Here is a 133,481-nt window from a genome sequence, read left to right on the forward strand (position 1 = left end):
AATTTGATTTATTAGAATATCACATACATAGACATAAAAAATAAAAATAAAAATTAATCAGGATTAGTGTAAAAACTGGAAAATGTTTGAAGCTGTTTGTTTACCTATACTTGTTTGTTTACTATACTATATATACTATATTTCAAGCTAAAAACCTTGAAATTGTAGTATGTCCAGAAAACGTGATCCGATAATGCTAAATAATATAATCGTTATATATTTATTTTCATAGTTCTAAGTACTTGAAGAAAATATTAAGAAGCATGCAGAAGATGTGAAATAAAATATTTATGTAAAAAATTCTATAAATACATTATCAAACAGGAAACTTCAGCAGAAAAGAAAGTTGACGCTAGAACTTTCTTTTCTGCTGAAGTTTAGAAATATAATTGTGTTTGCTCGCTAACGAAAAAAAAAAATGATTCAATTACATCTACAACAAATACAACGTAATCCATTAATTACGTGAGCTACTTTTCGATCGGTTTAGACTCCTCCTCGATTAGGTGAGATTTGCCTGCCCTCCCCATACGTGACATTGACGCTGAATGTAATAGAGATTCACGGGAAATAATAAACTGTTATTTAAATTACATAAAATTCAAAGCAAAAATTTTACGATTTTAATAGCCATGCTATTTATTTTAGCGGGCAAAATGAACCCTCAAAAAAGTTTTTTTTTAATATCTGTAATTATTATGTTATTTGAAGTTGAGGTGAGATTTTCGATTAGACGATTTGAACCTCGGCGACTTTCGATCAAAACAAGAATCCAGTGAAAAGTTGAACGGTACGATGGTCGACGAAAAAATGGTCACATAAATGTGCATTATTAGATATAAACTCGAAAAGTACTTGTTAGATCTCAACCAAACTTAAATGGGACCACATGAGATGCACCTTTCGATTAAAACAAGTCATCGAAATCGGTCCACCCACTCAAAAGTTCTTAGGTAACATACATAAAAAAATACAATTTAATTGAGAACCTCTTTCTTTTTTGGAAGTCGGTTAAAAAAACAGAAAGCCTATACTTAAGTCATAAGATTTCTTTCAAGGTAAGGAACTTGTATGGCATGGCGTTGTCGACGCATAACTTTCTGACTAGTGGCATAAAGTCCGACCGAAAGTTACAGGTACTTCAGTTATTGAGACCTTTCGAGACGTATCCTATCTCACCTTATTACTTGTTAATAATTATTTTCCTTTGATGAAAAAAAAATTGGAATATATTTTTAAGCTGCTTAATACAACATTTCAGGGTGATGTACTTTTAATTGTGTAAATTTTATGACTAATTTCGCCTTCAAATTAAAAAAAAAACACCAGAAAATTATTGCGTTTGATTATGGACCGCACTCCTGGATTTTTCCCTATCACTTACAGAATAGTACCTATAAATTCAAAGACCTAGAGACCTTCCTACATTTCAAAGTTAAGGCGTTTTTATGATTTTTGTGTTTGTAATTTCACTTTGATGTAAAAAAATCATTAACCGCATAAAATATCTGATATAATCAACAGTATTCACAACATATACTACTAATATAATAAAAAAAATATTGAAATCACAAGTGCAAATTTTTCATTGATCGTACAAACCATATGAGGAAAAAAAAACTTCAATCCTAAACAACAAAATTTCCGAATTTCTAATGTCGAAAATTTGCCATTTAGAACAAGTTGTCTCCAAAGTTTATTTATTCACGATTCAGCCTGTAGTAACATCCCACTGTTGAGAATAGATCTCTTTCTCCACGTATTGGAGCTTAACCCGCCACGCTGCTCCACTGCGGATTGGCGGATATATTCCCTTCGAGTAACGATCACTTATCAGGCGTTCATTATGATAAAAGGTTATTTACTGAAGTAAAACTTCTTTACGCCGATTTGACATGAGGAGTAATCTGGAGAATGCGTCACGTGAGCGTTACGAAAAGTGTGATCGGGGCAAGCGAACGGAAGTTGAGAGGGAGATATTAGTGAAGATAGAAAGAGAGAGAGAGTTACGTTTCGTAAGTTTTACTTCAGTCGTGTGGTCTAAAGAACACTCGTTTTTTATACTTGTTATTTCGTATTAAATATATTCTCATTCGGTTTTACTCGCGCGTTCTTGTTCCTATTTTATATCATGTAGTATGAGGTTACATAGCTTAATTTGTGGTCAGGTAAGTAAATTATAATTACATTAAATTTTATAATTTTTTATATATTTGTGTTCCTGTAGGACAAAGACAAATTCTTCAAAGCTATTGTTGTATATATAACAATAGCTTTGAAGAATTTGTAATAACTAATGTGGCAAAAGTATAATATGTTGGAATTTAAACGTACGTAGGTATATAAATTGATATATCCTTGTAAAAAGTAGGTATCTTCAACGGGAGCGCGATCTAGCACCCGAAACACTGACCTAACGGTTTCACAAACTATACAATGTGTACAATGAATGACTAACAGCATTTTTTGTCCGACCTTTAATCGCATCGCCACTTTTTGTTCTATTATATTTCTTTATCCAAACTCACAATGAAGAGTTGCGGGACGCGAACGCTCGATTGAGGAGTTGTTTTTTATTCATTTGTTTTTGTCTCTAATCAAATAACTGTCCGAAATAATTCATTTTTCAGTTCTTTCAAATATTTGTAAAACGAAACACTGTTTTCAATACAAAATCAATGCACTACGTATTGTTTTGTGCTATTATTCTTCATTTTTCTACTTGAATATATATCGATATTTATTCACTTGAGTATTCTGAAATGGAATAAAAAAAAAAAAAAAAAAAAAAAAATATTAAATATTCCAACGGACGATCCATATTGGGTGTTTATGATAACAACCGCGACGTCTTTACGCCACCTCCAAGGCACTATACAGAAATTAATAACTACAAGCACCCAGTCCAAACAGAACTATTTATTTATTTATTTATTTATTTATGCATATAACTTCATATAGGCACTAGTTCCGATCGGGAATCAAAACAGCGACCAGTGCAATTCGTCACCACTGCCTCGGAACCGTTCGTTTTTTCTGTTACACAACGTAAATGCGATTTATATAACACATAAACTCAACCAAAACAAATGGAACTCTTACAAAAAGGATGATTAACGAGATAAATTGGCCCTTAGATTGCTACCGCTCAGTAAAGACAGGAGATTATTATTATTTAGAGGAAATCACAAAAACGTTTCCCAGCAATTGTTTGCTGTTCATTCTAATTGTGGAAAGACGTATAGGGCCCTTTGTATTGTATCTAACTATCAACATTAGGTTGCTACGAATAATTTTATCGTGCACTAATTAGATTGTTTTAATTATGATGGTTTTAATTAGATTTATTAAGTTCTACGCCGATCTACGTAAGATTGCCGGTGTAGGCTGGATGATAATTGCGGAAAACCGGGATGTCTGGCGCGAACTTGGGGAGGTCTATGTCCAGCAGTGGACTGCAATAGGCTGAACTGACTGATAGTAAGTTCGAAAACATTGTTGGAACACAAATTGCAAAAATAATATTAGTAATAAAAATTAATATAGTGCAATTTTGTTTAGAGACACATTTTAGTTTATATAAATCTTACTATCTATTATTCTGTTAGATAAGAAATACAGCTGTGTTTAAGATGGAATATAATTTCCACTCGAATATGAATGTATTTATTATGTATTAAAAATTAAAATTATTTATGTTAAAATATTTAAATGTGTATATTTAACTTAACTCTTACTCATACATGTACTAAATTACCTATACCTATTAGTACTGACAAATACACGTATGTAGTTGCATCTTTCATAATTAACAAGTCCTGTAAATTTTATAAAAATTAGTAAGTATTTTTGAAATAGGTCGCGAAGAAAATTTTGAGGACTTTAACATATTCTTCATCATATTTTGAATCTCTATCGTCATTGAGGTTAATCTAAACTGACACCAAATACCTAATTAAACATTACCTTTACAGGTGAGCAAAATATACACAAATTACAAACAACTATATCAATTTCACCGCTGTAAAAAAAGCGTCAAGAGAAATGTCAAGAGAACACAATCATATCTCAAAATATCGAATAACATTAATATCACATTCTGTTATATCGTGGAAGAATTAAAATCTCAATCCCCTGTCTGGTCACTTGGCTGATTGCGAAAAACATCGCTATAAACGTCCTCGCCGACGACTTGCCTCCTATTTCAGCGGTTAGCGTACAAAGTGCCACTCCGCAACAAAGTTGAGAGTTTCGAGTTTCACTACGGCTTTACTTTTCTTTCTTATTTGTTACTTTTTTACTTTGTATAAACTTTACTTTGCTAGTTTGAAATGTATACTCTACTACTATACTAGGACTATTTTAATAGACATATCATTTTACTGTTATGGTGTCTGTAATTGATACTTTCGTAGATAATTGATAAATTGAATTGAAATACCTTTAGGCACAGTCAAACAAATCTCATTAAACGATAATTGATGACTGTGCTGGCGTAGTGGTCACAGAATCCGTCTGTCATACGTTCGATACCCGCTAATAAACGTTTTCATAAGTCGTTTTGGGCGATTGTGTTTATACTTTGTGTGTTTTCCTGGTTCTGGATAGGATCTTTTATTGCTGTAAATCGTTGAGTGTGATATGTTTAATAATCATATTTTTGATGTAGCACAAAATTTTAATGCAAAGCTTATACTTGTTGGTTGATAGATTTTCGGTTAAAACAAATTTAAAGGTATAATTATAGTACATTCTATAACTACAATATAATCTTAATTTTAGAATGTAAAACTAATTTTTTATACGTATATTGAAAAACCTTTGAAAGAAAAATGCCTACGCTAGTTAGAACTCATAAAGAAATATTCTTTTTATCATTGATATGTCGAGAACGCTCCCTATAATATAAATAATATAGATAGGTATATAACATCAATTAGGTAACACTTTTCATGTTTTTAAACATAAACCTAGTAAATGGTGTTTTCTAATGTTTACGCGAATTTCATTCATTACGATGAAACCACTTTTTTGGACATTATCGCGGAGGACATTTCTCCCGTGACCATGGTTGCTGGAAAGTATCCGGAACGTCGGCCATCTAAAAAACTTCATAAACCGCGACAAAATCCGAAAAAGTTGTTTCATCATATACCTAGTAAAAGTTTGTTTTGCAGTAATGGTTTACATTTTAGAATTATTTGCACCGTGAACGTATTAATGTCATCTTCCGATGTTTCTTTTGTAGACAAGGTTTGCCTTAAGTTCTAAGAAATTACTATCAATGAAAAACTTGCCTTGCATTCTGGTATTTGTTGTTATTTTTTTCATGTACTTTTAATAAAGTAGTTAGTAGTAGTAAATAAGTAGTTAACTAAATAAATAAGTCGTTAGTATATTGAAGTAAATATATAATAAGAAATATCGTTGAACCGTCAACTGTTGATCGTGCAACAATTAACCTACAAGTTGGTCACGGCCACTTTGAGAAAGTTCAGCGCTCCCGTCTGCGGAAAGAGAATGAATCGTATTAAATGAAACGTAATTTGGTAATTCGATTATATCAAACCGATCCTATTATAATTGGCGATATATTTAACCGGCTTAATTCAATTATTACCGCTTACTGTATCTTTTTCAGTCGTTTTTGTATTTTTATATATATACGAGTATGAACAGTCTGCATGTGACTGTATGACCTAGTGTCACTTTTTAGATATAAAATAATAAATTAATAAGTTTTACACTGTCCACTATTCCCAGTTTTCGGAACAGTCGATTGATTAAGTTCGTAAGTCTTTTTAAGTATGTATATAATAGATATATTAATATTACACTCAGAGCCGGGGTAGGTATCGAACCCCTCCTGTCTTTGAGCGTAAAGCAGGGTAATTGCTGAATTTGCCAACAGGCCAGAACAAAGTATTTATTCTACTGAAATATACTGGAAAATCTGTAACAAAATATTTCAGTGTTATCAAAACGAACATGATGCATATATGCATCATGTGCCATACTGTTTGTACTACTGAGTAATGCCTATAACATGACCAATTCTGTGCATAGAAGATAATTATGTTGAATTTATTTTTCTGTGTTCAGTATTGAAATCAAAAAGGTACATTTTGCATTTCGTCTGTTTGTGCCTTAACTATGCATCACTGAAACTACAGAATTTAATGGAATAAATCATGGCGTGATATGAGTCCATATTATAAGCTAGGACACTGAATACATTTTATCCCATAATTCAATAACGTTTCTATTGAGCGAGGGGATGAAAATTAATATGTATAATCATAAACGCAATCGCAGCCACACTACATCCAAGTTAAACAACACAAGTTAAAACTGCAATTATATTTTGAAATATATATATATATATATATATATATATATATATATATATATATATATATGTGAGCGTAGAAATTTTTCATTCTTATTATAGTTCTTCTCTGTATAGTTTTACGATAGCAACAATTTTTAAAATGAATGTTCAGAATGTAGTAGGTGCTCATCTTTTGAATATGGGGTAAGTCGTAGATAGGGAGAAATCTTCCTAAGTAGACACATCGCATTATCATACAGATTGATTTACTGTGCGTCACGTGTTTCAGACTAAGAGATACTATGCTATAAATCTAGTTTGATATTGTTATAAAATGTTATAAGTGAACCATAAATGACAAAACTAAATCACCATTTTATATAATAGTTTCAGTAGAACATTTAGTGCAAATTTTGCGCTGTGGGTGCGTTAAAAATAGTGACAAGTAACAACCTCCCTGTTAAAAGCATACGAATAGAGGCTCTAATTGCAATTATATTCGTAATACAAGGCGATGCTAAGCCTACACTTCCAACTTGAATCACACAACCGTCCGATATCTGAATTTTGCATACCGCATCAACGAAGATACGACAAATTTAATTTCCTTCTTGAGAAACATTATATTTTTATTACAGTCTCTATTGTGACGTCATAAAGATGTAAATGGCTTGATATGGAGGTACAAGCAGCATATGGTATCGATGTTTCGCAGCGCGCTCTGAGCATGCGCGTTGAACTCTGAGGCTACACCTGCGACCTTCGTACGTCAGTGTCGTTTAGAGTGTCGAGGAAATATGGTGCTTTTTATGTTTTTGGGTATTAATTTATCGAACTAATTAGAAAAACATATATTTATATATATTAGTATTTAATTAATTTTCCGAGCGTCAGTATTTGTAAATGTCATGCACATTTGGTAATAACGGTATAATAATAATTTAACAAAATATATGTACTTTAGATAATCTTGCTGTATTTTTTGCGTTTTTGAGCCTTGAATAAATAAATTAAAAAAAAAATGCAAATCACTCACGCTCGGAATGTTTAATTAGTTTATCAGGTTCGAAACGATGTTCTTAACTTTGGATATTTAGTTTTTTTTATATAAATATAAATAAAAGTTGGCTTTGTATGCTAGGTTAGCAAATTAGTCTCAGTAGGTTACGTAAAATTGATTCAAATGTTAAGAGTTATAGTTTCTGACATAAGCACAATGTACCTTATCTTCGGATTACGTTCAACATAAAACACAACTACCTCAATTATACTTATATGTCATATATTGATAAGCTTTAATTGTCATTTACTTTGAAATAAAATATTTTTATAATATAGTAAAGTTTTCGTATTTGCTATAATCTCACAATGTTTTAATATTTGCAAACATGCAGTATAAGGTTCAATGAAGTCCTTAATATATTACTTGATACAAATTTTTACCTTTCAAATAACATAAATCACTAACAATACAATTATTAGCGATTTTGATAATTCCTAAACTAAACTTGGGACGTAACTACTAAAATAACAAAGTATACTCTAACGTTGTATTTATTACTTATTGTATTACTAGTTTGTTTTTTTTTTTTTTTCTTCTTTTAATTATTGGATCTTTTGCAGGTTTATATACTTTTTAGCATTTGCTCAGCTTAGTTTCTGGAACACGCCCGAATCGCTAAACCAGTAAAATAAATACCCTTGGGGTATTAAACTAAATATAGCGCTTACGATCTTAAAGATCGAATCTCTCTTGGGGATGTTCTTAATAAGGTAGATGTAGATAGACTACTTACAACTTCTTCACGTTATATTTACAATAATATATTATATAATCACAATAATTTTAATTACCTAGACAAAGGTATTAAACGTGGTATAGGTAAACACTAGATGGAATGATAAAAATGTGAATCAATGTTTCTAACTTCGTATAAACAAAATTTTTCGTAATTCTTTACCTATATATTAAAAATAAAAACTTTTAAAGCTTATGTACAAAAAGTGTTTTATAGCTAAATTAAACCTATTATTTAGTAAAATATTATATAAATGACAACGATGTGTAGGGATAATTGGAGCTAGCTTTCACGCTGGAAATGCGAGTATGACTGAATTTATAATGGTTGAATAATGGTATTGACGATTTTTGCAAAAGTAACTGTTCAGTTTATGCTGAATCTTGTCAGGGGAATATACATTCCAAATCTGTAGTAGCTTTACATAAACGACAATTAATGAAGTTGTAAATAACTATCGTGTAATATGACGATTTCAGTGTTTTTTTTTTTTTTTTTTTTTTTTTGATAATAAAATCTATTTTTATAAAAACGCCAAATTAAAAAAAATACTTTGAAAAAATTACTGTACGCTATAAAATTGTATTTAGTCGCCCTTTTAATAACGAAGTCGCGATTTATAGGTTCGTGTAAATATGTATATGATAATAATATTTAATCTAATATAAGACCGTTATTTACCTCTCTGGCGTTCAAAACAGTTGTACCTAGACACCTACAGTCCCTACATTTGTGACGCACGTCAATATTAAATTGCAGTGTTTTATCGGCTGACGTTTGATTCTACCGCCCGCCGTTGGTCTGTAATTATGCTAATGGTTACTTATTGCCCTTGCGTTGTTTATAATAAAACACTACACCAACACAAAAATATAGAATAAATACATAGCAATGTAACGTAAGTTACGAAGATTATATCGCTGAAAAGCGATCTCATCCAGGCAACAATGGGACAGAGGAAATGGTAATGGTGTCGGCGTAGGTGTACAAATTTAAATAAAAGCGTTTATAGTAAATATATGATTAAACACAAATATAGACGTACATTTTATTTTGGTATATGCTTATATTTATAAATGAGTATAAAAATAAATCTTAATAAATACGTTTATATCATTATCAATAGGTTTAAATATTCAATTATTGATTCTTAGAATGATGTTGTGATATTGTGAAAAATGTGGTGTGTTTTTATATAATTGCAAAAATATTAACCTAAGGTTTTTCGAATTCATTTACATGTATTTACTGGATTCACACCAACATTCCATGCGGGTTTTTTGGTAGGTATATAAATTTAGCTTCGAACTTTAACACACTTTTAAGAAGACTTAACAATTGAGATTAATTACATAAATAAAAAATACATGTAAAGTTTTTTTCTTTTCTCATAAAGTTTTTACTTTACATAATTATATATAATGCAAGGGATGTAATATTGTTTGATTTTTTTCAGATACACTAAACGGTAATTTAGTACTTAACCAGAATAATTTAGACAGACCAAATAAGTTTGTAATTGTAAATACTAGATCGTTCAATAAGTCCCGAGACTAACCTGGAAATGGCGCATATATTAAAAACTCTTTTGATTTTTAAAAAGTACTGGCTATCAATACAAGAATATGTGTCAAATTTTTAAAAATGGAACAATAAAATTATTGATTTTGAAACATTTAAGTGACGCTACGGTTGTAATTTCGATACAATGGAAAAAAACGAGTTTCGCGTGTTGATAAAACATTGTTTTTTAATGGGAAAAAATACCGTTGAAGCACAGCAATGGCTTATAAAATGTTATGCAGGATCAGCCCTCTAAAGCAACCATTTGTCGGTGGTATGCCGACTTCAAACGCGGTCGCATGGACACCAATGATGGGGAACACTCAGGTCGTCCAAATTAAGCAGTGACTCAACAAAATATTAACCAAGTCCTCAAAATCGTATTGGAAGATCGGAATGTAAAAGCGCGAGAGATAGCCGAGATAGTGAAGATTTCAGCTGGTAGTGTTTTCACTATTTTACATAAAAATATGGCCATGAAAAAGCTTTTTTCTAAGTGGGTGCCGCGTTTGCTTACAACTAATCAAAAGGAACAACGTATCAATGATTCAGAGCGATGTTTGGCGCTGATGAATATAATAAAAGGATTTTTAAGGAAAAAAGGATTTTTCATAATAAAAAGGATTTTTTACGTCGGTATGTAACAATGGATGAAACCTGGATATACCATTTCACTCCGGAATCCAATCGGCAGGCAGCGGAGTGGAGAGCGGCTGGTGAAAGCCGCCCGAAGCGTCCAAAGACTCAGAAATCGGCCGGTAAGGTTATGGCGTCTATATTTTGGGATGCGCATGGAATACTTTTCATCGACTACCTTGAAAAGGGGCAAAATATAAATAGTGACTATTACATGTGCTTATTGAAGCGATTGAAGTACGAATTTGCGGATAAACGGCCTCACATGAACAAAAAGAAAGTGGTGTTTCACCAGGACAACGCGCCTTGTCACAAGTCCGTGAGAACGATGGCCAAAATTAACGAATTGGGCTTCGAATTGCTTCCTCATCCCCCTTATTCGCCAGACTTGGCCCCCAGCGATTACTGGCTGTTTGCAGACCTCAAAAAAATGCTTCAGGGTAAGAAATTTGACTCAAATAGTGAAGTTATCGCAGCAACGGAGGCTTATTTTGAAGCCAAAGACAAATCGTTCTACACACATGGGATAGAAAAGTTAGAAAAGCGTTGGAGGGACTGTATCGCTCTTGGAGGAGACTATGTTGATGAATAAAAATTAATTTTATAAAAAAGACCTTTTTTAGTACTTAGTCTCGGGACTTATTGAACCACGTGTTAAAACAGCGCTTCATTACATAAGATGGCCAGAAAATGAGATTCGATTCCTTTAGAAGTAACGCTTCAACAGTGATCACATATTGGTTCATAGATTGTCAGTATATAGATCAGAGTACAGACTTTGCTCTAAATTATACATATCAGGATGTAATGGGTGACCACCAGTTGTTTGTTGCCGACTGCTCCATTTTAATATCAAAAAATATTTTACTAGGTATCGGCTCGAAAACGAGAAAACACAATGAACAAACATATAAAAATGATAGTTTCAAAATTCAAATGTAATATTTTGTTTATTTTGAATTGCAACAGTATTTATGACCAAACTATGTATTTTGACACGTTGTTTTATTTAGATTAATTGTGTAACAGTTTTAGTTCACTATGTAATATTTAATAAGATATTTAAGAAATTATTTTTTTTCCTGTGTCTTATATGTTATCTTATATTTACTACTTAACAGTACTTAACAAAATACTTATCTCTGCATGCTATTTGTCATACATCGTTTTACAAGATTTACGTTTTATCGTGTTGTCTTCTACTTGTACACTTAGTAAAGTTATATGTAGGTACGTAGGTATATAACGATATAGTAGATATATATCAATGATAATTATTTAATACATATAGTTATAAAAGTCAATTTATGCCAATATTTTACACATAAAAGTATTAAATACACTAGAATTATTTATTGAGCGTCCGGATACTCACAATTCACAAGCACAAATGCCCATACCTTACGCCAATGGTCAATACAAATGTACGCAATGTACTCTGTATGGTGAATACAAATGTACGCTATGTGCTGGGATCTAACCCTCGATCGCCAGCGCAACAGTACTAAGCTAGAGAGGGATGTGACCGTTGCCCTAATGCGTTATCATATTTGATATTCCACAAACTGTAAAACCCAGATCACTATAAATAACTTTATTGTCCGTATAAACACTTGTTACGAGTGAAGATCGAATTGGTAATCGCTAACTCCACACTTACCTAGCTGCTGTGACCATTGCCAAGCTATAATAATGTGTTATAGAACTAATACTTTATTTACGAACGATTTGTCTGTTCGTATGTACCTTATCGATAAACTTGGATACCTGCTATGCCGATATAATGCCTATTAATTGTAATTTTTCTTAACATTACAAAACTTACTCGTAATGTAGGCTGTCACGTAATGTCACGTTGCGACTTATACGTCACAACATGTATCCCATGAGATGAATCAAACAAAAGCGTGTGATATCATTAAACACACATAGCGTATAAATATTAAATGCACCAGCTTTATTTATTAAACGTCGAGATAGTATCAATCGGACGGCAAGCAGGTGCTCGGCGGGGGTCAAATTCGTGACTAACTGTTACCTTCGAATTTTACATATTATTAACATTAACAACGATTTAACACCATACACCATGGAAACGACTATGCTCATGGTCACTGCGGATTAAAAATAGAACCAGATGATTAATTAATAAAATAATATTTTCTAAGTTTCTTTACATGACACAGGATTCTCACCTAGGTTACGTTAAGTTTAAAATGTGGATAGCAAATTGTGACTTTAAAAGTATATTTATTAGTCACTCAGTTAGTCACTTTAGCCTATCGCAGTCCACTGCTGAACATAGTTGCAGTTTGCGCCAGACATCCCGGTTTGCTGCAATCCTCATCCAGCCTACACCGACAATTTTACGTGCTGCAATCCTCATCCAGCCTACACCGGCAATTTTACGTAGATCCTCGGCTCAGCGGGCCGGAGGACGCCCCCATACTGTGCTTGCCAAGACGCGGTCTTCACTCCAGAAGTATCCTAGCCGACAAGGCGAACTTCGTACTACCTTTTTTTTCTTGCAGCCTTTCTTTTTTTTTAAATTATTAATGTAATTTTATACTGTCGACAAAAATAAATAAAGACACATGTTTTTTTTTTATTTTACTTAATAGTTTAAATTATTATTATTATTATTTTGTTTGATTGATTTTATTTTACGGTACCTACTTATTTGTTATTTTCCAAAATACTAAATACTTTTATGTACTTAATTAAAAACCAATCAACAAAATAAAAAAAAAAAATCAAGAACTAGAAAATATAAAATTCAACATTTTTTTTTTAAATTGTGTTTGTTGCTTCTATACTATCCGAAGGAACTTCGTTCCTACCTGGTGTCCCATGACACCACATAATTTTTATATGTATATTAAGATTAGAATATCAGTATTTAGTTGATTGTATTTATATATTAACTATAACCGATAAAAGACACGCTTGTTCTATTATAGTGCCACTAACTTAACTAATTTTTAAAAATTATCCAAAAATGTTACTAAGGCTGTTATCATTATTCGACCTAATTAAAATTAATTCGTGTTCAATGATTATTAATTCGTGTGACTTCGTGTGACTCGTGTGTTTTATGTTAATTTCGTTATATTGCGGGAATTTCGCAATAATATATTTTAAAATAAATGTCTGATCATTTTATTTTGTAAAATACCCTTGGTTTGCTACTTAAGAATACCGTTTTTGAATAGACGTCACTAGGGTAATCCTGTCGCAGGGCCTAAAACGCCACGGGCCGACACTAACATCTAAATCTATAAATAACAACATCAGTACTGTCGTGTTTTTCTCCTTGTGATCAAAAATAGATGAATGAAATCCTCGATATTTGGCACAATAACCAGTCTTTCTGCCATCCGCACGACTTGTCAGTCATAACAATGTACCGACCTTAAACCATGTAGTGTGAGTTAGTCTTCATCAAATGTGACGAGAAATCCTATTAAAAAGAATTATAAATACCTTAATTTTAAAAAGTACGAAACTACGTTCTACTAAAGTTACTTTTCTACATCTACTGTAAAAATTGACGCTCTGATTGACTACTCTGGTATAGTGGTGCGTGTCCCGAGTGGACGCATAAACACCAGCGGTGGCGGGTTAGTGGATATTTGTATTCGTACAAATATCTATTTCTGGTCTGCATCTATATCTGTATGAATCTGTCCTTGTGGGTCTCCAGCACAGTGCCTCAGAGAACACGTTAAGCTGTCGGTCTCGGTTGTCATCATAAACACTTGGTAGCGATCGTTACTCATAGTGAGGAATATATCCGCCAACCCGCAGTGGAGCAGCGTGGTAGACTAAGCTCCGACCCTTATTCAACACGGATAAAGAGGCCTATACCTAGCAGTGGAACGTTACAAGCTGAATTATTCAATAAAATAAAAATAAAAACATTGAAAATGATGTAACATTTAATACTAAAGTATTTTATCCACCAGAACGACCCCTCCCTGTGCTACGTATAAGGAAAACATGTATTCGTATAATAATATAATAACTAGCATTAATTCCACGCGAGCGTAACCATTGGCAAAAACTAGTCCCTACATTAAACCGCTCGTGTTATTAAATAAAATAAAATGTGATATTGCGTTAAAACGATTGTCTTGAACACCTGTTATTAAAAAACGTGTTTCTTTTTATAAAAAGAACTGCGTTGTCCAATTTAACTTGGAACTTAAAAACTAAGGCAGGCTTTAGACGAGCTACGTAAGTAGCGCCAAACATAATGGCGTACTTAAGGTGATCCGTAAAAATTTATAATAATATGGAAAATTGTTCAGTATTTTTCTGAATTGTATGTACATATTTTTTTCCTTGAATCCGTTCACAAAGTTATTCTGCACAGATATTTGAAAAGAACGACATATATCTTCATTTGAAATTTATTTTATTTATTTATTTATTTATTTTGTTTCAGACATAAGTAGTCCATATCTTAATGTTAGTATTACAAAAACAACTTATATCTAATGTTAGTAAATCAATATAAATATGAATAAAAGTAAATAAAGATATCAAACAACAAATAAATCAATACAAATCAATAACAAGCAAAAGTAAAAGTAAAAGTAATAGCTATCTGGACACGACCCTCGTCAGTCAGAATGTAGCCGTATCCAGTGGCGCAGTATTGCTGAGTCCCAGCGGTCCGCCAGTGCACTCAGAATGCCGTTCGAGCTGGTTCGTAGCCTCCGGAGCATGGATGCACACCTCTTACGAATAATAGCCTTAAAGCTATCATATATAGACGATAAAAATCGTTTCGTTAGAAGTATAACGTTGTTCCAAAATAAATTTTGAGAATTCAGTAATGTTATGGTTATAATGGTAATATTTGTGTTCCAATGCGGTCTGATAATGATTGGAGGGAAGGAGCAAAATAATTTGTGTCCATAGATGGTTGTGAGATAATTCACAATACCGGCTTCGCGTAATCGTCTGAGGTTTTTATCCTGCAAGTAAGAAGTAGCTAGGTATTGTGGTTTAAGCGCAAACAATATATTAAATACGTTTTTTTCGTCGATTGTTTTAATTGGTATTATAATTATCTAGTTTAAAATTGGCACTATATATTAACATTCTTATTGATCTGTAAATGTACTAATTTTGGACATTAAGAGTTTTTTCGTTATTTTAGACGCTACAAATAACGTGTTTACTGAAAAAGGTAGTCCTTAAAACATTGCGATTGAATAAATAGAAGTCCTACAACTTACGATAATGATATTAATCTGTAAAAATAACTTTGTAGTAAGATTTGTATGTTGTCTAAATAAAATTTAAAACATAAATCCGTATTATTCTCTTTATATTTTTCAGAAAATTAGTATCTATTTATCAAAATATCTGCTATGCCTGATATTGTTCACATTCTTTCTATGAAAATTTATTTCTATAAAAATGTATATGAAACTGTCGTTTTAAAAAGCATACTAAATTGAGTTCAGCTGTAGCGACAGTGTGAAAACGCCACGCATTTATTATGGAGTCATTATAATATACAAGTTACGTCAGGTGATACGACGGAACAACGTTAACGTTGCAGATGTCCTGCAAATGTTCATGTACTATGTGTTGTTTAATATTTTCATACATTAATATTTGGTTCAATTAGAAATATCCGAGTTCGTTAAACATTACTACAATGATAAAACGTTACCTCCAAATACATATTACCATATTATCGTGTTAGATGAAATTATGAACGATCTGTGACGTTGCGTGAAACGAACTCTTTAACTTCATAATGTTATTATATATACCTACATATTAACTATACTAATTGTTTGAGCTGTGTGGCATTAAAGAATAAGAGGCGACTAAGGGATAACACAGTTAACAACCCACCTTGTACCGGTAACACACTACCACCTTGGAACTTATAAATGATGGAGGGATAACCATTCAACTGCAGGCTTTGAAATACACAGGCCGAAGATGGGTTGCAGCGTCTTTGGTGCAACAAAGCCAGCCCTGCGGTCACCAACCCACCTGCCCAGCGTGGTGATTATAGGCAACACACATGAGTTCGCGCCATTTTTGGCGTGAACTTGTGTAGGCCTATGTCCAGCAGTGGACTGCAATAGGCTGAAATGATGATTCAATTGTTTCACTGTCTAACATATAAATTACTCGGAATAACTATACCTTTTTTAACTTTAATAATTTTACGAAAAATTTGTAAAACAAAATGAAAATTACACTCTAAAATTTTTCTAATTTTAAAGAGTGAATTTACATTACGCATTTATAAAGGACAAGCAAGACGCGACGACAACGGACAGTTAGTTACTGAATTACAAAAATAGAAAAATTAAAATATGTTGCTTAAACAATGTGGTTACTAAATAACGCGATAAAAAGTAGCCTATGTTCATCAGGGATAATGTCGGCTTCTAATGGTAAAAGAAGTTTTCAAAGCGGTGCAGTAGTTTCGGAGCCAATTCGAAACAAACAAACAAATCTTTCCTCTTTATAATATTAGTATAGATATCTCTCCCCTAATCGCTACTCTCTATAGAAAGCAGAGATTAGGGGTTTTACAGAGCTGAATCAACTACAAAACTCTAAACAAGAAGTTTCTAAGGTACAAAACGAATATGTTAACTAAATACCATTTTAAAGTGCCCTATTTTGTTTATTGGTGTACCACGTATTAGTGCAGAGCAGGTGGTAACTTGCTTCAGTTTATTACTTCATTGTAAAAAATTAGAATTTCAAATGAACCTGTTTCGATATGTGAATGCATAATCATGTGATAAATTTTCTATCTTCTAAATAAGTACCTAAGGTTTTATGAACTAAGCAGTGATTAAAAATATTGTAAAGACTTCTACACTACCGACTAAAGACTATCCAACCTATCTTAAGTCGGCTGAGATAGAGTAAAATTTAGATAATAGGTGCGTGGGGAATTATACGGCATTTGAATTGAATAAGGTAACCGATAATCAAGCAAGATAAGCACCTGTGGAGCCAACAATGTAAGAAGCAGTACAATGTTATAAAATATTTAAAAAAAGTATGCTGAAATGAAGAATATAATGATATTTTGCTCAGTTCACAAATTTAACCATTGGCTTTCGATTTGAAGGTGGCAACGAATTTTTTGTAACTGTATGTGATTTCGTTATAGCTCCAATAGATACTATATATATATCATATAGCATATATAAGATATCATAACAGATACTAAATCATAATATATAATGAATACAATTTCGTACATCGCTACACTAATTAAGAAACTGAATCGCAAAATACTAGTAGGTAAGTCCAGTCTGCGGGTTACCTGCTTAATGTATCATTAGTGGTACATATTTTATATCCAATTAAATAATTAATCACGCGATAAATTTAAATAATCGCAGTGTTGCTGACCTTTGAATGTCAACGGTTTATCAGATAATAATTCACAAACGCAACAATTACTGCACTAGAGCTAACCTCACCTTTCACGAGGGTCCCTGGCACAGATATTTATTTCATATATTTTTTGATATAAGAACATTTTGAGATTAATCTTCCTAATACGAATTTTAGAATTGAACGGTTTTATTGGTAAATATAAAAATACAATTCATTATGTTTTATAGAATTATTGTTTCTACATATTTTTTATTTGATGACCTAAATTAGTTTAGATGCAGACTTTTAATAAGATACATAGCATGCTGATGAAAAATCGACCACTTTTATATAGAAAATAAATAAATAAAGATACGTTGATATTTCATTTGTTACATTATATAACTCGTACCTATCAATATAAAATAAAAATATAAATAAATTGCGTAACTTTCACGATCGCTATCTGCTTATCTATCCTTCATAATCAGGATTCAATTTAGTTATGAACTTTGCGATTTACTATTATGGAAAAGGACTAGAAAATCACTTCGTTCACGCTCAAAGACAAAAGATATTGGAATTCGATCGCTAAATAGAGAAAAAAGTGAAATCGTAAAGCAGACAAAAAGGATAAAGAGAGATGTATGGGTGTCTCGCTCTCCCTTAGGGAGCAGTTGAACGATGAGTAATGCTGCGATGTCCCGGTGGGCCGGTGCCGACCGCCGGACGGGACCCGGGTGGCGCAAAGGATAAGCTTCAGTTTGTCAAAAATTAAGTAACTCATCTAACCTGATCAAATGAATTTGATTTTTATTTGATTGCTTGATATATCATGGAAATCAAAGTATTAGGAGATTTAGTTCTTCCAAATTTTTCACATATTTGAACACGTTTAATAATGTCTACTTGTTCTAAAAACTGATTTATAAAATAAAAAAGGCCGACTAATTGCTAATAGGATTTTGACTTGATATATTTTCTACCGCTCTAAAACGCTGCATATTTTTAAGATCGAGCTTAAAACATCAAAAAATAGTTTTTTGAAATGATAACCAGTTAGTTTTTAAATTTTGTTTTTATTTTCAAAACATGTTACGTAATACATTCAAATTTCATTTGCAGCTAGTCTAAGATACGAACTATACGTGATCTTCACATCTGCTTATTGGATAAAAATTAAATAATTACCTTACTCAGTATGTTAAAGATAAATTGTAATAAAGTTGGCTGGAAAATCCCTGGCCAGGCTATATTATATTCGGCAACTGCCTTTCAAACCAGATTTTTAGCAGGCAACCTATGTCATCGTACTCCCAATAAAACAGCGCTCAGTTTGATGTAACATTCATATGTTATGCGGGTGAAAGTAACTAGAACAATATATATTAATTTACCTGTTTAGGTATAAACTTTTAGGCTTATACCTGCCAACCCAGTAGTTATGCCAGGGTAATAATTGACAACCCAACGTTTAAATTATCTACAGACTTCGGAGCGTTTTTAAATAAAAATTAATTTTTCAGTTTTGAATTTACTTGCCTGGCCAGGATTTTTCAGTCAACCGAGGGGTAATTTTTTAATAAACTGAAATAAATATAAAATAATTATCATCCATTAAGCAGATAGGTGAAGTTCGTCTCTAGTTCGGATTCCTACTAAATAATAAAATATCACGGAACAGCTGGTAGGGACGGACGTACTTTATATCTACAAGATACATAATTAATATTAAACATCTAATATAACACCCAATTTTATTGCAATTTTACTACAATATTTATATACTTTATATTAGTCTTGTTTTTTTTTTTAATTCTTAGAGAAAGTAAAAATTCGAAAGAGATTTTAGTAATAGTGAAAAAATTATTAAACAAAACTAAGGTTATCTTTCTTCTAGTGTTTACATTACAAGTTCCTTTGCCTTCTGTAACTTGTAAGCAGGATAGTCAATATTTAGTTTTCTTATTAATTTTAAAAAATATGAAATCGTTGCGCTCGTAACTTGCGCCACACAGTCGGTAGTGAGAGAACTGTTGGAATGATTGCGGCGCTTAAGACGGTGCGTAAAATAAAGTGAGGCCATGTGTCATGTCGGCCACTCCGGCATCGACCAGATACGAGCTACTAGCCGCTACTTCGTGCCCACTACTGGGCAATGGGATCTAACGAATGCACACCGTATAAATATTATAAAATATCTGGTACAGCCGCGATGAAACTACTGAAATATACGCTACAATCTTGGCTACTTCATGAAGAACCAGGATATAAACCATAGGGTAAACTTCATCACACATTTTACATTAGATCGGGGCTACACGGCGTAACTAATTGTAAATAATTTTTAATGTAATAAGTATTTTTCATTTATAACTTATTACTCAATCTCAACAGACATTTTTGTCCTTACCATCAGTGTAAATACTAATTCTTTTACCTATGTTATTTTAATTTATTTATAATCTATCTCCATGTAAAATTTCAGTTTTATATGTTCAGTAGGTAGTTGATAAGCAAGTGACTCAAAATCAAAATCAACTTTATTCAAATAAGCCCCATGAGCACTTTCGAATCGTCATTTTACAAATTAAAACCTTAAAGTGATTATTATTTTTATAAAAGAAAAGCTACCACCGATTCGGAATGTAGATTCTGCAGAGAAGAATCGGCAAGAAACTCCGCAGTTACTGTTTTGAAAAAAATATATAAACTGTGTTTTAGTACAAAATTAGTAATATCTTCGTAGAGCGTCACTAACGGCCGAACCCAATATTCAATCTAAAGATAGAGATAGGTAGTTATCATCGACTGCTAATAACTAACTATCTATCCTTTGTAGTTGTCCCAATAATTCGCATAGGGGACTACTATCTCCAGTTAGCTGTAGATAGACCGGCTACCTGAGCTCTTCCTTACATTCCAGTATACGCAGCGTCACAGACGGCCTCAGTTATGTTACACAGATGTTTTGTAGTATTTAAATTTGTCATACAAATTTTATTCATATTAAAGTAATCTTGTTTTATAAAAATATGGACAAATTAATTTTTACATAGACTTTTTAATTTATAATAAATGATATTATTTTAATATGGAATCCATGGTAAATCTAGTAACGGAACGTTTTAACACGACACGAAAAGACGCTACGACGCCATTACGCTTTATTGAATCGTCGTTTCGTTTGTATTTTTTTTTTTTACAAATCAAAATTCAAATTATACAAATCATTGCAAATTATACAATCATTCACCAAATTTTTTGTTTTATTCACAAGATGAGTAAAGTAAGTATTATTTCACAAGAAACTTATTATTTTTATTCAATTAATTGTTGCAAAAGAGCAATATCACTTGAACTGCTACTTGAACTTGAGTCTGCCATTACTTTTCACTCGAAATTAATTTTATTTTAAACAAAGAAAATACTTTTTCAATAAATAAATCTTAGTTATCCCCCGAAAACTATAGATCGGATATTGTTGTTACTAAAGATAACCAACGCTACTGACAGATAGAACTCTATTATTATTGGGACGTTTACACTGTCATTTTCATACGAACTGTTATCTCTGGTAAGCTATCCTCCCTCTCGTCGATAGACAGCTTTGAAGGATAGGATTGCCTATCGTCGACAAGTTTATTGGGTCAGTAAAATGAATGATAGATAGATATTTCTGTCTCTAGTAGGACATAACCAGAGATAGATTGAATATTGGGTTCGGCCGTAAGTCAACACATCTGTATCAACTATGTAATCCTTTACCGGATAAGACGCTTTATCTATTAATTTTTTTTTAAATAAAAACTTTATGTTGAGACAATTCAAAAATTGTTTCTGGGATTTTATCATGCATGCGAATATCATAACCCAGAAAGGAGATGTTTACGACTAAGCGAGCTTTTGCTTTTTTTTTAAATAAAAACTTTATGTTGAGACAATTCAAAAATTGTTTCTGGGATTTTATCATGCATGCGAATATCATAACCCAGAAAGGAGATGTTTACGACTAAGCGAGCTTTTGCTTTTATATGTACCTATATAGCTACTCAAAACTCATATCATGTTGATATTTCACAATGTTTTTATATTTTAAAAGTAAAAAAAAGTTTTTAAAGTATAAAATTAAGGTTATAAAAAAATAGACATCTTAAGATCCTCCTGGCATAAATAGTAGGTCTAATGAGTAGATATGTTAGTACTATTAGAAAAGAAAATGTGTTGATACATTTTAAAAACCTGTTAATCGTGTCAAATTTTTCATATTATTTTCTTTACAGCCTAATTCATAAACGGTTAGTACTTCGAATACTGAATAAATGTGGTCTCTCAACTATTATGTTCAAGTGTTAAAACTTAGCTTCATTAGATCTAATTCATTTTTTTCTTTTTTCTTTTGTTTTAATATCGTAAGCAACGTCGTCGCATGTATAAAATATATGACACCATAACTCGTGGGTAATTGCTGACACCACATGGCGCTCATGAGAATACAACGCAGACATAGATAATTGTCTTTGTACACTTGTCACTAGTCGTTACGCATGCGTTTTATTCCAGGGTTCGCCAAACCGATTCATAAAGGTAACCGTTTGAAATGGTTAGCGTATGAACCGGTTACCGATTGAAAAGATTACCGTTTTATTTCGGTTCCAAAACCGTAATAAAACGGTTACCGATTAAACTGTAATACCGAAATATAACGTTATGTATTTCGGTTTTAAATGATTCGGAGAAGTAACAGAGGGAGACAAAATCTGTGAGCCATCGTTTGAAATGAAGAATATATAATGTTCCTTTGCTTTTATTGATAATGCTTGGTTTTTCATAAGACTGGCTTCTTTAACTATGAAAGTAATTAAGTTTTTTGTTTTGAATTATTCGTTATATGCAATGTAAACATTAACGCGAAAAAGAGATGAAAAAAGTAAACCCGTAATCGTTCCATAGCTTAATTGGCTAGAGCGCCGACACGGTCAGTCGGAGACGCGGGTTCGAACCCCGCTGGAGCGGTCAATTTTTGATATGATATTCAAAATGTTTAGAATTCCTAATGTGGGGGGAGGGGGGGTAACACAAAAATAAAATCGTAGATATTAAAATATAATATATTAACAAAATATAATACTTTGATTTGTTGTCAACAATAAAAACGTTACTATGAAATGAGTATTTTTTTACTTTATAATTAAAACTTTAAGCTTATTCCTAATCAATTAGTTACACCTATTTAAGTTATTCTTTTATTTTAAAGTAAATCTTGATTGCAAGCTAAACAACTCTTGACTTAATAGTAAACATGTAAAAACTTGCTCGCGCCACGCCCGGGGCCTGTCGTCTATCACAAATAAATAAGTTTTAAGTAAAATCGCGCAACACACGGGAGCGAATGAGATAGAGATAATTATGGTGTATGTTCGGACCGTAATCCGAGCTAGCGCAGCGCAGCTACAAGAACGGGAATTGCCCGCTTAAACTTATGACGCGAACGTTATGCCTACTACCGGTTTATTTCGATACTGTATTACCGATATGATTCGGTTACCGAATGATTCTCTTACCGATATTTTGATTCGATAAGTACCGTTTTATAAAGGTAAATAACCCATACCGGAATATCCCTGTTTTATTCAAAAAGTATATAGTAATGTCCTATCCAGTTTACATGAATAAAATCATTTTTAACCGACTTCAAAAAAGGAGGAGGTTACTCAATTCGATTATATATATATATATATATTTTTTTTTTTTTTAATGTACGTTCGGGGATAACTTCGTCGTTTATGAACCGATTTTGATAATTCTCTATTTATTGGAAAGGAGATATCCCAAGGGTGGTGATTCATGATAAGTAAACCAGGATCTGCTAATGGAGTCCCAGAGATCGAGGGAACCCTGAAAATCGTAGTGACGATTAATGCGTTTGTTAATTATTTTCGTCTACTTACCTTGTATTACTTGTGGATGTAATTGACGTCGGTTTTTTTCGTTTGCCAGCAAACAAAATTATTATTAAGTTTGATTTTAAATAATTAAACCAGATTTGTAATCATATACTTAAAAAATGACTAAAGATTTCTTTGAAAATTTTCAGTGTGGCGGTTTAAGGGGTGAATAGACGACCGGGCAACGTCTTATAAGAACATTCTTTTTCTTTGTAGTTTTTCGTAAAAAAGATTTGTCTGCGATTTTCGTGATTTACCAGGCACTACATTCATTGTAAAAAACTTCGTTTTCTCTATATTTAGGTTAGGCGGTTGTTATATTACGCATCAAACGTGCACGCTTTGCGCACCCATATATAATAATTATAAAGGGTGTCCAGCGGGAATTTTTCAACTTTAAATCAACGTTACTCATTTGTAAGCGGGGTTAGGGCCGCGGAGGGGGTGGCGTTAGAAGCGACGTTTCTGCGGATTTGTCAGTCGCCATGAGTCATTGGTCGAGCGCGCACCGCGCGTACGCGGTGGAACAATATTTGATGAACGGTAATTCGCCTATTCGAGCGCGTCGTGCTTTTTGTTTGCATTACAACATTCGGCGATTAAGCGATGGTCCGAGTACGCAGCTTATCAGAACGTGGGTGCAAAGATTTCGAGAAGAAGGGACAATGATCAATAGGCCGCCACCAGGACCGTCTACGTCGGCAGCAACACCAGAACGAGTGACACAGGTGCGTCAAGAAATTCTTAGAAATCCAAGGAAATCAGTAAGAAAGATTGCCGCCTCTACAGGCATTAAGAAGTCAACTGTGCACACGATTTTGAAAAAAAAACTAAAGCTTCATCCCTATAAAATGCAAATTGTCCAAAAATTGAATGAGAACGATTATGTTTCAAGGGAAAGGTACGCCAGAACGGCTTTGGAACGATTTCGAACCCCCAGAACACTTGGAAACATATTGTTCAGCGATGAGGCACATTTTCACATCGGGGGTTACGTAAACAAGCAAAATATGCGTTACTGGAATCCCAACAACCCAAAAGAACGTCATCAGAAAAGTTTGCACTGCCCTAAAACCACAGTATGGTGCGCCATCTCAGCTCAAGGAATAATCGGACCGTATTTTTTTAATGAGGGGGAAACTGTGAATTCCTCTGTATACTGCCGCATGATTGATGAGTTTTTGGTGCCGCAATTGCAAGTTTTTCCAGGGCGCAACAATAGGACACATTTTCAGCAAGATGGGGCAACCCCGCACACTTCCAGGGTGTCCATGTCGAAGTTAAGGGACATTTTCCCTGGAAAATTAATAAGCAAGTACGGAGACATAGCCTGGCCATCACGATCGCCTGACTTGACGCCCTGTGATTTTTTCTTGTGGGGATACCTCAAGTCTAAAGTGTACTGTAATAATCCCCGCACCATATCTGCACTGCAAGAAAATATCCGGCGTGAAATTGATGCAATCCCCCAAGCACTGTGTTGGCGCGTATTCGCCAATATGAGGGTTCGCTTACAAGAGTGTGTTGCGAGAAATGGACGTCACTTGGAGGATATTATTTTTAAAAAATAAAATCCGCAGAAACGTGCTTTGTTTTAAAAATATAATAAATATTTTGAGTTTATTAATATGTTTTTTATTTAAGTTTATAAAACAAAATTTTCCGCTGGACACCCTTTATAAAGTAGCTCAAATTAAACGTGAATGCCTTTGTTTTCTTTATTTGCACTTTCTAATATTGAAAACGTTTGATTTAAATCGAAAATAACTTTACCAATAAATTTATAATAAAATGATAGATCTACGCCTAATTCCATTATATTCAGAAAACGACGTGTTTTAGTCACGCACCGTTCGATTTCGAATACAACATTCGAAAAAAAAAAAAACCGAATCGGTTCTACGGCTCTAAAAGATAAGAATAAAGTTACAACAAATGTCGACCAAATTAACAACATATTTGTATGGGACGAGTTCACGCTCGCATCTACTATTGAATGTAGCTAATTATTTTTAAAAACCTAACGAAATGTTAGTTCCTGCGGATCAGTTGAACCTTACGTATTAAACGATAAAAATAAATGGCCTTTTACAAATTTGAAATGTATGGGTAACGTATATTTTACAGTCGTAGTGTTAAATATTTCATTAAGAGACGTGTTTGATATTTTAGAATAATAGCTACATTAGATATTGAGCATTTAGATTTAGTTAAAAGAGCAATTAGTCACTGACCAATAATTTACGAAATAACAGCGATTCAAATCATATCTACATATAAAATAAGTCTAGTTATAAGCGCTCTGACAGCGCTGTAGAGACGCACGTCCAACTTACCAATGCGTAAGCAGCATAATTTATACTACTTATCTTGCTTTGTACCAATATTTTTCTCGTTCTCGCTCCCGTTATCCGTATCTTTCTATTTCTTTTATGCCGAGGATGTGTAACGCGGCAAGGAAAGTAAGATGTGCATTTAAATTGGCTCCATTCACTGATAACTGTTCACGTTGCTTGCAATGAAATGGTTCGGTTATAACGCAGTTTATTGATAAAAAATTTAGTTGTAAATTTAAGTGGATTCTTGATTTTCATTATTGTATTCCTTATCATTTTCTGCGATAAGAAATAACTAAAATCAAGTGCCAAATAGTTACATAAAAAGATAACTTATAGCCCATGGTTTTATTTTTACAAAAATTTTGAATTGCTTTATTTGATTAATAAATCGATATAATTTTTTTTAAACAAATAAAAGCATTCGATTTAGAAATGAAAATAGGAAACAAAATATACACCACAAAATTAGTTAAATTGATGCGCACAAAAAAAAAATAATTTGACTTGAAATGTTATTAAATACAAAAAAAGACAGCTTAATGTAGTTTTGGTAAAATAACGAAATCTTCTGTACCGGAGTTTAATGAATCGGCTTAAACTACAAATTCCATTCACATAAAAAAACTACTTGCAGTTTTTATAACACAATAACTTTCAAGAACTTTGTCGAGACCTCTCAGATATAAGTAGCGAAACGGCACGGCTTTGTCTCTTTCGTTTTAACTCAATCAATTCTTTCTCTTTTTCAGGTAAAGAAATTTTTATGAAAACTTCCAGCTGTCGAGGAATCGGTAAGCCGAGTACTGAACGAAGTTTTGTATAAAATTAGAAAAAGTGTTGAGATTTCAGAGATTACGGTATTAAGAATACCCTCGAATTCATTCTGATTAGTTTTGGTGTTATGCCTAATACGAAACCTAGTATAATAGCTACCGCCATTATTCAGATATATTGTTTATTGTCAGATGTAAAACCGTAAATCATCAAGACACGACACGACAGCATTTGAATAGCAGTAGGGCTCATCTAGTTTATAGTAACGAAACATTTTTTTTTAATAAAATAGATTTAGCTTTAAATTTAACTTATTTTTCTTAAGCAAGCAGATAAGCTAAAGCATAATTTACACTGTTCTAATAAAGAAGACTGCGTATGAATTCTTTCATAATTTTCTATAAAATTGACTCCGAGAACTAATTACTAATAAAGAACCGTGACTCATGTTGCTAGTAATTAGTCATTATTTAAATGATATCTGTAGCTATTTGTCGACAGTAGTTGTGATATTGCACCGAGTGAACTGTTTTTAATAAGCGAAGGTACTCATATAACTCATGTAATCTTTAACACACTTTCATACGAAAGAAGTACTTCTTCAGCTTAATTTAACGTTTTTAGCTTTAAATCAAAACTGAGCTTTGTCCACGTTACAAAAAGACATGGCTATTGCATGACCAACGCCAGTTATACATATAGGTATTATTTATTGCCTACATCGAAATATGCATAAAATTATTCCATGTACAAAATAAAATGTAAGTTAAAATATGTTTAAATTCCTGTTCAATATTATAATTTTAACGAGGAATGTAGTGATCGCGTTCTAAGGACGTAATCAGATGAAGGATTACCTACTAATAATGACTGCATTTATTATTATTAGTAAGTTACTGTGTACTATTTAAATCATTCAAGTTAGTTCGTTTCTATTTACATATATTACTTAACTGCTGCTTATAATGTCACATTGTATTTCAGTTTCTTCATAAAAACTTTTTATATTTTTTTCATTGGACTGTAAAAAGCCAAGTTAGGCGGGTTAAATTAAAAAAAAAAACCGTATCATTTTTATTCTTAAATATAATACTTCTTGTTACGAGGACAGTTAACAAAAGTATTATTTTTAATGTCAAATCTGTTAAGGAAGACATTCCTAGATGAGTGATGAATGGAATCATTTTAGCAGTCACGTTATTGTTTTTATTAATTCTCTATGGAAACAATCAGAAACGAAGCACATGGGTCACTTATGTCGATACTGTTCGGTAATTAAACACTTACCGCACAAGAGGAGCCGCAAATGCTAGCTAAAGTAACAAAGTGGAGTTGTAGATAGGAAAGGGTAGAGTTGTCATCAGTTCCTTACAGGCTGACAACTGTACCGTACCGTACCGTGTTCAACTTAATTTTTCCATCTAAACTATTTTACAACGATAATAGCTTACAAAGAAACGTGCATTTTACGAGTGAGTCAGTGTCGTGACACATTTCCTCGCGCACGCGTGACTCAGCCGGCTGTTTGCCTACTTTGGGCAATTTTGTTAATGTACCTACAAGTACTTGCGGGTCTGATTTGAACAAATAAGGACGGACATGTGGGTACCTTTTACTGGATTTCATTGTTTGTGTGTACATTTTTTGTTAATTACGTAGAAAGTATATTCGATCGAGATACCTTAATTGGAAAATTCAATATTTTTATCACACACAATATTTGTACAATAGTTTTTTTTTTTTTTTTTTTTTTTAAAGTTTGCGTGTGTAATATTCATATATGTAACTTTGAGGTGTTAAGAAAATAATTGCGACCGTAAATATTTAAAACTTAACTTTCATTTTGTGATTGTTTTTGTTCGACACACGCGAGAATTGTTAAATTAAACTACATACACGTAGGTACTAGGTCATTTCTTAGTTATTGTACAATCAGTCAAACGGAAGCAGTAGTGTTAATACAAAATATGTAGATTAACAACTGAACTTACGTAATTATATGAATTATTATGTATGTATAAATACTCGTATACTGTATTATCGTGTATTACAATTATTTAAAATAATAAGATTAATTTTAAATATTTATTTATTTTAATATAAATCATTTCACCAAAGAAAAAAAAAACTAGAATTCACTTTAAATTATTAATATTGTATATTAAGACTAAAGCCGTAGTCGTTTACTTATTCTCCTAGCAGTAACTTTGTAGATACAGATTCATGCAGATGCATCTTATGATATATTCTTCTTGATGTAAATGAAAATTTTGTAAAACGAGTCAGTGGAAACGTAGAATAAATATTTTTTCTGAGCCAACAGCACTGTTTGTCTGTCATAGATATGAGTTGTGTAGAGGAAGTTGTATAAATCTCTGTGATCACTCGGGAGTGCGTGTTTCATGATGTTATATGAGTAACAAATAGGCACCTACTATTGATATATATAAAGAAACCAATCGTTTTATTGTTAGTGTAAGCCTAACTTTGAAAACACTGAACTTGATATAATTAAATAAAGCTTCATACTCAACGCCCACAATAGAATAAGAGAATATGATATGGTATCGGGGCTTTTTACTAAAACAGTACAAAGAAGGTTATTTATGATAAACCATATAGTAAACTATTATCATTGCCTCTGAACTCTTTTAACTTAAGAGCTCTGTCTATCTTACTCAGCACAGAAACATTACTTGAAAGCACAAAAGTTAAGATATGCGGGTAACGACTGCGGGCGCGACCTCAAATTATTATGTTTTCCATTAGGATTTTTCCTTATCCTAAAATAAATTAGGCTATATAATAAAATGTTTTGACTTTTGAATTAAGTTATAATTATATCTCCGACCGAAAACAATCGAGTTTCATCCCTAAATCATTGCCATCGATTTAATATTGCTATTTTTAAACTAGCAAGTCAGATCTATAAAACGTTATAGATTTGGATTTGTGTATCTAACACAATCAAAAAACAGACAAATGATCTCTTTGGCGTTATATTATTAGTATAGGTGTAACCACAAGTATATATATGTTATACACAATAATGAGATATAGTTTGACCGGACTGGAGTTTCATCTGACTAAACTAGTAACGTTTTTATTAGTACTAGTGGTCGCCCGGTGGTCGAAATTCAACCATAATTAAAATTTTGTATACACAACAATGAGATGATAGGGTATAGTTTGACCGGACCGGAGTTAGATCTGACCGGACTAGTAACGTTTTTATTGGTACTAGTGGTCGCCCAGTGGTCGAAATTCAACCATAATTAAAATTTTAATTTAAAAAAAAGAAAATAAAGAAACTTTCATAAACTTTTCAATTGACATTTAGCTTCGACAATAAATAAAAGAGTATAATATGCATGTGTGTGTCAAATACTTGGTAGTGTATGTAATGCTTTTTTTATTCATTTAATATATTTTTATGCATTATTTTTTTAAAAAAAATTAGCATTCTGCACTCCTTCTCGATATAAACTATAAGTGTACGAAATTACATACTCCTTCGTCCGCGCATTTTTCGTAAAAAGGGGTACAAAGTTTTTGCTTCACGTATTAATATATAGATTAGACTTATAACACGTTCAAATTAAATTATATTTACTATTATTACTGAACCAAGAGACGTTGTCCTGTCTCAACTACGAATATTGGATTTGAATTGGTATACATTATATTATTATAGGTAATTCTAATGTGCTTATAAATGCAACATTTTTAGTTTTATTTTCTGCCACTCAGGTATATCTTTAATAGTTTTGTTAGTATTCCGACTATGTGCCAAAAACTGATCATAGTTAAGAACAACATGAATTTCCAAGATGCGATCTATTTATCGACATTGCAAATGCTAACCGCACTGAAAATTGTAACCGTTAAAAGTTAAATAGTCAAGCCGGAATATAAGGAATCCGTGGAATAAAAACGCCTTTGTTCTTCCCATTGAAAATCGTGGCTTCGATGACGATGCTCTTTAACTTCTTTACCGCAAGACGGGTGCCATTATTGCACAGACGTGGCTGGACACTATTCCACGGCACAATTATTCCGCTTTTTAATTGCAGAATATGAGGTGGTAATACGGGCAAATCCAGCTGCTCGTAATTTAAGAATTCCGTTGAATAGTTGACGACATCGTCTTAGTTTTTGATGGTATCAATCGAATAGTATGTCATTCGCCAGCTATCTTTTTTGAATTTGAAAGTTCATTTCATTGACATCGCCAAAACAACATGATTTTTGTTTTCGGTGAGTTCTTCTTAATGAGTACGGTCTTTGTTCTGTAAAATGACAAATTTGTATGGAATATTGTTTAGGCTGTAGTGGTATTCTTACTTCGACTTACACGAAATCGACTAACGCAGTTACAATTCCCTTGCGCCTATCGCGTAATTTCTGTGTATTGGGCACCTACTGTATTACAATTTATTGCTCTCTAAGCCCTTGTACTCACAGAGATTAAGTTCCGTGCGTTTTCTGTCAAAATATTTGTAACGCACAGACTGATAATAGTAAAAGCGGACATCCAATATGTATCCGAATGCGAGTTATTAGGTCTTACAATTGGCCCGTTGTTGTAGTTGGTAGTGACTCTGCTTTCTGCTTCAGGGTTGTGTGTTTATTAATGAATTGGGGTATATATGCATATATGTATCGTCGCTGAAAAAGTTCAATATGTAATAAAGTATAAAACAGACACGTAAAACTGACGATTTAAATAGGAATGTTAAAATTATTACAAATATATAAGTGGTAGATACCTATAATGTTTTCAAAAACTTAGGGTATTATTTGAAGATGAAATATGGAGCAGCCCGACTGGGGTAGTACCTCGACCTTACAGAAGATCACAGCAAAATAATACTGTTTTCAAGCAGTATTGTGTTCCTGTTGGTGAGTAAGGTGACCAGAGCTCCTGGGGGGATTGGGGATTGGGTCGGTAACGCGCTTGCGATGCTTCTGGTGTTGCAGGCGTCTATAAGCTACGGTAATCGCTTACCATCAGGTGAGCCGTACGCTTGTTTGCCGACCTAGTGACATAAAAAAAAAAAAAAAAATATTTGAAGAGCAATTGTTAGTATCAACAAAAGATGTTTTTTTTTCATTAATTTCAACTTACGTACAACTTGACGTACTTATATATAGATGCTAATAATTAATTAAAAATACAATTTAGAAAAAAGAAACGCTCACACGACCACATGCGTTGTGTCCACTAGGGAACAATCTGAACAGTTTCCCCCGCCGTAGGTACCTTCTGCTTAAAATCGATTCCATAAATCCGGACGTGCTTATCGTGTAGTAACATACATCTATTCATTTTATATCATTAGTGGTATAGATTACCCCTATTTTCTAGCACTAAAAGTGTTACCTATACAAAAATCGCGTCTAATAATACATACGTAAAATTTATTATACTCTTGTATCTATTAATCTACAAGAAGAGCTACTGCGCAGTCTGTGGCAGTGGATGCCACACAAAGACCCTTTCGCTGCATATACAAACAAATAAGGAGTCTATGTAGGTTACGTACACGCTCTAGATCCTGAATAACATCAAAGACGGATTAATTAATTTCCCCCAGACAGATGATCCGGTAATACTCCATTTATGTACGAGTGACGAGTGTCGCAGTGTCAGGTCCCACAGAATATTCTGTTAGTGTTATTAATTTGAATTTTCTTAGCCCTTTGTAAAATGTCAGAGGTGTCCAGTAACTAGACTCTAGTTGCGTGTTGGATGTCCGCCATTCAATTAATATAATTATTGTTTTTGATATTTAGATACAAAGAGCTTACGATTGGTTTAAGTGATATAATGAAATATTAATCTCTCAGATTGGAAAATTATATCAATTAATTTTTTAAGAGTAAGTATATTAGATCTTGTAAATTATTAAAATTACATTTAATGAATACAAAAATGAATTGCGCTTTATTTAATAACTACCAGTGTTGAATATTATCAAAAATGTGAGTGGATTCATTTAATTCTATATTTAGAATAAAGTATATATTGTTTAAAATAAACTTAACCGCATTACATAATACAAAGAAATAAATCAGTTAATAGAATTCATTTATTTTAGCTACTGTTATAAAAAAAACATTGCATTAATTAAATTATTCAAAATATATGAATAGTAATTTAGTATACGATTATTATTTTGAAAGCGTTTTTTTAGTTAAACAATTATTTGCTCAAATATTTTCAAATACGCACGCAAGTAACGCAACAGTTAACAGTAGAAGTGTAAATAAACCCTTATCCCTCTCATCTCAAGTAATTCGAAATAAACTTGATTATATAATTATAGCCGTATAAGTCACCGTTAAACGTTGGTATTAAACGTATTTCCCACGAACTCATAGTTAATAAAGCGTTTTATCGATAATTTTCCAGGTATTAAAATACTTATTGCATTACGGCCTGGCGGACGCGGAGCAAAGGTCAAGCAATTATATTACCAATCTTTGCTTAGGTACAACACCTGTCAAGGAGTTATTGGTACATAATATATTTTTATTACCTTTGATAAATACAAAGATTAGTTATTGCGACTTTATGTTTTATATTTAAAAAAAAACGTGGGATTTGTTTATATATTTATATGTCAGGTTACGAAATCTATAATTATGATATTTATATATTTTATATAACTATATATTTTGAAAACTTTTCATGGACGTCAACCGATCGAACCGAATCGATATTGAAGCTTAAACTATATTTTTTTCGCTTTTCTCTGCAAGTTCTAGCCCACGCATAGCGACGAATTTACTATATATATATATATATATATATATATAATGTAAATATGATAGGTATATTCATAATTATACAGCATGTTCGACTATTAACAACATTCCATCAATGGGGGGTTGTAGTTGTGTTAGATCACGTTACGAGTAAAAATAATATTCCTAGCCCATTTTTAAATTCTATTAAATAAACGAGCTACTTTGATAGACTGTATGATACCTTTCGTAGCACTTAAACACGCCATTAAAATGAAAATTATTAATGACCGACTAATACAACTAAAGAACTGCGTATTGGAAAGAATTTTTTTCCTCGTAGGATGTTATTTATTGTAATATCATGCCAATGCCATCAATGCCATATCTACACATACTTTTGAAAGCTTTGCTATTTTGCAAAATGGCAATATATTTTTACCAAGTTTCATTTAAAAAGAAGCGCAACATATTTTATAAAATCTATACTTACCGATAATAAAACCGAAAACCTTGAGAGCTTAAAATATGTTCTTTGAAGATATTAAGAAGTATTTTTGTAAGGGACTTTGTAGTCAATGCGATATCTTCTTAAATTAGGTCGGGGAAGAAGTTACTTCGTATTTAATATACAAATTCAAGGTAAGATTTTACGAAATTCATTTACATTAATTATAATATACCATGTTGTTCGATAGCTTGATGCCATGTCGTAGGTAATTACGAGTACAGGATTCTGTTGATGTAGAAATTTTGTGACGTTTCATTAAAAAACCGCGACAAGTAGTTTTGAGAGCCATCTCTTGATGTTAACTTTATACTATCTAAAGAATTCTAGAGACCGAAACAGATGGAAATCTGTGGATGCAGAATCGGGTCTATGTATGTGTTGGATGTATTAAGACTTCTGTCAAACTTACTCAATTTTTGTTGAGTGGTAAAAGTTCATAGTGAGGGTTGTCCTTATCAATGACACATCATATCGACGGGCCCGAAGAACAAAATCGTATCTGCAAAATTACCAAATCACAGTATGTAGCTTAGAAGTTCTGCTGAAATACAATCATTTACTACTTACGCCAATAAAGATGATGTTTGGAAAATCATTGTAAAAGCTAATCAGGAACTTTGTTTATTTATTTCTACGTGTTTATAAAGACTTTAACTTTTATTTTAGGCTAAAATTAATTCTTATAATATTATAGGTATTTGTTCTTCGGAACTACCCAGCACTTATCTAAATATACGATTTTGTTTTAAGAAATTGAATAAAAAAATAGTAACCCATGTGAACATATGATGTTTTTCTCCGATAATTTAGTCGACAATATAATAGTATGTGCACATTTATATTAAAGAAAACGCAATTATTTTTAATAATCGAAGCTTTAATAATATAAAAGTAGCACAGTGGGATCTTCGTTACAAAACAAACGTCAAATAGGTGTTAAAAATTCTCTCATTATTACTAGATAAATCATCATAAAATATAAAAGAAAATAAACTTTAACAAAAAATAAACAATTACTCTTATTTCTTGGTTCATTCAGGACAATACTTATTTAAAATCACAGTTTCAATTACAATTACTAATTAAGTCCTAAACTTTCTACTTAGTTTTTATATTTTATATTAGTTTTTTTAATCACAGCAACAACAAGTCTCAAACTTTCTATCATTATTACATAAATCAATATTATGGTTAAGATTCATCGTCATATATGTATATCGTTTCTTTCATCATTGCAATCAGAATAATAATATGGTGAAGATTTAAAGAATACTGCATTGAATGAATTTATGACACCAGAATCACACATGCTCAGTAAATCTTTATATTTAGCTTTTGTTAGCTTGAGAGGTGACGAATAAGCATACTCTAATACAGATAAAATATTAGCTGAGTTTCTTGTATCGCTGCGAACAATGAAGTATTCATAAGTTTCTTTGATTTCATCATTCCATTATCATTCCAGCCTATTGCAATCCACTGCTGGACATAGGGCTCCACAAGTTCGCGCAAAAAATACGTGAACTCGTGTGTGTTGCCCATAGTCACCACGCTGGGCAGGCAGGTTGGTGACCGCAGTGCTGGCTTTGTCGCACCTAAGACGCTGCTGCCCCTCTACGGCCTGTGTGTTTCAAAAAGCCAGCGGTTAGATGGGTATCCCGCCATCGGTCGGCTTCTAAAGTTCCAAGGTGGTACTGGAACCTTGTTATCCCTTAGTCGCCTCTTACGACACCCACGGGAAGAGAGGGGGTGTCTATATTCTTTGGTTTAAATCACACTTATAATACAATTTATTCGGTTCCGATTTATCAACGAAAACTTCCTTAATCATAGTCCACAATATTTTCTGTTATCTAAAATTCTTGTTCCACAGTTTGTCATTTATGTGAACCTTAAAATTAAGAAAATTTTCTTGTGTCATATTTTTTACTACATACGGTTCTCTTTTTGTTTTTGCCCATCTTACAAGTAAACGCCATTCATCTAGAGTGTAAATAGTTTTTGAAGAAGAGGACCGCTCTATAAGGGCATGCACACTATCTCCCTTGTTCTGTGTATGTCCCTTTTCAAGAAATCGATGTGTGATTGATGCCTTGTACTTTTTGGCTGCATAAAAATATGAAAAAAAGACAAATATATTCCGATTTTGGCCAGCAAAACTATCTGACACGAAATTCTCTGGCTCCTTGTTCTATAGTTTTTATTTACAATTTCGCGATATTAACGCGTGGTTGTTTATTGAAGCATTCAAGAACTTTGTTCTTTTGTTATTTTATCCACACACTTATTCCTACAACTACAGGGCTTTCCCATTATTTTTTCACCAACAAATTAACCTCGCTTTGATACATAGCTCTTTCCAAGCAAACTTTTTCTTTTCACGTCAGATCAGTCTTGCTTATGTACCAAACGTTTCTTTGATCTTTGCTTTCGCGTCATTTCTGGTATGAAGTTAGATGCACTAATGTTTAGCAATCGAATTGAATCAACCCAACTAGTATGATCAGGACAAAAAGGGTCATTACATTTTATGTGTATATTCACGGGGGAAGGCATTGGAGTAGCTAAAACCATATGTGTATATATATGGCGCAGAAATTCTAGGATCTTCAAATTCTCAAATTCTTCAATGGAAACAGCTGGTGAGTTATTGAAACTAGAGGTTACTTCTATATTTAATGGTGTAAGCACTTCGTCAGGATGTGAGGTTTGTACTAAATGAGGAGGTGGTGAATCAAGATGCTCGCAGTTGGCCTGAAAAATATTGGTGTTAACTTCGTGTTGATAGCCTAATACATTTGTGTGAACCTTTTAATCAAAAAAATCATGCCAAATTTCTGCCATATCGACGTCGATATTCTGAGCCACTGGCGGCAAATGAGACGTGTTGGTGTTACGTTGACCGGCAGATTCTGTCAAAATGAAAATAAAAATGTATTTAATTTGTGTGGTATTATATTTAAAAACTATTGATTTACATTCTAGTTATATATTTTTTCTTAAAAAGAGGTTAAATTAGATACTTTTGAGTAGAACATGCTCGCATGTTAAAACTTATACGACAAACAAAATCGTTTATTTAGATACAGCAACATTTTTTGGGTATAACTTCGTACAACAAGATCGTATGTGCTTAAGCGATGAATGACTTTAAACAGATTTTTGTCGAATAAAAACTTATGTGAAACTACTGGGGTAAAATTAAATACACCACAATTAAGTATTTTAGTGTCTATAAAATATAGGTAATTGAAATAGGTTGATTATTAAGGAACATTACATGGGTTATAGATTTCTGTAGAACAACATTGTAAATTAACAAACGACCAAAAGATACGCGTTTTAGATAATTTTGGTAAATTAGTTTCTAGACTTATAAAGTAACACCAGTAACTATTTTTTTAATTACCTTAATGCAAAAAATTATCTATTACTTACCTTGTTTAGAGATTTCTTCGTCCTCGTTGCTACAAGGAGTTGGATCGTCACTAATTTTATCCAAAAAAAGGGCTAAATTTAATATTCTCTCTTTCTAGATGCACTAGACATTGTTACAGTCACTTATTACTCACGAAACCTGAAATTATGATATTAAACCGAATTCTCGAGGAATTCTTGATGTCTTGCTAAAATGTTCGACTTTGCCGAGTACAAACACGTAAATGACGATGGGTCGCGGCACGCGCGGTTTCGGGGTGTAAAGAACAAGCTCGTATATGTGAATACATGTTTGTTCGCTGCAGTACATTGTAGATAAGATGATGTTCGCTTGAGTATTTAGAAAACTAAAAGGCCAATAAATAAATAAAAAATATTGCCATGTAGCTTTTGGCATGTTTAATACGAATCAATAATAAAACAGATTTCATCTTATTTTTCCATAAGATTTTGTTCTTGGGACCCGTCGATATACTCAACATCACACCTTTTTGCGCATCAACCTGGGTTTCACGATAGTCTGTGCAGCGTAACCGACCTTTGAATATGATCTATATCGTACATTATTGTCGTAAGTGATCTACTTTTCGTCACCAGTGATTAATCTCTTCAAAAATGATTCGATATCATTACGTCTTAAGATTGAATCGCAAATAAGTACACGGTCCATTAGGTTTCTTTCAAGTGAGTTCATGTGGCACCCATATATCGAGCTTTTTTTTGTACAGCCAGTCTTTTTGAAATGAGTTAAAACTGTTTTATAGTAAACTAGCTGACCCGGCGAACTTCGTATCGCCTAACACAAACTTTATCGTATGGTATTAAAGTTCAAATTGAGTTTTAAGTATTATCACAAATCTTTTGTATGGGAGTATAGAAAAGTGTTGTTTTTAGACTTTTTCAGGAAATTTAATTTTTTTTTTAGAATTTTTCTCTCCGTAAGAACCATCCTCGTACTTCAAGGAATATTTTAAAAAAAGAATTAGCGAAATCGGTCCAACCGTTCTCGAGTTTTGCGCTTAGCAACACATTCAGCGACTCATTTTTATATTATAGATTCTCAGATCTCCAGCCATATCTAAACTATTCAAATGTCGATCTAGGTCCACTTTTTCAAAAATGTCGTCATGTTTATCCGTAACTGGGCGACCAGAGCGAAATTCATATTTAACATCAAAATTTCGTGACTGAAAATACTTAAACCAATTTTGTGCTACTCTTACTGACACTGCATTAGGTCTATAAAAGTCACCTTTTTTTTCTACAGCTTGAATCGAATTTTTCCCCTTTTTTAAAGTTAAACTTTAAAATATACTCTATTTCTTTGTTGTATTCACCTTTTTGGCGAACAGAAAAACAAATGAAAAGTGGTGGAAAACTGTTTTTTTAAATGTCACCTTTTCATAGTATAAAAACCTGTCAGTTACAAACAATACAAGCAAAAAGATTTTAATGCACCTTGTCACTAGAAAATACGAAAACACCCCGACCTGCTAGAATTAGTACATAAAAGTATAATACCTTAAATTTTACACCACAGTTATTAACAGACTTCAAAAGTTCTCAATTCGACTATTTTTTTGTGTTAACCTCATAAACTTTTTATTGGATGAACCCATTTTAAAAAATTTGTTTCTTTTTTGATTGAAAGCTGAAGCTTGTCATGTAGCCTCATTTAAATTATATCTGACGAGTACTTTTTGAATTATCCCTTATAATGCGTATTATCGTAGTATCAATTTTTTGAGACAAACAATACATACCTAATAGAACAATACGCAAACGTTTTTAAGATATTTTTATATACATACGTTATGCCCTTCACAGTCGCGTTTAGTAAAATGAGAAGTGTTTTGTCGCTATCGCGTTATCAGAAACGTCGCTGGTTCCCAGAAACGCCTACGTATCGTCCAGGTAGCGGCGTAGAGTTGCACCGTGATTGTAGATATCGAGTATCGAGTATCTACAAAGTCAATTGTTATGTTATTAGTATACTTACTTACCATATATACTCGTAATTTTAACGTTTACCGTATCGCATTTTCTACTTTATCTATTGTTTTATTTAAATATTTTTTACATAATATTAAAAGAAACACAAATTTATTTCCTAATTTTAAAATATTGTATATACGTATTTAACAATACACGACTTATTAAAATATATGATTATGTTGGAAATTAGCTTTTTTTATTACTTTTCTAAGTCGTTGTAAAGCATTGTTTGAACTATCGTTACATTTCAGAGAAGAAGCTTTTGTTGTAATTTATTTAAAATATTGTAAATTAATTGTTATACAATAAATATTATAGCCATTGTTTGAGTAAAAGTAACCTTGTGATGAATTTATAGCTATTGATTCTAACTTTAGGTATTTATTTACTGTAGACTTTGTATTCATATAAATTACATTTTATATATCGAAAGCATAATTTTAAATATAATTATAAATTAAAAAAAATCTACAAATAATGCTTTATTCGTTTTTTTTTTTTTTTGAAAATAGAATTTTTAATTAAATACTATGTGTAATGCCTATCAAAATTGTCTATGAAAATACCTATCGCTTGAACTAACACTGGAGACTAACTCGTAATTGGTAAGAGATTTGATTATGTATAAAAAAAATGTGTTATAATATCCCTCACTTACGCGATGGATAGGAACTGAGCTGAAACTGTCCGTGTTACACCGTGTAAATAAGTCAGGTAGGTAAGTTAGTGTCAATATGCAAAATATAATAATAAAATGTGATATTATAGTAATAATCATTACTCGTTGCGCCTCGCGATTTTATCCGCTTAAAATTCAATATCTGATGATAATACAACGAAGCCTATCTATTATGAAATATTTCTATATACAGTTCAATATTTTGTTTCATTGAAATCGGTTCGGTTGGATAAAATTGCCTGCAAGAGTTTGCTACATTAGCAATAAAGTAGCGTCACTATTCTTAGGATGCTTATGCGGCTTCCTCCATAATATTGCTCTGCGTCGCTTATGTTTGCTGAAGCGCATACGGGTTGTTGTCAAGCAGTAAGTAGAAAAAAAAGCTGTCTCTTTGTTAAGACGATTGAGAGATAGCAGTAATAGCATCCTCAGGATGATTGCGTCACCGCAAAGACTGCTTGACAACATAGGTTGATGTAATGAGTAATAAGGCAACACTTACTTATTGTTCTTTTTTATTTGGAGTTCTTTATCTTTCTCCTACGGGCTAAAGCGAAAGCGAAGTTTAATAATTTTGAAAGTATTGTAATTTTGTTTTTTGCTCGTATTGTAATTCTTTGTTAGCTTAGTCATTTAGTAATTAAAATAGTTATTGTTTAGTTCGCAGAGTCATACAAAAAATCTAAAATAAAAGTTACCTAAGTTACTCCTCATTACCTCTGCTATCTGTCAGTGAAAGTCCCGTGAAAATAGGTATAGCCATTTCAGAGTTTAGCCGGAACAAACAGACGGACATATAAACAGACAGACAAAAATTATAAAAAAATGTTATTTTGGTATATGTAGCATGTAACGTACACATGTATTTAGTTAAAAGTGGTTATTTTAATATTAAAAACAGACACTCGAATTTTGTTTATTTGTATGTGTAGATGTATTTTGACTTCGATTTTTTATTTTATATTGTTTTTTTCTGTTTCTACGCTAACTACAAGTATTTTGTATATTGTTTTTTATTATATGGAATTTATCATTTATAGATTTTTTAACAGTACGAGTATAAGCAAGCATAATATAAGTACGAGTAGGTACTCGTACTTATATTATGTGTTTAATCAGCATGTGACTGATATATTGATCCCGTTGTCCATCCTTTTTAGCTTGGTTAGAGTAAACAAACTTATCAGTTGCTATTGAAAAACAAAAAAATTCAAAAAATTCTAAGAAGTATCGATAACGTTACTTTATTTCCGCGCCTATCGGCTACACTTTCCGTCCTTTCGACGTTTTTTTTCTGCCGTCCCGCTCCTGGAATTATTGCTTGTGTATTCGGTATAAAGTTCCTTATTCTGCGTCAACTTAAATTAACGTTTTTTTTTTCTTATAATCGAACAGATATTGGATAGCTTTAGCAACATGTGATTTTAGAAAAAATCAACTTTATTTTTTTGGAACAATAAATTGTGAAGTGGGGAATGACCCTCTAGTTTTTTTTTGTTATCAATCAAAACTTTTTGGACGTAGAATTCTAAATGGTCAAAAATTTTATCTAAAAATTAGGCTTCATTTATTTTTGCTATTGAGATTGTAACCAAAGCAATGATCGTGTTTATGTATTAGGTTTGTAAATATGATTGTTATAACAATTGACGGTACATTGTTTGAAGTTGTACCTTAAATAGTCTCATTTGAATTTAGGTGTGTTCAATTTAAACAAGTTGCGACACAACGACTTAACATTATATGATTTATTATGATAAATGCAGGAATTACAAATAATGTTAATGACATTAAATTTAGTTATAAGTTACAAAAAGAGTGCCGCAAAAGCTAAAACAATAATTATTACAACACTCATCAAATAAAAAAATAGAAATATATTAATCCATCATGTTTCCGTAAATGAAAGGCTAAAATCAGCGTCCGTCGAAATTGTAATGCATATACCTACCTAATTCCATTTGACATATAGTATTTACTCCCCGAATTTTTAAAGTTAAGCGTTAAGCGTTTTAATTCTTTCATTTTTTTCATTTCATTCATCTTATGTTTCGATAGTTACCTATTTTGAAATAAAATTGATTTACTTATACCCGTATCTTATTTTAAAGACATGTATTAAAACTGAAATGTCATCAAATAAAGTCTATTAGCGTTTTACCCGTAGCTTGGCTACAGATCTGACATAAAGCATATACATACATACATATGCATTATGCGTTTTAATTTGCTTAGCAATCCACTCAGCTCACCCTGTTCATTTTTCCTCCTTGCCACCCTGAAATTATAAATCCTAGGCCAGAGATAACTACATCTGCATGTACCGGGGCGGCATGACCGTGTAAGTGAGGGAGCGTCTGGCCCTAAATAAACACCACTCATGTTGTGTCGCTGGTATGTGATTTATTTAATTGTATGAAGTTCTTATCATTTTTTATTCTCCTCCTCCATTAAGTATTTTAGGGTACCGTCGGTTCGCAGTACAAATCGGATATTCCTACATTTCTATCATAGGTTGTGTAATATTTTTGTATGAATACCATAAAAAAGCGTAAAGTTATTTTATTGATTTGATAACATGCTTAATACCCATTTATTTAAGTAATCGTTTAAAACTTTTTATAATTTTGTTTTTAACATATTACAAAATTTTATTGCCAATATCTGTATTGCCTATATGTATGTTCGGGGATAACTCCGTCGTTTAAGAACCGATTTTGATAATTCTTTTTTTGTTGGAAAGGAGATATCCATAGTTTGGTACCCAGATAAATCGAGGGAAACTCTCGAAAATCCGCATAACTATTTACTGGGTGTACTGATTTTGATGATTTTTAATTTAATCGAAAGCCGATGTTTGTCATGTAGTCACATTTAAATTTCATCGCGATCTGACAACTTAGATCTACAACTTTTGGAGTAATCTTTGATAATGCGTATTTACTTGACTATTTTTTCGTCTACCTACGTTGTATTACTTGTCGATATAATTGAAGTTGGTTTTTCTTCGTTTGCAAACACAATTATGCTTCTACATCACTGTGTTCATAAATTGTAGTGAAGTTGTAGTGAAGATGTTTGCTAAACAGTTTTTTACCTGCCGTGATCTTTGCTTAAATTATAGAGACTAAAACAACAATTAAAAGAAATATTTGTCTCTCCTCTTGGATAAATTGCTGTGACACATATACATATATGTGAAATAGTAACCATCAAAGTCAATGCTAGTAAAAATGCACGGGTCAACTAGTTAAGCATATTTACCGTATATTCTAATTAGTTAAGTTTTTGTTTGCGATTATCGTCAGTAGTAAAATTGATCTATGCCCGCGAAATGCCAGGTCTAAATAAATTATCACTATGAATGATTTGCGCAAGCAATTATGGTAAGTAGTGCTTTCGGTTAGAGGTGCTAGTGGCGGGCGTTCCGTCGTGCGTTGGGAACCAGTCCGGAAAACATTAATATTGTTGTATGATTTGTTGAGCTGTCGTACCCACTTTAGACTAATTGAATAAATTAACTATTTGTAATCTATGTAGTGTGAAGTTTGAACTGTTTTAATGTTTTGTTATCTTTAAAACAACAAGAAATTTCGTTACGTCGTTGAAGTATCAATGGCTACCCGTACCATAACTAATTTTACAAAATAGGTATAACGCGGAACCGAGGATTTATAAACGCTATAGAGATAACACATAGTTATTTCTCATCGATATAATTTTATTATCAAATTTTATATAATTTTAAGAATTTGATAGCGATATCGTAATTTAGATCTTACGTTATTTGTTGACGGACGGTAGTGTTTTATATCTACATATCAATTACTTACCTAGGTACTTCCTGATATCAAAAGTTGTGTCATATTGCTGTATCCCAAACAATACTCTTAGGTTAGATAATGGTAATTGTTTGATGTAAGTTTACAAATATGATTATCTTTTTGAATAAAAAATAAAGTATATATTTTTATTGATAACGCGATTTTTAACACAAACTATAGTTTAATATTCATACTTCTAAAACAATAAAATATTTACCATTTATGTATGTACAATATTTTGGACAACTAAAATGTAATAAAAACGAAAACGTGTTACTGCGTACCGTACCGTAGAGTTCGTATGAGTACGTCACGCAAACGTAGTCTTGTTCAAACGCCCTTTGGTCTAGAACCTAGATAGGCTTAGCCTAGTGTGCCTACGTGTTGCGCGGGCATGCAGGGGATGTGGGGGCGCGGGGACATGGGGGGAGACATAATTGCTGTCTACCGGTTTTAATAAAGCGACATCAAAGTAAACAATGTTTATGTGATGTTATAGACGCTGCATTTCTGTGAGGAAATTTAATATTCAATAATATTTGCTCTATATTTAATATGTTGGACGGATGATTTGTGTTCGTCTTCTATACCTTTACCTTAAAATTATAGACATTATTTTCTTTTGTATATTTTACGCAACGTATATGGTGTTAATTTGTGTACACACTTACCTCTTTTTATTATGTTTATGTCTTGGTTTTCTACATTGAATATAGCTGTTTTAAGTATTAGCAGTGATAATTACGAGTTATAATAGCCAAACAAAGAAGCTCATACTTCAATAAAATCTTGAAGCAAACATTTCGTTAGTTGATAACAGTATCCGAATTCCGGTTCTGATAAGAAATGTGAACATATTTTACGCGTTTCTCTTTGCTCATATTTGTTTATCTCGTACCGAGCTGGACCGGCCCGTGTTCGTGTTGATTTTTTTAATAAAAGAAACTTTGTTTATAATACGATAAATACTATTTAATCGTTAAAATACTGCAAAAAAGTATATAATTGAAACTTTGAAGTTGAAATAAAGTTTTGACAATGGATGTCTGAAAAGATTTAGAGCAACAATTACGAACTAATTTGTCAGAAACCTCTCTATATCGATTTAAACTCATTTTATAATATATCTAAATAAAAAGTAAAATTTACTTACATGTAATGAATTATGTCAATACGTAACTTTTACATAACTTATTAGAACACTCCTTTTCGTATGTATGGGCGCTGTCAATTGTAGCGCGTTTAAACTTAATAGCTTAATTTACACTTTCGTTGCAATTGTCATTAAATACAATTACTTAATTGCGGCTTAGGCACCGCATCGCTCTCTGACGGACATGGGGCAGATGACCTACCGACCATATAAGAACTACTACTATATATTTCATTTTTAAATTAAAATTTTGTGTAGTTATATTATTAGATTTTATTCATATCTATTACGATTAATATTATGGTTGTGTGTAGTAGGTATTATTGTACGACTATTATTTATGGTTTTATATAAATTTGTAATTCATTAACTACATTAGTTTAAATGTCTATACATTTTAGTTTCTTTTTTATTCTATACTAGCTGTGCCCGCGTTCGTCCGCGTGTAATTTAACAAAAACGTTTTATTCAGTTCGCAGACTTATAAAATAAATACATTTCTAAAATAAGAGTACCCAGTAAAAGTCCCGTCAATATCGGTCCAGCCATTTCAGATATAATATAGTAAAGAACCAATTTAGGAAAATATTGATTTGAAAGTAATAAGTTACATAATAGTTGACTATTTAAAATTCACTATAATTTAAAAATAAAAATAAAACCAATAAGGAACCAAAAAAAGAAATGAAAGAAAAAAAAGCTAAAAACTGGTTAGCACCCGAAAATATTTCAACTGATGGATACTAGGAATCTATAAGATATCTTCCCCGGAACTTTTAATTTCCGTATCGTTATCATTGAGTGTCGTGCTCTGACTTAGCGACTTATACCTACTCGGAATTTAAAACCTAACTTTGTTTATAGTTAGTTTGAGATTGGACAAAATACTGCTTTTATTACTTGGATTCATTTATAATTGTTTAAACCACTAGATGTTGCTCAGAAACAGATGGACAGTTCCGTAATTTCAGAAGTAGGTAGGTAGGTGTGGTCATGGCATATGTGAACTGGTTTAACTAAAGTTAAAGTTATTTAAAACGTTGAAATCTTTAAAATATCTATGAAAAATGTCACATATTAAATTTTTAATTAGACTGCGGGAATACTAAAACGAAAAACAGTGTTGAAAACTTTTTAGTACTTAACAGTTTCTTTTGTAGCGGTGTAAGACAAAATATGTAAGAAGAGGTATGAAAAAATTTAGTTCTTAAAATATTTTAACTTGGTGTTAAAATGTAAATGACTAAAAAATAGGTTTTATATTTTTATAAAATACACAAATAATATTAAGTTAATGTAATAGTATGTTATCTACTGTCTCTATTAAAATTAACAACGACAATACTTTGTAACTAAAATAATAATTAATTGTACATTCTTAACAAATGTCTTACAAGTTGTTACGAATATTGAACCTGCCGCAGTTTCGATAAATTTTATACTAAACTCGTTACTCCGTAGCGGACTGGCAAATACATCAACATATTTCTCTTCACCACATTGCAATATCTAAACTGTGTTGGTCTACAAACCACATGTCCTGAACCATTCTTAAGCTTTAACAATAAATAAAATAAATTACTGAATGATTGTTTTTTTTTAATGATAAACGTGAAAATAATTTTTAACTGACTTCAAAGAAGGAGGAGGAGGAGGTTCAGAATCTTTTCAACTGTATTTTTTACGTTTGTTACCTCATAAATTTTTACTGAGTGTACCGATTTAGATGATTCCTAATCAGAAGCTATTGCTTGTCACGTGGTCCCATTTAAATTTGAACGAGATCTTAAGAGTACATTATGAGTTATCCTTAATAATGCGTAATTTTTTGATTATTTTTCGATCACTTAAACGAGCAAACGAAAAACATTTATGCTTTGCAACAAGGCGGCTTTTAAACAAAAACAGCTAAAATATTAGGCGTATGAAGTTCAAAAGAATAAAATATCGAATTATCGACTTATTCAATTCAATGAGATAATCAGAATCATTAAGACAGACCAGCCTCGGTATTATTTACTGATGAAGCAGCTGCGTTACACACAACTCGATCGAAAGTAATCTCCGTAGCGCGCCCATTCTGCAGATATATATGTTTACGTATGGCACTCATAATGTAAAAGTATACGTATTATATGAATCGGCTATTAATCGGTAGTTCTGCTTTGTTTGGTCGCTTTCGTCTTACGATCGTATAAAAATTTTCTATTGGCATTATTTATTTCGCTCGCATCATACTGATTTTCTTTATTAATAAATGTTAAAAAAAATAATATAAATTGATATTCTGTCTGAGCATAAGCTTAGCTTCAGAGGGGGCATGTTATTGAATTTTTCTACGGTTTCCTGATCCTAGCGATGCGGAATAGCGACGGGCTGCTTAGCAACATTCCCTTCTCGAGGGATATCTGTAAATAATAATAGCAAGTATCTTTCGCTATCGCTGTTTTACAAATTGGAAGTGAAATAAGACTCAATTTACTTAAGTAATCAAAGATTCAAAATAAATTGTAAATAATATTGTCTTTCGTATTTTTAAAAATTTCCAAACCGTTTTGTATTTTCTGGGTGTACAAGTTGTTAATGAGAGGGATAAATGTGTGTTGAAGTAATTACTGTTAAAATTAGACTATCATAATAATAACACAATTACGGTCAATACAAATTATATGCTAAGCTCCATGGTCCGATTTTTTTTCCAAAATTGACTAAGTACATAATCATTTACCATTAATCATCAGATACTTATATCTGTACAGATTTCCAAATTCAGTATATAAAACGCTTGTCAACTACCCACGTAATGTCAATACTTCACATCGAAAAGCCAGTTCAGTTTTACGAGCACTTGCCGATTGACGGCCGGACCCCACGCGATACCAATCTTCTTTTATTTCTCATCACAGAGTGAACTTTTATTGAAGTAGGGCTGTAGTAGCTGGAAATATCCTGTTCAATATTGGAGCAGCTCGCTTGGGGAAGTATCTTAACCTTACAGAAGATCATAACTAAATAACACTGTTCTCACCAGTGTTGTGTAAGGTAGCCAGAGCTTCTGGGGAGGGTCGGGATAGGGTCAGCAACGCGTTTGCGATGGTTCTGGTGTTGCAAATTATGACGTTCCTCTGTGATCTGCTACAGACTGGATTGAGTCGGGTACCGGTGAATAAAGGCTTTGCCTTATGTAAGTTTGCTATAATGTCTTACGTAAGTTACTGTTAGGCTTTATCAAAACAAACCCTTGGATTTTGTTTATAATAATAATAATAATAATAAGCCTTTATTTACTGAAGGATAATATAAGCACCCGTCATCGGTAGCCGTTCTCAATCCCCAGTGTGTCTCCTGACATAGGCCTCCTCCATTCCCTTCCATATTTTCCTATCTATATCTATAGCCTTTCGCTGCCATGTAGTCCCTGCCAAGGATTCGATGTCATCTACCCATCTGAGATGTTGTCGTCCTCTTTTCCGTTTTCCATCCCTTGGGTACCAAACCGTGATATCATTGGTCCATTTCCGAGACTTGTTTCTTGCCATGTGGCTGCACCATCGCCATGATTTTGTTACATCACAAAGTAAATCCTAACAATAGGTGTACAATAAGGTGAGAATAAAAATATCTGTCAGACTTCACTTCAAATTAAGTTCGGATGATAAAAGACAGTGATTTTTCCATATGTTTCCGTCAACTAAGATCCAGTTATTAAAAAACACTAGATGACCCGGCAATCTTTGAATTATAATTCCCGCTCATTCTGACTTTATTTCCTTACAACGAATTTTTGGTTTAATGTAAAGTCAGATCTCATAATGTCTGTTTAATGTAGGTTCGGTGTGAGGAGTACGCATAGTGTAGAGACAGACAGACAAAACATTTTTTTTTACTTGTGGATTTTATCTCTATATAGAGAACCCTATCATTAGTTTTTCCTAGATATCTTTCATGTAGGTACATCGGTCGGTCTACAGATAGTGTTTTATTATGTTGAGTAAATTTTATTGCATGAGTAACAATTTGAAAAGCATAAATTATGCAAGTATGCTCTAACAATTCTGTTAGTGCAAACAAGCGTTGACAGAATGACGAACAAAAAAGTTTAAATAATGGATAACACCTACGAAAATCGAGGATTGTTTGCCTAACTCTTTGACTGTCGTGATGAATTGTGTGTTCAACAACTTGTAACTGTAGATTTTTTTGTGAACATTGACTGTGTGAATACCTGGTGTTCAGAGAATACTGCCCGTGACCACCTACAACCACAAAAGAGATATTAGCGAAGGGGATTAGGAATTAAGAAGGAAGCCGAGGATAGGGAAGATGGACAAAAGGGAATATTAACTAGAATAATTGATTGTAATGATTTTGTTTAGTCATACAAGGTAGAGTCTGATAGCCCGTACACCACTGAAATAGGCTAAAATCCATTATCTGGATAACAATAAGTTTAATTGGTTGACATGAGTTATATTTTGGAGACCAACACGTAGGTTTCACGTGGATTGCATAAAACTGATAGCTATTGGCGATTCATTTAAAACCCAATTTTTATCTCTACTCCGTATTATAGGTTATAGTAAATTTATAATAAGGTTTTACGTACCTTTGGTACATCAACATATTTCCTGTGCCTTCGATTATAATTGAACAAATCAGGGCTTTTGTATCGTCGATAGAATCTAAAAGCTTAATTAATGCAATCCAATTATAAGATATCTTAATAAATAAAAACATTACACAGTCATATAACGATTCCTTTTGACGATTTTAATCTGTAATCTTTCGGGAATTCTCCGAAGGCACAATCCCTTTACCTGTAAAAACTTTGAAATGGGTCAACTTAATTTATTTCCACATCTCACACTTCGATAGAACACGGAACAATGAATGTTTTTTACGTCCGTGTGTTCGTCGAGCCGCCTTCTTCTTAACGCAGATTGCTTTTGTATTTCCATAAAGAATATTCAACTCAATTTCTTAGAGAATTAAGCTAAAATTTCTATAAACGAATTCATAATAGCTTAAGCATTTTAAAGCTCAAATTAAATGTACGTGGAACAGGGTTAGGATTCTTGAATTTATGTTTTCTAATTAGTTAGCTAAATGGTTTAAAAAGTACTATTAAATTTTGTATGAAACCTGCTGTGTCGCTGCTTCGAATGAGAAATTTTAATGGTTTAGTTGAATATTGAAATACACTACTAATCGTACTAACACTCTTGTGGTTTCGGAGGTTTTCTGATTATCGAATGTAAAAAAATTAAAATTGTGTAAATAGCATTAAGTTAGTATTTGAAAAAGAAATATACGCACGATCATTGATCAGTTTAATTCGATAGGATGATATTGACAATGGAGTATAAAAACTAAATTTGCTATAAGAAAAACTTCTCATTGAGTTACAAACCTACCTAATAATACAATTAATATTAAAAATGCGCAATTATACATATATTGGAGGAGAATTTTTATCGCCTCGAAATTAATCGAAGTAGGTACTGTTATCAATAAAAACTATTATTAAAGAATTAATTTTAGAAACTGACATGTAGCCGGTAATAGGCAAAGATAGTAAACTAGGATTATTAGTAGAAGAATTATTTATTTTTAAATTTACACTTGCTGTGCTCGCGACTCCGACCGCGGAATAGTGACTTTACATGTTCAACGTGATTCTTTGAATTGGCATAACTTTTTTATTTATAAACCGATTGACATGAAACAAACACTAAATGTTAAGCTAAGCTTACCCCAATATATTAGTGAAAATCACATTTAAAGCGGACAAGCCGTTTCTGAGATTAGCTTACACAAACGCCCAGACAAACAGACAAAAATTATAATAATCATTATTTTGGGTGCTATTTGCACTGATAAAGGTCCCAATAATTTTTGTTATATATCTTCCATGTACAGACAGCGACCTGTTACATTTTTATTATATGTATTGATTAAAATGTAACCGTTTTTTAAGTTACGAGTACATATATTAACTAAAATCCTTATCTTAAATCATTTTCTGCTATCGTTTCAGCCTGTAATATCCCACTACTGAGCATAGGCCTCTTTCGCCATGTAGGGGAAGGATCAGAGCTTAATCCACCACGCTGCGCCAATGTGGGTTGGCAGATATATTCCCTACTATGAGTAACGATCGATATCAGGCGTAGATGATAACAACCGGGATCGACGGCTTAACGTGCTCTCCGAGGCACGGTGGGGTGAACTACAAGGACTGCACATACACCCAGACCACGGGAAACACCTGAATGGCCAATACAAATGTTTGTCATGTGCGAGGATCGAATCCGCAACCGCCAGCGCAGCAAGCATAATCCATAGCTGTGACCGTTGCGCCAACGGGGCGTCTGCTATTTTCTGCTAGCTTATGCTTATTTCTAATCTTTGGTCTTTTTATTCGCTATGACGTTATTACGTGAAATAAACTTTACCAACATAATATGATATACATAATATCGTGCACGTTATACGAGTTAAGCGAGCGTAATATCTTGTCAGAATGTTTTAACACTTAAAGTTATTGATGATATGATTATGATGACTCGTTGGCGCAGCGGTCACAGCACTGACTGTGACAAACGTTATATAAGGCATGCAGATGTTTTTCTTATCTGGCCGTTTGTCTTTGTATTGTGTGTGTTTCTCGATGCCCGACATAGGAGTACCTAAAGCCTTCTGAAGATCGTTGAGTGTGAGGAGTTTATTTATGATTCCTACCATTTAACACTGAATTAATGACAATTTAAAAAAATTGCAAACACTCATCGCAAAACAAATCGCATTTAAGTTAAATAGGCGATAGTAAACAATGAAACGCGCTAAGCTAAACGAGAGTGGCGCTAAAAGCGGTTCCATGTATTGGTGACACGATTTTGTTAACAAGACCGCTACTCGCTGCTTCGGTTGGTGTGATATAATTAAAATGTGTTTATGAACGTTCTTTCTGTCTGTTATTTACGGACCGTGGCTGCACTCGTTTCTAGTTAGGTTAATAGGTTAATGCCCTTCGCTCGTTAATAATTCAATAACGCTGTTTTGTTGATCAAGCTTTTTTTGCGATTCCCAGTGACACTAAGTATATTACTTTATTCATACTGTGTAAGCTTAGACCGTTGGCTTTTATGCAGGAGATATGAAAAAGCTTAGATATAATAGTTGAACAATGTATTGGAGACTTTTAAAAGTGTAGCTCTTAAGATTCTTGCACGCTCTTAAATTCCAAATTAGTGATAGTATCACATTAACTGTAGTTTAATTTGTTTAGTTTTGATTAATTTAATGAAATACCGATAAAATATGCTTTCTAAAATGAGTAGTAATGTGAAGAATTGTCTTATCACAAAGTATAAATCTTTTCAATCCTAACACTTGATAAAATTGTCTTATTAAAGGGTAGTTATATTTAGAGTACTAACAGTACTGCACCTGAACTAAACAATTGACGTAACGTTAAAAACATTATAATAATAGTAATAAAATTTTCTTAAGTTTAGGTACCTACTGTTGATATTCAATAATATCACGCACGAGGACACACAAAGAAGCGACTAGCTGATAGTAATATAAACGTGGTTTGTCCGCAGGTGGTGAGGTGGTTCAGCACGTGGGGAGATGCTGGGCGGGGCGGCGGGGGGCGCCCGCTCCCGCCCGCCCACTGATCTGCACCAAGGTATGCGAGCCTGGTACTCGAACAACTTTTATGCTGATTTTCAGCTGTTTAAAAATAAACAATTCTGCATATTTCTTCCAATTAAAAAAATTGCTTCACTAAAAAATACAAACACTTATTTTAAACATTTCAGTTTCCGTAGTTATATATTAATGTCTATATTTGCTTTTAATTTTTTTATAAGATTTACTAGATAGATCAGAAACATTCAATGCGAGTCAAATAATTATTTTTTTAATATAATTTATTTTTCTCTTATAATGAAATGCAGCCACAATGTAGTGCTTGTAACCAAGATGCCCGAAAAAATTAAAAATAAACCTAGGTAAGAGTCTACACAAAGCTGTTTATTAAAACGGATTTATTTTCACAGGTGTCACAAGATTTCCGCTGTATTCACTATTTCCAAACCAGGGTGGCAGGTCTACACAAATACATAAAGGTATATATATAAATAAATTCTATTTCTGTATAATAATAATTATATTAAACGCAAATGAAAAAAAAAGACCAGATATGGTAAGTCTATATTTTCTTATTTATTATAAAACTATTCATATTTTTTTATTACTAGACCGAAAGAGCACACAACACAAATTTTATCAATTTTTCTCTGAACTAAAAGGTTTTATGTTTGTAAAATAATTTTAATGACATTAATTAAAAAAAAGTTAAGCTAAAGAAAATTATTTTAATTTAATTTTACTTTCCTGCTCTGTCATCAAACCTCGTTACCTGCGAGTATATTTATTGTTAGCTTTGCCCCGCTCTTTCGCTCGTGGTAGCTTCGCATATAGTAATTTGGTAATCATCTCGTAGTCATTTTTACAGTTTTATTTCACCTCAAAGTTCCACTCAAACAAAAGCCTAATAATCAAATTCCATATTTAAACTTTAGTACCTACTAACTTTCGTACTTCTAAATATAGATCCAAAAGTTCCATGCAAACTTTAAATATCCCCTCTGTAAAAGGGTGGAACCCTTCATTCATAATTTACCTTCGTGCCTAATTTTAATTTCATAAATTTGATAATTTTCTGATTTTGTGATTAACCCGTGAATGAAGGAATGTGTGGACTTTGCTTTTACGTGTATGTTCTCGCTTGTGATATCAATAAGTCAAAACACGATCTTTGCTATTAGCAGAGTTAACTAAAAATGTCAGCTGATGTCGTTGAATCTGGCCGTTGTTACTTTTCTGTTCTACCAATTTCGAATTAAGGCAGTTATTATAATATTTGACTTGCATTGGAATGGATTAAATTGCCTTCACAAGAAAAAAATATATATATAAGGTTTATATTTCTTCGAAAGCTACGATGCTACGATTAATAAGTTTGTGAACACAGGTATAGGACAGATAGTGACGGTAACTCATAAATACCTACGCGGTCTATGCAGACTTGACAAGCTTTAGCGTTTGTTAATAGCACTTTTTTCTCTTCCTTTTTTGTTCTTTTTTTATTCTTTTATTGATTTTAGGGACTTTTGTCCTACAAGGATACGACAGTCCCATTGTAACTTTTACAAAATAATCGCAACAGGCACAAAATAAAACTAAAACATTTTTTTTTTTGTTCTTAAGTTATACTTCTTTTAGCGCGTTTGGGAAAAATGATGAGCGTAAATTTTTAAGATGCGAGTGCGCGCGCACACCGTCAAACACTTTAAAGTTACAGTGTAGTGTAGAGGCGTCGAAATAATATTTTTTCTTCACATAACAATTGATTTTATTAGTAGCTATGTTCTTTTGTTTTGTATCTAAATAAAAAGTGTGAAATGTGATTTTGTGAAATCGGTCTTTTAATTTTGTATTCATTGTACTCTCTCCCATTCTTTGACATCTTACATGCGATGCAATTTTATTAATGCTTTGTAAGCAAGGCAGAATGTTTTACGGGTATATGTAATTTATGAGCCAAAACAATTAACACATTATTTTACTTTTTTGTGTTCACTTCTGTGTTTATAATAAAAACGTGTGTTTAAATACCAACGAAAACTTCCTGCTTTATGCGACGACGCGTTAGCGCATGTCGATGTTATGGAATTCGCTTAACTGAATTTTTTTACGATATAAATGTTGATGAAAACTGGACGACGATGATTAAATTTTAAAATGTCACCTTTAAATACTGTGGAATAAAAATTTGATGTAATTTCGTCAATCAATTGAAACTAGCAATTTTATCAGTAGCACGTAGATAAGTCACTATTTTCTTAACGCGAATACGCTACAAATAATATTCTATAATACTCCACGTAAAGCAACTTTAAAAACAATGCATAAAAGTATTACATACAACCAACCTTGTAATTCTAAAATCACATAAAACTATTCCTCACATATAAAATTGGCGTTTTGTATGGTCGGAACATAAAGTCGATTTTTATATATACAATATATTGAATTAATCAAAGTATGTACCATTGCTAACTATGCACTTTTGTCATTTTATAAGTAGCTCATTGATACCTTTACAAAAAAAAAGAAACATTCGGATAGTAATCAGTAAAATGTTTGAAGGCGGTTTGGACTGCTTCATTAGAGTTGAATTTTTTCCAATGCAAGAAGTTATCTAAATTAAAAAAAAAATGGTAATCTGTTGGAGAAAGATCCGGAGAGTACGGTGATGTCCTAGACATTCCATTTGAAGCACCTCTAATTTGGTAGCCTGTTGTCCTGAAACAGCAGTGGCCTAGAGCGATTGACTAGCCTCGGTTGTTTAGCAACTAACTTTTCCATTATGGTTTGCAGTTGCTGACAATAGACATCTGCCGTAATCGTCTGGCCAGATTTAAGAAAGCTGTAGAACCTTCCCAATTTGCTTCAAGTGGATTAAAACAGTTTTATCACTAACACCGCAGCCTGTAGCTAAGTCGGACGTGGTTTGTGATGGATCCACTTTCACAATAGCTTTCAATTCTTCATTATCAACTTTGGTCTTTGGCCGTCCACGGGGCTTGTTCTGCATGTCGAAATTTCCTGAACGTTGGACCCAAAAAACGCGCTGTGTTTTCTTTTGCGACACCGCAGCCATACACCTCATTAACTCTTCGAGCCGTTGGTGCAGCACCGGTGCCACGATGAAATTAGTACCTACTCGTAAATAGCATGATATTTCAAGTTTTCCATTTTGTAAACTGAGTGACGCAAAAAATAAAAAACAATAGAGAAAAAAAACAAATAAATTACGGTTTTCGAAATGAAAATACATGAGTAAATAGCTATATAAATTTGAATTTGGAATTGTTAACCAAAGAGGAAATATTTGAGATTCAAAGTGGCCAGTACGACAAAGTGCCAATTTCATATGTAACGACCCAATACACGCAAGTTGCTGTTAAAATCGAGTTTGTACGTTTTAATCATATTTTATTATAAATAATAAGAGTCGAAAGGAACACGCAACGTAAAATTAGCAGCGTGGACCGCCGTGGGCGATCACTAGTCTATAAGCGGTCGGATAGTGCTAAAATAAAACGCGGTTGTGATAACTATAATTGACGCGAAATATTTTATTATTAGTTGCTATTGGTCTTTCAATAATCTGTTGTTAGTACACATATGTAAGTACCTTATGCACCTAAGGAAGCTCGACTCGAGATTGAAAATTCGAAATTTCGTGACATTAGAAATTACTATCTCGTGAGATCTCGGCAGTTTGGAGATCAAGAATAATTTTCAAAAAAAAAAAAAAAAAAAATCGGATGACTAAGAATCGAATCAACTGTCAGTTACATACGGAAAAAGTGTATTTCCAAGGGTGATTTTGGAAATAACTTGTTAAAAAACAAGATGTGTTGGGAATGCTGTCTGAAAAGCTGCATTTTATGTCAGTTCAACACTGGTTGGCACCAGTGTAAGTAAACAATTTCAAGCAAACTGTAAAAAACTACCCCTTGTTCTTCCCCACTCTAATTGATTAATTTCATTCTTTATAAGTGACTTATCTCGTAACTCGTAGACACACACAATAACGACTTTTAAATGTTTTCAAAATTTCTTCGAATTCCTCTGCAAAGATCGCAAAAGGAAATCAACCTCATTACTAAAAGTTACACCGAATAGACACATGTCGATTCTCGGTGACTACTGCCTAATCCCGCCAATCTCGAGCGAGATCTCATCGTATTGTGCTTCGGGATTGATCTCGAAAAATGACGTACGGGGTGTCGCGAGGTCAAGATCCCGCGAATTGATTGCATACTATAAATGTAGCTGATTTTTAATCAAATATAACCCAGCCACTTAATAGGTCTTATAGGTAGGATGTACCGATTTTGATAATTCTTTTTTTTGTTGGAAAGGAGATATCCCTAGTTTAGTACCATGATAAGAAAACCAGGATCTGATGATGGGGTCCCAGAGAAATCGAGGGAAACTCTTGAAAATCCGCAATAACTTTTTACTGGGTGTACCGATTTTGATAATTCTTTTTTTGTTGGAAAGAAGATATCCCTAGCTTAGTACCATGATAAGGAAACCAGGATCTGATGATGGGATCCTAGAGAAATCGAGGGAAACTCTTGGAAATCCGCAATAACTTTTTACTGGGTGTACCGATTTTGATAATTTTTAATTTAATCGAAAGCTGATGTTTCTCATGTGGTCACATATAAATTTTATTGAGATCTGATCACTGCTTTTTGAGTAATCTTTGATAATGCGTAGTTACTTGACTATTTTTTCGTCGATCTACGTTGTATTACTCGTCTTTCTCGTCTCGTTTTTAAAATGCCATCTTTTCATAGTATCAAAACCAGCTAGTTACAAATAATATATAAAACCAAAAAAGAAGTGTGCTTTAATCACACGATTAAAGTAAAACCTACTAATAGGCCTGCACTGTGTCTTAAATATACGAAACGTCACTGGCTATGAGAGAAAGAGAGAGAAAATCTGTGCTAACACCTCTCTCTCTCTCGTCCTTAAAGTTCTACGTCCACCTAGCATGTCTATATGTATAAATGTAACAGAATATACAATTAGAAACAATATCTGCCTCATTTTCTACGAATAGAAAAATAATAATTACATTGCATCAAAGTTCGACACGAAAACTAATGTTACGATTAACGTTTAATTACGAAAAGTATTGTTTTCTTGCATGTCTAGTAAAAAGATATATTCAAAAGATTTCTTTAAAAGGCATTTTGAAGTTAGTTTTTTGATTAGAATAGAATTCAGTTAATTATTAAAAAAAAATACTTCGCTAAGTGACAGATCGTATCGCTGATAATAATTACGGAGGTCGGTGTGACTGACTCGCGTGTAACGTGACGTGACGGACAGACGACTTCTCGGATTTAATGTTTAATCTGTGGATCTTACGAATATCTTCTGTGACGGCTCACAATATACAATTACAAAAACTGCCATACAGGCATGCCGTGGTAGAAACGAGCTGTTTCGGTTTATGCGAGCCTGGTGTTTTGCGACGTAAAATAGTTAATGCGAAACTTGTGTGATGACCGTGAAATTTAATGGCGTCCGGTAAATATAAATAAAATAGCCGTTTTACTTGGGATTTAGGGAGTGACTCGAGCGCGTCAGAATAACATAGTGAAGGTAGCCTTGCACTTTGTGAAGTATTCCAATCATACTTGAGCCGTTAGATTATAATGCTGTAGAGGCGCTTCATTTCTCGGTGTTCTCGTACATACCCGATATCTGACAATTATATATGTGGAGGAAGTCCCTTAAACTGACGGTTTGAAAAAAAATCTATATTGGTCACACCCACCACCCAAACCAGCAGATTAATATTTTTTCGCTATCAGAAACACGTAGGGCGTATATAACTACTATTATCTGACGCGATCGTTTACCTATTTCTTTTTGACTAACTACAAGTTCTCTACACCGCTGAAAGAGCATCTTATAATCTTTTTTCTTTTTACCATCTAATCTTTCCAATCCAATAGGTTCCTGTAAAGCCTGAGTATTTAGCTTTTTGATCTCCACGACTATTACTAATAGGCGAAAAATACACAGGACTGAAATGAAGTACGTATATTATTTACGTTAAAAATAGGCATAACGTATTTTGTAAAAATTTCTGCGTTTGGTATTAAAATTATAACGTATTTTTTTACGATTTAAATTTCATTCGTATATCAGAACAACTCTGTGAGAAATTAGTGTGAGTTCGAGGGGTTTCTTCCTAGTTTTTAGTTAAATAGGCAGACTGTCTATTTAATAGAAGTGATGATTATAAAGCAGTAGTTTAAAAGTTAGAACAGGTAGTTTACTAAAGGAGATACTAGTTATTTTTTAAACGTTTTTTCAAAATATAACCGATATTCGCAATCATTTTTATATTTGTTTATTTTCGAATATTTTTTTGTATATCAGCTACTTATTGAATGACTATTTAATTAACAATTCGGCACCTATTTTTTTTTTAATTTTCAAAAAACAGCAATCTTATATTTATATAGGTATATAATTATAGTCTATGTTGTTGTAGAACGTAGAGCGTAATAGGAATACTAAAATGTTCTCTCTCTATAATATGGTAAATTACGAGTATGGCAATATATAGCATGGCAATATATAGCATATATATTGCCATACATATTATATTATATATATATTGCCATACATATATAGGCAATATATATAGCTTGATACCTCCACGCGTTCTTGAGAAAATGGGTCTTGACAGACAGACGGATAACAAAGTGATCCTATAAGGGTTCCGTTTTTTCCTTTTGAGGTACTGAACCCTAAAGAATAATAATAAAACGACGAATTTCCACAAATTTCATCATCATCATCATCATTACAGCCTATACAGTCCACTGCTGGACATATGCCTCCACAAGTTTACGCCAAAAGTAACGTGAACTCATGTGCTTTGCCCATAGTCACCACGCTGGGCAGGCGGGTTGGTGACCGCAGTACTGGCTTTGTCGCACCGAAGACGCTGCTGCCCGTCTTCAGTCTGTGTATTTCAAAGCCAGCAGTTGGATGGTTATCCCGCCACCGGTCGGCTTTTTAAGTTCCAAGTTGGTAGCGGAACTGTTATTCCTTAGTCGCCTCTTACGACACCCACGGAAAGAGAGGGGGTGGCTATATTCTTGAGTACCGTAGCCACACAGTACACACAAATCGGTACCAATTTGTATCGAGCTAAAGGCTCTTGTATTTTGTAATAAAGTACTGACTTATTTTTAGCTGATGCTACAGCAATAAATACATCGCACCAAATTGTTTTTGTATTAAAACTAAACCATTTTATAAAACAAACATCGTTCACAGCAAAATTGTCTTTTTCCAGTATAGAAGTTTTGTTATGGATTTGGTACGCTGAAAAAAACGATCGTGACAAATGAAATTCATTAAATATTATAATTATAGTGGTCTATTTGCGGGAGGGCCGGGGACTTAATTATCACTGTGTCACTCGGCGACTCCCGCGCACTGCACATGTGCTCCTTACCCGCTGCTATTAGACGCACGAATTTTAAATATTCCTCATAATGAGTTGACGGTCCTGATTACTTTTCTTATTATTTCTCTTTTTTTTTATTTCTTTCATTCAGTTGGTAATATTTATTTATAATAGGGTACAACTTTAAAAAACAAACAGTCCCATAATATAGACCCATATTAATCACTAATCATCACATTTAATCACACTAATTGAAAAAAAATCCTTTAATAGTACTAAATAAGAACTTCTTTCGTCCATTACTAGATGTGCTGAATTCGTATTTCGCTTGAGGTCCAATTATTCTACCCAGTAATACTACAAGTCAGTAATCGTTGTACGTTCGTTCCAGTGACGGAGAGCCTGTTCTCCACGTCGCTGTCCACGTTCGGCGTACCAACCCCGCCGCCCAACTCGCCCTACTCGCCGCTTCAGCTCGAGCTGCTCAACTGTGCGCAGCGTGTCTTCGTCGCCGACAAGTCAGTACCTGACTCATGTTACTATTAATATAATCATCTTTATACATACTAGTTATTCGGGACACCTCGGAATCGGAGGAATCGATCTGTAACGACATAGAAATGAAATAAATTCGTTCAAGTAATATAAACTTGATCTGTTATTCGATACATTAACCATTGCTATCACAGGTTTTTTTTTCAAGTGTCATGATAGAATTATTTAGACAATGAAGCAATGTGATAGCAATGGTTTTTGTTTTTCAGTAGAAATGGCGTTAAATTTGACAATATACTATGTTCCCTGCAACTTGCAAAACATATACTTGTGGATTTGGATGTTTAAAATTTTAATAAGATTTTTAATAAAATTGAACTAACAAATACGTTTGGGTTCTTCTTCTTGTACAGGGAGACCAGTAAAATGGAAGAGGCGAAGATAGGAAAGTGCTTATCCGAACCGCTCTGCTGTCCGGACCAGAGACAGTTACTCGAAGGCGTTGGCATGATGCAACCACTCACGATTAAGACGGAACAAGCTAAGCGTACTTGCAACACTTGCCTGACAAATTCACCCAAAAAGGTTTCTATCTTAGCACTTTCTATTATATGCTTCTTAATTATGCCGATATTTTGAAACGTGTCTGTCATCGTCTTTGAATATTAATATCAACTCGATTTTCGATAATACAGAATGATCTAATGGCTATATCCTTGTGTTAAATTTGCTTTAAAACAGAGATTTGAGTCTACACGTTATACCTTAAAAGAAACTTTAAAAGATACATGTCACATTTCGTATAGAATTTAACAGAAGATTCGTTTAAAGGTGATACACACGGACGGCGGCTGCAGTCGTACTAACCCAGTAACGTGGCTCGGCGTGGCCGGCCAGAACGTACAGGTCCAAGTGAAGCGAGAGCCGCAGCACGTGCACGTTTCGGAGCTAGTCGCTGTCAAACTGGAGCAGGCCTCGCCGGGGAACAAGACCGAGCAGGCACCGCCCGCCATACCCGCTTCGTTGAACAACGGTACGAATTCAGACATCCTAAGGTTTATGTTGCTCTGGTAGTTTGAAAGAATCAGCTGTTTGCGAATTTTTTCTTTAACAATAGAGGAAAAAGTACTTCGTGTTTCGATCGAGCATAGCAAATAATCGCGTTTAATTTTTATAGCTAAACATTTTTTTTTTATATTTTTTGGAATTTTAATCATATATTGCTTGGTTTATTTCGTATATATAATGGATCAGCTCTTATTTACATCACTTGTTAAAATCATCAGAATTTTTGAGGAAAGAAAAAAATTTAATTATGTCTTTTACAATTTGGTACATAAACGTCATTTACTAATTTTGACTGACTGTCGTTTCTTGTATAACATAATAGTCATATCATTTTATTTTCTAAGAAAAAAAATAATTCATCATTCATTCATAAATTTTTAATGTTTCAATCGCTATGATCAGGAGAAGACTGTCTCCATGTGATCGTGGCGATTGAAACATTGCCGAAGTATAGGGACTTCAACAAAACAATAAACGTGGTAAGCACCTGAACAAAAAGAATGAAATATAAGCTTTTATATGTTTCGAAATGGGGTATTGAATATACCTAACATTTGTAACAGGTACCAAAAATAACTATAAGTACTAGTGGTCGCCCTGTGGTCGAAATTCGACAGTAATTAATTGAAATTATAAGTTTGAACATTATTAAAGTTTTGTTGTCAAAGATACATAGTATAAAACAAAGTCGCTTTCTCTGTCCCTAAGTATGCTTAAATCTTTAAAACTACGCAATGGATTTTGATGCGGTTTTTTTTAATAGATAGAGTGATTGAAGGGGAAGGTTTATATGTATAATACACGCATAATATAATAGAGGAACACTGATAGTTTTTGCAACCGTGCGAAGCCGGGGCGGGTCGCTAGTACTTCTATAAAATAAAAGATTAAAGGTTAAAGGAGTTTGTGTGTTGAATACATGGTAGTGCGTGTAATGTTTTTTTTTTTATTGATTTAATGTATTATACATATATGCTAATTTAAAAAAATAAATAAAAAATATAAGCATTCTGCACTCCTTATATCCTCTTTATCTATACAAATAAATAAAATTGGAGTGTCTGTTTGTAATATTAAAATAACCAATTTTTACTAAAAGCATATGTGGATGGTATACACGGTACATAGTATATACCAAAATGATACTTTTTACCATTTTTGTCTGTCTGTCTGTTTGTACCGGCTAGTATCGATTTTGACGGGGCTTTCACTGGTAGATAGCTGATGTAATAAGGAGTAACTTAGGCTACTTTTATTACAGAAATTTATTTTATAACTCTGCGAAATGAACAATAACTTTTTTGTTAGATTCCACGCGGACGAAGTCGCGGGCACAGCTAGTAAACTATAAGTGTGCGAAATTACATACTCCTCCCTCTGCGCAATTTTCGTAAAAAGGGGTACACAGTTTTTGTTTCACATATTAATATATAGATATTAAAATAAATGTAATAAATATTTAAACAAAATAAATTTAACTATACAGTCTAAGTTATATATATCGAAAGTATTTGTTATTATGTGATATACAACGTGTTTACAATTCATGAAATCCTAGTAGTTATCAGTACGATGATGCAATGAATGAGTAGACATTTTTGTGATTAAGCAATATGTGTGTTATTTATGTATGTAGTTATTTATTTTATATATCCGGCAGCAGAATTAATAAATGGCAGAATTCTGTTTGTTCTTTTAGCTTTTATTTTTTAAATTAATTTTCTGTTTTCGTTTTGACATTAACAAAAAATTAATATGTATGTATATATATATATATATATATATATATATATAAACAAAAATATTATTTCTAGGTTCAATACCCGTCGGGATAGCTGTCGCTCGCCAACGAGTGGGCGACGCAGGTCTCTTTGCAGCTCTCTCGCAGAAAGATAATAATCAACGGCTACATGATCTTGGTAAGTTTTACGGAACAATACGAATATACGAACCGTACCTTATAACTCATACTTGTTATTTTTTTATTGCCACTGTGTAATAATTTACACAAATAAAAGTTTTTATGATGATACGGTTTGTAAGTAGGCCTTTTGCTAGTTCAGTTTCTGTGCGCTGAATGCCCGCCGTGCGCGCCGATAGTAGTTGCGTCACCAATTATGTAGGTAATCACAATCTCTTTAGCATTTATGTTAGCCTAGTACTACTATGTATTAACAACGGTACAATGTTGTATGAAAAAAAAAAAACAAAAAAATGTTATATACTTAACAACTAACAAACGAATCTTCAACCTTGTGGACATACTGCAATAAGTTTACATATAAATTTATATTACACTTATTTAAGGAATAATTGCTACGACTTGTGGTTTTTGCATAATATTTTATTCATTTGTTTTTTATATTCATTCATTATTTTATCGTTCGTTACACGTTTGTTTGTAGCCTTGCCGGAGCCGGTTCTTAATTGAGTTACTGTAGTAAGAATTATAAAGGTCACGACCAGTTTTTCATGTATTAAAAAAGGCATATATATATGAGCATTTTAAAAGCAAGCTGTGCAGTGACCGTCGATGAGGTGAAATCGTAATCGTAAATCAAAGGCCTAGTTTAAATGATAGCGTCGGAGCGAAATCGCGCAATCGCGGCATCGCGCATCGTTTCGATCACGCCAACCGCCGCCGATACCGCTTGAAATATTACTCGGAATAAATTGAGATTAAATTTTTATAAGTCATTTAAGGTTTTATGATATTTAACCGTGAAAATTTATGTATATACTATACATTTTGCTGTACACGCACTTTGGTATAGAACTATTATACAAATATAACAGTTATAAGAACTTAACAAATATTAGGTAAACGGGGCTTAAACCAACGAAGATCGTTTCAATTTTATTTTTGTATCGACTATTGTCTATAAAGTGAATGCCGGTTCACGGTAGCTATTCATTTCTAACCTACCCACCTTTACCGTGTAAATTATACGCGCATTAACATAGAAGCAGCCGGGTGTTTCCATCACGGTTACATATAAACAAGTACATAATTGTGGTTTTAATCGACGTTTCCCGCTCGACTCACAAGGTAACATTTAATTTTGCATGTAAAAAGATCGTTAGTGTATCTACATAATACTACATATACGATGGTCGGGAGAGATTTATGGTTATAAGAAGCTTGCGTGGAACGATTATATGCAAATCGTTAGTTCAGGTGACCGGTAAATTGTAATCAATTTTGTTTTTCATGATTACTAGAAAAATTATAGAATCATTAGTAGGTTCATCACTGAAATAATTTAAAATTAAAATAAATAACTAATAACTAAATAATAACTGGATATGTTCGGACATAATTACCACGTTAATTAGTAATTTTGTAATTAAATGTATTAATTAATTTTAATATCATTAAATTAATTTTCAACTACTAGAAATAATGTGGTTTGGGAATAAATAATTAGGTATAATTGAGTCAGAATGGCTGAAAAGCAATTTAGCTTAAAAATCGTATCGAATTATTGTTTATTCTATAGTTAGGTAGGTATTTTAAATTTTTAATGATAATGTTTCTGATAGTGTTTTTTAAATTGTACCTAAAAATTTATTCGTGTTTAGTAAATAAAACACAGAAAATATTTTGTTATAACAAAAAAAGCATTATTTACTATTATAAGTAGATTTAAATTTTTTGATATGAATATATGTACATAAATATATGTATATTAGTATATACATAAATATAAGTATATATGTTTATTATCTATTTCAATTACGGACGTAAAAATGTTTTAAAATCATTATTTTTGTTTTTGTTTAGGTAACTTTTAAAAAGCACTTTTGAATTGTCAGTTACAACGCATGTTATATATGTCCTGTACATGGTCAAATTATTTGACAAATTTTTGTTTGCCAATGTGTTTGTAAATTTTTTTGAAAGTGTGCAAAGCTTGTTTGACGTGTTTGTCAAACGATGTAAATTTTTGACGTGTGTGATGGAAATTTTGATTGACGGTGTGTTTGACAAACCTGTTTGATAGGGTGCAATTGTGTTGGTCAAATAAGATTTCAGTTATCGCCTTGAAACCATGGAGAATACAACTGCAATGGCTGTGTGTTCTTTAATAATTATAAGTACCTGGGTGACCGAGCTTAGCTCGGTATTTTTAGTAAATCGTGTTTTTTGGAATTCATATTTAAATTCGAATTACATATTTATAAAATATGAATAATATATTTTTTAAAATAACGAGTGCAATTAAAAAAAAGGAAAAAAATAATTGATCGGGACATTGGGATTTGAACTATGATCTCCTCGGTTGATCCCGACCGGCCGATTTCCCACCGAGCTATTACAACTTTAATGATAGTTGCGAAATTTACCTTCGTATTCTAACGATATTTTTTTCACTCCCTAAAAACAGGGATAAAACGTCATTTTCTAAAAATGAATCCTAGTTAGATGGATTTATCTCCCCCGAAACCTCCTATATACTAAATTTTATGGAAATCGTTGGAGCCGTTTCCGAGATTCAGATTATATATATATATATATATATATATATATATATATATATATATATATATATATATATATATATATATACAAGAATTGCTTGTTTAATAGTATAAGATAATAAGAACCGGAATGTTCAGGTCTTTGTAAAGTGATATGCTTTCCATCTACAACTCCAATGCAGCTATCAAACTTCCATGTATTTCTAAATTGTCGTGCCAATATTTTCCAACTTTATTGTGTTTTGTGTATCTGAGGCATAAAAATACTTATTATTGTTATATAATATATCATTTATATTTATTATATATATGTTTTGTTTTGGTTTCTAGGAGTCATCAGTTTCGCTTTTGTTTGATGTAAACATGAAATTTGATTAAAAAAAATTGACAAACAAATTTGACCGTGTACAGGGCCTTTTACATTCTTCTGTTACATAAGTAGGTATGTATTAGTTTATAAGGTATAGTGAAGCTGCACCAATAAAAATTGATTCTGCTGTAAACAATTAGCAGCAACCTCAGCAGTTATTATTTTAAAAACCTTCAATAATTACTCAGTCACTATATTAACTCAGCGATATGACCTGTATAAAGGCCAACGTACCAAAACTGTCACACATGTTTGTTATTTATACAATCTAAAACACCGATGATTTGGATATTAACATAGAATTTAAATTTATTTATAGCCAATTGTAAAAACGTTTTTGAGATTTATTTATGTTACGTATATTACGTATATCAATAGTAAAGATATTAAAACCTTGCTAATATTTAGTATCTACCTTTAGGATGATTTTTAACAGACTTTAAAAAAGGAGGAGGTTTTTCCGATGTTGCCTTAATTGCTGGATATGAGTATCGGCTACTGCAGCCTGCGCGAGCGAGATGCGCGCCACTCATTTACATTTTCAATGAAGCTATGAACGCTGGAATTATTTTAAACAGTTATTGGAATGTTATAATAATGCTAGTATCAATAATGTTGTTTTTAAGTTACCAATCAATAATTTACCTACCATTCGTAAGTTGAAATTTTTCATTTAAATTTTATAGATATATCTCGATCTGTAGGACTGTACCTAATCGAAACAGAACCTTGGCCGTGCATCACATCAAAAATACTGAAAAGATTTAAATGAAATCTAGAATAATTTTAATCTATACGTTACTATACTGTTACTTACTAACAAGGATATTGTTACTTACTAACAAGAACGCTGCAGAAGCTTAGAAGTATCCTTCTAATTCTGAAATTCAGCAAAGTTCTTTTGGAATAGAGGATAGAGAAACGTGTCATTGCGAAAGAAGTTGTGAGTACTTGGGGTGTGATCTACAATCGATACCGAAGCCCAAAATATAGTTTTTAGAATTTTTGTCTGTTTGTCTGTATGTATGTCCGGGATAAACTCAAAAAGTACTGCATGGATTTACTTCAAATTTGGCACGAATATTATTAAGAAGTCGGGTCAACATATAGGCTACATAATATCAAGCTATCACCTACGGGGAACGAGCAGTGAACCCTTATTTCTTCAACGCATTCTGTAACAACGTGTAAATCTAACGACGCATATTTGAATGTTGTTCTTATTATGTCAATAACCATGCTATAAGCTGGCTTCACACTATGAATAAAGACATTCTGTAGTATATTTAGTATCACATTGCACCCGTGTGGCGGGTCGCTAGTAAAATATATAGATACTAATATTTAGTAAACGTATATTTTTTTATAATTGTACAATCTTTAACTAAAATAAGTTTGTTTTATTTCGAAAGAAATGTTTTATTAATTATGTTATTAATGATGGTTGTAAAAATAAAAGGAAGGAAGGCTCTGTCGCTCTCGCTCTGGCAGTAGATATCATCGCGAAAGCGGATGTTCGGCTAGCTCGAATTTATTTACACAGCAAAAACGCAACGGTCCGAACAATTACATGCTAATCAGAGTTTTACAATTACTATAAATTGCGAAAGCCGCTTTTATTGCTTCATGAATTTCACGTCGCAAAATACGCATATTTTTTACTGACAATCGGACACGCACCAATGGCTTCGTCGTTCTTTATTTACTAATAGTAAATTCAAAAAGGAATTTGGTGTGTTATAAAAAGTTCGAATAAAGGGGATTTCTATCTAATACTTCATATATTTTACTTATGAAGTGATTTGACCATGTAGCTACTTTGAACGCATAGGAAAAAATCGATATTCCATCTATCGTCCTACAATATCTATCACTCTTCGTGACCCCTTATTACTTCGAATAGAATAAACACGTAATTATTATTAAACTCTCTCCCCCTCATTTTCAAAGCAATCTCTACCTAAACGAGAATAAAGTTGACTTTCAAGTACTAGGGAGACATGAATTAGAGGAGCATTCGGGGCTTCTTAATTAAAGCGTGCCGCATGACCGACTATTGTTCGTGGAAAAGTGGTCATTATTCCTATGGGAGCAGTAGTTACTATTGCTTAGGGAGCGATTAACAAAAGCAAACAAAGTGACTCGAGTAGATAATAGCGCCGCGGCAAGTGGTCGACATTTGGGGTCTTATGACAGAAATATAAATTATATTTGATATATTTGAAAACATTGTCGCGTATTTATTGGAGTAGGCAGGCTCGATATCGAGCTTTCCTAACTCGCAATAAACGTTCACAAGGCGTTTCTTCACACTAGGTTTTCTACTAATTATAAGACTTAAAAGGCGTGCTGTTTTAGGAATGAATTATTTAATTAGACAAATATGAAGGAATTTAATTCTTTTTTAAGTCTTAAGTTTTCGCTCGTTAAATTGAAAATACGTTTGTTAAGAACGTGAATTAATTATCAAGTTTTTAGGTTTTCTAATTTTGGTTTTTATATATGGTATTTATATAGCTATGTAATATAAATAATATAATATAAAGATCACAATGAGCTGTAGACTTAGGTCGGTGTCACAGGACACAGACACAGAGCGAGGGTCGCTGCAGGCTTCACAGTCGGAGTATTTCTAATCACGTCTCGCCATTTCGGGCGCTCGCCCGTCACAAACATTTGTAGGTGAACTTTCCGAGGGCTGATAATATCATTCTAATATAATTTTAATATTAATTTTATGTATACTAATTTAAAAAGAATTAATTGGAAAGTTGGTTAGTTTGCATAAATGTGTTTATGTCAAAAACCCAATAAAAAAAAACTATACTTTTGATTTTGACTATAAAACAAGACACACATCTATACAAATAAATAGGAGTGTTTGTTTGTAATATTAAAATAACTGCTTTTTACTTAATGCATATGGATGTATACACATACCAAAATAACATTTTTTACTGTCTTCTTATAATTTTTGTGTCTGTCTGTCTGTTTGTTCCGGCTAATCTCTGAAGTGGCTGGACCGATTTTGACAGGACTTTCACTGGCAGATAGCTGATGTAAGAAGGAGTAACTTTGGCTACTTTTTTGTTAAATTCCACATTGACGAAGTCGTGGGCACAGCTAGTCAATCAATAAGTCTATATCGAAATTAAACGTTGATAAAATCGCGGAAGAAATCGCGGGTAAGGCGTTAGGGGTCGCGGATTCGTATCCCATACAAATTTTTGTCCTGAGGTCTGGTCGTTTTTAAATCAAGTAGGCTTTATGTTGTGAAATAAGAAAGTGTAGCCGTAACTTTACCTTCGCATATTTTAAGTGTTATTTTTGTATACTTATGAATTATTGTTTTTGAAATATCTTTAAAACGCTTACAAACGGTTGATATTAAACCCGTGTGCTTGTACAAACAGATGAAAAACAGCTAGTTTTTCTGTAATTATTATATCGAACATGTAAAAGTTATACAAAATATAAACTGAAATTTTGATTTTAGAACAAGTTCAACAACCCTGCCTAAAAATAAACACGAGTTCCAAGATGAAATCCTCCCTCGTGGAAGACCCTCGTCGGATTTAGGGAACACTCGCTACGCGGCGCTAACTCCCTGGTACACGCTGAGACGTTCCTATCCACCTCTAAGCAAAGTATCCGGGATTTCATCATTGGCCTCAAAAACTTGATCTCGAATTTAAAGATTTATTTTTCCATTCATGTGTGTCAAATACGAAACGACATCACACGCGTCATCATAAAAAAGGAAAAATTTAAACCATAATTTGAATGGAACCAAACAATACATAGATAACGACCGCTCTGGTCTAGTGGTGTGTGTAAGCGCCTAAAATACCGACCGTTCGGGATACCTAGATATTTTTATATTTGTATGAAATATTCTTTCCGGTTTGAATATTTGTCCTTGTACTTGGTCACCCTACCATGCCTCGGACAGCACGTAAGCTGTCGGTCCCGTTTGTTATCATAAATATAGTAGTATTCCTAATTCCTCCTTAATTATAAAAATAGTTATTCAACATCATGCAAATGTTGGTATTTATTTTTATCTAGCTGTGCCCGCGACTTCGTCCGCGTGGTGTTTAACAAAATAATTATTGTTCATTTCGCAGTCATAAAATAAATAAATAAAATATATTATGAAAGTAGTCTACGTTACTCCTTATTACATCAGCTATTATCTGCCAGTGAAAGTCCCGTCAAAATAGGTTCAGCCGTTTCAGAGATTAGCCGGAACAAACAGACAGACAGACAGAGACAAAAATTATAAAAAACGTTATTTTGGTATATGTACCGTGTATTACATATGAATTTACTGAGTTAAAAGCTATTATTTTAATCTTACAAACAGACACTCCAATTTTATTTATTTGCGTAGATGTAGATGATAATTGAAATCAATAAATTAGTTTTATATTATTTAGAGAAGAATCAAATTTTTTATTAATATAGTTTTTAAATGCATCATTACTGAATAAACTCTTTGCCTATAGGTGTTGGTAGTGTTGGGTGTCATCCACCTGATCCATCACGCTGCCACGTGTTTTTGATATTAATCGGGAACGATGGCTTAACACGCTCTCTGAGGCACAGTAGGGATAATTACAAATAAAAACACAAGAAGAATCACATTTTCTCGTATATAAAAGATAATAATTAACTACCAAAATAAGAACGGTATTGGCGGTTGCAATTGTCAACATTATGTCAGATATCGTTTTACCAATTTTACTGAAACGAATTTAACTTTCTCCACGGCGAGTCGACTGTTTGACGTAAAATATGTTCTCACATTGTTTTATACGAACAATTTCATGTATTTCGCGTATCAAAATTTGGCTTCATATCTACAGTTTTCAATTTAGTAAATGTGCCTTAAAAATTTAGGAACCGAATGAATCAAAAAATCTTATTAATAATAAATAGCTTTATTCAAATAGACCGCAAGAGCACTTTCAAATCGTCATTTTACAAATTAAAACTTTAAGGTTTTTATTATTTTTGTAAAAGTAAAGCTACCATCGATTCGAAATGTAGATCCTGCAGTGAAGAATCGGCTAGAAACTCCGCAGCTTATATCGTACAGGGCACATTCATTTTTAATAATATTAATACAAAGGTATTTCTTAAACGCTTGACAGAGAATTTGTACACATACATAATAGATTACTCATAGATGTTCAAAAGAATGATTCCTGTTAAGCTAATCTCTGTTCGTGTTTATTTATTATATTTTTGCCGACGTTCGTAGAGAAACAGTAGGTACAAGTGACTTGGCATAATTTTATTAATTTTTCGAAATTTATAAAATTCTATCAAGATTCTCCATTCATTTTGACATCACTATCACCGCTACTTACCGACGTAAAACTTAAGGTAGAAATTTTTAACAAGAATTCCTCCATGTTACGATATTAGTACAAATATTTATCTGTTATCGATGGTCGGGATCGATACCGTCGGCATCGCGGTTGGATACCGCTTAATACCGGTCGCCAGGCGGCCGATACCGTCATTCTATTTACGCTACGCCTCGCTACGCTGACCGCGCAACGCGACGGTACCTAGTTCTATTCTAGGATAGGGACGCGATTTATCTGACCTAGAATTCACAACGAGAAAATAATAAAACGATATACGCGAGTAGGTAATAAGTAGCAACTTCAAACAAATGACAAAGTATAAACAATAAGTAGTAGGTACTTTATACGCCATCTCTTTCGAAACTAAAAATGACAATATCAATTTAAATAATTTTTTTTTATTTTTTTATTTTTAGTTGCATTATTATTACGCGTATTTATCGCGGAAAACTAGACCAATTCTTTAGTCGGAAAATCCTAGAGGAATGGGAAGGTGTTTCGGCGTCGGATAAACCCTTTTCTTCAGCGCGCGTGATACTAGGCTATCAGCGGTCACTAGGAGATATATCGTGACTGCCTTGTACTGAGTTGCGAGTGCGAGCGAGATGGGCTTATGCATGGAATGCTATTGTTGGAGCGGCACCTCGCGGTGAAGGTCAATTGATACTCGGCGCAGAGTAATTAAAGATAGATAATTTTATTTTTTCATATATATATTACATTTATTCTTTATTTTTATTATTTAATTTTTTAAGTTTTGTTCTAAATATTGCATGTTTTACGAAATAAGACTGAATTGAATAAGTCAGTAGTAAATATTTTATTTTCTATTTACAGTGTTATTTCGTAGTTTACAATACTATACAAATTACAAAGCTTAATTTGAAAAATAATTATTTTGTAATTGTCATAAGAAAACAAAATTTTATAGTAAATAATGAATAAGTTTTATACCCAAAAAAAAAAAATAACACCATGCTCTGAACGAGACTACTCTGTGCGATTAGTAGAAAAAACAGAGAGGGCGATTTGTAAGAAAGAGACAGATATACAAGCACGTGCTTGTGTTTCCTTTCATAACCATCTTCGCCTCCTCGCGCCGCTGTCGCTCCGATATCTCATCTCATTGTGGGAATTTGTTTCGTGAGAAAACTTTTTGTTTACGTTTTATTTGCGGAATAAAAATGACGGAGATATATGATGAATATTATATTTATTAGTTACGTAGGTAAACATAAAAACAAGTTATTTAACACGTTGAACGCCATGGGGGACACCAGTTGGGCCTCTCTTGAAATCCATGGGGCCAGTTTATAAGTCCTTATTTCCAAAAAATTTATGATAATACTAGCTGACCTGGCGAACTTCGTATCACCTTATTTTTTTTTCTGAAATATAATAATAACATAATATATGAAAATAAAATATAGTCTATCTTTTAAGTTGGATCGAACTGCACATGGTGTGCGAATTTTATTATAATCGGTTAAGTGGTTTAGGAGTCCATTGAGGACAAACATTGTGACACGAGATTTATATATATTAAGATAAGATGATATTAATATGAGTTTTTATTGCACTAACATACCCATTCTTAAATATCTTCCTTATTTTTCCTTGCATTATATGACATATTTTTCTAAGTCATATTTTTTAAGTTGAATCTAGCTCGCGGTCGTGTGGTGTTCCCGCGGCACCAACGGAAAAATTGTATGTCGACTACATGGTGTCCCCAATGGCCCAAACAGAAAAAACTAAACAATCAAGGCGGCGTTTAGTGTGTTAAAAAGTCAAAATAAAGAAATGTAAATATACATACAGAAGCTAAAGTTATTTTGCGATTTTTAAATCACTGGTTATAAAGTCTTATAAATAACGGCGATTATATTATGGAAGAAAAGTCGATTAATTTTAAATATTGGAAATGGTATTTTTTACAAATTTAGCACCATTAAATAGGTAAAAATCTTCTGGTCCGCATACTTATTTTTTTACCTCTGCTCATTCATTAACGCCGCGTATGCGCAACGGTCATAGCCTGTTGCGCTGGCGGTTGCGAATTCGATCCCCGCACATGAGAAACATTTGTATTGGCCATATAGTGTTTGCCGTGGTCTAGGTGTTTTGCAACCCTTGTGGGTCTCCCTACCGTACTTCGGAGAGCACGTTAAGCTGTCGGTCCCGGTTGTAATCATGTACACCTAATAACCTAATCGTTACTCATAGTAGGGAATATATCCGCCAACCCGCATTGGAGCAGTGTGGTGGATTAAGCTCTGATTCTTCTTCTACATTGGGAAAGAGCCCTATGCCCAGTAGTGGGATATTACAGGCCGAAGCTCATTCATTAATAAATCATCGACTGATGATTTCGATTTTGACATATTCCTTATTTATTTTCCATTTTTTATTTTTTCATTTTAGAAGAATTATTTTAACAAATAGGTACCTACCTACTTTAAAAAAAAATGTTTTTCTTAGTTAGATAAATTGTTGAGTTTTGAGTGCTCATGTCTAGCTGTTAACTCTTACACATTTCCTTCAAGAATTGTAGTTATTAGTAACCTATCGTTTATGAATAGATATTTTCAATAATAATATTTTATTAGAACAATTTGTCTATTTCCAATTTCGATTTTATTTTCAAACCGCTGTTAAAGTAACATTTCTCGAGTAGGTAATATCAGTCAAAGATAATCTACTTATCGCTCATCGATTGCTTAATTATTGTCAAATACAATTTCAATTCAAGTTATCGCTCAGCTATCGCGAGTGCTCGTAATACTCAGTTATTGCGAATGTTTACGAGTTTATATTTTCAGCGTAATCTCATTGCCTTATTCTATACTTATATAATATATTATATTCATTCAAGCAGGCAGAATGACTGGTAACAACTAACTGCATGTATCCAACTACCTCATGACAGTTAGACTTAGATGGTGTGATAATGACGAACTATTGGCTAAAGGTCTTGCTCTGGTTTGTGGCTGTTGCGCTGGCGGTTGCGGGTTCGATCCCCGCATATGGCATACCTACATTTGTACTAGCCAAACAGATATGATGTGTATAAGGTAGTTTAACTTAACCCATTAAAGTCTGTTTTCTGATACGGGTAGTAGACTGGGCATAAAATAACACGAAATGACTAGACTACTTACTACCTACTACGTGTTACAATGTTAGTTAATATACTCCTCCGAAACGATTGGATCGATTTTTATGAAATTTTGTGTGCATATCGGGTAGGTCTGAGAATCGGCCAACATCTATTTTTCATACCTCTAAGTTGTGGGAGGGGGGGGGGGGGTAATAATATATATGGCAAAACAACGTTTGTCGGGTCAGCTAGTAGGTATACTATAAAATTTTAAGTACCTACCAATTGAAGTAGTTGCTTACAAAGTGCTTCTTGGAGTTCAAGAAATATTAAACCTAGATATTTTTTAAATATGAAAATAAAACTATTACCCATTTTTGTGTATTTTTAAAAGTATAATTTTTTAATATGAACGAAATAAAAAAATTTAGTTACCTATCTACTTATCGATCAAATTAAACCTACATTTGTTTGACCTTGGTGTAATTGACATTACTAGCAGATACCAATAGTCTATTAATTTGGCTTTGAGACAAAATATAAACAAAGAATACAATGTATCTCAAACTTTTATGTCATTATTTTTTTATTTCTATCTAGCAGATAACTGTACTGTTCTTATGGTGTATTGTCTGAAAGCCTGACTCCATTATAAAAACAAACTGCGCATTTAGTTTCTGTACTTCGTTAATCTCACACAGTTCATTGTGCGATTACCTAATTGCAGAAGGTTTGTCCATCACTCATCATCATCATCACTTCAGCCCTAATACAGTCCACAGCTGGACATAGGCCTGCACAAGTTCGAGCCAAAAATGTCGTGAACTCATGTGTGTTGCCCATAATCACCACGCTGGGCAGGCGGGTTGGTGACCAAGTTTTGTTAAGGATAATAAAACCAAACAAAATAAATACAATAGACTCTCTAAATACGGTACCTATAGTTGGTACTAGGCGTAGTTTGGCACGTTGGCGCAATAGTCACTGACAAATGACTGTTGCAACAACCGGATTTTTCAGGTAAAACCTGGATGATAAATTATAATAAGGTTTACCTAGCCAAGATATATATATTTTTTTAATTTATTGGAACCACAAACAAGCTTATAATAGGTACAACACAATAACGACAAACATTAATAACATTAAGCTTAAGTATTACAATTTAAGTTATTGCAAACTCAACACTGATGGTCACATTTTTTAAGGATGTCTACTCGTAAAAAAACTCAAAGTAACTTGAAATTTCGGTTACTTTAGTAATGATACCAATTACACACGTACAGATTTAGTTTTTAAACTAGTTTGGCTAAGTCAAAGATAAATTTTATTTCCGCGCGGCTTAGACCGTGTCGAGTTTCGATCTTGTGACTTGTTGTCATTAACTATGATTTTTTAATGGCCGTTTTTATACACCTCATAGTTACCTAGGTACTTGCATAAGATAATTATGGTATGTAGGTATAATATTATGTTGGGGAAAAAGTAATAAGTAGTTTCCCGCCACTTTTAATTTGTTTTTCTATCCGTCAAAATGGGTGAATCCAACGAAGAAATTTGGTACATTTAGATAATTGTGTTTGCAGACAAACGAAAAAAAACCGACTTCAATTATATCGACAAGTAATACAACATAGATAGACGAAAAAATAGTCAAGTAATACGCATTATCAAAGATTACTCCAAAAGTTGTAATCAGATCTCGATGAAATTTAAATGCGATACACACATGATAAACATCGGGTTTCGAGTTTCCCTTGATTTCTTTGAGATCCCATCATCAGATCCTGGTTTCCTTATCATGGTACCACACCAGGGATATCGCCTTTCCAACATAAAAAGAATTATCAAAATCGGTTCATAAACGACGAAGTTATCCCCGAACATACACAAAAGTAGGATTAGTGCAAAACTGATTTAAGCGTTTTTAGTCAGGAAATTTTGATGTCAAATATGCATTTCGCTCTGATCGCCGTTGAATAAATGCGTCGACGTTTTTGAAAAAGTGGAGCTAGGTCGACGTTTCTGCACCTAGTTACGATATAGCTGAAGATCTGATCATGCTCAGATCAGATTCATCATGACAACGTCCAACCACATAGATAGGTACCTACGTCTTTAGTCAATCAACAAAAATTGAGAGTTTGACTAAGAAGTCCTGATATCAACTATACTAAGTATACCTACATAACCTACCTATAGGCCCGATTCTGGACCCTTAGATTTCCATCTGGTTCGGTCTCTTTAGAATTCTTTAGATAGTGTAAAGTTCGTGTTCGTTTGTTCGTTAGTGTAAGGCTCCCAAAACTTTTTGTCGCGGAAGTCCCTAAATTTCTACAGCAACAGAATCCTGTCACTACGTGCGAGATATCGCACAAAATGGTACTTCATTTCAGCCTATCACAGCCCACTGCTGAACATAGGCCTCCACAAGTTCGCGCCAAAAATGTCCTGAACTCATGTGTTTTGCCCATAGTCACCACGCTGGGCAGGCGGGTTGGTGACCGCAGGGCTGGCTTTGTCGCACCGTTGCCCGTCTTCGGCCTGTGTATTTCAAAGCCAGTAGTTGGATGGTTATCCCGCCATCGGTCGGCTTCTTAAGTTCCAAGGTGGTAGTGGAACTGTGTTATCCCTTAGTCGCCTCTTACAACACCCACTGGAAGAGAGGGGGTGGCTATATTCTTTACTACCGTAGCCACACAGCGGAAATGGTATATACATATTATAAATAATGTAAATAAATTTTGTAAATCTTACCTTACCGATATAAAATATGAATAAACTTTTACCCCACCTTTTTATATACGCACATACACATATGTACAATATACCTACTGGATACAAACCTAATAGGAAAGGTGTAGAAATTAGAAAATGCGACGTTTTTTAATGTGTCTGTAGGTATATGAAGATTGCCCAGTTGCCAGTTGCATGAGATGCTTACAGACCATTTCATTTCCGCTGCAGGGCCTGTCTCACTAGAATTTAGTTTTAGCAGTTTTTTTATTATTATCTAATCTCATTGTACCTACATTAAAAATTACAGTAGGTAATGCATTCCAAAAATTGTAGGAATTTGTCCGGAGTGTTGTTTGAATACAGTTCCTTTAGGCAATTAACAATAAGGTGGATAGTTCTACAATTACATACGTAAGTTATTTTAGGCGTCTCGTTTTTGTGCTGACTGAACAATTTTGTATCTATGTTCCTACCTAAAATATCGCTAATTTCAATTTATTTTTAGTTAGGTAACACGTATTGGCAATTTGGCAAAAAATATTAATTCTTCATATTATTTATATTCTAATTTATACGCGTGATCACTCATCGATATTAGTTTATAGAAGTATTTTATTATAAATTACATGACAGATATTGAATGAAATCAAGATGATAATGATGATGGTCATGTCGGTGTTGTCCGGAAGTCGGAGCAGAATGAATGTCATGTTATTGTCATTGCAGACGCGGCGCAGGCGGCCATGACGGTGGGCGTGGCCAACGTGCTCTGCGACGATCGCTCCGCCCCTCTGGCGTGGCCGACACCCGCGCCTGCGCCCCCCGCGCCGCTCTGGCAGTACCCCGGTAAGACGCCTCCCCCGCATTCATGTTCGCCTGGTAACTACGCGCCAACTGAATTGCGAGAGCGCCGCTTTAGCGTTGCTAGCGCGCCAGCGTCTAATACACCACCTCCTGCGATGTCATGCCGCTTTGGTAGCGGCATTGCAACTGAGTTCGACCGTTGGTTTTACCGGTTTTTCGGTATGTTTGTTTACGTCACTCGCTCTGATATGGGCGGACTCAGCTCGAATCGATTACATCTCGGGTTGTCGGATTAAAAGCAATCCGAGAATTCCGTTATGGATTAAAACCGACGATAAAATTAATTATATATATTAATTGTAATCTAAGTTAGGTAGGTACCTACATATCAAATAACCCTTGTATAAAATACTAGTGGTCGCCCAGAGGCCGAAATTCGACCATAATTAAAAATTTAAATTATAGAAAACCAAAAAATTATGAAAATATAGAATCTTTTTTAAAAAAATTTCAATTTGCTTACAGACTTTGACAATTAACAAAAGAGTATAATATGCGTGTGTGAGTCAAATACATGGTAGTGTGTGTAAAGTTTTTTTTTATTGATTTAATGTACTTTTTATGCAGAATTAAAAAAAAAAAATAGTAGCATTCTGCACTCCTTCACTATATAAACTTAAACTATAATTTTTTTATAAACTATAAGTTTTTCTTTACGTATTAATATATTAAAATATAAAACAAACTCAAAACCGGTATTTAGTTTTATACCCACGTATAAAACGTACGTATACCGAACCAAACGGACTCGTACAGGCGCGTGTAATTTGACTAGTGATGTAATCAGCCTCCTTTCGGTCGAATAATTTTTTTTTTTTTTAAATTCTTGTATGTTTTTGTTTTATTTTATGTCGACACTCGATCCCGTTCATTACGAGCACCGGTTTGATTATTTTTGTTCTTTAATGAACTAGCGTGCGTCTGCGGTTATTTCGTGGACAAAGGCCATTTTTTTTTATTTATTTTTTCTTTTCTTTCGCGTAAATTATCGGTTCATCTAGTTAAGAAATTGAATAATGCTTCTTTGTTGGTTGACTTTTATTATACCTAGTTATTATAATTAGGCTTGAGTTTGTATTGTTTTTAGGTAATCTGATTCTATAACAAAAACGAATCTAATTCTTTACCCGCTTATAAAAATTTACCTGCCCCTCCCCTGCTAGGCCACTGTCCGCGATCTGAGAAATTTTGTCTCATGTGTAATAGTTATAAACATAAGCACAAACAAATCACTCGACACAAGATCCTCATCTGTTAGGAACTATTGAGTGTGAGGCGTAGGTATAGCATCTTTTATCGGTAAGTCTAACATGCTGAGTAGGTGCGCACACAAGACAATAACAGCATAACTCTATAGCCCACTCATATCGACCGCGATATTAATATAATTATTTTAAAATTTGAAATTTTATTTCATTATTATACCTACCTATCTATATGAAAAGTCTTAATACGTTTGATATAACTTAAAAGTAAAATTATTGTTTAATTATTAGAAGAAAATTTACTTATACAAAATTATAAACAGTTGCTAATTGATAACAATTAAATATATTAATAATGAAGTGAAAAATAGTTATAATATTATTTTTAATTCAAAATAAATAAACGCTCAAGAAGAATTATAGAGAAGAAAAAAACTCGTACTTATGGTAACACTAAAATACTTCAAAGGTCACTGAACCTCGTCTTGGCGCGTGTCTTGAAGTTACGTTATTAACAAACATAACTTATATTTCTTTTTATCCACAACGGACATCATCTATAGGACTGTTTCCTGTAACTATCAGAATTTACTAGTTTTTTCGCCGTTCTTTTACAATATTAATTTGGTAGTTAGTGGATACACAGCCAGTTATAAAAAAGGAAATCAGGCTAATTTAATGAGATAAATAGACTAGAAACTTTCTCAATCATTTGTTCTTTCCCAAAAGCACCTTATACAAAAAAAAAAAAATGTTTTAAGTGGTTCTTTTTTTATCAACAAGGCAAATATACATTTTCATACTTTAAGTCCAGAAACAAAAAAACTATACAAACTGTAATCAATCCCTCATTCTACTCTTTACGAATTAATTTTCCTACAACCCTCTTTAAGTTGAAGTCTGTCCCTCATAATTTACTTGCGTGCTAAATTCCAAATTTATAAGAGCTAAAAGCTTTAAGATTTCGTGAAAAATCATTTAATGAACTTACCTTTTGATTTTTATGGGCAAATTATAAGTAGGTACATATACACTCGCGTGCAACTGAATCGACTCAAGCCGTATATTGGTATAAAAATTGATTTTTAGAAAAATAGCTTATCCGATTTTCTTGTTCTTTTTTTTGTTTGAAAGCCTAATCCTTTCTCTTAAAAAATGTTATCCTAATGATGATAAAATTTAATTTGACAAAAATGCATAAAAAATGAAGAAAAATGAACACAACAACATAATGAATAAAAAAATTATTTTTGATAGAAGTAAAGTAAATTAAAATTTTCAATACTTTGTATTGCCTCCCCTAGCTTTTATAACGGCTTGCATGCGATTTTTCATTGATTTTATCACTTTTTTGATAAAATCTTGAGGTATCGTATTCCATTCTTCCTCTAGCGTAGTTTTGAGCTCGACGATGCTTGATGGAGCCGTATCTCTAGCTCGTACCCTCCGTTTGAGCTCATCCCATAAATGCTCAATGTAATTCAGATCAGGACTGAGGGCTGGCCACATCATCGTCCCAATTTGCACCTCTTGAAGAAACTGGCGAGTAACACTTGCTGTATGGCACCGAGCATTATCATGCATCAATAGAAAATCTTCTCCTATGTACCCTGCATAAGGTACAACATGATCGAGGAGAATGTTTTCCACGTACTTTTGAGCTGTTAGACCACCACTCCGACCACCACCAGGCACGAAAACAAGCTCGGTCTTCCCTTCATATGATATTCCAGCCCACATCGTGACTGAACCACCGCCATATGATACTGTTTCAGCGAAATAGCATTGCGAAAATTATTCCCCTGGACGCCTGTATACTCTGTCTCTTCTGTCATTGCCATGGAGACACATTCTGCTATCATCAGTGAACAGGATGGAGCTCCATTACTCAATAGTCCAATTGAGGTGTTCACGAGCAAATTAAAGTCGGGCTTGACGGTGACCTGCGGTCAGTTTCGGGCCTCTGGCTGGCCGTTTAGGAGTTAAATTGGATTTCTTCAGCCGTCTTCTAATTGGCCACTGACTGACAGCCACTCCTCGAACCCTTCTGAGCTCCTGTTGCATATCAACGCCCGCGAGATAACGATTTCTCAACGAAGTCGAGACAATGAAGCGATCGTCCGTCTCAGATGTGCTCCGGTGTCCATTGGTTTGTGGTCTCCGAACGAAGCTACCGGTCTCTTGAAACCTTCTGTATACTCATGAAACAGCTGATTGGCTCATGTTAAGTTTACGAGCGACTTGCCTTTGATTATGGCCCGCTTGCAACAAACCTAAAACTTGGACCGCTGCATCTGAGATATTGTCTATTGGATCGCGATTAAAATACTGGGAGCTTAAGGAGATGTGTACCTGTCAACGTTTGACGAATGATTGATAAGAAATATGGGTCACGTGAGCTCTTATACATGATTTAGTCTCGCAACTCATGGGTACCGCAACGGGTAATTTCTGTAACGCTCATGTTTGACTGTATTTATTTAAAAAGTTTTTTCATTGTTTATTTGAAAATGGCTATATTTATGAAAAAAAATATATGTCTTTGGAATAAAAAAAACTTTTACAAAAATCGGATGAGCCATTTTCCGAAAAATCAAACTTATATACCAATTTACGGCTTGAGTCGATTCAGTTGCACGCGAGTGTAGTTTAACGCTTAACTAAAATAGGGGTATAACTACTACCACATATTTTTTAAATTCTTCACCATATTTTGGTTTCAAATTTCTGGTATCGAAGTTATATAAACAACGGCGTTAATCAAAAATAATTTAAATAGTTTTGTTGTTGAAAATATTGTTAATCTTTAAAAAAAAAAACTAGTATATTTACGTAACTAATATATTTTGTTGCGGCTTTTTCCACGTGGTACGATACTGTATTCATTGTTTATACCGACAAAGGCGAGTAACTCGAGACCCATAAAACGCGATCTGTAACCGTCTAGTTAAATTACAAACCAACGCGATTCAATCACTCACCCGCTAAATCGTTTCCCACACGCCAAGCGGAACTCTTGTCACTCCCATAAATTATCCATCATCTGAAAAAAAAAAGCAAAAAACATCGTTAAAACTCATTTATCGATAACTCTACTCGACACACGGACTGCCCTAAAACTGAGTACCGCCTCTTAAGACTCCGCCTTTGAAACATCTCAGCCAATCAGGAGCGAGTGCTGGGTGGGGGAGTGACTTGATCGGTCCCCGCCTTGCGCGTTTTTAGTGTTGTGAATTAGTGCTTTTATTTATTTTTTATCGGTTATAATAGTCTTAACAGTTTACGGTTACGAATTTGACACCTCACGCGATAGTAAAAGTTAAAAAAAAAGAAAAAAAAAACTACGGAATATTAAATTCGTATTAAGTTAAGGTTTTGGGAGGGATAGACCATACAGACACTGATTTGATGTTATGAAATATAAATAAATATGTTATATGTAGTATGTAGATGTTTAATATTTTAATTGGTCTTTGATGTTAATCTTGAGTATTCGACGTATTTTTAAACATATTGTATTTATAATTTCGACGATAAGTCTGGACTGCCTGTTTATAAAATTAAACATTTTTTACAAAATACTCTCCTTATCTTACTCGTTTTGACATCGTTTATCGATATTTATAATCTATGGCTTATACCAATTATATAGTGATTAATATAACGACTTACAAATTTCTATACCCGTCGTTCAAACGTCGTACAAACATAAACATTGTCACGAGTAGGAAATGAACTTGCGACCGCCAAATGAGGCGCTAGTTGCTCTAAAATGATCAAAATTTAACAATCTGTAGATATCTCAGAGCTGGGTAGGTAGGAATAGGGCTCTCGTGCGTAGAAGATGGATTAGAGTTTAACTCCACAGGTACATATTTATAAAGCAGAATGCAAGTATGTAGTTAATCTTAATTAATAAATAAATAATTACGGGTTGACTGGAAGAGATCTCTTTTAGAGATAAGTTCGCCCTTGCCAACTTCCTACATTATAATGACTATTGTAAAATTTACTTAGTGCAATAAAGAATGTAATACCTATATGTCTGAGATTTTAGTCATAGTTATTTTGATGAATTTATAGGTACGTAATTATGTACTATGTACTTACTAGTAGGTATCTAGGTAGGCTGGTACCTACCTATATAAATAAAATTAAAATGTGCTGCTAAGCGCAAAACTCTGACTAGACTAGATCCATTCCGCTCCTTTTTATTATGCGCGCGTTGCTACGCTTTCTTTTTCATTTTTTTTTTTGGCCGTACCAACTTAGAAACCTCTGTCGGCTCAAGCACAACACTGCTGAAGATCATGACATGATCAAATGCATAGTCTACGGTTCTATAAAGGACATAGGTACAGCCAAACATTCATTTTTTTTATAGATTTGAGCCGCGGAACATCCTTCAATAAAATCGACTTTTTCGTGAAGCTTATAGATGTTATTTATAATGAACATGTTTTAGTTCATTTTTGAACATTCTCTTGTTTTTTAAAGATTTCTTGTCAGTTTTTCCGTGAGTATGGTTGCTGTAAAGTATCCATAACGACGGAACTTAAAAAAGTTAATAAACCGCGATAAAATCCGAAAAAGTTGTTTCATTGTAATTTCCTTGTTAAATTAATAATGAAACTTAAAAGTTTTCTTCGAAACTGTTTAAGTCTGATTTAGCACGTCTAAAATTTCTAACGGTAAAAAAAGCCCCCCCGCTACCCAATCAGAAAAATCTCATCATATTGTTATCATCATCACTTCAGTCTTTCGCAGTCCACTGCTGGATATAGGCCTCCACAAGTTAGAAGTAGTTTTGTTTCATTATGATAATTGTAGGTAAATATACACCAAACTACTACTGTGTGGCTACGGTACTAAAGAATATAGCTACCCCCTCTCTTCCCGTGGGTGTCGTAAGAGGCGACTAAGGGATAACACAGTTCCGCTACCACCTTGGAATTTAAAAAGCCGACCGATGGCGGGATAACCATCCAACTACTGGCTTTGAAATACACAGGCCGAAGACGGGCAGCAGCGTCTTCGGTGCGACAAAGCCAGTACTGCGGTCACCAACCCGCCTGCCCAGCGTGGTGACTATGGGCAAAACACATGAGTTCACGTTATTTTTGGCGTAAACTTGTGGAGGCCTATGTCCAGCAGTGGGCTGTATAGGCTGTAATGATGATACACCAAATTATATACACTTGACGCTTCAGTCTGTAAACATAGGCCTCTTTCCCTTACCTCTACTATAAATAACGACCACTATCAGTACTACAGATACTTACTTACCTTACCCTTTGTAGAAGGTTCTTATAGAATGATAAATCAAGAAAAATGTTCAGAAAATTAGAAATTTCGGAAAACATAAAGATTACTACCTAGTGGTCGCCCAGTGGTCGAAATTCGACCATAATTAGGGATTAAAAAAAAAAAAAAACAAAAACAAAAAATAATGAAAATTAACAAACTTTTTTTTAAAAAATTTCAATTCGACTACACTTTGACAATCAAAAAAATAGTATAATATGCGCGTGTGTGTCAAATACATGGTAGTGCCTGTAATGTTTTTTTTTATGCATGATTAAAAAAAAATAGTATTCTGCACTCCTTCTTTTATAATTTTTTTTTTTTTTCGAAATTTCATACACCTACCTCCTCCTTGCAATTTTCGTAAAAAGGGGCACAAAGTTTTTGCTTCACGTATTAAGAGCCATTTCACAATTTTACGCTCTGCAAGTTTAGGTAAATTTGGTCGCATCGCGCGAGTCGTACGAGCCGCGCGATCTTTGTGCTAGTACGTATAGTGTGACAACCAAAAGACCATCGTGATCATTTTCTGATGTATAATAAAAATTATAACTATGGTATAAAATGTTTTTTACATAATTAATTTGTTAAAAATTTCAAGTATGTTATATAACAACAGTCAATAAATTTAAAATAAAATTAAAAAAATCAATTTTATGCAACAATTTTTTTAAATTGATTTAGTTTTTTCAGTTTACGAATGAATCTAATATTTACGATATGAATAAAAAAGCATTTAATGACATCGACACCGACAAACATATTAATTAACAAATAACAAGACAAACAGATTGAAATGCCTATTTGTATTGATAGTGTGAGAAAAGAAAATTAAATTATACATTTGTTTACAGAAATTATCATTATATTATTTTACAGTCATTTTCGTAATATGTTTATTTTATTTATATTTTATTATGAAAAAGTATCAAATGCGTTTTATCCGCTATAACAACAGGCGCTTGGCGCGTGTGAGCGAAAGAGACGGCTGCGCAGAATTTGGCGTGGACCTTACCTCTAAGAGCGCTAGCGCTCGACTGATTTACCGGGCTTGATGCATGGCAATATATACTATCTTTTTATTATTTAATATAAAATGTATTAAAAATAATTACATCTTTTAATTATTTTTTTTGTATTCCTTAATGATGTAAGTTTACTTTGATGAAGATAGTTCGTTAAAATTTCTTAGTTTTCTAAGAGAAATATCGCTTTTAAAATTGTACTTATTTGGAAAATATTCGTAACTTTAAATTTTTTTTATCGTTTAATAGAGATACAAATGGAATAAAAATCTATGATAGTGGACAACAAAATTATATTCCACATATTATGATATTTTATTAAAATGGTTTCAACGAAGAGGTTATTGAAAAGTAGGACTTCAAAGTATACATTGCGACCGTTTACCCAGGGAGGAGGCTGATGAAAAGGTTAATAATTTTATACACATAATATAAATCAAAATTCTGATCTGACTATGGACTACAACAAAGGTTGCTCTATTATATTTCAAGAATATAAATTACATTATTGCATCCAACACTGAGATTAACGACGTCAAAATATTACAATTTCGCGGATTGTTACCGATTTTTGTGAAATGGCTCTTAATAGTAATAGATTTATTTAGACGTATCGCGTTTGACAATTGGTGAGAATGGACTACGTCTGTCAATTCAGCTAATACCTAGGTGTGAATAAAAATGACTAGCAGAAGTGTAGAATGGCATGTAGATACCACACTACCTGTACCTGTACCTACCGGTACAACCTATGCTCATAATTTCCGAACGAGTGCACCGGGTTGGATTTTTTTGTCAGGGCAAGGGTATTAAGTATATCAAAAAAAAAAAAAAAAAAATTGGTCATTGGAAAAAATGGCTGGTGATAGGTCTATAGGTTTCCGGGTCAGATATTGTAAAATAAAATTACTTACAGTCAAAACTAAATCACAAATAGCTCGGCAAAATAGAATGATATGATGGTAGGTTCGACAGCAGGCAACTCCCTTGTGATGCCTCTAATGTTGCAGGCGTCTATAAGCTACGGTAATCGCTTACCATCAGTTGAGCCTTACGCTTCTTTGCCGGCCTATTTGTATAAAAAATACATACCTAACTTAAACATGCGTACATTTTGACTACGGAATAAAGAAATAAACCCTCTCATAGGGTACAATACCTATTATTTACTTGTGAAAATATTGTTATTATTACTCACAGCTAGCTATGCAGTTAATACTTCTATTTTATTCCATTTAATGTTTCCATATCGAAATTCCATCGATGTCTCTCACCCGCAATACAAAACTCGAAGCCGCTAAAACGTACTAATAAAATAATTCATTCGTAAAAAACGTTTCGTTATTTCGGATAAAAAAAAAACAAAAAAAAAAAAACTAACATATACCCATCTCGTTTCGACTTATGATAGCACGCGTTATATCCATCTCGTTCCCACACGTCCAAATTCGTCGCTCATTACGGCATTAACCGACGATTACCGTTCGTATTTCTTTTTCGCGCCTCGACCGTCGAGTGATTCCGTTAAACCTCGTAATTGATAAACGCAATACGCGTTTGAATATGTGTTTTCATTAATTTTGTTGATTGTTATCCACATTTGCGTTATTATGAACTATTTATTACACATTTAAATTTATATAATGATTTGTATTAGCTTATTTAGGGTCAGTTTTACTAGTTGTAGATAATACTATTACACTATAATTATGACGAATGACGATACAAATAGACTTTGACAGCGGGAGGTACAATAGGCCAGTAGAACCTGTTTTTGAATTAATAAACTACAACTTTAATGTGTGCGAATAGAAATATCTCATAAATATAGTAGAATTCGACGGTAAAAAGAATAATGAATCAAAAACTTTTTACTGTTTTTAAGTTATTCATAGGCATAGGCTTACCGAAGACTAGCAAAATATTAAATACTTTTTCTTATTTTCTTGTTTCTTTCCTTTTAATTTTGCTTAAATAGTATTAAGTATGATTAGATGAATCTAAATTTATAAATTACTTTAATATCTAACTACTGTGAAACTTAGTTATTACGAAATATAAACATTTCACTAATTGTCAATTTCATTGTTTAGTTTTTACATTTGACACGATTTTCATAATTTTGTGTAAAAGGCAGGTTTTCTATTTGCATTTAGAAATAGTCAGCGATTTTAATTAACTGATTAACTGACTTAATTAAGCCTGTAAACAGTTCACAACTGTGTGCAGGCTCCTTTTTCATTTAGTTTGGCATATACCTACTACTATTACTAGCCCGTTGGCGCAGTTTGTAGTGGTCGTGATTTTTGCTCCGCGGGTTGTGGGTTCGATTCCCACCTGAGTCTGGGTGTAGTATTTATATATGTATTATTTCTATGTACCTATAGTTATTAAAGAAACTATTTAGATATAACAGTTGGCTGTTACCTATAATACAAGCATTAAAGTTTGCTTACCTCGGGAACAGTCGACCATGTGTATATGTTGTAATATATTTATTTATTTACACCATACTGCTACACTTCCAGTTTTGGAGTAGCTTCGATGCCATGAATAACAATCGCTATCAGGTGTTTATTTCAATAGGAAATTTCAATAGGTTTAAAGTGATTTCAGAGGCATATCAGGGAGACCCACGAGGACATAGGTCACCACCTATACACACAAATACATATTAAAATAGAGATATTCGTTTTTATCTGTTTGCGATTATTTGCTCATAGCGAATTTGAAGCCGCGATCCTCAGACTTACGGCAACTTGCATTTTCACACCAGAAAGGAAGTTGTAATCAAATCCAATATGACTGAGTAGGTAAACATAAATCAGTACGCTAACTTAAACTCATTTTATCCCTGTCACGAACTTAGGATTGAAGTCACATTGTTAAATTATACAAAAAAAGTATGTAAATAAAGTAAAACTGATGAATTTCAAATAGAAGTAGGTAATGTGAATGAATTTGTTTTTTCTTATCTATCTTTTGATTCCCACTCACCACTGAGTCGGAAGTGACGATATGGAATACAAATGACACACGTCTCCGGGAACTGGTAATGCACCTAACTGCTGAACGGCCGATTGCCATTTTATTTTCAGCTCTATTTTACTCAAAATTAGTTTTATATTGTCTTAAATGTATCGTTTGAAAATAATTGTTTAGGGTATACCGTGGGGTATACCTATTAAGTATATAAGTATATACCTTTAAGGGGCCATTAACTAATTACGTAAGGGTCCCGAGGAGTGCGCGTCCAGACATATCTTCTGCGTTACATACCTTATCCGATCCAGATTAGGCATGCCCGGTCCGGTCCTTCTAAGGAACACGAAAAAATTTCTTCTCGGGTAGTGACGTTGTATTATGCAAGATATTACTAATATGCAGATATATATATAATTGCAGAGTTTCTTGCTGATTTTTCTCTGCAGAATCTACATCGGTGGTAGCTTTACTTTACAAAAATAATAATTTAATTTTAAAGTTTTAATTTGTAAAATGACGATTCGAAAGTCCTCTTGGGGCCTATTTGAATAAAGCTGTTTTTGATTTTGATTTTGATTTTATTTGTCAGGTGCAAACAAGGTCCAAGCCTATAACGCTTAGGTCATGCCCACTCTTGTACGCCTTTGGCATATTCAGATGGACTCAGACCGAACTTGACTCCCTGTACATAAGAGGCCGCACAACTATGACGCACCATCGTGTGCAAGTGTGGTGGTCGAAACATGTTAAACGCAAAGACCATGCATAACCACGAGGTGTGCAGCCTCAGGGCCTATTTTGAAACGAGACGGGATAGCGTTATGCACGGTGATCTTGTGTGTGACAAAGGACTAGCACCCCCCTTACCCAACGAGGAATGGCAGAAACCGGTCGTATTGAGCACCTCTGACCGGGAGACCGTATGGATGGAGAAAGAGCTGCATGGATGGTTTGACAAGGCGCTTCACGCGCCTCACTTAGTGAGGCCTCCGTGCAGTGGCTGCGGTTCGGGGACCTCTTTGGAGAATCCGAAGGTTTTGTCTGTGCAATAACAACTACGGAAAGCACATTCTGAAGTGTGGCAGTCCCGACTTTGGTTGAGCCTGTCGTCATGCCGGTGAGTTGCTCAAGCATGTGCTTTCGGGGTGTTCCGAGCTTGCTAATACTGAGTACTTGCACAGACACAACCAAGCGGCCAAGATTCTCCACCAAGAGCTTGCTTTTATGTACGGTCTCCTGGAGCAGAGGATGCCGTATTATCAGTACTCACCGATACCAGTACTCGAACGCGATGGATCCGGCTCTACTGGGACCTTTTTTTTTAACGCTGGAAAATGCATTTACGCACTGACCCCGTCACCCGAAGGCGACGGGAGTGTGAGGCTTCCGGCGGAAGGTGCAATGCCAGATTACTCACTAAAAACCAGTGGTGCCCTCATCGTCGTTGTGGGACGCCACGGGATCGCTAACGCACGCAACCGTGACAGCTTTACTGAGACCTGCCTATCGCCACAGACAGGACGATACTGGCAAACAAGCCTGATACCGTGGTGATGGACAGGGCAGGGTCGAAGGTGTTTTTAGTGGACATTTCCGTCCTGCATGACGAGAACCTTGTGAAAGCCGAAACTGAGAAGTAACGTAAATGTCTGGATCTGGCGCACGAGATGGTCGACATGTGGGGTGTGGGGTCCGTTGAAATCATCCCTATCGTAATATCTGCCAACGGTTTGATCCCGGTTACCCTCGCTCACCACCTGAGGCAATTGGGGATCCGGGACGGTTCGCTCGCAGCCAGGATGCAGAAGGCGGCGTTACTTGACTTGGCTAGGATTGTCCGCCAGTTTCTCAGCCTGCAGCCCTATCCCCCGGCCGTTTGATTTTCCTGCCGGGGCATAATCCTCCACCCGCTTATATTTATAAATAAATTTACTGTATTATTTATGTAAGAACTATTTATTATAATATACGTATTTATTATATATTAAGCGGATGGAGTGCCATCCAGTCAAATAATAATAATAATAATAATAATTAATATTTCTGACGATGATGATAAAAATACAATTAAGTCTTAATGCTGTAATAACATTTGTTTAGAATTATTACCAATACCAGTCACAGATAGTTTCCTTTACAATAATGTTATTATTTTTATCCTTTCAGCTCAAGTATCAATGGAGAGTATGATGGTGGGTGGAGTCGGCGGCATGGGAATTGGATCAATGGGAGGTGGCGTCTCGTCTGTGGGAGGCTTCCAGCTCGTGCGCGAACCTACTTCAGGGGCACTTCTGCTATTGCCTGCACCACCAGACCTACCACATACAGTTGTCTGGGGTGGAGTTCCTTACTCCTCCGCTCCTCTCCTACTTCCCCCTGCTCCACACCCTTCCCACCATCTTCAACTACTACCAGGTGACCTCCTCGCCTCAACAGCGACCCTACAACATACACACACCCATTCCACTCGACTGGTAACTCTTGCCCCGGCTCCTCCGCCTCAACCACATCCCACACACTCAATGGAGAAACGGAAACCAATTCTGCAACCATTAATTACCCCACACCATACTTTAATAAAAATCGAACCGGAGCCACCACAAGAGAAACCACCCACATTTGCCTCGGAACCTGTCCAGCAGCCGATTCTTACGACACATTTGTACTACCAACCTGACTTTTCAGAGCAAGCATGTAGGAGTCAGGCGACATCACCCGCAGCGCCCCCTACACCCCCTCCAGATGCACAAGAAGTTCCCGCTCACAAAGACGCCTCAAATCAAACAGATCACATAGACGACGAAGACGAGTCACCGAATCTGGCTGATGAGGATGAAAGGGAGGTGGCGTGTGTCGGTGTTGCTCATTTCCCTGAAGAAAACAATGTGATACAGATGCACACCCTACAACCGCATCCGATTGACAGTATAGAAGAATCATCCTCCGAAAGCCTTGGGGCTTCCAACGTGGTCGGTGCAGTGGAAAAAGCGATAGACGCTATAGAAAGAGATGAGACATTAGATAACAACTCAAACAGTGGCGGCTCTCACGACTTAGTCATAGACACTGCTCGGTCTTCAACTCCGCCCGCGCCGCCGCTGCCTCCTGTGAGGCCTCCCGTCGATGTCAGTGGTCTGGAACTGCTGTCGAACAGTATCGAACACTTCGAACGCACGACACCCGGTAATAACATGCCAAGCTTAGAAAGTACGCCTTTAACTATCGACACAAGAACGACTTTGAATATTTCGAAAATTTTAATTAAAACATCTCCAAAATCGCCGCCCCGTACAGATTTGGAACCACACAGAAGATTCGAGTTTCCAACTTCGGAACCTAATTCTGAACAAGGCAAACCTTCCCTTGATGGCTTAGACTTGTTGTGCGCTTTAGCTGAACAAAGATTTATGGAGGAGGTCGAAGAGAGTCCTCAATCTAATTTATCGTCGATACCTATAAAAACTGAACCATTATTGAGTCCCACGGAAAGAGAAATAGACAGGTCTACTGAGACTAAGAAAGAGAGGCACAGGAATAGAGAAGATTCCAGTGAAAGCAGACGAAAGAGAAGTCGTGACAGAGAAGACAGGTTACGACATAAGATGGAAAAAATGAGACGGCACAAACGGGAAAGAAAAGAAGATGAACATGGAAGACAACTAGAAGACAGTCTACGTCGCGTTACGACGTGTTCTTGCGGTACATATAACTGTACGCATTCTTCAACTTTGCCTTCAGCTAAGGATATCATGAATGCCGTGGAAAGAGACATCAGGATACGTATACAGGATTTACAGAGAGAATATGATGAAAAGCGTGCTCAACTGAATGCCTTACCTCCGGCTTTACCCGCGCTTTCTACAGCCTCTACTTCAAGCACGCCAGCTCTATCGCCAGACTCTGACCGAGGATCGTCGAAGAAGCGTAAAGTGGGGCGACCGAGGAAAGTGTCTAGTCCAGATTCAACTGAGACTATTGTGGCCAAGAAACCCAAGTCTAAAAGTAGTATTGTTGGGTACTTACTAGCGAAAAGCAAATTAAAAGGCAATATTTTATGTTCGAAGGGAGAACCTTCTAGAGAAGACAAGAACAGGACGAGTAAAGTACGACCTAAATTGAAAGCAGAACCTATAGTAAAAATGCATTCAGAAGAAGAAGAACACGAATGGGGTCTTAACAGATCAGCGAGTTCTTCGATGGAAAGTCTCAACGAGGTTCGACAGAAAAATCGAGAGAAAGTAGATCGGTTAGCGAGGAAGCATTCAAGAGACGATCTTTCTGAAATAGAATTGGCTATTCGTCGAGCGAGCGCTTCTAGTGATAGCGATAAAGAGAAACGAAAGGCGAAAAAACGGCATAGAGGTACAAAGTCGAACGAGAGAAATAAAAAAGAAATCAAAGTGGTCGCAACGGAGCCGGCTGTGCAGCCACAAGTGATATCAAGGTGCACTTTAACTGAGGATAAGCTAGACTCATCCCCGCGAGTACTAACTGCGAGAGGCGGATTGTTCTACGCGGGGAAGTTGAGCGCGGTGCAGGCGCCGGACGTGTACGCCATAACGTTAGATGGTGAAAGAGGGAATAAACCTCACATACTATCTAGAGAAGAAACGCTGAGAGATGCTGTAAGTTTGCTTCTTTATAATATAAACAATCCCATTTACTTGATGTATATTTGTCATACAGTAAACAGTTAATGAATTAATCTTCTTGTTTCCCAAGGGATAAAATTTTCAGATAAATGCTCCCACAAAATTGGTAATTACGTATACGTGACCAAACGGGTTTAACCAAGCACAATTCTAAACTAAATTGCTCTTTATTTTTCAGATCCTCGAAGTAAGTCCAGCATTAGTCACTGACCTGCCATCTGGAACGCGTGTTTGCGCTTATTGGTCTCAACAATACAGATGCTTGTACCCTGGAACTGTTGCTGTTTCTTCCCCGGATCCTCATGATGACAAGTTCGTTGCTGTAGAGTTTGACGACGGAGACTCAGGAAGGATAGCGATAGAGGATATTAGATTTTTGGAGCCCAATTACCCAGTTGTCGGTGAGTATTTATTGTACAGTTTTACAGATTATTTTATTTATTTATTTTATTAAGAAAGCATACATTTTAACAATTGCTTAAAATAAGAAAATATCTAAGCATCATTGAGTTGCTTTCACAAGTATTATTAAGCTAAGCAACTATTAGGTTTTAATGCTTTAAGACAATCACAAAAAATTCACCATGAAATTAACTATTTTAGAAAAGAGGTTAATGATATCATATTGAACCAGTGTCTTGCCAATTTCGTTCTAATTGTTATGACAGAAGTGTTATGGCGTATACATATACAAATATATGTTTGAGCTTGAGCAAATGACATTTCTAAAAGTCATTGTTGCAAATGTTTCACCCGGTAAATCTTTTATGTAGACATCTCCTACATGACTACAAAACAAAATTTTAATGTAAATTACGTTTTAACATTAGATGCTTATTGTAATATTAATTTTTCAGAATATGAGAACACATTGTTTACACTGGGAAAGAGAAGGAGAAACACGAGTGTGACTGAAGAGAAGAAATTAGTCGCGTCCACGAGTACCGAGGTTAAAGTCAATCCGCCGCAGTCACCGACCATGCAAACACAAAACGAAGACACACACAGGGAGAGAAAGAAACTTAAAAAACACCGAAAAGAGAAAATGAGAATGCTCACGAGTGAAGAGGACCCAACTTCAGTCGAATATGTAAAAAAGAAAAAGAAAAAACACAAGTGCTGCGACGAACGTTGCAAACATAGACGTCACCACAAGAAGCATCACAGAAAGCACAAGAAACGACATCATTCGGTAAGCAAAGATCATTCGAGTTCATCTGGTGATGAACATAGGCAAAAGTCATCATCGGACTACATCGACTCGAATAAATCGAACGAGGATTCGCTCGATTCTAATGACAGATTGTCGACTTTGATAGCAGTCGAGAAGTCTCCAGAGGAGAAAATGAAGACCGTTATCAAGAAAGCCGTTCTGTCGAAAAAAACTTTGGTTAAAAGCCCAGTGTTAGACTTTAGTAATTTGAGCAAGATCGCTTCAAACAACGAGGAGAGCGAAAAAGATAACTTAAAAGACAGCGGGATTGGATTGGAAGAGGAAGGGCCGTCTACGTCATCTGCTGCCACTGATAAAAAGGTAATCCACGTGAATATAGACGTGATTTTAAATGAGTTTTTTTATAGTATTTACGTTTAATGTATCGATGTAGTTGCTTACTGACGGATTAAAATCAATAAAATTACTCTCACTCTATAATCTTTTTAATATACATAATTTCTTATATAATGTCGAGTTAAGCTAACGCTAAGTTTCGCTTCAGTTACCATAATGACGCAGATTTTAGTTACTTCGGAACCGCAAACCGTATTCTAAAATCGATTAATCCGCTTTATTACATCCCTACTAATATTATAAATGTGAATGTAAGTTTGTTTTTTACGCTTTCATGGGAAAACTACTTAACCGAACATCGTGAAACTTTGTACACATATTCTTGGAGGTATTAGAAGTATCATATATTATGAGTAGATTATTTTCTGTAAAATTAATGCCTTAGTTGATATATACGTGCTGTAAATTTGTAGAAAACGAAGCGACGAACGGTGTCGTCGACGTCGTCAGACGGCGGGGGCGGCGTGAGCAAGATGGCGGCCTTCCTGCCGGGCGGCGCGCTGTGGCGCTGGCACGGACCCGCCTACCGCCGAACCGCGCGCCCCCGCCACCGGAAGCTCTTCTACCGCGCCATCCAGCGCGGCGAGGAGATCCTGCACGTGAGTCACGTCACGTCCTTCGCGCTTATGTCGTCCTGGTACTCTCGGTTTGGAAGCGATATTTTATAATCGTGTTTACTCGCAGACGGAAAAAAACCGCCTTCAAATTACATCGACAAAGTAATACAACGTAAGTAGCCGAAAAAATAGCCAAGCATTAAATATGCGTTATCAAAGATTACTTACTCAAAAAGTAGCCATCAGATCTCAATTAAATTTAAGGTCCACCCAGTCAAAACTGCTGAGGTGTTAATACATTAAAAAAATGCGATCAAATTGAGAACCTTCTCCATTTTTAGAAGTCGCTTTAAAATGTTCAAATAAAAGATTCGTTTTCATGGACTCACGAACGTGGTCTTACGTTACGTAGGATAATAAGGGTTACATAGAGTGATGAAAGATAAGGTAGTTGTTAGCTATTATCTTATGTATAAAATTTTCGTGTCACAATGCTAGCTACCATACTCCTCCGAAACGGCTGGACCGATTTTTAGGAAATTTTTTGTGCATATCAAGTTGGTCTGAGAATCGACCAATATCCATTCCTAAGTTATACGGGGGGGGGGGGGGGGGGGGGGTTAAAGGGGCTAATAAAATATATGGCAAAACAAAGTTTGCGGGGTCAGCTAGTTACTACATAAATATTTAAGCTCTTTGATAATAATGACGACGATTTTGTAGATTGATGGTAGGTACTTTAAAATATTTATTTTACCTTAGAAATGTTTATATACCACGTTAACTATAAACTATTCAAAGAATTAGAATATAGGCTACAATTTACGTGTACTCCTCTAAGATCATCATTACAGCCTATACAGTCCACTGCTGGACATAGGCCTAAACAAGTTTACGCCAAAAATAACGTGAACTCATGTGTTTTGCCCATAGTCACCACGCTGGGCAGGCGGGTTGGTGACCGCAGGGCTGGCTTTGTCGCACCGAAGACGCTGCTGCCCGTCTTCGGCCTGTGTATTTCAAAGCCAGCAGTTGGATGGTTATCCCGCCACCGGTCGGCTTTTTAAGTTCCAAGGTGGTAGCGGAACTGTGCTATCCCTTAGTCGCCTCTTACGACACCCACGGGAAGAGACAGGGTGGCTATATTCTTTAGTACCGTAGCCACACAGTACTAATTCCTCTAAGATACATTCTAAATGTATAATAATTTGGCGACAGATACGAAACTTAAAGTGTACTCTCTAGCATTACGAGTAAATAATTTCGATACTTTTCGTTATAAGATATTTCTTTACTTACCTGGGAGTTTGCATTTGAGTATGAAGTTACTTGTTAACGTAACTTGTGCCGTCAGTATAGTATAATGTAATATGTCATTAGTACGTGTGGGGTTTGCAGGTGGGCGAGGCGGCCGTGTTCCTGTCGACGGGGCGCGCGGACCGGCCATACATCGGACGCATCGCGGCGCTGTGGGAGGCGCGCGGCGCCATGGCGGTGCGCGTGCACTGGTTTTACCACCCCGAGGAGACGGCCGGCTGCGAGCGTCTGCACTACCCGGTACGCGCTACCTCTAACTATCGAAACGGAATACTTCCTTAAAATTAAACAAATCACTCAAAACGTAACACTCATGCTTGACTTGGGGACTAAGCTGGTGAATGCGTGACGAGAGCGTTACGAAAATTGTTATCGGGTGAAAGAGAGCACACATTTTCTTTCTCTCTTTCTTTTATAGCCAGTTACGTAACATACCTAAGACACGGTGCAGGTCTATTGTGCAAGAAGTTTTACTTCAGTCGTAAGGTCTAAAGCATACCCATTTTTTTATTTTTGTTTTTAAGCATATTTGTCTAAAATTTATGTATTAATTTGTGTCTGGAATGTTTAGAATGTTCATAATTTTTAATTTATTAAATATTTATTTATGAATATATAATTTCGACCAGGGCGGGCTCTTCGAGTCCCCGCACACGGACGAGAACGACGTGCAGACGATATCGCACAAGTGCGAGGTGCTGCCGCTGGAGCAGTACCGGGAGCGCATGAACGACGACCCCGCCAAGTACAGCACCGTGTACGACAACAACGACGTGTACTACCTCGCTGGCCACTACGACCCCACGCAGCAGCTGCTGCGCATGCAGCCCGGCGTGCCGCACGCCGCCGCCTCTTAGGCGCCTCTGCGAACCTGGTACCCGCGGCGCCGGTCGCACTGCGGCCGAACAACCTTCACTTGTATTATTTGTTTTTTATTTTATTTATGTCACATTAGTGATTACAAGATAACTTAATAATAATTGATTCGTTATCATTATGCCGAAGTGATGAGAGATGGAACGGAGGATGTAACTAAATATTACAGTTTATCTTAATCTCGATGTTAGAATGTACCAGTAGTCGTTTCCGATCCCATACAGGTCTTAAAGTACAATCTAGATTGTTCGAGGCTCAATAAGTGTGACAGTGTCGAAGTTACTCACTTGTTTTACATTTAGGTGTTCGTTTTGGAATGTTACGTTATCTAATCTCGATTTATATGGGCCGAGTTGGTGATGCGACGACGATGGTTCGCTAGTTCCGACCAGTTTGGTGGTTTCGACTTGTTCGGTTGTTTCCACTAGAAGGAATTATGCTTCCGACTGGTTTGGTGGTTATGTGATTTATTTTTATACACGTAACGCTACAATCTCAGTGTATAGGTAGATAGTTGTATCGTTAATGTAAATTTTTTGTTTTAAATTTATACCCATATTTTAATAGTTCTTCGTATAAGTATATATTATATTATATATTTTATATTTTATTTGAATGCAATTTTACATCAACTAGTCTTTTGATTTGTTTAAAACTAACCAGTGATGATATTAGTATATGAAACAATATGTTTGTTGAAATATTCGACGTAACGTCAAGAAACTATGGATTGTTCATTTATACCTATATATGACTGTATCTTTATTTTTCTTTAATATATATACTTTTTTTATCGGTTGATAATATTTTGTTACTTGATGTATACCTTATATCGGAATGGTGCTAGATGCTTCATACAGTTTGTATAATTTCGCTGTAATTAAGATTGTAAATAGTTATATAAAATGTCCGAGGTAGAAGTTTAGGCGTTTAGTTGTTTACGATTATATAAAATTATTTCGGTATACTCCGGCTTGCTCTGATATTGCCTTTCTTTTTAGCGTACTTATAATTTCTACAGGGTAGTATCACCCATTTTTTTAACCTTTTCATGAATATCAAATGCGTATAAAGGGACTGAAAAGACAGGGATAGCTAGGTCGACCAAGGATAGGAAAGTAGGGTAGGTTTTGTACGAAGTGGCCAAACAGTTTATAGGAAAATGATTGGAAAATTTTCAGCCGTTTACATGTTTAGATACTCAGGCCGTTATCTTGTAAGCTTTATTTAGTCCCGAACATTCATGTATTATTATGTATTATTTAATATATGAAGCTTTACACGGTCAGATGAGACACGATTTTTTTATATACCAGTACAGTGTTAGAGCAGCGATGGCATTTTGTAAATAATGTAATATTGATGCAACTTACAAATGCTAAGCAGTCGCTATTTATTTTATAATTTTTAATATTAATGTTTTATAGTTTAATATGTTCGTATTAAAAACTGCAGTCTTTTGGTAAGAGAACGTTAATATAGAGTGAAGAAAAAAAAATGTTTTTTATTGCCAACTGCATATTGTTTACCGTATGAAGTAGTTTGTTATGCTATAGTTTTAATATTAAGTTGGTTTATAAGTTTCATAGAGTAAGATTTGTTTATTTTACCAATAAAGTATATACTATTGGAATCTAAAAATTATATTGGAAATTGAAAAGAAAGTCTAAATTTCGAATTTGGAAATATTGAGAGAAAATGGTATTTTTGTATAATGAAATGATAATTTTTAATTTTAAAAGGTGTATAAACGAGTACAAATTGTTCGAACGAGTGTTAACTCGGCCCCGCGAGTGTATACTAACATTTTGATTTGATTCATTGAAATCGAAACAGCCTTATTGTGCAATAAAACCTCTACTTCGCCTTGAGACTGTTATGAATTTCATGAATTACTTAGTGTGTTAAAGAGAGGAAAGCCATACAAATAAATACTAGATTTAAAGAGTAATAATATATCAGCATTGATAGTATAAAGATTATAAAGACGCTTAAATAAAATATTTTGGCTGAATTCGTTTTATTTATTGTCAATTCAATTTAACAAAACACCCATATCTACGCTTAAGTACAATGATATTATACGATCAGGTTTGTCTAATCTACGTTAAATTAAATTAATGCAGTGAAACCTGGTTTAAAACTCGCCTCTGTTATCGATAGTTATACTGTTATAGTTCGCCTCATGTAAAAAGAACGCTGGCCTTGAAGCTGCGCAGAAGCTATTTATCGGTCTATTTGGTGGTATGGGGTAGGGGACGGGAGTATTTATCACGTGTCGCATGCTTGCCGGTGTGCTATTGGTTGAACAGTTCGACGTCTACTCAAAATATTATCGCGCACAAAAGTTTTAAATTACGAAGTGAGAAAAATTACTTGTAATATATAATTAGCGTCACGTAAAAAGAACACTGGTTGTCAAAATGCGCAAAGGCGATTTACAGTGTTGCCAATTCTTGAAAAAACATTTTCGTACTGTTCATTTTTTGGAACACTTCATTGGTAAACAAACCACTGTCAATCATAATTCACGTTTTTTCCGCATTTATCACACACTTTCACAACACATTAGCATACGGACACTTGTAAAACTCCATTTACTATTTATTTCACTAAAAAACAAATATCAATTTATCATTTTAAACACAAAACTATTAAGATACGAATATCGAGAGTACAGATAATTAATATTTTTGGATACGACATTTCAATAACTAAAAATTTGTTATTGCTTTTGTTTAAAAAAAAATTGTAATTTTGTAAAGTGATAATTATTATACTTATTTAGTCCGAATTATTCGCACTGGTATTTCTAGTATTTTTTAATGTACCTACCGATTACCATTATACGAAGCCGCGAGTGAAAGCCCAATTAAAAAATAAAACAGTAGTACTTTTGTGCGCGAGTATACCCATGCGCAAACGCACCCCCTCCAGTTTCTTTCAGCGTTCTTTTTACATGACGCGAACTATACTTTCGCTATGAAAGACCTGTGACGGAATTGTATTTTATTAACTAAGCTAATGGTAAGCGATTACCGTAGCTTATAGACGCCTGCAACACCAGAAGTATCGCAAGCGCGTTGCCGACTCCATCCCCAGTTCGCCCAGGAGCTTTGGTCACCTTACTCACCAAAAGGAACACAACGCTGCTTGAAAACAGTGTTATTTAGCTGTGATCTTCTGTAAGGTCAAGGTACTCCAGTCGGGCTATTCCATATTGCATTCCAGATTGTGAGCAGGACATTTCCTGCTGTGCGCTACCTCAGTTAAATATATGAAATCATAGAATTTTTAATGTTTCATTTATAAGTGTGAGTAGTTCAATAACAGTCAGTGAGATAATTAATCAATGCTAGACAAGTTATTGTGGTACTCTTGTCTACAGTCTTAACTTTTCTCTACCTCTCCTTTCATGAGACTCTTTTAACCTATTTGGTAAACTTTGTAATTGAAAAACACATATCTAGTTCCTAGCTATAACTTACGCATTACCATGAGATTACATAAACAGGTTTCACCGTTACGTTTTAAAATTTGTATTTTTTGTTATTTAATTTTATTTCCATATAACTTTACAATTGACAACATATACTTTAAAATTATCTTTAACGACCATTTATCATTTTGCATAATATACCTATTATACTAATTTTTATTGAAGATATACCTAACCTTAACAGATGTATAACATTTTTGTTAACTAATATTATGACTACAATTAAAAGGATGTGTTACAAATAGAAGCCTCTTTAACGTTAAATTATTTTTTTAGAAATTAACATTATATTTAAGGAATTGAATTGGTCCCAATTAGCATAGAAGCATGTGGTTATTTTTTTTTCAAAACGTTAGAACTTATACATGACCACTACTGAAAATTACATCTTCTATTAAATATTTAGTACGGCGGTTTTGTCGAAACTGAACTTAAGATAAAATTTGCAAAGGCTAACAAGAGTTAACATAAAACTTCTCGCTTTCCGTTACTTAATATTTCGTAAGTGTCATCGTCGATGATCTTGTACACGTCTTGTCTGTAGTTCTGCAGGTTTTTAAGGAAACGGATCGAACTCTCCTCCCTTATCTTCGTTATCACCGAGGGCAGGTTCTCCGTGTTCGCTTCTGAGGCAAGAGATGCGTAGTATTTTTCCTGCAACGAAATGTAACATACATTATCTTATACGAGTACAGAACGAAACTATAAACAATGATTGCTTGTTTAATACTATTTTTTTTTAAAAAAAGGTCACAAACCGTTGGAATGTGAACATAACTTGGTGATAATGAAATGTACTATATATATAAAACTATAGGATTCGCACGCATTGGCGACACGACTCGACAGTTGTCAATCGTACCGTCTTGATATTTGTTAACCCTTCTTCAGGATGGCGAGGCAGACCCCATAAACGTCTCAGGTCTTGAACCAATGTCCCAGAAGAGGATGATGATATGATATGATATCCTACTTGGCGATTGGTCATGGGTAAATTTAGGGGGATTTTTGTCGAGGATGAGTTACGTATTGAAAAAGAGGGGTCCATTAACACATAACTTTCAACTATACCAATCCCCGAGGCTAATAAGATATCTGTGGTTATCTATTTGTCGCATAAAAAAAAAATTCTTGTTTTACGGTAAATGTGCGCATGCACTAAGTGCTTTATACAAGGCTTCTCATTAATGATAACCTCGCTACATATATGTACGTTTAAGATAACGTTATTGTTTGGTCGCATATAAAATTTAACGCTACGGATAGTTTCACGCAGCGAGTGAAATGATCAAGACGTGCCGAGCGCTGTTGACTAGTCAATATCAAGCTTTCTATCCGGTCATGTATTCCTAGTGTATAGGTAAATATTTATTTATATACATTTTATTTTATATGTATTTTTTAAATATTTGTAATGTTCAAAACAATAAAATATTATTTTTTTGGTGTTTTTATTTTATAAGTAACAAACAGTAAATTAATGAAAAATGCTAATAAAAAAAATTCATACCGTGCTAAATACCTTGTTAAATTTAAATAATATTATGTAGTACATACATTAACAATTAATAATAAAAAATATTTCTGAAAAGACTAGCACAAATGTAATATTAAATAAATTAAAATATAATGTGGGTTCAGAAGTACTGCTAAACTTTTTTATCGTTATTGTTACGTTTTGCACAACATTCAAAAGAGTATAATTTTTTTTTTTGGAAATATACTTTTGTGATAGCAAAATATATCATGATTTTTTTAAACAAAGTTATTTGTTGATTTACACTCTAAGACGACGATTATTATGAGAAATGTAAAGTAAGTTAAATATAATTAAAAAAAAAAACATATATTGATAAAATGCGGTTGGAAATATATTGAAAAATAACCATATTCAAGGATCAAAATAATCAAATGGGACAAAGGTCATTGGAGAGAAGAACGTTAGCGGAGTAAGTATAGGTTGGAATTAATATAAGTATTAAAACGGAAAAAGACATTAATAAGAAACCTGACAACTTGTACTTTACACTCATCGGTTGGGTACATAATAAAATTGTACCCAGCTGATGTGTGTAAAGTACAAGTACCTCTGCGTGTAAAATATCTCTGTAGAGTGGTCTTCATATCTAATATTCTGTATTCTGCGTAGCAATAAATGAATAACTCAAAGCAGTTATTTTTGTAATTTTGGTCTAGCTGTCTGTCAGTTTGTATATTTGGTCAAGCAAGCATATTTGTGATCCTGGAAGTGTCTATCTATAAATTTAGTGTTGGTGGAAATACAAATTAGAAATAAATTTAAAGTAATAAAAAACAATTTTTTATTTAAATGCACTAAAAAGAATAAAATAATAAATAAATAAACAAACACTTCCGCTCAACGGCCTCCAGTAGAATTTTATTTTGTGTCGGGGGTCCGAAAACACACACAGTATACAAGCACAAACGCCCAGACCACGAGAAACATCTATGTGGCCAATACAAATGTCTGTCGTGAGTGGGGATCGAACCCGCCAGCGTAACAGCCAGTGCTGTGACCGCTGCGCCAACGCGTCGTCAAAAATAAAGATTACCTTTAAAATTCTATAAAGTCATAACGCAATTTGTATGATATATAAAAACTGGTCGCGAATATTAACTAGACACTAATATTAATTTTGTTTGAAAATTTTAAAAAATAAAATCAATTAAATCAAGTTATTAAAAGTCTGTATATTTACACAGGTAAATCTCGCGACAAACTTTTATATTATATTATAAATTGTGTAGTGACGGTATATATATACATGTTGATAGTAAGAGTTTATTTTTTTTAATGAATTTAAATAAAAACTTGTTTTTAAAAAGTTTATTGTTTTATTGCTGTGCAGGTTTCTCAGTCTGGTATCCCCAGCAAGTCCTTTCATTTGATACCTACTCATATTATAAGGAAAGTATAAAAAACTTAGTACGCCATCTTTAGAAATCCGCTATATTGGATTTAGTGACGTCACTTTATTTTTCGAGTTACTCTTAGCAAGCCCTTTGATACTCGTATTGTAGGAGTGCATTGAAAAAATAACTAGTCTGCCATCTTGGGCGGTCTGCCATGTTGGCAGATATATTATTGGCGGATATACATTGTCATATAAACTAAACGTGTATACAAAATAATTTCAGCTGAATCGATTGAAAATATATCTTTCTTAGCTTTAAATTGCGTTGTAGGATTCCACCCCAACAAACATACATAGTTTCACAACTGACTGTTGGTCTCGTAGCTCCACAATACCTCAACTTGACATACACAATTGTAACTTATAACAAAAAATTATTGAAGTGAAATTTCTTTATACACACCTGATTTGGGGAGTGAGCTAGTGAATGCGTGACGAGAGCGTTACGAAAAGTGTGATCGGGCGAGGCGAACGGAAGTTGAGAGGAAGATATGTTAGTGAAGATAGAAAAAAAAGAGAGTTACGTACACTCGTGTTTTATAATACCATTTTCGTCTTTAATTGCAATTACCTATCTTCAAAAGTTAGTTATTTTACGATTTTTGAAGTCTTATTTATTTAACGCCTTCAAAGATGCGAGTATGTGCATTTCTTAACTTTTAATTGTCATAAGAAGCCTAAAGTAAATTTACATACTTTTAAAATTATTACTTTTTTAAAATTATGATCTTTCATTCAATCTCTGTTTACTCGTAAACTAAAAAGTTTTTAAAAATTTAACATCCCTTTTTTTTTAATTTACACAAAAACGGAAGGCATAAGTTATTTATTATTTTATTATATTAAATTATTTTATTATTGTAAGGTATTCTACCGCTTAAGGACTGAAAAAGGAACGGACCTTCCTATAATTTTAATAACCCAGTAGGTACCCCAGTACTTTACCTTATCACCTTAGGTTTGGCGACGAATTAGAAAATGTGTCAGGTGTTACAGTAAGTGTAAATTCATATAAATTAAAAGAAATATGCAAATTGACATTAACTTTATGTCGTACTCGATATGTACCTTCCTAATGAAAACAATAAAGTTTTTAAACAATAGTTTATTGCAAGAACGAATATATAATTGATAAAATATTTCATTATACAATCATAAAAATTTAAAAATATCAATGTAAACAAAAAAAAAAAACCAATAAAAACCTGTACCTACCTTCTAACAATATTGTACAAAGATATTGTGTGATCTTAAGTAGATACTCGTATTTATAGGTTAGTGATTCCCTGTAGAAAAAATCTCATAAGACATGGACAAATGCAGACCAAATTCTCATACCAAGTTATGAGAGTATAAGAGTTCTCGTAGACTCTCATTTCCATAGAGATTTTTTACATAGGGTTCTCAACCATTCCGAAGGGTACACAGTATATTTAACAATTTAACTTTTTACTTACTATAGGTAACACTGTAAAATTATAATAGTAATAATAATATTTATTGTACACCACAGCATAAGAAAATATAAAATTAATTACAAGCTGCTAATTAGAATACAGTTAATGTGAAAGTTAATCTTGACGTTTTTTGATGATTGTCAAAAACTAAACGTAAAAAATTATTAGATACCTATATTTTTTACTTCATATACATTCATGAAATTTGGTGATATAAAAGCGCGGCACAGTGGTTGAGTATCGCTTACAAACAATATATATTACACCTGCATTTTAGTACAAATAAATTTAACGTCGTCGACAAGTTTGTAAACATCGTTTCTATAATCAGCGATATTGCTTAGAAACTTCTGACTGGAGTGGTTGTGCACGGCAGTGAAGACGGGCGGCAGTGGCTGGGCACCGCTCTCGACAGACAGAGACTTGTAATACTCTCCCTATGTGTTTAAATAATGTCAAACTATGAGGCAGTCGCAATGCTTTTACTAGATCGTTCAATAAGTCCCGAGACTAACCTGGAAATGGCGCATATATTAAAAACTCTTTTGATTTTTAAAAAGTACTGGCTATCAATACAAGAATATGTGTCAAATTTTTAAAAATGGAACAATAAAAGTATTGATTTTGAAACATTTAAGTGACGCTACGGTTGTAATTTCGATACAATGGAAAAAAACGAGTTTCGCGTGTTGATAAAACATTGTTTTTTAATGTGAAAAAATACCGTTGAAGCACAGCAATGGCTTATAAAATGTTATGCAGGATCAGCTCCCTCTAAAGCAACCATTTGTCGGTGGTATGCCGACTTCAAAAGCGGTCGCATGGACACCAATGATGGGGAACGCTCAGGTCGTCCAAATGAAGCAGTGACTCAACAAAATATTAACCAAGTCCTCAAAATCGTATTGGAAGATCGGAAGGTAAAAGTGCGAGAGATAGCCGAGATAGTGAAGATTTCAGCTGGTAGTGTTTTCACTATTTTACATAAAAATTTGGCCATGAAAAAGCTTTTTTCTAAGTGGGTGCCGCGTTTGCTTACAACTAATCAAAAGGAACAACGTATCAATGATTCAGAGCGATGTTTGGCGCTGATGAATCATAATAAAAAGGATTTTTTACGTCGGTATGTAACAATGGATGAAACCTGGATATACCATTTCACTCCGGAATCCAATCGGCAGGCAGCGGAGTGGAGAGCGGCTGGTGAAAGCCGCCCGAAGCGTCCAAAGACTCAGAAATCGGCCGGTAAGGTTATGGCGTCTATATTTTGGGATGCGCATGGAATACTTTTCATCGACTACCTTGAAAAGGGGCAAAATATAAATAGTGACTATTACATGTGCTTATTGGAGCGATTGAAGTACGAAATTGCGGATAAACGGCCTCACATGAACAAAAAGAAAGTGGTGTTTCACCAGGACAACGCGCCTTGTCACAAGTCCGTGAGAACGATGGCCAAAATTAACGAATTGGGCTTCGAATTGCTTCCTCATCCCCCTTATTCGCCAGACTTGGCCCCCAGCGATTATTGGCTGTTTGCAGACCTCAAAAAAATGCTTCAGGGTAAGAAATTTGACTCAAATAGTGAAGTTATCGCAGCAACGGAGGCTTATTTTGAAGCCAAAGACAAATCGTTCTACACACATGGGATAGAAAAGTTAGAAAAGCGTTGGAGGGACTGTATCGCTCTTGGAGGAGACTATGTTGATGAATAAAAATTAATTTTATAAAAAAGACCTTTTTTTAGTATTTAGTCTCGGGACTTATTGAACCACGTGTTACTTCTAATTTAGATGACAGATTCTACACCACTAGCATCATCGATTCATACTTAAAATAATTACAGTAACTAAAAGCGCAATCTATCAACATAAATTACGATAAATATGATAGGTATTTAAGTCTCACAATCAATCAATCACATTAGTCTACCGCAGTCCACTGCTGGACGTAAGCCTCCCAAAGTTCGGGCCAAATCTAATCTTAAGTAGATCATTAGTCTAGCGGGTCTCCCCACCGTGCCTCGGAGAGCACGTTAGGCCGTCGGTCCCGGTTGTTATCATTGACACCTGATAGCGATCGTTACTCGTAGTAGGGAATATATTCGCCAACCCGCATTGGAGCACCGTGGTGGATTAAGCTCTGATCCTTCTCCTATATGGGAAAAGAGGCCTATGCCCAATAGTGAGATATTACAGGCTGAAGCGTATGTTAAAACAGACAGGACACATTGCTCAAAGACTTTTGTTTTCAGGCATTGTAGAATCTTGGAAGTAAAGACTCGACAAACCCTTCCAAATGTAACCTAGCCCAACCGGCTTCCCGGTTGGATTGTATGGCCTAAGTAGACATAATCCTGAACAACTTCGAAAAGGGTACCATCGACCGGTACCGGATCTCGGTATGATTGGTCAACATAACTTTCGTTTTGTCGAAATTCATACCAAGACCGACCCGTCGAAAGGACTCATTTAGGTCGCCTAGCATTTGGCCTAGCTTCTTTAACGTCTCCGTAAAGATGACGATATCGCCGGCGAAACGAAGGTGAGATATGTATTCTCAAGCGTAGTGGTATGCACTTTCGATGATATTACACCCCCCTTCTTACCCCGCGACGAAGGCGTCTTGTTCGCTGGTCTTGTTCATCGTCGCCACGCCGTATATACATCTATCTCAGTACCTCGATATGGGAGACGATATGACATATTCGCAGACAATCCAGGACAGTTAAGGTCTCGACAGATTCGAAGGCTCTCTCGTAGCCACATATGCCATACACAGCGGCTGGTTATAATTGTCAAATTATTGAACATTTTCAATATTTAAACAGTGGGCTTTGTCTTTATACCAATAGCGGTTTGTTCTATTGTCTAATCATAACATCTTAATAATTTGTTGGATAAAACAATTTGTGCCCTTAATAAAAATATGTCAAACTCGGTAAAGAAATGCGGAAGTTTCAATAAATCATGTGGTAAATAAGGGGAAATAAAGGTCACAAGAGAATGCTACAGATATATTTCCTGTATGATCCATACCTAATAAACAAGTCACAACGGAAATATTCATTAACCATGGTAGCAGTTACATACAGGAAACTATCTGGGCCTGTTTCACGAGTTGTGGATAACTCTATTCGACCATCCTATAGATAAATTGTATACTATTCATTTTGACGTGACAACGTCTAATAAATCGATGAATGCCGGCTGCATGTGCCAAGAAGGATTAGGCATTGTAGCGTTACGCTCATTGTAGCGTTACGCTCAGTGGCCACTCGATTGGCCTATGCGTCCGAGGAAGAAGATGTTTTGTTATGACTTTGTCACGTTAAATTATCTTCCGTAAACCAACTTTACAGACAACCAATTTTTTTATTTTTACCATCGACTTCAACTATACTTACGAGATATTTTTATTCACAAATAAATATTTAAAAGTTGTAGTTTATTAATTAAGGAGAAACGGGTCCTGGTGGCCTATTCTACGTCCCGCTGTCAAAGTCTATTCATAACTTATTTGTGCTGTGTATAAATTATTTATTGGTAAAAGATAAAGTAAATATTGTAATTATATATACGGTACACATATATAGTTTTTATAAAAGTAATATAAAGTACATAGGTGTAAGTTTTATTTATAGTTAAAACGTTTAAATACAAATCTGTCTTGTATCTTTTCATAATGAAGTATCCTATAATAAACATAATTAGTCTGATCAAAAATGTATTCATAAATATATATTTTATATATGGTGTTTATCTAAAATATGTACACTTCAAGAATCTTTACACAAGCTTATCTAGCTTAATGAGTGTATTAATTGCCCACGATAATAATTTACTGTTATACTTGAAATGATAAATGCGATTGTTGTGTTTGGCACTATCATATCTTAATATATATAAATTACGCGTCACGTTGTTTGTCCGCGATGGACTTCTAAACTACTTTACCGATTTTAATCAAATTTGCACACCGTGTGCAGTTTGATCCAACTTGAAAGGTAGGCTATATTTTATTTTTATATATGTAATTATTATATTTAAGAACAAAAGATAAGGCGATACCTTCGCTTTCTCCAGGTTAGCAGTATACGTATATGATGATGCTATGATGATGCTAACAAATACACGTATGAGTATTTGTTAGCATCATAAATATAATTTTATGGCATTTAAAAATTTAAATATTTAAAGAAAAATTAATGAATTTCGTTTTTGTTTTGAATCAAAAGTATCTTCTAATATTTACGCGAATTTCAATCATTATAATAAAACAACTTTTTCGGATTTTATCGCGGTTTATAAGTTTTTTAAATATGCCCGACGTTTCGGATAACCCGTGACCGTGACCACGGTTGCTGTAAAGTATCCGAAACGTCGGGCTTCTAAAAAACTTTATAAATATATAATCAAAAATGTCTTTATGCCAATAGGCACGTCAATTTTACACAAAAGTAAACGACCTAACGCGGTCTATTACGCAAACTAATCAATACGTGTATTTGCGACAGCCTTGTATGAGATTATTAATTTTGTCGGTGATTGTATGGACTTATTGCTTAAAATTCATAAATTTAACAAGACTAAATATTCTGTAGTGACACATGAAGTGATCAGAATATCGTAAGTTCCATGTTCGTTTCAAAGTTTTTGTAGTTTGTCTTGACATATTTGTTGAATAAAATCTTGATAGCTGAAATGAGATGAACTAAAAAATAAGTCTAGTATTACCTGATCAGGACCCATCATATGCGCTTGCCTCCGAGTAAAGCCTCTTGAAGCTCTATCAATCTTCTCTTCCTCCCAGTGACGCGTCATTTCTTCCGGGGAGGGTAGTTTGAAGGTGCCGTTCATGTAACGCACGTAGTACCGCACCTGGCATTGATAATTTTGTTATATTTGGCGTAATCTTGATGTTATAAAACATTTTTGAAGAAATATATCACAATTTTATCAAAACGTCAAAGGAAACAAAATGAATTAAGCTATACCACACTATATAACAATATAAAATTGATTGATTATTTTTTGGATTGATTCAGCCTGTAACGTCCCACTGGTGGGCTATAACGCTCGCTTTCTTAGTGTCAATATGGAAAAGGGTCGGAGTGGATCCCCCACGCTGCTCCACTAGGGAACATGCTAATTATTATATAATATTACTAGCTGACTCGGCAAACGTTGTCTTGCCGCTAAACACTATTTAAAAATAGGGGTTGATTGTAGAAGGTTGAAAATTTAGGGTTGTATGTATTTTTTAATGTTGTATCTTAAAAATAATAATTTATCTAAAAAAAATTAGGGGTGGACTATCCTTAACATTTAGGGGGATGAAAAATAGATGTTGTTCGATTCTCAGACCTACCCGATATGCACACAAAATTTCATGAGAATCGGTCAAGCCGTTTTGAGGGAGTTTAAATACAAACACCGCGACACGAGAATTTTATATATTAGATTATAAGAATGCACGTTTTCTTTATTCGTAGCAGAGAGAGGGGTCGTTCTGAGGGGAAAAATACGTTAGTATTAAATGTTACATTAATGTTAATTAAAATGTTATATTATAAAAAAATATAGAGTACAACGTCTCCAGTACCTGTAAATCGAACATAGAGAAGGCGCAGACGTAATAGGGGACGCCGATGAAGCACATCGAAGGGTGCTGTATGTTGATCACGTGCTTATACAGCGGCTCCACGCAGTTTTCCTCCACCACGATGTCGCAGGACTTGTGAAGGAACGGGAAGTTGTACAGGTATCCTGAATAATTGAAACACTTAGTCTTCTCAGGTTTTCTGATCACCTAGTAGATCACAAATTCTGTTGTACCATGTTTATTGCATTCTGCTGGTCGTGTTTAGTCCACGTGACAATGGCGCTTTCAATTGTGTTGAAATATCGGAAACTCAATATGATTAACTACGACTTAATCATAGCGTTAAGGACCATAGCAGCTTAAATATTAATAAGTAGAACTGTTTTTTTCTCTTCTGAATTGGTTTTTCTTATGAACAAATAAAAAAAAAACATGAGTAGGGTCGAACTGAATATATCCAAAAAACACGTTATTTTTAAGTATTTATAGAGACTATTTATCTTTTACGTTTTCAAGGACGCGGCCTTGTAACAGATGAATTACCAGACTGGCTATTGGAATACTATTTTAGATCCTTACTATGTTTATTTAAACCACTATTAGACATAATTATTGATAGCGATAAGGGTCATAGTATCAAATCAAATAAAAGCAATTTTTTTTCTACACAATACACACACGTCGTCTATTCCTAAAGTAAGCAACTTAATGCTTGTGTAATAGGTAACAGCCAACTGGTATAGCTACATATATGTATTTTTTTTCGATAAACATTCTTGTAAATAATACATATATGAATTTATAAATAAATATTTATATTACACCCAGACTCGGGGTGGGAATCGAACCCACAACCCTCGGAGCAGAAAGCAGGGGTCACTACAAACTGCGCCAACGGGCTAGTCATGTATATAGTCTATATTATAGTCATAGGTCACAGGTGATCATGGCATTATCAATCGAGGACTTAAATTAACCAACCACAAAGATTTTAAGTATTTCGTTTTACATATTAAATCAACTCTATCCAAATCTCACCTGTACAAAGAAAGACGACGTCAATTTCTTCTTGTGTGCCATCCTTGAAGTACGCAGTGTTACCGTCAAGTTTTTCAACATCCGGTTTCTGGGTGAGATTACTTGGGAAAATTGAGGTTATATTTTTGTCGTGATGGCTGAGGATCACCTTTTCAGTCACGCTGGTGATTTCGAGTGCAATGTCCATACCGGAGGGACCGCCTCCGATCACCAACACTTTTTTGCCTTCGAATATGTCTGGTACTCTGTAGTCGTGGCTGTGCAGCACATCACCTGTTTAATGATGCACAATCATTTTGGTGCTAAAATGACGGATGTATTTTAGTAGTAGAATCATTTTATTTAAAATTATTTTACGTGATTATATAAAAATTTTGTAGAATATGATTTGGGCAGTTATTAACCGACTTCAAAAAAAGGAGGAGGTTACTCAATTCGACCGTATATATATATATTTTTATGTATGTTCGGGGATAAATCCGTCGTTTATGAACCCATTTTGATGATTCTTTTTTCGTTGGAAAGGAGATATCCCTAGTTTGGTACCATGATAAGGAAACCAGGATGTGAGGATAGGATCCTAGAGAAATCGAGGGAAGCTCTCGAAAATCTACATAACTTTTTACTGGGTGTACCAATTTTAATGATTTTTAATTTAATCGAAAGCCGATGTTTATCATGAGGTCACATTTAAATTTCATCGAGATCTGATTACAAATTTTTGAGTTATCTTTGATAATGCGTATTTACTTGACTATTTTTCGTCTACCTACGTTGTATCACTTGTCGATATAATTGAAGTCGGTTTTTCTTAGTTTGCTTGCAAACCCAATTATTTATAATCTTATAATTATATAAAAATGTCACAATGTTACGTTTGGTGATAATATATGGAAAGTATTAATTTTAGTAATCACAAATCAATATTATTTTCTTGTATATTAAGTCAAATTAAGATGTAATGAACGAATGTTGGGTCAGCTCATTTTAAATTAAATATTTTTTCGTACACTTATAAAATCTAATATATAAAATTCTCATGTTAGTTACCTCCTCGGTTACCATATCGGGTAGGTCTGAAAATCGACCAACATCTATTTTTCATAACCCTAAGTTATAAGGGGGGATTAATGGTTAATAACATATATCGCAAATACAACGTTTACGGGGTCAGCTAGTAACACTTTAATTATGCTGTCACCGAGTTATAACTTACGAGTTTTAACAGGAGAATTTTCTCCTGCGAATTGCCGATTATAATTTTATTATAAGTGAAGAAGATATAGATACCTCTGAATTGCTTAAGCCCTGGTATATTCGGTATGAACGGCGTGTTGTAGTGTCCGTTACAAACGAACACGTAGTCATACTCCTTGGTTTCCGTCACACCAGTTAAGAGATCCTTGTACATGACATCCCACAGTTCGGTCGCGGCGCCTTGCTTCGGTTTTATTAGCTGAACATGCTGATTGTACTACAACCAAATAATTATTTTTACACAAATCTGCTAGTAAGCGTTCTACTGCTGGATGTGGGCTCTATTTCCACGTAGAAGAAGGGATAGTTGACAATTTTCTTATTATGCGTGACGATTACTATTAGGAGTCAAAATAATATAACAAGAACAGTCACCACAATAAAAGAAAATAAATATAAGTAATCATTTACATTAATTATACAAAGCAGATTAAAAGCCTGTTACACCGGTTACTGAAAGCTATTAACACTATAAATTACTATTTATAACGGTATTCAACCGATAAAAGTTTGTGACGTATAAATATTTTTATTTTTCACCATCGAATTCTTCTTTATCTGTCAGGTATCTCTATTTGCAACCTGTTAATATGAAAATGTAGTTTATTGAGGTAAAACTTCTTTACGTATACTTGACTTGGGGAGTAAACTGACGAGAGTGAAACGAAAAGTGTGATGGGGTGGGGTGAACGGAGCAAGAGAGAGAGGTGCGAGCGCACATTTTCTTTCTCTCTTTCTCTCATAGCCAGTTACGTTTCGTATATCTAAGACACAATGCAGGCCTATTGTCCAGGCTTATTGCTAAAGAAATGTTACTCCAGTCATGTGCTATTCTTATTTTTATGGTATTTTTGCTAATCGAGTGCACAAAACTCGAACAGAAATGCCCATACTACAACAACTACCTGCGTTTCCTATAAAAAAAATCGTCATGTACGGGCCTGTAAAGGCTAGCGTCAGCTACATAGTACGAATATTAAATTCTTTAACCAGAAGTATGTTTCCTTTCTCAGACATTTCTACAACACGTTAGCCTATAGTAGCCCGCAGTACGTGATGCATCTCGAGCTCTTTATCAACCCCATCTGCAACCCTTCCCAGGTAGTATGGCTAACTTACTTACCACAACGCAATAGTTATGAGAGCAATATTCGACTATGATCTTTTGTAAGGTTGAGGTAAATCCCCAGTTACCGCCGGGGCGAGGTGGCGAATACTAACGCGACCCCATCTCGCCCCACCCATGCGGACAACTGCTCACACGTGGTGGTTTTTAGTCAGTAGGGGTCTGACATAACCCTCTGGCACCCCCGCGCTGGAGGGTATCCATGATGGATATTACCCACGTAAAAAAAAATCCCCAGTCAGGCTGCCATATATTTTAAACAAGATAGTTCTTATTTTGCCCCATCTTAATAAAACTCTCTTGTCTAGTAGTGAAATGATACTCACTTTAATGTACTCCGTGACTCCATGTTTCTCGGCGTAAGATTGCAGGAATGCAAGCATCTCCTTAGCGGGTAAATACGATTTCTCGCTCTCGGGGACAGGGAAATCTGGGAAACCCATGACTTCCTTGGGAAGATTCGTCCTGAAATAGAACAGTTAACTGTTGTAGATGTTAAAACATTTGCTACTTGCGTGTCTACCAAATAAATGTTAAGTACAGAAACAGAAGTATAGAAACATGAGTAAATATTATGCCTTAATAAATTAATTATAGTTATTGTGAACTGACCACCGATTCTACAAAAAAGAATCTGCAAGAAACTCAACAGTTCCTAGTTTATTTTTATTAATCACCTAGTACATTTTACCTGGTCTGCTGCATTAGTATTTATGTACGTATATGTATAAATTATTTTTAGGAGATTCTGATGAATAAGCATTTGTCATAATCAGGGTAATGTGTGATGTGATATTGGGTGTAGAGTACTTAGAAATGGCGACTGGAATAAAAAGCCGCCGCAGAATTAATGAACGATTTAATTATTAATGCAGCTATATATTTGTAACGTTCTAGCTACAATTCTTCGGTTTCGTTAGAGTTAAATTATATTATTGGGATAAAAAAATTGGACCAATAAAAGTAAGTCACTGTTAAGTTTAAAAACTTACGCCGAGTTGCACGAAAAGAAATTAAAATTTAAGTAGTGATTACACTAATTTAATCGCAAGAATTGTGTAAAATTAAAAAAAGTAAAACTGTGGAAGTATTCATTAACACATTTCTATCTGTTGTAATTAACGTTACAGTTAGTCTAAGAACAGAAATAGACATGATTTTCAGTCATCGGTAAAGTTCATTTATATTTCTCATCTCCTACTAAGTGAAAGAACTCATCAACTTTTTTTTTTAAATTGTAAATAAAATATCATGAATTGAAAATTATATTTACAAGCTTAAGTAGTAATTTATTTAATTACATATTTTGAAGCATTTGTTTACCTTTGAAATAAGTCATATTTAGTTTGTAACCTAATTTTAATTTACTGTTTAAAGTTTACAAGGGTTTCATAAGTACTTCAGATTAAGTTTTTAGAGCGACCTTAATGTTGTAATCGTCACCAGATACATTCTTGCGTTGCTGCGGCCCTGATACCCTATGACCCGGAGCGATGTGTCGCAAAGGGTTTGACCGATAAAAATAATTCTAGTTAAAATGATAAACACTAAAAGTTAATCTTTTTCCCTCTGTCACCGCATAACTTTCTTTTTTACTTTCCTAAGACCTCGTAGAAGGTTCTGAAATGAAATATTTAGCAAATTAAAAAATATCTTCAAAACACGTAAGTATAATTTCAACTTCACCCGTGTTGGCAGTTTGCAAGACAAGACAATGGTTAGTTCAGTTTTTCTTCAATAAAAATAATTCTCTTGTTTTTTTATGTTACAGATAGTAGTTTGTGTTTGGTAATATTTATTTATTTACTAGAACCTCGCACCGGCTTTGCACGGGTATTTAAAAAAAAAACAAAATTAATTAATGAAAAAAAAAAATAATATTGCCTATGTCATCCGGTCATAGTGTAGCTTTCCAACAGTGAAAGGATTTTTCAAATCGGTTCAGTAGTTCCGGTGCCTATTCAATGCATAAAAAAAATCTTATCTTTCCTCTTAATAATATTATAGTATAGACAATAAGATACGCCATCGACAATATATGTAAACGTATAGTTATCGTAAGGGGAAATGCGGATAGTCCACTTTTCAAAAACGCTCCGTTATTAAAAATGTGTAGGTACTTATTATTTTTGTATTCAAACTGTATATCAGAATACTTTTGAGTAAATACAGTTTTATTTGACCTCTAAAAATGGGATACTTGCCACATGTGAGGATAGATGGAGGAACTAAGAGTAGGGTACTTTTAGAAGTATCAAAAATATAATTGAACAAGTAGTTAATAGATTATTTTATTTATGTAGCTAAGTAAACAACTTTAAATTGATGACTTAGCTAGTACTAGTTGCTAGTTTTTTCTTTTCGTGGTGTATTCTTAAAGTTCCAGAGGATATCGGGATATTTCGAAAAAAGTTGACAAAAACCCAGATCAAAAACCTATCTTTGCTCGTCAAAGAATTTATAGTTGGGTATACTCTTGTGTAAGAATTGCTCTAGGGGCTCTATCCGCCAAAGTCAATTGGGCAACTATCCTTTTTGATAAGATACTTGCCGCTTCTATTTCCAAAAAAAAAAATTAAAACTATTTAACAATAAAACACTATAAATAGTATAATTTCAGCCCCAATGTATGCAAAAAACATAAATTTGGCTGAAATCAGTAATAAAAATATCCAACAGAGACAGATCAATATAATTTTATTTCAACGCTCGTCAAAGTTACGTCGCGGTAGATTTTTGCTCACAAGGACAAAGCAAGAGCGCTTACTCCTCTGGCTTATGTGGATCGAGGCCTATACGAGGGGCACTTCCGATTATGATGAAAGGCTAATACTATCAACCAGTCTAACATGTATCCCATCGAGGTAAATATCCGGCTTTTTCCCTATATATAAAATTACGGGTAACAGATATGTGTTTACAGGTGTATACAACATTTCAAATAAAACTAAACAATGTAATAAAGCTTTTAAGCATAAATTTGAGATAAAAGATAGAACGCTAAAAGAACAATAAATCTTAAATAATAAAACAATTAAAAATTAAACTACATTTAGACTCTTAAATGCTAATCATTGGTAGAGCGGCGCAAAATGTTATCATTAATTTAAATTACTATTTAAAAAATTGTAACTAGATTAATCAACAAAAAACTAAAAAAAAAAAAAAATAGAAATTATAAATTTAGCTAACTTTAGAATACATGAAAACGAATATGTGTGAACTTTTGAAATGTGATTATTTATATTATACAATACTGTCGCATTCCAAAACATTATAAGCATACAAAATTAATATCACGTAATTTTTCACACAAAACATAGTAAAAATGTACCACAACGAATAGAGAAATTCTTTAATATTACACATTAAAAGATAATTGTGTTTGCTCGGAAACGAAAAAAAAACCGACTTCAATTACATCGACAAGTAACACAATGCAGATCGACGAAAAAATAGTCAAGCAACTACGCGTTATCAAAGATTACTCAAAAAGTAGTTATTAGATCTCGATAAAATTTATATGTGACCACATGATAAACATCAGCTTTCGATTAAATATTCGATAATAATTCGATAAAAATTATCAAAACGGTACACCCAGTAAAAAGTTATTGCGGATTTTCGAGAGTTTCCCTCGATTTCTCTGGGATCCCATCATCAGATCCTGGTTTCCTTATCACGGTACCAAACTAGGGATATTCTCTTTCCAACAAAAAAAGAATTATCAAAGTCGGTACATCCAGTAGAAAGTTATGTGGTATAATACAACGTAGGTCGACGAAAAAAGCGTCAAGTAAAAACGCATTATTGGATATAACTCGAAAAATAGTTGTTAGATCTCAAATAAATTTAAATGGGACCAATTGGCACACACCACCTTTCGATTAAAACAAAATTTGTCGAAATCGGTCTACCCGGTCAAAAGTTCTGATGTAACATACATTAAAAAAAAAAAAAACAGTAGAATTGAGAACCTCCTCCTTTTTTGGAAATCGGTTAAAAACACAATACGTGTCCTATGCTGTCCCAACTAGTATCATAATGCTACCGTTTGTGCTATTCTAGACATACATATGTTTATAATCTGTCTCTGCTCCAAATTTCAATCAGACTGTCTTACTCGTTATTAATAGTCGTAAGTTATTACAATGTAACGATAGTAATTTTGTATTGGCATGTTTACGAGATCGCAGTGCAATCTGTGTCTCATACCGATGATAACCGATTTTCTTCAGTGCGAACGGGTGCAGTGGGTCACTTGTACATTACATAACATATAGAGCAACCTAATACTCATTTATTAACAGCACATGCAGCCTCCAATAACATACACGACTGCTGAACATTTCCCCATTCAGGATTTAATGTGATTTATAAAATAGTAAAAAAAACTAAATTAGTAGTCTTAAAGAATTAACACTTATGAAAAATAACTTACATAACGCAAAAGATAATAAACGGTTTATTCTAATTTTTTTTAAATATTTTTGCTTCATCGATATTTTCAACTAAAGGTGCCTAAGCTGTTTTAGCTTTAATAACTTTTAGCCTATTATTTTACATACATTATCATGATTTCTATGACATTTGCAATATAGGGGTTATCTTCTTCTTCTTCTTCGGTTTTTAGGTCCCTTGCGGAATTATATAGGGGTTTAAGAGAGTGTTAAAGTGACTTTGAAATATCATATTGGGTGGATGAATGTTAGGCCTTTAATTATTTGTTAAAATATTAAATTATGTTAATATTTTAATATATTTATTGTTTTTTTTTTGTTTATTTAATTTATATTCTTAATCGTATTTTTTTTCTCTTTTATTTTATTTTCAATATAATCAGTACATAAGCTTTACTTACATAAACGTGTGCCTAAAATTTGATTCATTATTATTAATGGTTGGTTTGTTATATCTGAGACTATTTATCTATAGAATAAATAAAAAAGAAACAAACCTAAGACTCTTGTACATGCTGGAGTGTATGGGCAGGCCGAAGTCATCGTAGCCGGTGTTCTCCGTGTAGACCCAGGTGCCTCCCAGCTGCGAGGTTTGCTCCAGAACATCGACCTCCGTCACACACGGCTCAACGAGGAGGTGGCGAGCAGCGCACAGTCCGGCAGCACCTGCTCCGACTACACATACGCGCATTTCTGCAAAAGTAACACATACTAATGTATTACCAAACAACTACTACTACTTAATATAGAGGACATATTTTTTTCATGGATTATTGTTATAAATTCTGTAGACCAAATGAGCTACTGAAAGGTTTTCATAAATCTTTGAACATCGGATCGATAAATACATAAAATGACCACACATAATATAAAGCACGAGTATGGGCACGTAAAGCTCCTCCCAGTCAGTCCTTGTTGTTTTCATACACATCTGATAGCGAACGTTACTTATAATAGGTAATGTATTCGCCAACCCGCAGTGGTGCAGTGTGATGGATTTAGCTCTGACCCTTCTTCTACGTGAAGGGTCAGAGCTAAATCCATCATAAGGGTCCCTCGCAGTAAGATATCTGAATCGGGCTGATTCAGAAAACATTTCAAGGGAATCGTCACTATTGCACGAGGTAACGGAAAGTAAGAATTAATTTGAATATATTTAAATTGAAAAAGTCTGTCAACTTTTCACGGCTAGGCGAAGCTTTTTCTCCATATACTGATGCAGCGAGTTGGTTGATAAACCCTACCATAACTATCACATGGTCAATAGAAGTTACAATCATATTTTGTAATCGTAAAGAAAGCCTCGAATATATTTAGTACTATAACATGCGAGTCATATTATTTTTCGTAGCATATCTATATAATAACATTGGATTTTTTTATTGACAGTTATAATTAAGGAGAAGTATCTTAAAGTCTAAATATGTTTAATTTGATACTCTGTCTAGAAGTTAAGTTGTTTGTGTAATCGTAATAATGATTCCTCATTTGATGATTTATCTATTTCTTGACTATTATTCATTAAATATTTACTTTTGTAGGCTATTTAGCGTTAATTATTTATATAGTGTTCATAGCACTCAAACATTACACATATATTCACTTTAATTATTATTATAAGTGAGCTCTACATTTAAGTTTTGAGTTTTAAGTGTTCTTGAAACTCACAACTTTTCATCGGTAATATATATATATCAACGATATCATAGTTAAATATTGTAGGTTTTAGTACTATCCTTATTTTCAATATATATGTATTAAACGTACGCACACGGTCGACGGTTCCTCGGGTAAATCGACTGTTTCTTAGAACTGGTAATTCTTATGAGAATAAATATCTTTGACCTGAACTGGTACCAAAGTAACTTATTGTCTGTGTTTTGGGTAACTCGAAATATCTAGCAAACGTTGCAGCCACGTATTTGTTGTTCTCCCAACCAAACTACCCTATAGTTCACTACACGATCAAAAAGACGATAAATTGTCAAAATCTGAGCAAAAAATTCGTTTCCGCACAGGATTTTTTGTGTTATTAATTAAATAATGTACTACTAGTTGCGCTTTTATTATTAATCTTTGATTTTACCAAGTTTTAATAAAATGTAGATAACAGAAAGACGAAAATATATATTATATATTTTATTAAGTTTTTCAACATATACTTGAAAAATACGTGAACAATGAAATATATAATATAATATTGTGAAAATACATATTAGCGTTTTAATAAAAATCGTTAGTAGCGTAAAAAAATATTTATTAGATTATTTTATAATGATGTACTGATTATTATGATTATGACTACGATAATTTCCTTCAGTCGAGAGTTTTCGTGTCAATAGGCTATGTTGATATCGTGGGCATCGAAGAATTACATGTAAAGCGACGTATATTACATATGTATACGTTATAATGTTTTCAAGTAAATAGCGAACATATCCGGATGCATCAAGAGGTCAAGTAATTGTCCATACATAGATACTGTTAAGGTATTACGTACCTACCACATAGGAGTATCTACATAAAGAATAAAGATTAACTCAATATATGTATGTAGAGATTTATATGTGGTATTCATTCTATTCCGCTACTAAGGATTGTAGTGTGAGGTTTATTGATTTATTTTCTTTTTATTTAATTTTTTATTGATTCATCAATAACCTATACAAATAAATAAATAATAAAGAATAAATATCTACACAATACACGCTACCCTACACTACTACGTCGCCTGTTCCTAAAGTAAGCAACTTAATGCATGTGTTATAGGTAACAGCTGACTGGTATAGCTACATATTTTTTTTTCGATAAACATACTTATAAATAATACATACATAAATATATAAATAAATATGTATATTACCTACACGCTAACTTGGGGTGGGAATCGAACCCACAACCCTCGGAACAGAAAGCAGGGTCAGTAGATACAAACTGCGCTAACGGGCACATTGGAGTATCTGTTTGTAATATTAAAATAACCGATTTTTACTAATTGCATCTATATGCATATGTATACACGGTATATGTACCAAAATAACTATTTTTACAATTTTTGTCTGTCTGTCTGTCTGTCTGTTTGTTCCGGCTAATCTCTGAAAAGGCTGCACTGATTTTGACGGGACTTTCACTGGCAGATAGCTGATGTATTAAGGAGTAATTTAGGCTACTTTTATTTTAGAAATTTATTTTATTACTTTGAGAACTGAACAATAACTTTTTTGCTCAATTCCACGCGGACGAAGTCGTGGGTACAGCTAGTGATTTCATATAATACTTCAGTATAGAATGTTTCACTTCAGCTTATTGCAGTCCACTGCTGGACATAGGCCTCCCCAAGTTCGCGCCAGACATCCCGGTTTTCCGCAATCCTCCTCCAGCCTACACCGGCAGCCGGGAATAGTGGGGCTGCCGGGAACTGAGGGCTAAAATTTATGGCGTGAACTCATGGTGGTTTTGCCCATAGTCACCACGCAGGGCAGGCGGGTGACCGCAGAGCTGGCTTAGTCGCACCAAAAACGCTGCTGCCCGTCTTCGGCATGTGTATTTCAAAGCCAGCAGTTGGATGGTTATCCCATTATCGGTCGGTTTTATAAGTTCCAAGGTGGTAGTGGAACTGTGTTATCTCTTAGTCGCCTCTTACGACACCCACGGGAAGAGCGGGGGTGGCTATATTCTTACTGCCGTAACAACACTTACATATTATGTATGAGTAGTTATGAGATGTATGTATATGAGAGTTAATAGAACTGAAACTGTAAGCAACCCGATTGATATCTCCCGGTTTAAAAATATCATGTCATATCATAAATAATAATAATAAACACTCTGGTGTAGACGAGCGTGTGCCATGTACGCTCCTAGACACCGGCGGTTTGCGGATTCGATTCCCGTTCGGGGTGGATATTTGTATTTATAAAAATATTTTATTCCGGTTTGTATTTTAGTAATGCATGCATTTTATATAGCTAGGGCCTGTTTCATCAATTACAAAGAAAGCGACATATAAGATCGATCAGAAAGATCATTGTTTTTATTATATTTTATATATACTTTATCTATAATATATTTTTATTTGAAATATTTGAATAAAAAAAGTGTAACCCTCTCTGACGGCCTCTTCCTGATAAAATTTATTGTTAACTTACATGTAAAACACGCTTTGCCGACCACCAGTGCAATAATTATTTATCTTTAAATTATGAAAAAAAAAACAATATTTCGTGTATATTTTTAAGCTAAATTAGTAAAAACGCACCGACTTTTTTCCGATATTTTTTCTTTGAAAATCTTCAAAACCTACTCAAATATAAATTATAATAAGATAAGATAAATTAATAATTATAATTTAATATATTAAATGTAAACGAAATGCGACAAGGTCCTATGGGCAATGTAAATAAGGTCGTTAACTTCGACAATGCAATTACATTATCTACGCTATATGAAGATTTGACTGTTTTATTTATATCATTGGATCATTATTTATTTATATAATTTGATTAAGTCATATATTATTATTTTTTAATAGTGATGGGTCTACATTTAAATAAAATATAAAATAATAATAATAAGAAAATACATACTTACTTATTAAAAAAAAAAAACGGAAAAGAAAATTCACTGCACTTCACTTATTGATTATTTTCTAGTACCAGGGTACCAGACGGATTGAGTAGACGAACTTATTAGTTGACGGTGTGACGTTCTGGCGTCAAATGATCGGTCGGAGTGCGCACGCGTCGTTTTATGTTGGCCATCCTATGTTAGAATTTAATTGGATGCACTAAGAATTAAATGCATTAAAAATTGTGATATCGAATGAAGTATATTTATTGCTTAAAATTAAAAATTTATTATTATTACATATTATTAAAATATTTGAAAATTTAGTTTGCATCAAAGATTAAAGTTTATTTGTCTAGTCGAAAGTTGAAAATGGTCTAAAATAGAGATACTGCTCTTAAATTACGTGTGATATAGCTCATTGGACCCGGAATGACGAAAAATGTACTACTAATACACTATTAATATTTAAGAAAATTTAAAAAAAGATTCTGAAAGAAGAGGAAATTTCCAATAAAAACTCCCAGCCCCCGGAACTCTATCTCCAATTGTAATCGTAATCGCCAATTTTAACAAATGTAGGCTTCAGAATAATGTAAGCAGAAATAAATTTTATTTATTTTTTATCTTTGCTTAATTTATGTCACACAAAATTCCACATCAAAATTTACATTTCTTAAGTACTCAATTAAACTATTAAACTAGTTATAATTACTTATCTACTTAAACAAAAGTCATTTTCGGATTTTACTTTAATTAAAAATAAAATGGAACTGATATTATACAAAGAGGGAAGAAAATACAGTTTTGTAAATCCATCTTATTTATAAAAATTAAAACAATAAAATTCTGACGTCATATGTTATTTTCTATGTCTAAAAACTTATGGGAGCATTAGGATTTGAAGCGTCATACCTCGTTAGGATGACGAAACAAATACAGCGACTTGCATTAGACTTTAGAGCAACTCGACCGATGCTTTTAGAGTTAAATCTAACTGATTTTGTAAAATATATGAAGCTTTTATGTGTTTAGACCGCTTTATAAAGCCGCTATATAAATTTACAGTCAAATAATTTAAAGTTTTCCATTACACTTTTTCCTTATAATGAAGGCAAAGAGAAAATTTTATCGTGTACAGAAGTTGGTCAAAATTTTTGAGATACATAGTATAAAATTGTTGTAAAAGCCTATATACATAATTAGAGAAGGAGGAAGGGAAAGGGTTTGCGGAGAGTTATCTATACATATAATAAAATGGTAGGAAAGTCAAAACTGTACATTAAATATTTTTTTTAAATAATACTTGGGATGTGATCTACAATCGATACCGAAGCCAAAGGTATAGTTTTTAGAATTTTTGTCTGTTTGGCTGTTTGTCTGTATGTATGTCCGGGATAAACTCAAAAAGTACTGCATGGATTTACTTCAAATTTGGTATGAATATTATTAAGAAGTCGGGTCAACATATAGGCTACATATTATCATGCTATCACCTACGGGGAACGAGCAGTGAACCTTTATTTCTTCAGCGCATTCTGTAACAACGTGTAATCTAACGACGCATATTTGAATGTTGTTGTTATTATGTTAATAACCATGTCATAAGCTAGCTTCACACTATAAATAAAGACATTCTGTAGTATATTTAGTATCAGCATTGCACCCGTGCGAAGCCGGGGCGGGTCGCTAGTTTAGATATAATAATAATATACATGCTGTGTGGCTACGGCATTAAAGAATATAGCCATCCCCTCTCTTCCCGTGGGTGTCTGGGGGAACTTATAAAGCCGACCGATGGCGGGGTAGCCATCCAATTGCTGGCTTTGAAATGCATAGGCTGAAGACGGGCAGCAGCGTCTTCGGTGCAACAATGCCAGTCCTACGGTCACCAACCCGCCTGTCTAGCATGGTGACTATGGGTGACACGCCAGACTTTATGGCGCGGACACATGAGTTCGCGTCATAAAGTCTGGCGTGAACTTGGGGAGGCCTATGTCCAGCAGTGGACTGCGATATGCTGAAATGACATATAATCGTAGTCCTTTATAATAAATTTCATTATTTACTTTCTACTACATTAAGTGAGAACGTCTTTGCAATTTTTATCTTAACGCTGTTACGGATTTTTAAGCAGGTTTTTTGGAATGACTTAATTGTTTCAGTTTTCCTCGATCACTATTTGTTAGAAGACTTATTACGCTTTACATTACATAAAAGAATATACTTAATCTACCTACATAAATTTGTCGAACAATATTTGCATTAGGATAGAGAAAATACTTCTTTGGTAACAAGTTCACCTAAATATATATAAAGAAAAATCCACCACAAAAATATTATATTGTACAAATTAGCTACACTATTAAGTAAAACTCTCAAGTCCAAATGAGTTTTGCGGTAGCGAACACGCTGCAAATGCAATGACGCACTGCTTGCAGTGGGCATGTCGACGCCAAGAAATGTTCGTGGGATGTAAAAATAAACATGCACACACAACTAAATACGTTGTCTAAATGGTTAAAGTTACGTCGACGGAATTGATCGTAGTAAAACTTTTTACAAAAATCTTTCTTTTTATAGTGTGGTTTTAGGAAATTTTAATGATTGATTATATTTATTTCAACCATTATCCTAGATTGATGACAAATCAATTTATGTATGTTTTTTATGTATTATGGACGCCGCGTTGGCACAATGGTTACAGCCATGGATTGTACCTGTTGCGTTGGCGGTTGCGGGTTCGATCCCCACACATGACAAACATTTGTATTGGCCATACAAGTGTTTGCCGTGATCTGGGTGTTTGTGCAGTCCTAGTGGGTCTCTCCACCGTGCCTCGGAGAGCAAGTTAAGCCGTCGGTCCCGGTCATTGACACCTGATAGCGATCGTTACTCATAGTAGGGAATATATCCGCCAACCCGCATTGGAGCACCGTGGTGGATTAAGCTCTGATCCTTCTCCTACATGGGAAAAGAGGCCTATGCCCAGAAGTGGGATATTACAGGCTAAAGCGTATGTTACCTTAGAACTTTTGACTGGGTGGACTGATTTTGAAGTTTTTTTTAATTGAAGTGCGTGTTATGTGGTCCCATTTCAATTTAATTAAGATCTAACAAGTACAATTTGAGTATATCTAATAATGAGTATTAACTTGACTATTAAATTGCATAACTTTTCACTGGATATACCGATACTGATGATATTTGTTTTTAACCGACTTCTGAAAAAGTAGGAGGATTTTCATTTTTTATGTATGTTACCCTAGAACTTTTTACTGGATAGGCCGATTTCGGTGATTCCTTTTTTATCCGAAAGGTGGTGCTTGTCACGTGGTCTCATTTAAATTTAATAGAGATCTTACGAGTACTTTTTGAGTTATGTTTAATAATGCTTATTTACTTGACTATGTTTTCGCCGCCCTACACTGTATTATATATCATAAGTTTTAACTGCATATACTGATTTTGATTAGTTTTAATCGAAAGCTGATGCTTGTCATGTAGCCCATTTAAATTAGATTCGAGTAATCCTTGACTATATTTTCGTTTGCCTACGTTGTACTTGTCGATGTAATTTTTTTCGTTTATGAACAAATACAATTATATTTTTCACTTTTTATATAATATTTTGTGGGTTTAAATAATAAAAATATAACCGTTTAAATGAATTGTAAAATAATTTAATTATATGTACTAGACTAGCGTTGTTGATTGCGCACTACTGGTAGTAAACCAACATATTTTTCTTATACTACTTTTATTAAAGGTTGCCTGGAAGAGATCACTATAATTGTGTTTGCTCGCAAACGAAAAAAAAACCGACTTCAATTACATCGACGAGTAATACAACGTAGATCGACGAAAAAATTGTCAAGTAACTCCGCGTTATCAAAGATTACTCAAAAAGTAGTGATCAGATCTCAATAAAATTTATATGTGACCACATGACAAACATCAGCTTTCGATTAAATTAAAAATTATCAAAATCGGTATACCCAGTAAAAAGTTATTGCAGATTTTCAAGAGTTTCCCTCAATTTCTCTGGGATCCCATCATCAGATCCTGGTTTCCTTATCATGGTACTAAACTAGGGATATTTTCTTTCCACCAAAAGAAGAATTATCAAAGTCGGTACACCCAGTAAAAAGTTATTGCGGATTTTCAAGTGTATTCCGTCAAATTATTGTGTCTAATAAGTCCCTATTATCATTAGAAGGTACCTATATATATCAGTTCTTGATGTATTTAAAAAATGAAAAATCACACCCTCTCAAAATATTAGTAGATATAGGTAGTGAAACACTACTGTATATCATTACAGCCTCATCATCATTACAGCCTATACAGTCCACTGCTGGACATAGGCCTCCACAAGTTTACGCCAAAAATAACGTGAACTCATGTGTTTGCCCATAGTCACCACGCTGGGTAGGCGGGTTGGTGACCGCAGAGCTGGCCCCGTCGCACCGAAGACGCTGCTGCCCGTCTTCGACCTGTGTATTTCAAAGCCAGCAGTTGGATGGTTATCCCGCCACCGGTCGGCTTTTTAAGTTCCAAGATGGTAGCGGAACTGTGTTATCCCTTAGTCGCCTCTTACGACACCCACGGGAAGTTCCCATTATCATTAGAAATTTTATAGGGTACCTATATAAATTATATACCTATATATATTATATATATAATATATATAGGTATATATAGGTATCTCAAAATATTAGTAGATATAGGTAGTGAAACACTACTGTACATAAATAACTTATTGCCTAAATGTAAATTGCTGAGATAATATTTATACTAAGTTTTAAAAAAATGCAACGCATGCTATTCATACATACTTGTTATATATGAATGATGAAATTTAAACTTAATTTGTTTACGTGTCACCTATCAACGCACAAATTTCATGAATTAGTTTTGTTTGTTTTTATATTTACGTGGTAATTTCATTTTGTTTTATTTAGTTATTAGAGTATTATTACATAGGTGTTATATTATTTAGTAGTCAGTACCTACATTCGATAGACGTTGTTAGCAGTATAAAGTATATACCAAAGCTGTGCTAGCTTTGATAAATATCTATACATATAATAAAATGGTAGGAAAGTCAAAACTGTACATTGAATATTTTTTTACAAGAATACTTGGGGTGTGATCTACAATCGATACCGAAGCCAAAAATATAGTTTTTAGAATTTTTGTCTGTTTGTCTGTATGTATGTCAAGTCTAAATTTGGTAATTATAGGCGTCATAACAACCGACATTAGCTCCAAATAACTTGAAAAATGAAATGTACAAAAATTTTCGTAAATAGGGCTTATCTTAAAATAAGTTGAAGTACACATAGTTTATTTTATAGAGCATAGAGTAACATAATACATAGTTTACCGTAATCTTGTTATTGTAAATGTGTATAATAGGAATTATTTACATGATCTTGTTCATGTTGTTCAATGTTTTACGTCATAATCTAATAAAAATATCTGTGTTTTAAGAGAAGTACTCTTATCTCTATAGCTGATGATGATGACGTTGTTTTGTTCGAAACCTAAGGTAGCTGTCGAATGTCGATTATGTGTCGTAAGCACTATCTAAGCTAGGTCAAGCCAAGGCCACTGGGTGGAGCACTTAGAAACAAAAACGCGTAATAATAATAAATACGTGTAAATGTTTAATTAGTCAGTAAGTCAGTTTAGGAAGTACTCTCAGTAGCTTATTATCTTCTCAATATCTTTTCATCAAAATTGGTTCTGCGACATAAAAATCAATTTGTTACTACCAAATGTGCATTAGAAATTAATATATTATCAATTTTTATTGTATTTATGGTTCACTGTTTTTGCGATAATGGATACTCATATACGTGTAAACTCTACAGTTTTGCAGCGTACGCCAGTATAGCTCGCAGATGGCAGAATTTTTTCCGACTTACTTCACAGTTATCGTTATGTTTTGGACAATTCACACACTATCTTTAAAAATTATAGCCTATGTGTTATTCTAATGGATAAGCTATATTATTGTAAACTTTCGTTAAAATTCATTCGGTTGTTTTTGCGTGAAAGAGGAACAAACATCCATACATCCGTACATATAAACTTTCGCGTTTATAATATTAGTATGATAATAGGCGGAATTATGGGTAATTAACTATCCATTTCTCCCAGACAACCCAATTAGTTTTACGTAATTTCGTTTGTACATTCCAAGTATTACGACTAAATTGTAATAAGATTTAGCCCCTGTTTCAAAAATCTATAAGTAAAATAAAAGTGTAACTGGTTTGTCTTTGTACATAAGAGATGTTGTAGAAAAAAATGTATGAAAAGTTAACAGGGTCAATAGTAACCACAAATATTATTTTTAGGATCTTTGGCTGTTTGCGTATTGGATATGTTTGTTCCAGCATTAACCAAAAACTCTTGAATAAAATTTGATACAGTGAGGTTTTCACATGTGTATTGCTTGAGGTCTAAGTTAAGAACTGGTGCATGTTCCATCTTACTACGCCACCTAGAACCTGATGTATTTATTATGTTCCACGCAAATGGAGTCGCGGGACAGCTATTTTCCTGTAAAGCTGTTAGCATTGTTACAGTGTAAACATTTTCATCTCGGTATATATTTACTGTCGTCAAAAACGCAAATCTAATAACCAGTTCATATTTTTGATTATTATGTCAGTAAAATCGGAAAATATTATTCATATTTTATCAATATGTAATTCGTATTTAAATATGTTTTCCAAAAAACACGATTTACTAAAAATACTGAGCTAAGCTCGGTCACCCAGATACTGATATCTATTTAAGATTTTAGATTAACATGGTTACTTCTATTACTAAGATTATTTAAAAACGGGATATTTATATTTTCATTTTGCAGTTAATGTCGCAATATCGAGCTCCGCAAAATGAAAATAAAAAATATGGTAAATATCCCGTTTATGAAAAGTTTTTCTGAAAAAAAATAATATATATTAATTAAATGATATATATTATTTCATCATCCCAATTTCAATAAACACACTAACACACACATAATATTAAGATACTTGGAATATTAGGTACATTGTGTATAACATTATGAATTAAGAATAATCTAATAAAATTCATTACCAATTTCAAAAATTGCCTACGAATCTAAAGCTATTGTTATTGTGTAGACATTTCGATATATTCATTTGTAGCTGTTAAAAACGCAACAGATATCTATTATTTCATCATCTCACTTTTACCATAGAAACGTTAAAAAATGTTGACCTGCCACAGTGATAAAAAAGTCCATTTAAATAAAAAGGGTGCGGATAAAAGATTTAACGATTTATTGGGTATATCGTAGAATAGAGTATTAACGAATATAGGATTGTGTAAAAGTTCTATAACTTTATAGGTAGGTATAATAAAACATCCTGACTTAAGTTGTAATAAACTGAAAACCTAAAACAAACGTAAAATTTTTGAAAATCTAAAAGTTCTCGCCTCTGTTGCTTTATTTATGAGATAAATAATTATTGGTTTTAACACTCATAGAAATACAATTTACTTATAATTTAATGTTAACAATTGATTTACTAGCAAAGAAAATAAAAAAAAAACCGAAAAGAGTAGGTAACGAGTGAAATTATGGCACTATAATACTTTTTTGCAGAATTTAAATTCTGTCTCGGTGTTAGCTTCAATTTTAAAAATAGATTCGATTATAAAAATAATTTTTTAAAAATGAAATTTCGAAAGATCATTTTTAATATTATATATTGAAAATTAGTCAACAGAGTACAACGTAGGCATTATCCGACTTCATTGATGGTTTGTCATAGCTAACACCGTAGGGGTGTTGAGGAGGAGGAGTGTGAAGGAGTGACTGAGCCATATTTTTGTGAAAAAGGTATCAAAACATCGTCACAATTATAATACATATACCATTCTTAAGAAGGTAGTTCCATAACCAATAATGGTCCTTTCAGCAAAGCTCAGCGCCGGGTCATAAAGCTCGATCCACCCTAGATTGGTTAGAATCCAACGCTCGGACTTCTCCAGAGCTGAAGACTGGCCGTCGTCTAGTCCCGACCTTAATCCGCTGGATTATGATTTCTGGTCTGTTTTAGAGAGTGTGGCCTGCACTAGATGCCATGATAATTCGGAGTCCCTAAAACAATGCATACGATTGGCAGTGAAGATTTTTTTCATGGAAAGAGTGTATGTATGCTTCTATCGATAACTGGCCTCAACGTTGCAAGGACTGTATTGCAGCTAATGGAGACCACTTCGAATAAGCTTTAGGTATATGTTTTAATGGTTTTATATTAATGTATTAAACTAATACATATAATAGTAATAAATATAACATGTGATAGAAAAAATTATATTTAAAGGAGTTTTAGAACAATAGTTGCGCATCTGTACTATGTATAGTGTGTAATCTATGACGCCTTCTATGGATGGCAGCAACGTCAAGCGATTACATCCGGACAGCTGCTATAATAAAAGAAAAAAAAAATGTCGGCTTTGATATACAGTTAGCAAACTGTATATAAGGTAAATTTTCAGGAGAGACAAAAATATTCCTAAATAAAAAATAAATAAGGATAAATTTTATGTAAGGGCTTTCATATTTTTAAACATCGATTAGTATTCCAACTACTTATTTGAAATAAAAGGTTATTTAATTTTGATATTTATTTATTACCACTTTTGTGACTTACAGGTTTTCGTAAATCAAAAAAAAAAAAAAAAAAAGAAAAAAAAATTGATACATAAACCAACTTTGCAGGTTTTTCGTAAACAAAAGGAAATTTATAAAAGTATAAAAAAAAAGTCATTAAACAAATCTACTTTTACATTGGTTACGTAAAGTTATTGTAGTAACATATCATGTTGAATTTGGCATTTTAAATTTTGGAATAGATATTCTCTATATAATCTAGAAACATATCATATTCTTTCAAGTATAATCTTGCTTAAACCATTTTATACTTATAATGAAAGTTTTCTTTGCACTACCTAATAAAATATTTACCTATGTGCGTAGATAGACAAATATAACTCGGTCTCAATGTTATAATCAGTCTATCAACATTAGTTAATTACTTGTCACTAAATAAATTATCATAATAATTACGGTAGTCTTCAGGAAAGATAATTTTTAAATATTGCAGGTCATCGAAATTTATTTTAGTTATTTTCCTCCTAGTCAGTGAGAGCATCAAAACGAGAAGCATTATCACAAGACTATTTTCGCTGCGGTATAACGGTCGGTTCTTCTGTGAATCTTAATTTAAAGAGTACATCACCATTGGGATTGTACCGAAGAGTTTTAATATCAGCAACTTTAGGATCC

The 133,481-nt window shown here is 33.8% G+C and overlaps 2 protein-coding genes across 2 annotated transcripts; one reads left to right on the forward strand and one right to left on the reverse strand.

Moving 5' to 3' along the window:
- The first annotated feature begins 52,724 nt into the window (after positions 1–52,724).
- LOC123657229 (protein winged eye) lies at positions 52,725–98,198 on the forward strand. Its single transcript, XM_045592805.1, has 15 exons — positions 52,725–52,810; positions 53,184–53,252; positions 60,603–60,729; positions 61,120–61,291; positions 61,538–61,739; positions 63,589–63,761; positions 69,173–69,252; positions 70,123–70,268; positions 78,570–78,866; positions 91,393–93,851; positions 94,057–94,279; positions 94,736–95,412; positions 95,862–96,047; positions 97,404–97,562; positions 97,952–98,198. Exons 1-15 carry the CDS (start codon positions 52,753–52,755, stop codon positions 98,177–98,179), a joined length of 5,256 nt encoding a protein of 1,751 aa, XP_045448761.1. The 5' UTR covers positions 52,725–52,752; the 3' UTR covers positions 98,180–98,198.
- Positions 98,199–101,816: 3,618 nt separating this feature from the next.
- Positions 101,817–120,301, reverse strand: LOC123657433 (senecionine N-oxygenase). The gene is made up of 7 exons (XM_045592979.1): positions 120,073–120,301; positions 115,442–115,580; positions 114,023–114,206; positions 112,733–113,005; positions 111,695–111,858; positions 110,827–110,970; positions 101,817–102,351 (listed from the first exon to the last, which is right to left on the reverse strand). Exons 1-7 carry the CDS (start codon positions 120,264–120,266, stop codon positions 102,160–102,162), a joined length of 1,290 nt encoding a protein of 429 aa, XP_045448935.1. The 5' UTR covers positions 120,267–120,301; the 3' UTR covers positions 101,817–102,159.
- Between the last annotated feature and the right edge of the window lie 13,180 nt (positions 120,302–133,481).

Source organism: Melitaea cinxia, chromosome 10 (genome assembly GCF_905220565.1).
Source record: "Melitaea cinxia chromosome 10, ilMelCinx1.1, whole genome shotgun sequence".
Lineage (NCBI taxonomy): Eukaryota > Metazoa > Arthropoda > Insecta > Lepidoptera > Nymphalidae > Melitaea > Melitaea cinxia.

What these genes read in the sequence shown, in the direction of transcription:
- LOC123657229 (XM_045592805.1), top strand. Translation starts at nt 52,753, where the DNA reads ATGCTGGGCGGGGCGGCGGGGGGCGCCCGCTCCCGCCCGCCCACTGAT. An exon ending in CGTGTCTTCGTCGCCGACAA is followed by an intron (nt 60,730 to 61,119) that starts GTCAGTACCTGA and finishes CTTCTTGTACAG; the next exon opens with GGAGACCAGTAAAATGGAAG. An exon ending in GCCCAATTACCCAGTTGTCG is followed by an intron (nt 94,280 to 94,735) that starts GTGAGTATTTAT and finishes TTAATTTTTCAG; the next exon opens with AATATGAGAACACATTGTTT.
- LOC123657433 (XM_045592979.1), bottom strand. Translation starts at nt 120,266, where the DNA reads ATGCGCGTATGTGTAGTCGGAGCAGGTGCTGCCGGACTGTGCGCTGCT. An exon ending in AGCATGTACAAGAGTCTTAG is followed by an intron (nt 115,581 to 120,072) that starts GTTTGTTTCTTT and finishes GTTCTATTTCAG; the next exon opens with GACGAATCTTCCCAAGGAAG. An exon ending in ATATGATGGGTCCTGATCAG is followed by an intron (nt 102,352 to 110,826) that starts GTAATACTAGAC and finishes ATTTCGTTGCAG; the next exon opens with GAAAAATACTACGCATCTCT.